Below are 144179 nucleotides of genomic sequence, written 5' to 3' on the forward strand. Positions count from 1 at the left end.
ACTATCTTTTATAAAATCTGGATTCCACCTCTGGTGTCCATGTATGCCAATGTAGCAGGATTCTACACTTCCTTTTCTTGTAAAATTATGTAAATACTGCCTAATCCCTGTATTGCGATTTAGAACAGCATTCTGATTTTTTAATATGTTCTGATTCCTGTTCTGATGTCATTTTCCTGTGCAAGGATAAGTCAAGTTATTCAGATTCCTGTTCTGCTGTAAGGACATGTCAATATATTTTGATTTGATTTGTTTTAACAGAATAATTAAAAAACAACACTCTATTCAGCTTTACTAAATTAGACACGTTTCCTGCAGAACTTCTATCTGATGACTGCACACTATTTCATTAACAATCCCCTTGATGTATTGATTTTTTAATATTTGTATTAAATGTGGTGTAAAATTGAACTCCTGGGTTAGAAGACATTGTGCAAATCACAAGTCAAGATTCTCACTTGATTGTTATGTTTCTGTCAGGAAACAACAGTTGGAAACAGGCCAGGAAGTGAAAAAATTCTCCATGGGGGGGATGAAACGCTGTATTTGGGGAACAGCAGGGTGTGTGTGTGTCGGGGGGGTGGGGAACGGGACAAAAACACTCCTCTCTGAGAACAGTGAGCCTGGCTGAGGCCCCCAGATCATTTTAAATCTGCAGCCACCACCGCGCAACCAGAGTCACCATCCTCCCAAGATCAGGAGGCACATAGACTACTTCTCAAACTTTCCTGAACCTGACGCTCTCCCTGGCAATTCGTGCTCCGCTCTCTCCCCCGGTTCTGTCGCTCAGCTCCCGCCCCCCCCCCCTTCCCTCCATGTTGCCTCGCTCCCCGTTCCGTTCCTGTGCTCTCTTTCTCGCTCTCTCCATGTCGCCTCCCTCCCCCTCCTGCTCCATATGGTCTCTTCCCTCCTCCCCCCCTCCATGTTGTCTCGGTGACTCTCCCCTCTCCATGTTATGTCTCTCACCCGCTAGGTAGTGTTTCCCTGCTGCTCTGCTGGCTGGCTGGCTGGCTCGCTCGGCGCTGCTAGCCGCCGAGTGAAAGTGACTAGAATCGCGATCTGTGAAGCTAGCGCCTGCCGCAGAGCGCTGCCGAGCTCTAGATTTTAGTCAGTTTCACCCTGTGGCCACCAGCACACGCGGAGCGGAGCGGCAGGAAAACACAAAGCGGAGAGTGGAGGAGGGGGCAGAGAGGAAGGAAACAAGAGGAGGAGGAGGAGGGGGTATCTGGCAAAGTGTGTGCCGCGGGGAGAAGGACACGTTACATAGGGCTTCCAGCAGGAGAGTTGTATCGGGGAGATCGGTCTGAAAAAGTTACACCCCCTCCTTTTTTTCCTTTTAACATGAAAATTCGGAAATCAGCATCCTTCACCTGGATCAAAACCTTTGCCAGCCGAAAACTAATGGCTGCGCTGAGAATACTGTTTGGGCTTCCATGCATCATGTGTGTCAAATAAATGCTTGACTGGGGCCCTCAGCAGAGGAATTAGTTTTCCTTGTGCTGGAAATGCAGAATAGAAAATGTGCTGAGGCGTCCTTGCTTCATAGTTGTAACTGATCCCCTATCCCTGGATTCGGTTCTTGATTTGTCTCCTCATCTGCGACTCTTCTCCCCCTCCATCAAGAAAGGGCGGGGGAAAGGCGGCTCAGTCACACGAGTGTCAAAGTGAACTACAACTCAATCTGTGTCGACAGAGGATTCAGTTTAATTAAACAGACAGCATTTGATCACATACTCCCACCATAGGGGCCTAATCGCTATACACTCCTTTAACCAGCCACAAGGCCCACGGGATGATAAAACTCAGCAGAAAATGGGCAGGACGTTTGAAAGTGTTATTCTGGGCTCAGAAAGGGAACCCCAAGTTTTGATGGTGAATAAAATGAACATGCTATCTGAATATAAAAGGGGAGGGCCTCATTTAAATCCATCCAAGCCAATAACCATTGGGTAAAGGTTTAGGATTTCATCTACTGTCCTCTGAGACTAGGTATTGCTTGGATCTGCCATTGTCTGCCCTCACTGTGTAAGCTTCGAAGCTTGTCTCTTTCCCCAACAAAAGTTGGTCCAATACAAGATATTACCTCACCCACCTTGTCATGTACCTTCGGCCTTGAATGGGACTGATGGGGCTCCATAGCAAATTACTTTTATTGATGTAGTGGTTTAAGTCAGATCCCATTTCCCAGAGGAAATGAATGCTCAGGTGACCTTAAAGGTACCAACTAGTTAATGTTATGTAAAGAAAAAATATTTACTGTCAATTAACAGCTTATTAAACTTATTTTAGAGGCGAAGGACCATCGCTATAGACCACAATGGCTCCATGTGTATTGTCGAATCTTTGGTTTGTGGGTTATTGAAGACAAAGTTTGGAAGGGCTTCTAAGCCCCTTGTTGTCCATTGGGTTATGCATACCCTCGGCCACAAAACAGTCGGTATAATTCTTCGCTTTCCAGGGCATCCAGACAACAAACACACGGATTAAAGAAATAATGACGGGGAGGAAAGCAGCCCAAGTGCACTGTGCAGCAAATGCTTTTCAAGCCCCAGTATCTGTCGTTTCCAATTAAAAACACCGCACCCATCCACAATATGTTCCAATGACCTGCACTTTCCTCTTCTTTTCAAACTAAAAAATGGCGAAACTAGTTTAAAGTTAACTTAGGGGCGCGGGCTGGGAGGTGGAGGGGGGTGAGGGTGGAAAGCAGTCCGGGCTGCGATCGCTGTGGCTGCAGCCACACCGACATTTCTGGCAGACTTCCAAAGTCAAAGAAATTAGAAAATTGGGCCGGGGGTTGTACAGGCAAACGGGTCAGACCCCTTGGCAGAGAGGCAGTAGCGAGCGGGCGCTGTACGAAAGGGATGAATCAGTCAAGCCATCTGAGCGGCGCACAGGCATCTTCCGCAATCCATTCATTCATTGAAGCGCGTGAAAAGCTGCTGATCGCTGCCATTGTTACTCACAGGCGATGTGGGAACCGGAGCCTCCACTCTGGCGAGAGATAAATAGCCTGTGACAGCGCCTCTTCGCAAAGAGATCTCATCAAATTTCACAAGGCGGACGGTCTCAGGTCTGTGTTGCTCTCTTTCATGTGAGTCCCTTTAAATCTGCATTCTCTCCCTCCCGCTCCCTCGCTGTTGTTCCGACCCCCCCACCCCTCCGATCTCTCCATCCCTCCCTTTAATGTTTTTCAGTCGGGGCTGGGAACGATGTACAGTATTTGCCTTCGGAGTGCTTGGCGTGCCGGAGTCAGGATTGAACTAGAAAATGCGGTGTGAAAAGGCTAACCCGGCACGGAGCCCTTAAAAAAAAAAGTCTCTGTTGAAATAGTTTCCGCAACCTCCGCGTTTGCAGCCAGAGTACTGCCACTGGTCTTTTGTCTCGGGCCTTAGGGTAGGGCTCCCTGGTCATTGGCAGATTTCTGGAAATACCCGTCCTCGAGCTAGATGGATAACGTTACCGTGGAACTATGTTGTAAATATTTAAAAAGTATTACATGAGGCTGTTATCGTGACTTTTGCGGGGGGGAGGGGCGTTATAATTTCAGATGGCTCAGATAGGTACATAGGATTAGACTTTTTCACGCCTTTAAACCAACTCCCGGACTAGCAGAGGTTAGTTATCCTGATAAGGAGTAAGTCACACTTCCACGCAAACCCTGGAGTTACTGCTGGCCGATAGCTCAGGCACATATTTGATTGCAAACGGAAATCAATGTTCAGCTTTACAAACCTAATGGTGCTGGCCTGGGTGCCTGCCCTTAACATTTGCCATCAGCGTCGGGGGGGGGGGGGGCGGGGCGGGGGGAGAACACAGGGTTACGTGTAAATGGAGCTAGGCTGAGACCGGCCTACTGCACATCTCTCCCCAGGCGGGATTGTAGCTCAGGTAAACTACAGCATTACAGCTCTTCACCTCGGCCAGGCAAAGCAGGCTGCCCGGACCCCACTTGGAAGGGAGAGTCTGTTCTGCGGTTTGGGAAATCACGGAGTCTGTGGGAAATCGCACTCACCATCCTAGGCTGCGTTTCGGCTTGAGATCCTGTCTTTCTATATACTGTTGCGGTGTAAAAGATGCGCCCCAGTCTGTACAGTACGGGCTTGAATCGGATAATGGAAGAACATGTACTGAGGTGAAAATCCGATCCCTTTCGTAGCTTTTGTGCTGCTTCCAAGTCCTCCTCCCAGCACATTTGCTGGCAGCCTTTGTATTGTGGCCAGGCAGCCAAACGTGAGCTTGGCTCCCGGAGTAAACCACTGCGTCTCTGCCTCAAAGCTTTTCCTACACAGGGAACTTTGAGAAGTCCAGAACACGCGCTGCGATCCCGGCAAGCAGGCTCAAAAGGAGATCTCTTAACAGGATCTCTTTCCGGGGAGAAATTCGCTGTTCAGTTTCTGTCTCTTCTCGGGCTCCTTTAAGAGTGGAGCTAATCGATTCGACAATTGCTGTACAGGAGTCCCTGGGCATCAGGAAGCGCCTCAGATGCAAACCACAGAGGGGAATATGCAGCAATGTCATGAAATATTGAGAAAAGGCTGCACTTTTGCAGAGAAGAAAAAACAAATAGGCCGATCTGATGTGAATGTGTAATGCAAGGTTATCGCGCATTTCGAGTGAGTCATTATTTCCAGCCTGCTGCTTGGATAGCACATTTCAGGTATAACAATCCTGGGGAGACAATACCTGGGCAAACAAAGCAGGAGACTGGAATCTTCTAAATTTATGGAGCCTGCTTTAAGCGGGGGACAACTGTCTGGCTAAGCTAGATTTTCTTTGCTTGCAGTTTTCTTAGGACAAGCGCCGTCCAAGGGACGCGGGAAAGTGTTTCTTGGCAGGATGTCAGAATTTACAGGATTTGCTCTGTGCATTATATACCCACGGGAATGCAGTCAGGGTTTTCCAAACGCGTCTTTCCAGTTACCTTTAATATACTGTTAGGAGATTGTTTTCCCTTTTCACTTGTTTGTCTCATGCTAGTCTGGTAAACTGCCTAATGTTTTATTGCCTAAACTAAGTGCTTAATTTGTGAATATGAAACAGATTAAAAGGAGATCGGCACATTTTAGCAGGCAAGCCAAAGCAAGACCAGCAGCTGTTTCAAATCTGTAAACGTTCTCAACCTCATTTAGAATTTAAACTAGCCAAACTGGAGAAGAGGTCTATTCCAGTTCCTGTGAGATTGAAGGCCTGAGTCTCTTCACACCAATTTCTACACTGGAGTGACTCCATTGCCTTGGATGATGTCACTCGGATTTAGATCTCTGTGAGAGGAGAATCAGACCCCATCCGACTACAGGGTATTGAACTGGTTGCAGAAATCACTGACTGAAAAAAAGACAAGCACCCAGAGGGTTAATGTATACACTGTCCTCTTCCACTAAGAATTAACTCGAGATAAAGTAAATACAGCGATATGAGGGGTGGTTACTGAAAAAGGCACATGGTACAAAAGTAACACAAGCACACTATGGAGAACAAAGACAAAAATAATTAGAGTTAATTCTGCAAGTAAACTTTAACAGCGATAATACAAAGAAGAACGATGGAAGTTACAGCCAAAAGATAATTAAAATAAATACCTTTGAGGTAGCCCAAGCTTCCTACTTTATGTATACTTCCTACTCTTAGCTACCTAAACAAGGAACTAGTACAATCAAAACTCTTCCTTTGAAAAGACTCCATGCACAGACAGTAGTTTGGCTTTTCTCATAGACAATGTCACACATCAAAGGATAACAGCATGTTCCTTTAGCTGCTTATTGCTATGCAACTCAGGCAAGCAGATAGAATGTCCACAAACCGGACTTCTCTAGTTGTTGATTGATTATCTCGATAGGGAATCACTGAAAATCTAATGTTTTTAAAGGATTATGATGGAAAAAAACCTAGGCCTCTGGATCATTTCAGGGAAGTGCTATAGGGTGGTGGCGGGTCTTCTAATTTGTAATGTTAACTTGCTGAGGCTTAAAGAAACTGTGGACAGAAGAAAAATATCGGGGGAAATAGACTCAGGGCCAAATTCGGCTGGCTCCAGTACTGCAAAGAATCACACTGGCTGCAGTAAGGCGGACAAGATTTAGCCTTATGGTTTCACTTGAACATCGTCTGAGAGTTGCCATTGGCCTTTTTGTCTGGTACCCAAGGGTTCCTGCTAACGTCTCTCCCCGCTTCCATCTTTCCTTCGATTACAGTTTTATTAGTGCGCCTCTGTCTTTCCATATGCGAAGGTTCAGAAAAAAGCGCAGAACGTGTGAATTATATGTTCCTTGCAAAGTGACTTCTCATGCCTGCCTAGCACATTGGAGGAGCTCGCTGGTTAGCTTCGCACTTGTTACAAATATCCTGTTTAAAATTCCTAGCTTTACTGAAACATATAAAGGCATTGAAATCTCTCCCGGCGTAGGAGAGGGGGCGAGAGAACGTTCTTGCACAAATTTGACACGTGGAACGGGTCCGTACAATTATTTTGGGCAGCGCTGTGCAAGTTCTGCAGCCTTCCCGGATTTTCCATCACTAAGTGCCCGAGGCGATCATTAGCTGTGAATGGACAACATTCTCTACCGGCTGGCACCCCAGCAGTTACCATGCTGCGAGGAGGATTCTCTCCTTCCTGAGTTTCAGAGCCCTTTTCTAGGAAGGGGAAAAATCCCTGCCTCTTCATAGAAGGCTACCGGTATAACAAAGGACCCAGTTTAAAGAACAGAAGGTATTTATGGGTTGGGGGCAAGGAAGACATCAGCCATTGACAAATCCTTGCAAACGAACAAACAGAAGGGCCTTCTGAGTACAGCTACTAAAGCTGAGCGAGAGAGGCAAACATTTATAACCAGCCCTATAGCTCTATACATTGCTTAAGAACACCTAGCAAGAGTGGATCATCCTCAGGAGAGCAGAACAGACAGCACTGGCTAAGAGACAAATGACTCAAGGGCCCTTGTTGCACCCCAGGTTAGCACTTGTGCCACAGATGTGTCTTGTGCCAGAGCTGTAGAAAGAGCTGTAGTGGGAGAGGAAACTGACTTTGTCCAAAGCACAAGGACCAGGTGTGCAATGTAACTGAACAGATTGCAAGAACAGTTGATCCTTGGTCATATGTTGCTGCCACTGACTGGGAGAGAGAGAGAGACTATATGCATCAGTTTAAGATAGAGCCATAAACACAAAAAAGGTGTTAAAATAACTGTATCTGGGATAAAATGTAATGTCATCTATGACATTGAAACAGACGTGTGTATGTTAGAGTGTGAGAACACACACCCATGACCAAGGGAGCACATGAAGAATCTGTAGGTAGAGTAAACCAGCAACGGAGCATGTACCTGGCCATGAACCTTCTTCAAGTTGGTTGAAGACAGTGCCCCTCTTTCTTCTTCTTGGCAGTGTCCACTCCAAGTCTCAGTGTTCACTGATAAGACAGTAGCTGAACATTTGAGTAATTAAAAGGGCTATGGCTGAAATTCACCTCTAGGGTCTATGCACCTTGTGCTGGCCTCCTGCAGAGAGAGGTTATTTTGCCATGGACATTCAACATCATCAGAAAAAACTAGGTTTGCACCAATACAATAAAAATTGTCTATTTTCTTTTTAAATATGATGATTATCATAAAGAAGTAGCATTTAGAAAGAAAATGGCAGACTAAGAGGCAGAAATTTTTCAAAATGATTGCCCTGGCCTTAACAGTCCAACCTAACTACCCTAGCCTATACCACGAGTCTAGGCCTTGACTATTGTAGAGAAATTTACCTTGCCGAGAACCACGTGATCCTTTTTGCACACTTGTAAAACACATCAGCTCCACCTGGTTTATATGCATGCCAGAAACCATTTGGATTAAACATGCTTTCAACAGGATGCCAGTTCAATCTGATCCAATTCAGCCTGCACTGCTTTAATGCCAATGCAGATTGTACTACAATGGTTCAGGACAGAGTGGTTCAGATAGTCCTCCACTACGGTCCGATGATGCCCTGGCATTCTCAAATCTCCCTGGAGGTTCTTCTGAGATCTGTGCAGGGAACTGTGGGCTATTACCTTCATTTTAATGCCAGATCCAGTCAGGAGTTTCAGATGAAGACAGAAACTCTGCAGCCATCCCCACTCTGAGGAACAATGGGCTTCTTATCTCCTTCCCCTTTCTCTGATTCTTCTGCCCACTTATCCCAGCCCAGCCCATTTTTTCCTCCACTTGAAAGTCTGATCTCAGCTTGAGGCCCCACCTACCCTCATGTTGAAGTGGTCTGATCTCACAGTACTGGGAGAAAACAGACGGGAAGAAGCATGGAGATCAGGTGTACACCATTTTGAGGAACAGATTATCTTCTTCTGATGCTTGTGGACATTGTCTGGACCTAAATTAAAGAAAAACAACTTAAAGTACAACCAGTCTCAATACAGGTGTTCAAAGACCAATGCTTCCCCATTTATTTAAATGGAGGATTAGTTTCTTCCTGGCCTGATTTCTCTTATGAGGTGACTGGATTAAGCGCAGACAGCTCCACAGGCATAGAAAAACTTTGAACTTGTTAATGTGTATCTTAATTAATTTTTAAGATCAATTGGAGTGCTATTTATTGATATAATATTTAATAGGAAAACACTGAACATGTTTAAAAATCAAGACAGGGTGTTCAGAGAGCAAGAACATGACCTATGCATCTCTTAAATCCCACTTACGCCTTCAAAACAGGACTTAAGTGAGGCTTAGTGTTAGCCTTCAGGGGTGAGCTTCACCCACAGTGAAGGATAAAGTTCTGCCAAGTTGTACTGGCTAAGCGGCACCTACATCAGCCAGCCAACAGCTTGCAGAGAACAGTACAGATCTGGGTTGGATGAGTGAGGCCTCATCGAGACTGTTGGATCTCTTGTGCTTTTAAAAAGGAAGCAATAACTTGTAGGGGAACAGTTCTCCTGGCCTAGGTTCCTGGGGGCCCCTCTGATGTAAGATATTTAAACAAGGATATGTCAATATTGGCTTTAGACACATGTGAAACTGACAAAATCTCCAGAGAGTCAGATGGGAGCAGGAGCAGGCCCAGAAACAGTACATCAAACTAGAATAACTTTCCTCATAGCTGAATGTAAGAAAGAACATGTTGTAATGAGCAGTTTGGCTATGTGCAACAATAGGTAAACTAGAAAGGTTAGAAATGATCCTGAGCAGAGCATACAGTGACCCAAAACTGCACATCTTCTTGTATTTAGCTTTTTAGCTTTATAAAATTACAAATTGCATTTTGATGCATTGAAATTAACGTGGAGCCCATGTGAGTTACCTAAAACCCAGTGGTGCTTTATAACAAAGGTGACTACTCCATGTTCACTTTCTATAGAGAGGGCAAACTAAGAACCTGCTTTGAATGTGAGGTCTGCATAACAGTCTTTTAGAGGGCAGTGATAACAACTGTGTGAGAAGACGTCCATGATCAGGGTAGACAAATATATCTATAGACGCAAGCTTTCTCTTAGCTAGGGAAGTTTGGGCTGTATGTAGACAGGCCAAACCTGTATGATCTCAGTCATCATGAACTGCGGGTATCTGAATATACAAATGAATGATTGCTGCTATTGGAGCTGAAAGCTGTACCATGTGTCACTGCAAAAGTAATTTCCCCTACATGCACAAATATAAGGGACCAGAACATCTGGGGCAGGTATGCTGCACAGAACATATACAAGGTGTGTGTATAAAAAGGTGGCTTAAACCTCACATTTGCACTGCCCCGATCCTGGTGCTGCTCTGTGCTGGACGATCCCCCTGTGCTGTGTTACAGCAGCCTGAGGGTCCTCTACTTTGCACCAGGTTTTAAAGGTCACGTGGGGGCAAAGATGCATCTGAGGATTGCATAATGCAGGTATATCAGTGCCATGTCCCCTTTCCTGTAGCCACATCCCGTTTACACCGCTACACAAGCAGCAGGGAAGATGAGTTGCAGAGGAGACCCTAGTTATATGCTGCTGGATGATCACCCTTATGTAGGGTGAGCTTTCCTGGGCCAGCTAAACCAGCTTTACCAGCAGACCATGTGAGTGGTGCAGCCACACCACACCAGCTGGTCTGGCCAACGTCTCCAATTTGTACTATGACCTCTGACATAGTATATACGTATTATTGGTCCATTGTGAATATATGAATGATTGGTCTAGATTGCAATTCCTAGGCCAATGAGCTTGGTATTGATTGTAATCATCTCTCTAGGATGGTGTATGACCATGATATAAGAGTGTATGCTCATTCCCTGAATGCGTACTTTTTCTAAAAAGATATAAAGAACGGATCTAGAACAAAACTTAGTCTCCATCATAGTTGGTAGAAAGGGTAATATAAATATTAATGTATGTCCAAACTATGCTAAAGAAGCAACATTTGGAGGAGGGCAGAGGGGAAGCCTGTTTGTGAGACTCAGGACAGGTAATTTATAAGAAAGCTCTTCAGGGCAGAGACTCTCTCAATGTATGTTTGTACAGTGCCTAGCACAATGTGGCCTTGATCTTTGATAGAGTGGCTAGGAAATACTGTGATACAAATAATAAGAGGTAGCTGGAGTTAAATCATAATTTATTTTATGTAGGTGAGTCTAATCTTTTGGCATCCATTGAGGTGACCTGTTCAGCTGTCTTTGAGTTAAACTGCAGGTGTAGCTTGAGAATAAAGAGGGGAGTAGGTGCTGTGAAGTTAAGACATCTATCCTCCGGGAACCTTTGACTGATATTCTCACATACTTAGACAGGCAAGTTGAGCCCCTAGATAGGGTCACCCTTAGCTCCAGAAGATGACCTAGAATATAAAAAGGATGAACATAACGAGGGTTTGTTGAGTAATGTCAACTATCACCTCTTTTCTCATGTTTATAATTTACAGTTACAGCTGGATTCAGGTGTTACTGATGAGGAAAGGCAGAAAATGCAGGAGTTCTGCAGTGGCTTCTTTGTGCTTCAATAGATTAACGGATCTCATGGGTTAGCACTAATCTGAAAGCCCTTTAAGTAGCTAGTTTTGAGGAAAAAGCACTTCACTCTGTCTGTAAGACTTCTGCAGCCACTGTGAAAGTTTATGGTGGTCAACCAGTGTAAAATAATGCCTACCTCGCAAAACAAATGCTCCTTAGTTTGATCAACGGATGCCCAATATGCTGAAAACAATATCCTGCATGCAGATGGGTGACTTCTAAACAAAGTCAGTGTTTTTAATAGAGTCTATAGTGCAGAGAACAACTATTAAAGGTGGTCTGTGAAGGATTTTAAACATTGACTTGGACTCATTTGCTTCTTTATCCTGGGGAAAGAAGGCCTGAATGACATCTTTACTTTATTTCTGAAAACAAAGCTTTTTTTCTGTTTTTTTGTTTTCTGTTTTTTTTTAAACCTTAGTAATATCAGAAAGGAAATATAAAATAATTGCTGGCAAAGTTTGCAGATAATACAAAAATTGTCAGAGTGATAAATTACTGTAAGGATGGGTCTGTTCTACACAGCGATCTGGATTATTTGGTAAACTGGACTCACTTTGAACTACATGTTTTAATACAGCCAAATACAATGCCATATATCAAGGGACAAAGAATGTAGGTTACAGTTCCAGCATGGAGGAACTGTATTTTGGAAAGCAATGACTCTGAAAAGGACTTTAGAGGCCATGCTGGAAAACAAATGAACATTAACTCCTAGTGTGATAGCGTGGCTAAGAGACTAACACTATTTTTGGGTCTGTAAACAGGGGAATATTGAGTAGATATAGGCGGTGCCTTTGTTCCTGTTTCCAGCATTAATGAGACCATTACTGGAATACTGTGTCCAGTTCTGGTGTCTGCATGTTAAAATGGATGTTGAGAAATTAGTATGGGTTCAGAAGAGAGCTACAAAAATGATTTAGGGTCTGGAAAACCTGTTTTAGGGTGACAAACTAAAGAAGCTCAATCTATTTAATTTACCCAAGAAAAGGATATGAGCTGATTTGATATGGTATTTACCAGTATCTAGAGGTGGAGAGTTCTGATACTAGAGAGGTCTTTACTCTATCAGAGAAAGGCATAATTAGATAAACTGGTTAGACACTGATGATATGAATTCAGACTAGAAATAAGAGGCACATTTTTAACAACGAGAAACAATTTACCTAAGGATATGGTGGATTCTCTAGCGCTTAAAGTCTTTAAATCAAGATTGGATGCTTTCCTAAAAGTTCAGGCAGAAGTTATGGGTCTGATGACTGGTGAAATTCACTGGCCTGTGTTATGCAGTAGGTCAGAGTAGATGATCATAATGGTCCTTTCTGGCCTTAATATCTGTGAATCAGCTATTTCAAGTCTCTTAATCCCTGATATTCCCAAAGGTCTCAAAGATGTGTATCGTGAACACTCAGATCTTAATTGTAAATAGGCAAGGGTGTTACATCTGTTTAAAATAGACTCCTCTTTCAAACATTCATTGGGCAATGGAGTTAAATAGTGGTTAACAAACAAGACAAAGAATTCTAAAACAGTCTGACAAAAACCACTTCCAGTTGCGCAGCTTTGTCTTGTGATGCCACAACTTCACTAGTTCTCTAACTGCCATAATATTACGGGTTACGTAAGAGCTGAAATGCTAATGAAAATAAATAAAGAAAGAAGCAGCCAACACTCCTGAGTGCCACCCCTTTGCCCCTTAAAATCTCCTTTCAGCCCTTCTTTATACATCACAAAGAAGCAGAAAAAGGCAAAAGGCAATTTGACCTGTTTTAAAGATAGAAATCCATTCTCTAACAGGACTGGTATTTAGCTTAAAGAGCCCTATAGCTTGTCTGAATGAATGGCAGGGGAAAGGGTAAGGGGGTTTAGAGAGACACCTAGATATTCTTGAGATTATTTAAGCTATTAACCTTTATGAGGTTTCATAAAAATACCTCCAGCCAATTGTCTTTACTAAACCACAATATTTTTCTCAAGGGGGAGGAAGGAGGTAAGTTTTCAAGACACAGCTTGGTTTCTAGTCCCTTATATGAAGAAAACCTGCTATGACTCTCCGGGGTCTTGTAAATCATACCTGTTGTTCTGTGGAGATACTAAATATAAGGTACATTCAGTGCCTTGTTAATCTTCCTCATCAAAAATGGAACAAGAGATGGTAATTGGTGCAACAAAACACTGAGTTAAAAGTGTCTCAGAGACTGAGCTGTTATTTGATGTCTTAAACACACACTGGAGTGTTTCATGTGCAAACAGTGAAGAAGGGAATGATGTCAGGGAAGCCTTGCAAATTCACCAGGCAGACGGAGCAAATTGTCCACTTTGGATAAAATTAATATGACTGACCACCAACTTCTGGTCAGCTTCATGCTCTCTAGTGACTTGTTCATGAGCTTCTCTTAGTAGATAAGAGGGTATCAACTTACAGTCACTGCACATGGGAGAGATAGGGAGGTCAATGGTGATGGAAAACAGCACAAGCAAATGTGAATTCCTAGCTGGATAGGGGCGTAAACCCATTAGTTGTACATAATTTGAGAACACAGATCAACTTGTCATAACATACTACCATAAATCTATGCTGCTCTCAGAATAACAATGCGAGAATCCACACCCTTTGGGAACTGGAGGAGTAAGCAGGAAGTAAAATTTACATCCAAGTCAAAGACCTAGGTCAGGACACGATCTTTCAGTCCTTCCCCAAACAAAATATCCAGTGGTTGCACAGAGTGGCCCCTAACATAGTCATGGCAGAGAAGTCTTGTGGAAGCTTATTTAATTCAATTTCAAAGAATTTAAGAGTGCAGGGCTTGAGAGACTATTGTTAGGAACACAACACAAGAGGATGAAAGGAGCTCTGTAGTTCATTTTACATGTCCAAGAGGCATTTTCATGCTCCGTAATGAGAAGGGATAATTTTGAGGAAGTTCACATCAAAGGGGAAAACATCCCGAACATTTGCATAATTGCAGGATTTTGGAGAATAATAAGACAAACCTGCTGCTTAAGAACCTGGGCATGACATAGGCCTTCAACTGGACTTAACATCTGGGGCTAGTGGTGTATGTTTACTTACTTGGTCTAAGACCTCCTTGGAAGCCAGAGAGGGAGATCTGGAGATGTGGCTATAAAAATAATTTTGACCTCATCCGACAAAAGGAATTAAAAATAGACTACTTTAGCTAGCTGTTCCTACCCGCCAAGCACTCCAGGCCTGACTGGAAGAACTGCAAACCTTCTGCAGGGCATAGCGTCAGGGCCCCAGAAAATGCAGGGAGGCTAGATCATTGAGGGCCATTGCCTTGTTGAAGAACCAGCTCCATTTGTTGCTAATGACTTGGAATGCCAAACCATAATCAGGGTGCTCAGGAAAAAGGCTCCAGGTTAAATGCACATAGTTTGAATTAGCTGCTGATAGCAGAGGGCGGGGTAGTCAGGAACATCTAGTGTTTATGCGGCAACAAATGCAGTTTAAACAAGGCACATAATTTCCCCCAAGAGTCGCCCCGTGGGGCACAATAGAATTAGTCAAACGTTTCTCTCAGAACTCAATGGTGTAAGAAGTAGGCGAGAACCTTTAGTTTCAGGGTCCAACAAGGGGGGCTCCAAAGAGTCGATTCGTTAAGGCTCCGTGTTTCTAGAAATACTCGACAAAAGTCTAGAAGTCTGAGTGTGTCATCTCTGTGCTGCCAACTGAGTCCTCCCTTTTCAGCAAAGACTGAGACAAATGCCAGTCAGAGCCTCCTGCCACAGAGGTAGAGCTAGCTATACACCACCCCGCTGCAAGACACATCTCTGCCAAGCCAGCGAAGACTACAGGTGCTGAAAGGACATTGGAGCACCCCCACTCCACTTGGCTGTCACTATCCATTTGATACTTCTGTGGATTACTCTGTGCTCTTGTATATCTGCCTCACAACCAGAAAGTAAATCACATCGAGCCTGGCTCAAGGGAGAGCGTACAACGCTACCCTCGGTTGCTAAGTGCTAAGAAGTGGAAGATTTCTGCTTTCCAACACAGTCTGTTTTCTATGCAATATTTACTCTGGGAGCCCGCAGAAATGCGTTTGCCGTTTATTATGGTGAGCGTGAGAGCAGCTCCCATTTTCCTGATTACAAATCAGTTGAGGAACCCCCGTGGCGACGAATATCAAAGTGAGATCGGCTTGCTAGTCCTCCCAAATCATGGTTTTACTGCAGCTCTCTGGAGACTTTTGAACAGGGTGGATCGTACTTAAGTGAAGGTTTGGGCGACTCTTTCCCCTTCCACTTTACAGGCAAAACCTGCCTACCCTGTGCTTGCTTAGCAGTGCAAACTTCTGCCTGTTTACTGCCACTGTTTCCTTAGGCGCAGAGAGTTTGATCAAACCTTTATGATATGCCGAGAAGCAAATGCAAATGGGATTTTGAACATTTAACTGAGTCAACAGACAAGGCACTTGCCCCTGTAAGTGTATCAGTTCAGAGTAATATGGCTCCGAGGGTCAGCCCGCATGATTTTTAATCTAAAAAATTATCTAAAACTAGCCCTGCTGTAATCGTATTAGCCCAACTGCATTTAAGGAGGAAAGTGCTTGGTGTCTGCCTTGCCAAAAGCAGACAAAGGTCTGAAAGGCAAGGCCTCCGGGTGTGCCCCAGGAGGTCGAGATTTGTTAATGTTCAATCTTGAATGAGAGACCAGGTTAGTGAAAAGTCTCGAGATTTTTCTAACCCGCGCATTATTAGACGATGTAGAATTTCCCTTCGTTTAACAACTGAGTTTGCCAGTCAGGCTCTTGGCAAAATTTAAAATGGAGGAAGTAAAAACCCAACACATAGGACAAAGTATCCCCGAGTGCTGCTTTTCCTTCTGCAACTTGGGTATAATTTCTCTTTGGAAATTATGCTAAAATAACATTGTGCATAAGTTATTTATTTATTTATTTGGCTAATAACATTCACATTCTCGCTTATATTTATCTAGGCTAAAGGCCATCTATAAAATGCCCCGCAACTGTAGCCATTGCTAAGAATGCCTTGGAACCAGAAATCAACGTCCCTGAAATGAACAAGTGGACAAGTTATTAGGTTCTGTCACTCCACACACCATTTCTTGATCACCAGATAGATGCAGTAGGCGTCGGTTAAAGGAAAAAATTGAAAAGGCCACATGCAAACCCTTTCGCTGCCGCCGATTTAGACAGGATAATTTTATAAGTCACAACTGACCACGCACAAAAATAAAAAATCTTTGGTCGGAATAGGGGATGTGAAAGAAATCACATGCTATCCAGATTTAAACGACGATAAAACACGGAATTAGCTATGATAATGGCGCCAGAAATCATTGATAAAGGTGTCTTATTTCTTTTCTTATACAGAAGGCAAAATACTGTAGACACCTTCAGTGAAATCACACGGTGGTATAAAGCCTCTGCCTAGAACATCAGCACTGATTGTGCATTTTACATGGGGGGAGGGGGTATGTGCTCCTTTAATGCAAATCATCATTACACAAATAGATTTGCAGGCACACAAAGCCCCTGCAGACCTGACCTCTCCCTACATAGTTCGTAGCTATAAGCTTGGGCAAGCGGCTAACTCAAAACACCACGTCCCTAGAGCAGATATTATCCGTGAAAACGCCTTGAAAATCAGTCACAACTCAGGGCTGTTTTAAGAAAAGTCCGATTAGGAAGGGCTGGAACGAGCCTGCAACTAATCTCTGAGGCCTTCATGCATCCCTGGCGAGCGGCGCCCCAATGCCATGTGCAATTAACAGAACAGGACTGGGAGAGAGCAACGCTGAATTTAATTTGCAGATAAAAAAAAGTTAGCACTTGGGCAACTCTGAGGGTATCGTACAGGGGGAGAGAGATCCCTGAACTGTTAGATCAGCGAGTCTGTCTGCCCTGGAGGGTGACACGCTCCTTCCGCGAGTTCCCCCAGCAGAGCAGGTTTAACAGGGGCAAATGCAAAGCGCCAGGGCCGCCTTTTGTGTGCAGCCCTACAAAACAACTCCGGGCAGGTAAAACTCCTCCGAGCCTGGCGTGCCTCTTGCAATAGCAGGCCACCAGCGCGGCGCACCTCCTGCCTACTCCCCGCAGGCGCGCACCCACGCACAGCACTTCTTTTCCCTGTCAATAAAGGTGTTGGGAGACCATGGAGACAGGAGGAGGGGGAGCCCCGTCACATACAAAGCCCAGGGCAGCAGCAGCAGCCCACTGCGAGCCAGCTAGAGCCCAGCGAGGTCACGTTGTGTCTCAAACCCAGCCAGATCCCCCGCCAAAGGTTCCGGCTGCGAGGTCCGGCCCCCTCCCTATTGCCCGTGGGGAGAGAAAATAAATAGGAGGAGGGGGGAGGAAGCTGCTGGGAGAGTCTCCCCCCCCCCCAAACTGCCTCCCCGGCCAGAGAGCAGCGCGCCAGACAAAGGCGAACCCTGCAGAGAAAAGGGGACCCGCAAAATACCGGCTGGGAAAGACGGGGCCGCGCCGCACAGCTGGGAGGCTAATGGGGTCCGGCCGAACAAGGGGGCTCGGAAACCTGCCCGGCTCAGCTGGCCTGGCGGGGAGGAAGAGGAAGCCGAGCAAACGAAGGGGGGTGGGGGGGAGAGGAGACAGCGCCATCTTTTCCTGGCACAGCCACACAGACAGCGCTCGGCTCGGCCACGGTGTCTCTCGGTTTCTTTTTAGCAGCGGAAAACGTGCGATTAGCAGGCAGCCAGGCGGAGCCGCCCTCCCAGCCCCGCGCCCACACAGCCCGCAACTCGCTCCCCCTCCCTCCGCGTGATCCCGGTGCTCAGCCTCTCGCTGCAAAGCCACATCGCAAAACAACGCCTGCCCCAGCGTCGGCGCGGCCAGCCAGGCCCCGGAGTGGGGGGCAGCTGGGGGCTCGCGGGCCCCAACCTCCCTGCGTGTAACAGCGCTGCTGCGTGGGCACTCGCCCCTGGAGCGGGAGCGCCGCGCCCCCTGCTCTGCACAGCTGGCACTGGAGGCGAGCCCTGGCCCTGCCGCACCCAGGGGTGGGCTGCTCGGTCACCGCTTCCGACAGCGGGGGCGGAGAGCCAAGGCCCCTGATTCCTCTCGCTTTTCACACCCTGCACCTTATCGCGGGGAAGCAGCTGGGCGATCCCCTCCCGCCCGGCAGCAGGGAAAGGAGGAGCCGGCGTTGCAACCCTAGAGCTTTACGCTCCCTCCTAGGGGAGGGGGAGCCAAGGCCCCGCGCCGGCTGCTGCCAGCCCTTTGCAGCCTCCTCCCCCGCGGGGCGAGGGTGGGGTGCGCTGCGAGTTCTCCGCCTCTGGGGCCCGACACTGGGTGGGTGGGTCTCTCTGGGCGAGAGCTACCGCCCCTGAGCCGGCAGCGCGGCCGGGCACCGCTGCCCACAGCCCCCTGAATAGCGCTTTATTATCCAGCGCTCAAACCCCTCATTGTGCTTGGCAGAATCACCTGCCTCCACTGGAGCCAGGCGCAGCAGCCCGGCCTCCCCGGGGCGCGGGAGGAGGGGCAGGCAGCTCGCGGGCACCCTGAACACTGGCTCGCCTGGGGAAGCCTCGCGCAGCCCGGTCAGGCGGCAGCAGCTCTGGCTTCTGCTAGTCACACACAAGCCAAGCGCGCGGCCGCCTCGCAGACCTGCTGCTGCCTGGGGGTGGGTGGGGAATTTAAAGGAGGGGGGGCTGAGCCTGGTGAGGGGGATTTGATGGGTGGTTGGCTGAGCCGGGGGAAGGAGGGGGTTGGGTTGGCTGCGCTTAGTGATGGGGGATTTGAGAGCCAGAGAGAACGGGGAGGGAGGTGTTGGCTGCGCTTGGTGAAGGGGGATGGGGGAGAGGGGACGGCTGTCGCTCATGCTGGGGAATTTTTTATAGGGGAGGGCCGCGCCTGGTGGTGAGGGGGGATGTGGTGTGGGGGTGTTGATTGCGCCTGCCGAGGGGTATTTGATAGGCGGTGGGAGAGACAGTTCCTTGTTTCTAATAAAGGAAAGGACTTTTATTGAAGGATAAATGCAGGGAACGAAAGTCGTGTGGGTTGCGTCTGGCGAGGGGGGGATTAGATGGGGGCAGCCACTGCCCTTGGTGAGGGGGGATTTGGTGGGGGCAGGGATGGCTGGCCCTGGTGGGGGGGACTTGATGGCGGGGAGGGTTGGCTGGCCCTGGGGTGGGGGGGTTGATGGGGGAGGGTTGGGTGGCCCTGATGGGGGAGGGATGGCTGGCCCTGGCAAGGGGGGATTTGATGGGGGAGGGTGGCTAGCCCTGATGCGGGGAGTGTGGGCTGCCCCAGATTGGGGAGTTGATGGGGAGTGTGGGCTGCCCCTGGCCAGGGGCTGTGTGTGTGAGAGAGATTGTGGGGGGGAGAGGTGTCGGCTGCGCCTTGCCAGTTGGGATTTGATAGGGGCGGGTTGGAAACAAGTCTCCTGTTTCTAATAAAGGAATCGGCTTTTATTGAAGGATAAATGCAGGGAACAAGAGTCGTGTGGGTTGCAGCCGCCGAGCTTCGTTAGCTGCTGATGTGACTGTGAAGATAAAACGCTTCGCAATCATTTGAGAGCGAGAATCGCCTGGGAAGGAGCCCAACACCCACGCCTGCTCCCCTGTATAGCACCCCCTCCTCCTCTGTCGCAGTCGCCCCAGATTCAGTAGCTGAGGGTGCCTGGGGAGCCAGGAGACGCAGACCCTGCTAACGGCTGGGCTTGGGGGCTTGCCAAGTTGCTGTGACTTAGGGGAACTCTGGGGATGACTAATCGCCTAGGGCTAGGGCTTAGCGAGGTGGTTTTTTTGTCATCAGCTGCTGACCCACTCGCTACGTGAAAATAACTGCGGCGGGTTTCTGAGAAGGAGGAGACTGGGGCCGCGCCTGGCCTCGGGGAACTCCCCTCTCCCCGCATGGAGATCAGCTCTGCGCCCTCAGCAACTGCCTCGGCGCGGCTGCTAAGCCGGCCGGGCCCGGTGTGCTTCCGTGTGTGAGCTCCCAACCAGGAAGGGACGGGGTGGGGGGAGGGTATGTTATGGCGGAGGGCTGCGCCGTCTGTCTAGACTGAGCCAGGGAATTGGGGGCTGCACCCTGGGGGGCAGGACTGGAGGGAGAGAAGTGAAGAAGGGCTGCTGAAGGCTGAGACTCCACAGGACCAGGCCCTGTGGCCTTGGCTTCTTGGAGTGATGGGAGAGGGTGTCTACATGCCCGGGCCCTGTTCTCAGCATGTGTGGGAAGGGGAGGAGGTGGAGGAGATGCCTGGCGCTCGATGTGCAGTGTGTGTGTGTTCCTGGATTAAAAGTCTGGTGCTAGGGGATGAGTGAAGGGATAAACATGTCCTGCTTCTGTCCTGGTGGAAAGAGGGAATGGGGGTTGCTCTGAGGAGTGTCACTTCATATTCCAGGCTGGTGGTGGTATGCCTGTGTGTCTGGGGGCTGTATGTCCTGCTTCTTTCCTCACTGTCTGCCGAGTTCAGAGGTGCTGAATGTCTCCAAAAGTTACATTGGATAAATTGTGTGTCTGCGCCTGTCGGGCTGGAGAAAGGGGCTGTATGTCCTTCTACTTCTGTTCCAGACCGCGGTGTCTGGGGATGTGCCTACAACAGGGAATGGGAAGAAGCCGCCTTGTATTAGCTCCAATGAGAAGCAGATAGTATATACAATGGGGTGAAATTGTAGAACTTAACTAGATGTATAAATCTGAGAAAGTCCTCTCGTTTGTGAACTTTTTTTTAAATCCACTTCTGCACTAGTTCAATCTGCAGCCAGTCCTATGGCATTTCCCCCATTTTTTAACTCTAAAAAGGCCTGTAAAAAGTCAGTAGAGGCTCTTATTTTGTATTAACAATCACCATATGTTGACACTGTTATGTGACCCTCCCAAATACAGCTACCTGTTTAGTTTCAAGTCAGTGAGTGGTTAGTAAAACAAAGACAAGTTCCTTAACTACTAAAATAAAAGCCTGGCTAGTAGCTAGTAGTAGTGGGTGAGAACAAGAGCTCTGATGCACAGTACATCTGAATTATTCCTCGTTTTTATTTAATTTAATCAATTACGGGAATAATTCTGGCTTCCAACAGACACATTTAGAAGAAAACCTTATCTGACTGAACTACTGCTTTGTTTTAGTTATAGAAACCGGTGGAAGGGAACTTGGTTGTGAATGCCTTTTTTAAACTGAAAATGCTTTTATTTCCCTTTGGCTTTTTGAAGCTGCTTTCGAAATGAACATTTTTGAGATAAGAGGTGACAGGTCAAAATCGCTGGGGGGGGGGAAGGTTGTAAGCGGACGTTTTGCCCCAGCTTACTGTTATCTTATCTTTCACACTTGCAGGGCGAAAAAAGTGGTTTATCTTTGTATCCACCGCCCTCTTGCCTTAATTGCTAAAAACACTGCGAAGTGTTAAGTACAGGACTAAGGAATCTCTCGGTGTCTTCCATGAAAATAATTCTGTTTACAAATTTGGAGATGTTCTCTGTACAAACACAGAAACCCTCGTATGCTTTCCCCCCACCGTGCTTTAAGGCTGCACATTTCCATCTCATACGTGTGCATCCAAGTTAGAAAAACCGCTGCTGCTGGGCTTTCAGTTGAACTGAAAATCCAGCCACTTAATACCAGTCAGCCCACAAGGACGATTCATTGGTGCATTCGACTGACTCTGGAGGCCTCAATACATTCAGTCGTTTTCACGTTTAATTCTAAAGTGTGAATTTAGAGTCACCTCTAAAATAGATAGAATAAACTCACTGTTTATGAAACCAATAGCAGAATTGTACTGGCTGTTCAGAAACAGGATTATCTCATGACTTTCCTCCCGCACCCCTTTTAAAAAAAGGTAGCTGGAGGTGATTCACCGATTGTATCAAATTATTAACATACAAGCTAGTGTCTGCAAAAACACGCTTTCAAATAATGGCGTTTCCCCCTTCCATTGTATGATATTTAAACTCTGGAGCTTGGTGGATATTTGCTCGTTTGTCTGTGTCACATGCAGGCCGCTAATGGCTGGGATTCCAGGCGCTGTGTATTGCGCATTACAGAGATGCCTGGTACATACTGAAGGGTCTGATCAGTGTTTCTAGTATAAAACCCCATCATGGAGGTTTCAACTGCAAAAATTAGCTGCAGACTCAGACTTGAGACGCAAAGGGCTTTAATTTAAACACGAATTTTAGCAAGCGATTAGGGCGCACAGAGATTGAATTGCTCTGTTGAGAGCTCAGATTCTCTCCGTAGTAGTTTCAGTGTCTCCATGTCCAGTCCGTGTATGCTACCAATATTTAGATCGTTGCGTTGCGAACTAGAGTATAAAAAGGGCTGCAAAACCAAAAGAGTGTATTCTATTTTTTATTCCCTTTAAGAATTCTCAGCCCCCTCCCCTGCAGGGCCCTGCTTCGCAGCTGCATCTTCCTGCTAGGAAAACGGGACAGGATTTCAGACAGTAGTCCTTTCAGAACCTGTCAACCTCGCTCCTTGATTGGTTGTCAGAGCACTGGGAGGCGACCCCCCCCCCCTCGCGATGGGCATGCTGCTGCTTCTCCGGCACCCCAGAAGTGACAGGCAGAGTCTGATAACACAACTCTGCTGCCAGCAGAAAAAGCTACTCCTTGCTCAGCGGTGCCTTCCCTAACTATTTCTAGTGTTTTGAACCAAGCAAACAATCAAAATGGCTGAAATATTAAAGTTCAAGAGGTGGCTACTGTTTACTCGCTATATATGGTTTTGTTTCGGAGATATTAATCATGGTTTTTCCAATATGCTTCCTAAAAGAAAAACTCGAAGGGACAGTCTTCTTAGTCCAGGAAGCACATATTTTATGTAATGTACCTATTCAAGGAGCTGATCAGGTATATGATACATAAAACTGCCTAAGTAGAGAGAATGGAGTGTTAGATGTACTAAGTCTGGTGACTACAGAGTATTTCAGGAAGGTGGGAATTATTAAACTAGTTGTTACAATTTTTTGTGGTTTGTGCCATGTACCAAAACCAGCCAGGAAACAGACAAACAAGGCTGACATACTATCCTTAACTCTTTTGCTGGGTTTGTTTCCTTAATATTATAAATTAAGGATAGAAAAACAGCCTCAACTTTAAATTTTCTCTCTGTTGTGGATGAGTGTCACAACTTTGACAAAACCTAAACATATTTTTTCCTATTTGGTTATTGAATTATGCTGATCTGTACAAGCCATAGAAGTTTCCATTATAATAGCTATTATTCAGGATTTTTAACTGTGAGGTTCCAAGTAATCAGACATAAACCCGTAACACAAATTATAAAAGCGAATCTTTTGTTGTTAGTTAAGATGGTTTAAAACATAGTTGGGAGATATCAAAAACGTCAATACTGTTTTATTGGGTGGGGAAGGGTGTGAAGCAACATTTTTGTCACTTCCCTTTGAAAACAATCTCAGATGCTAGCCATAAGGAACTAAAAATTGATCTACTATGAACAGAATTGCCCTGTGCTACAAAATACAATTATAGTAGTTGTAATATGCAAACTCCCTTTGATGTCAATGGGAGTTTGTAGGATTTTGTAACAATATGCTGGCGTTGTGTCAGGCCTGAAAGAACTACTGTACTGACTCTGCATAAGGCCGACTGAAGGGTGTCTTGCTTTATGATTCAGATTTCCCCACTTCCATTAAAAACAGACTTACAATTTGCAAGGATAAAGGTTTGGTTTAAGACACACACTGGCAGGACAATTCAAAGCTCAGGATAGCGATCTGTTATTTGTAGGCTTTTTCATGGCACTAATCATCATAGTTTCTGAGCACCACACATGCATTATTTAATGTATCCTCACAGAACCTCGGTAAGGTGGGGAAGTATTCTATTATTACCATTTTGCAGATGGAGAACTGAGGCACACAGAGATTAAAGTCCCAGTCTAGTGCACTAGCCATACAATTTTCTTTGAGTGCTGATATGGGATTTAACCCATCACCTTCTAGTCTAGAAGTAGAGTGATAACAGAGGTACACACAGATTTCAGAATAAGGTATTATTTATACTATTGTGAACCATGGAATGGCAGGTAAATTAAAGAGGGAGTGAAATAACCCCCTTTTCCAGGCCTCATGTTAGAAGTCCCATTCTACCGTTAACAAAGGATTTGTCTTTACGAGGTTGTTAAGTGCTTCACGTTATTGGAACAGTTGTGTTTGTGAACGTATTCTCACCATACTTTATAAAAACATCAGCGCAAGGACCCCAGCGTCTGTGTACGGCGGCGCTCTCTCTAAGCTTTCATTGAAATCCTCCCTTCACTGAATGCAGTGTACAGCGGCCTGACCTCCAGGTCAGCTCCCTTAAGGGCTTGTGGGAGGGGGAAGGCGGCCTGATAGTCTGCAGGCAACACTATGCTCCGAATGTACCGAGGCGTTGCCTTCATCGGTTTGAAGGAAATGCAGCCCTATGTGTTCAGAAGAACCGAGCCAACCCGGTTGAGGGATTGAACTGCAGCTCCAATGGCTTCACAGGGAAGTGTGGATCACATCTGCCACTCTCCAATTGCAAAGCTTTGGGACGTGAAAAAACAACAATAAAGCAGACAGAAGAACAAACACGTTTCTGTTCCTCTGAACAACGAACAAAGTTAAATAAAGTAATTAAAAAAAACAAGAGTGATCAATTTGGTCTTTTCTCAAGATAATTTGAACGGAATAGTTCTAAAAATACGTGTGAAACAGGGCCCTTTATAAACTGGGCCGGGGTAACTGTTTCATTACAACATGTAGATTTTATATACACTGTGAATCAGGAAATGTAAAGAAAGAAAATATTTTTTGACAGAGAATTAACTTAGTCCAATAGCAGACTTTACCCACAAGGAGAGGGGAACCTATAGTTCTACTTTTCAAGTAAAAAAAAGCAATTTAATTAGTTGTTTCCCCAGGGGAACACAAATACCAGAGGCCTTTCCTCCAGCTCTGTGTCTGTAACCACGTGTGTTCAGTCTAATAACTTTTAATGTCTAGCCCTAAAACATCTTTATAAAAAAAAAAACAGCGTTACAAGGTAATGGGCCAGGTGTCCTTCTGCTTGTTATCAGAGATTAAAACAACCTGTGGGATAGTTTTCAGATGTAAACACCATAAACCTGGAATAAAATATAGAAACTTTTTTCAGTGTTTGAATGTGAACTCTCAGTATCATCACAGCGGAAAACATCTCAGATGCTCAGTATATCTGTAAGGCACTTGCCACTGTTTCCTTAAGCCTAGGTATCTACCTACTGCTTAAAAATCCCATTTCATTTGCATCAGCTGTTTTTAGAGGCTCCAGGGCAAGGCAATTCAGTTGTGTATCTAGAGTTTCGGGTTTCAAACAGTTGATATTTCACTTCTGCTTTGAGAGGGACGATATTTTTAAATAGATACATACCAAAAGGTAAAACAGTATGAATAAAATCTCACAGAATACCAACTCTATTGTCAGAACTTTTTTATTTTGTATCTGACTGGTAAAACACTGTTGGTAACTAAGATTCACAACTTCATTTGGTTTTTTTTAGTCCAGTCTTCTTTAGGAACTTCTGTTTTTCCACCTTTAAAGATAAGTCACTCCTATCGTTACAAAATAAACCTTTATTAACCAATATCTTTGTGCCCGTATTGAACAGACACCTTTTAAAATCAAGGTTAAAGGTATGTAAAAGTACTAAGGTAAACACGTTATGAAATTTCTCACACTGAATCCTCCACGTAGAGATGAAAAATACAATCGTCTAAATTGCCTGTTAACCTTGCTCTATCTGGAAAGAATTAACAAAGAACAGTACTAATAAAGGCCCGATCCTGCTCCCATTAGATGCAATGGCAAAACTCCAAGTCACTTCTATGGGACCGGTATCGGGCTCCAAAGATTACTTGTGTGAGTAAAGCGAGCAGGATTTCCCCTTAAGCATCCTTAAATGGGGGTAGGGCTATGCTGTAGTCTCTCTTCTACTAACGTTATGAAAAATTACCTAGCCCTTTATATAACTATGCCGCTAACGCAGAGCAACCAACTAAATGTATGAGTATCTGTCAAGTCGGGCGTTACGAACATGAAATTTACCAGCTGAGCTGCCTGAGCCAAAAGCTGCGCTGCCAAAGTAAATAGATGCAGTAGATAACCACCAGCCCAGCGATTGAAGGGCTCCAAAAGCCAGGCAGAAATCTGAAATCGGCAGTAGAAAATCCAGGAAGGAGAACTGCGTTCTTCACGCGCCACCCCACCGCACTATTTCCAAACAATTCACACGCTCTGAAAATGTGTTAAGGAGTCTCAGACTTGGATCAGGCAAAAGATTGATAATCAGGGTGGCATTTCCACGCCGAAAGCGAGCCGTTGAGAAACGGGAGAAGAAGGGAAATGTGGGGATAAGTAGAGCAGTCCAGTGGAGGGGTAGGTGTTGATGAGAAGGAGAAGCTGAGCGCTGCGATGTGGAGAAAGACATTTTTGGGAAAAGGGCTGAAGGGCGATGGACGCAGTACGGGAAGGGGGGGGGAGCGAAGTGGAAAGCGTGTTTCGGAGCGGGGGGATACAGGCAATCTTCCACTCGAGGACGATTGTGAATGAGAATTTAAAGAGTGACTGTGTTGTGGCGCGGGGGCAGGTGGGGAAAACACTTGTGAAGGAAAAGCGGGGGGGGGCCGGGAAAGCCTTGAGGGGCCGGGGGGACTGTGACTGAGAATGAAGAGGCTGATGGGGCAGCGGCGGGCTTGATCAGGAAACAGTACTTCGGGAGTGCCAAGGAGAGCGAGCGGGAGGGAACAAAGAGGCACTCCGGTTGGGGAAGGGGTGCTGCGAGTGGGGCTGGGGCGGCTGAAGAAAAAGAGCGCTTCACCTGGGGGGGCTGGGCGTCCCCTCACCTGAGCAAGCGCAGGCAATTCGGAGTAAGAGCGGCAAGTGGGAGCAGGGAATAAAGAGCTACCCCTCCCCCACCACTGCCACTCGGGAAGGGGGCTACTGCGAGAGGCTCGGTGTCGGGAGCAGCGGGAGGCCGGCGAGCCAGGGGCTGCTCAGACACGGCGTGGAGCAGTGACGAGCGCTGGGGGGAGCGAGGCTAAGAGGTGTGCGGCGCAGGGAGTCGCGGAAAGGGGCCCAGAGAGCCCACGCCACGCGCGGGAGCGGGGCTGAGCCGGGGAAGCGCGCGTGGAGCGGGGCCGGAGCTGGCCGGGCGCTCCCCGGCGGCAGCGTGCTGGGGCTGAGCGGCACCCGGCGCGCTGTCTGGCTGAGCGAGCTGCTGCCGCTGCCGGGCTTTGACAGCTTGGCGGAGCGGAGTGAGCGGAGCTTTATGGTAATTGCGGTTCTCCACTGGCCTTCTGGGTAGCGAGCGAGGGGAGCAGCGGCGCGGGCGGGGGAGACACTTTCCTCTCAGCCGCTGCTGGCTGAGGAGGGCGCGGAGTCTCCCCGGGACGCCCTCAGCTTTGGGGCCGAGTGCCAGCCCGCAGGGGCGGGACGGGGGGGGGCGGCCGGCCGGGGGCCGGGAGAGAATCAATTAAGGGACGAGAAAAGCCTCGCAAGGGAAAGGCGGGCGGGGGGTAACTTGCTTCGGGAGAGCGCGGTGGCGGCGCTGCTGCTGGCGGCGGCTCCCTGAGCTCAGCGCCCGCCCGCGGGGGGGGAGGCGGCGGCTGGAGGAGGAAGGGGGGATGTGAGGGGAGCGCGGCGTGCAGCACACGGAGCCCGGGCTCCCAGCGGCAAGGGGAGGAAGAGCGGCTTTCCCGGCGGAGGGGGATTAAATCCCCAGCCACACACACAAAGCCGCGGCCAGGCCACTGGAGACGCCGGCCCCGCGGCGGGAGCGCGATGTAGGAGGGCAGCCGGCGCCGGCAGGGGACACTCCGCCCGGAGCGGCCAGCAACATGGCGCTGCCAGCCCAGCGCCCGCAGCCCGAGTGAGCCTCGCGGGCTGCGGAGCCCAGGCAGCCGCGCAGCCCTCGCCGCGGCCACCTGCCCCACCAGCCTCTACTGCCCCCCGCGCGGCACCGAGCGCCGCCAGCCCAGCGCCGCAGCTCGGACACACGCCCCGAGAGGGGGAGGGGAGCAGCAAACTTTTTGCATCCACCCAGCCTGCGCTTCCCTTCCGGGGAGAGGAGGGGACTACGGCCCCGGGACCCAGGCGGCCGCCCTCGGCGCTGCTGCTCTCCCAGCCGGAGCACAAGGTCAGTGCTGCTCGAAACCTCGGTGCTGCGCGGAGTCCGTGGCGTCCCTTCCCCCCCGGCCCGCGGGCGGCTGGGCTCTGGGGAGCCGCCCGGCCCGCCCTGGCGCTCCCCTGGGGGACGTGGGGCGAGGGCTCGCTTTGTGGCAGGGCCAAAAGCGCTGCAAGGGGCAGCGAGCCGAGCGGGGCGAGGGGGTGGTAGGCAGCAGTCGCGGGGGGCGATGGGGCCTCCCGGGGCGCGCCTCGCGTGCGTGGGTGCCGCGGAGTGGAAGTTTGTCGGCTGTTGGCCTGTAGAGATGCCCCCAGGGAGGCAGGGTGGGGTAAGCGAAGGGGAAGCTGCCGGTCGCGCTCTGTCTGGTCCCCAGCAGGAAAGAGGAGGTGGGGGGTTCCCGTCGTGTCTCGCTTTCCGCTCTGGAAAGGGCTGTGAAAGCCCCACCTCTGGCAGCCGCCACGGCTTGGCCCTCGGGGGGAGGGGGTGAGGGGCACTCTTAAATCAGGGGAGAGGGAGGGCACGTATTCTGTGGCCTCGCGTTGGCTTCCCCTCCACGCCAGTGCATCTGGTGGAGAAGCCCAAGCGAGACTAGCCACATTCATGAGGAAGAGGCTGGGGCTTTCGGGCGCTGTTTGTTCCAGAGCCAGGTAAAGGGTGGACTTTTAACACTATTTTTAAAGGAGCTGCAGCTGCGTGAGGTTTTCTCGTTGATTTGCGAATGCAAAGGGGGTTTGTGCTTTGAAGCTGGGGGCCGCGGGGGGGGGGGGGGGGGAAACGGAGCCAGTCACCGTGGTTACCCGTTCAAAGATCATTGCTGGTGTGGGGTCCAGTCTGATGTAGAAGTTTATTCATTTTAAAGCTAGTTTTTTGTGGAAAGAGAACTAGAGAGAGGATAGGAACTTGCTATCGAAGGCCGATCGGAGAAGGACAGATAGGTCTATTTTCTGCAAGCCCTCGCCAACTCCGAGGCTGGTCTGCGCAGCATATGGGGCATGTATTTGATGTTCGTGAAGCGAGTCCGGGGGCGATATTTGCGAAGGTTTCACGTTCCTCTTTTTTTCTCTCTTCTTTCCGCGATGTGTGTAGGATTCGAGGTTGCGGGCGGCGGCGGGGGGGGGGGGGGACGGACCAGTGACTGGTGTAACACTGACGAACTGTGGGATTGTGTTTAATGGTCTCGCCTCAGAGCTTGTTGCAGCATTAATTTCTTCTAATGAATCTTTTGCAGAAAGTCCGCTCATTGCTTTCATCTGCTCCGCGGAGCCTGCAGCTTTGCATTTGTGTTTTGTATTAAAAACGAAAAGAGCCTAGCCCGCCTACAATCTGGTAGCAGAGCCTGGTTGTTTCAAGGCTTTATTAACTTTTCCGTGGTGAAGAGGTCATCGCTTCTTATAAAGTGGGGATTGGCAAAGGGCTGCGTAGCCGACCCTACTAGTACGATCTGGGAACAAAGATAAAAAGGAAACCTCCCCATAAGGTGGTGTTAAGTGCAGTCTTGAGTATTTCTTGCCGTGGCGTTGGAAACAGACACCAGCCACCGAAATCAATTGTTACTAGGTGTTTAATTCAGCTTTGCCAACAGAATTGCATTTTCCCCCATATCGCAGAACATTTACATTCTGTTAACCTTGGAGAATCGTGTCTGGCTGCTTCTGTCACGCGAGTCCATTAATATAGCTTCTTCACTGAGACGTTGGTGCTTATATATTTGTCTAGGATTCGGTGCAATTGCATTGGTGTACACGGATTAAGTTCCCTTTCAGTTTTTAAGTGGAAGCCGTCGGTTTTTCTGAGAGGAAGACAAGACAACGGGCACCTTAACTGCTTTTAGGGGATTAGGAAGGCGAGTGTGTTGGGGGGGATGGGAAGGGGGTTATTTTTTTTTTCCAGGCAGGGGTTGCGGTTTATCTCCAGTTCAGCTCTTTGAATTGCTGTCACAAATAGGTGACTGAGAGTTAATTAGGAAGTATGCTCTGGATCAATGAGTTGCACAGCTCATTAGCTATTCCCCAGATTTTTGCAGGATTGGACCTCCACCTCTAATACCGTCCCTCTTGAATACGCAACTCCTAGGGAGAGCTAGAGACAGAGCAGCACTTCGGTTGACTTGGATGGGTGTGAAAGGGCGTGATTAAGAAACATTTAAGTTTTCAGGTTAATAGGTTTGTTCACAAGCGGAGCGGGCTGTTCTTCTGCTTTCCACGCTGACCCTATCTCTCTCGAAGGGCGGGGAAGGCCCTGGCACTTTCAGCTAAGTATTATGATCGTGGAATAGAAAAAGTGTGTGTCGTAGCAAACGCTAAAAGAGCAGACAAAATCCTATTTGTCAGGCATGAAGGTGGGCTGTTTTGAAGGCTACACATGTACAGTGAAGGATTATGTTGCGGACACTGTTTCTTTATTTCCTTCGCCATTTCTAAGGTGAGTGGCGGAGGCTGAGGGACCGGGAAAGGGCTTCTCCTGGTATTGTTTGTCCGTCTGTGATAGATCGGTCTAGACAGCCGTTCAGGCTCCCTGCGAGCTCAAGAACCGGAGCCTGAAAGGGAGAGTGGGGGAAACCGAGAGGAAAAGGTCACCGCGATATTTTTTGTTAACCCTTAAAGATGAGGAAAATCTAGCTGGCTGGTGCGGTTAAAAGAACCGGAGAAGCGATTGGAATGTGCCCGGAGGGAAAGGGGGCAGCGTTGTGGATCGTGGGCTTACCCCCATGCATATAATTGCATTTTAAGAGCTGTTTCCCACAACAGGAAGAGAGTTTACGAGGCGAGTGCCAGATTATTTCGTTCCCAGAAGTTTCCTCTGTTTAGAAACTCCGAGGAGCGCGTTAACCCCGTGTCAGATTGGTGCGGGGCCAGACAAACACGGAGAGGCGCACACAGGCTGAGCCTGGCGTGCAAGGGGCCCCGCGAGCGAGCGGAGCACGCAGTTAGTGTTTCCCCATCTCTTCCCTCCGCCTCCTTCCCCCGGGTCACGATGGAAAACCCACAGCGGAGATTCACAACCTCTCCGGGCGAATACCGAAAGGAAAGCGAGTTTCCGCGAGAGCTTTTCAGATCGGATCAACTTCTCCCCTCCCACCCCGGAGCCCTAATGACCTGGGGGTGGGGAGGGAGTCGACTTTGTTTTATAGCACCGGGCTGCCCTCGGTTTGTTTAATGTATACGCTGAAAGGCAGGCAAACCTACCTCAGGTTGTTTTGAAGCCCAGCGGACTTCACAGGGAGGGTCATACCTCGTGGCCCGAAAAGGCAAACAGGGACTAAGGCTTCCGTTCCTGTTTGGGTTACTTTGAGTGGCGTATGGGTTTTCCTTTTGTAATCAGACATTGTCAGTGGAATACAGGCGATCGTGTTGTGTAAGCCTATGCGGTGCAGATTAAAAGGAGTTAAGGCTCCAGAGCCGTAGATAAAAGCTGGTTTGTGTTGGATTTGCCTGCAGCGCAGACCATCCTCATTCCTCTTTGTCTGAGCCCTGGCTCCGGGCGCTCCAGCCTTATTGGAAATATTCCCGAGGAGTCAGCGCAGAGCCAGGGCAGCAGGCAGCTCAGCGTTTATTTACACTTCACATCTAAATACATCTCTAATTAGATAGAAGCAACACCGGAAATGGTAGATTGGTTGCATATCTAATAGAGACGAGTACCAATAGACCCTACAGAGTTTCCCTCTTCTCTCCCTGCACCCCCCCAAAAAAGAAAGAGCCCATGAAAACCAAGCCAAGAATCTGGAGACCGAACTGAAATAACCTCGTAGTAAACACCACAGACCTATTTTGAGGTTATTCTAATGTTAAAGAAGTACTTAAGGTAGGAGAACTGAGGGCGCAAACTGCAGTGTGAGTGGTTATTAATATATGTCTGGGGTCTATACTAGGCTGGTGGACAGGCTAGAGTGCAATAGGCACTGAGTCCCTATCCTTCAGTACCAGGATGCGATCCTTATCTATAGACGCCTTGCGTTTTAGCTAATTTCATAACAACCCTGCCCAAAACAGTTCTCTTTCTTCATAAACAGGGGCTTCAAAAAATCAGGACGGTTCATAGCCATTCTAAGCTAATATTTAGAGGATTCGGTAGAATCACTGGCGGAGAATTTTGGTTAGTCCTAGGACTGAAAAACAATACACAAGGTTTAAATCCCATTGGTTCTTAATTTGTGGACATAAAAATTGTAAGGCCACCATTAAAAAAATTGAACAATAGGACACTAAAGTCTGAATTATAGGAATGAAAATCTGTGACTTCCCTCCCCACCCACCAAAGAACCTTACAACTTTGAAAATGGAGTGGTTAAAGGACTAATTCAGTCTAGAGGCCTCATCTTGATCCTGGTAGTGGGGGTGTAAAAATCCTGTAATTTCATTGACAAGGGAGTTAATTCCTATTTTACTCAGGCCTTTTAATGTCGGCTGATGTACATAAAAGGCCACTCAGCTATCTGTTCGTAGGACTTGGATAGTGCAATACACTTCATTACACGGATGACATGTGATACTGTCTTTTACGTCTACATCTATAGCACATTTTAGTGTGGGCCTTTAAACAGCAGTGCATAGGGTAGGAACAGCAGGCTTAATACTTCCTCCTTAAACTGATGATGTTTAAAAATAAGTAGTAGCTAGGATGAATGTTATGCTTCTTGCTTTTTGCAGTAATCTAACCACTTAAAGATCAAGTAGATTCCTTCCAGCGAGCCAGACTAACCCCTTTTAACTACGTCGAAAAGCTCTCGCTGTGTGTGTATAATGAGAGGCAGAGGAGGCCTCATCTGCAGATAGGGGGAGTTCCCTTGTCCGTGAGCAGCACTGGCTACATGTAATCCTTGTGTCCTTTCACCGAAGAGGCTGATAGGGAGTATTACTCTGAATCGACCTTTCCCTCAGACCTGTTCGGCTGTCAGGACTTGAACCTTTAGCTAGAAGCCTGAACGATCTTTCAAGCAGAAGTTAATGAATGTTTCACAAGGGTTTCTCTGTCATGTGTAGCACCTTTTAATGGATGAGTTGACTAGTTAGGGACAGAAAGCAAGAAGGCCACCAGCTCACAGAAAACAGTTCTCTTAGAGAAGTTCTGTTAATTTGCAGGAGGCGCTTCTATTTTTTCTTTTTGCCGCACAACAAAACAACCTTCAGCTAGTATTAAGATTTTCCTATATATCTTTCACCAGTGAAGATTTTCCTATATATCTTTCACCCCCCCCCCCATATATGTATATGCTGTAGGGGTTATTTTGGTGCTATTTTTCTGTATGAAATTTACCTTTATACATTAATAGATTTGTTGCCCTGTGATTAGGCATGCAAGAAAGTCCGCTTGGAGAAGACCCTGACAGCATAAAATATAATTTGTGATCTGAAAGACAGTTTCCAGTATAATCTCATTATGCACCACAGACTCCCGGTGTTATTTTGTAGAAGGCGGACAATGATCAATTTACATTGACCTGGGGCTGGGCGAGCTTTTAGATGGTAATTGCCATATTGATTTGCATGCAGAGAGGAGACCTGCTAAAATTAAAGACCGGAAGCTAAATTAAACTAAATGTATTGTCTAGGTGCAAACTAAAAGACCTGTTAAAGTGTAGGGTAGAGTTTAAGAATCTGAAACTTGGAGAGGAAAGATGTTTACATTGCTAGTCCCTTTAAAAAATACATATTCTTAAAAAGTGGTATGTAAATACCCAGTTTTGACAAAGTATATATGCCAATTCTATGTCATGTAAGCATTGCTACTTAAAACAAAAAAAAGTATAATAAAATCCTTGCTTTTTTTTTTAATCCATTCCCCCGAAGTCCCTTTGTGATTTGTTTCCTTAGTGTGATAGTAAACACACACATGCTTTATTTGAATAGAACAATTAAAGTAGAAAGTACAGACTCCACCAACTACACTGGAAATTTTTTGTATAGAGTTGAGTGTAACCCTTAGGAAAGAGAGTAGGCTAGAAGTTCCACTCTACATCAGCACTCACACCAGTAAGTACTTCATGCATGTATGATCACCTTAATTTATTATCAGCAAGATCACTTTTTTAATAATATCTAGCTCTTATATAGTGTTTTTTATAAGTAGATCTGAAAGCACTTTACAAAAAGGTCAGCATCCTTATCCCCATTTTACAGTTGGGAAAATTGAGGTGGGAGAGCGGTGAAGTGATTTGCCCAAGATCACACAGCAGATTAATGGAAGAGACTGGATTAGAGCCTAGGTCTTCTGAGTCCCACTCCAGTGCTCTATCCAGTAGGCCACAAATTAAACTTTCCCCTTAAATTATGCTTAGCAAACATGTAGAACTCTCATGCCATTAAAAACTGCAATAACATAACAAATCTCTATGCTGTCATTCACTTTACAGATGTCTCAATGTATTTTAGTATGGCATAGGTATGTCAATACTGTCATTTAGCAGTTACTTGTAAGAGTTCTGGCTCAACTTTAAAATAGATTAAAATTTAAAAAATAGATAAAACTCTTATCCTAAGTGTTCATTTAAAATACTGTGGAATATATCACCTAGTGACCCTTGCCTTTAAATAGCTTTATACCACAAAATACATAGGCTCATGTTCCTAGTTTTAAAAGTCCAGGCAATGGGACAATTGAGCACTCCAAAGTAATTGATGTTTGCATTCACACTTCATCGGGAATCATATTTTTGTATAAGTCCAACCACTCAGTAGTTCTGTAGTATAGGCACTAAACCCTATAGACATTTAACCTAAATAATTAAGAAAATATTAAAATTACATCTAGGTTCATGCTTTGTGTTAGAACTAATACCCAAACAAAAACACTACCTGTGTGGAGGTTTCTTTTGTGTACCCAATGGGAAGGAGGAAAGAATTAAATTAATCCAATTTTATATTTGGTTAGTTGCACTTCCTCTGCTAAGGTTGGATATTAGCTGATGTTAATCTGTTTTTTTTTATGTTGCAGCATATAGACACACACAAGTGAATTGAGGATTCAGAGGCAGATTCTCAGTATTGCTTTGAATTCTCAGAAAACTTTTTAATGGTATTAGAAGGGACAGAGACAAACCCATTTTCACTGGAAGATCTGATGCTGCTGTGACCCAAACATCTTCCACATGATAGTTTAGGATTTTGGATAGGTACCACCAGGGTTCCTTAATCCACCCACTGGTGCTATTTAATCTAAATTCATAAGGACCTTTTAATGCACATATTATTGCTAAGACAGTAACATGTTTTTAGAGTCACACTATTGAACATTTAGCAGGATATTTAAAATCACCTATAATCTGGGTACCATAGTTTGCCTACTAAAATAGTTGTGAACAGAAGTGTGTGTGCTTGCACACAAACTGCACTCTGAATCTCCCTAACTCATTCATCCCTATATCCAATTGTATTAGCCCTCATTGTGGGAATTACTTTTAACATGTCACTCCCAGACATTATATGTTGTTAGGGTCAAATTTAATTGGCCCCTCAGGAAGCAGTACCTTTTACATACATCCCCAAATATATCAATCAAAACACTTTACAGGTTTATGTAGAGGCTTCATTAGCACAATTAACTATAGAAGTATCAATTTGGAACTCAAAAAAGGCCCATATACTGTACCTTGGCTTTCCAAGGTCTGCCTGGATATAAAATCAGGGGAAATAACACTTCCCAATTCCAGCCAAAGCAATTAGGTAGATCAGAACAGGAAGTGGTCTTCCCCTCATTTCTCCACTTCTTCTGGTCCAGTGAATTGTGTCCTACCTATGTGTGGCCAACATTTGCTTCAGCTGTGTTAGCAAATCCTCCACAAGACCTATGTCTTTGCGGGAAGATGGGCAAGGTCTGGGCTCCCACAGCTTGGCCAGGCTGGGGCCTGAGGGGAAGGTTGGCATAGGCATGTTTGAGGTAGACTTCAGCTAAAGCTGACCCAAAGTATATCTGCCTTTAAAAAAAAACCAGCTGTAATGTGTTTAATGGTAAACATTTTAATGGCTATGTGACTTGACATTAAAAGGGCCCATTAAAAAGTAGCTGTTGGTAGATGAAGTCAGATGATCCAGTCAGAGAAGAAAATATGTGAGATGTAAGTTTGAAACTATCACTTTCCCCATAAGTTAGTGAGGTTGGGAAAGAGGAGTGGGCCCTCCTGAGCAGACATTTCAAGGTTGTTTTATTTTAGCTATAGAAAGAACCCCTTACTGTGAGATCGCATTTTCAATAAACTGTATTGGCTCTCCTCTTTATACAAATTGCTGGTATGAAAGAAAAGCAAGTCTATATGCATGGAGGCAGGCATAAGCTAGTGAGATCAGGTTTCCGACTGAGCTCCCGGAGGAGAAGTGAGCATTTGATTGAAGCTACACTTGGTTCTTGGTTCCCAGGGGGCAGCAGCCCTGAAACACGAGAGCTCTCCCTCCCTCCCTCTCTCTCTTCTTCCTCTAAAAGCCTTTGTGCTGAAAGAGCTTCAGTAGGCACGAATCGCTGGTCTCTCACAAGAATGTGTTGCAGCCTTTGCTGACATTGTTTTGTTAGCAATGGGTTTTACCAGGCAAGCAGATTTTTAGCTCCGTACAGGCAATGAATAGTCGATGCCACCAACCTGCAAATACCTACTGGAATAATTTACAGGGGAAGCTGGCTGAGAAGTTCAGTGCAGACCCACCGCGTCAGTAGTAGCCACTGTGCCTGCCTTGAGAAACGTTAACCTATAGCAATAGCTGGGCCGCGATGAAAATGCTCTTTAAAACAAAACAAAAAATCGTCAGTCTTTTCTTGCAGTCGGCGGTCACAAAGCTATATATTGTGCATCCGGGAGCTATATAGTGTGCATCTCAGTGCCGGTTCTCATAGTCTCTTTATCAAATTTAATCTATTTTAAAACTCTTAGGCAAAATGGCTTACTGTTAAACATCTACATTCCAATTAATCATACATAATTTAGCCAAGAATAAATTAAAGGGAGAAAATATACTTCGTCAGTTCTATCGAAATCTCACTTTCGCAATAAAAAATTTACACAGAATGGGAGAGATATTAGCACAAGTGTAATCATTGAAAGAGCAGGCAACTTATAGCCAACGTGCTGTTTAATTATTGTACAACGTATTTCACAAGTAAAGTCTGATTTGCATCAGAATAGTAGAATTTTAAAGTAGGAAACGAGAAACAGAGCGTGCATGATTTAAGATTCAGTTTAGAAACATTCTTAAGACTTGAGTGGGATCAATAGAGGTGACAGTTTATTTTAACTGGACATATGGAGATAGAAAATAAAGTATTTCTTCTGTTCAAGTTTTTGGGACAATAAGGGATGTCTATCGTGGGATAATCAATATATGTGCGGAGGTGAAAGGGTGCAGGAAACCCAAGGGTAGTCATGTAAATATGACACACAGCCCGTTTCATTTGCTATGTCAAACTAAAGGCAAACAGATTTGACTCAATATCTTAAAATCTAATCGTAGTTGCCTTACTCGCTCCTAAAGTCACTGGGGATATCAACCTGAGCGAAGCCATCTGGAATGGTCCATTATGTAGATTCGGTATTGTAATACCGCAAAAGAGGGTTGTTTCTTACTATAGGCCTTCATGATGGGGAAACTTTATAACAAAAATATCTTAATTAAAGACGAGCTGGGGGTGCAATTTGCACCGATACTGACGATTATGGAAAGTCAGTTTAATACAAAATAAAGGAAACTTGTCCTCACCCGCCCACACCCGTATGGGGGCAGCCAGTGGTATCCATTCAATCATGACATTTCTGCAGCAGAACAAGGGGCCTTAAGCTTCCAAACGCTACAATGACCGAGACTTATAGTAAGGGGCACAGCGTACTTTACACGAGAAAGTCAAAGCTGCAGCTGTGCTTTGGGGCTTCTTTTGCCGGGAAATCAAAAACAATTGAAGTTGTGACAAAACTTTATTATCAAAGAAAAGAGTGTGCGCGTGCTTGGTCTGTCTCGAGTTTGGAGAAAAACCGAAATATCGTCTGCAGGGGAAATTAATAAAAGGAACTCCACTGTATCGGACAGCAGCAAGATTCTGTTTGAAAAATCGGATGAAACAAACACGGTTCTCTCCACAGTCGGAGTGGGGTAGAGGGGGTTCCTTGTTTGGACTAAACCAGCTGCAGTAGTTGATGCTACAGCACTGAAGGCAGACACAATGCTGCTGTTGTTGGTTTGATCTCGAACTGTGGATTGTTAGTCTGGATTTAACTATGCGGTAAGGGGGGGGGGGAATGTGAAGGCTGTTTACAGCTAGTGCAAATAATGTGACAGCTGTTGGAGCGCGAGTAGCCTGCGCCTCTTCGGCACCTACAACAAAGCTCTCACTATGTAGGCAGCAGTAGCACTTCAGAGCGCTCGCACAGATAGCGGCGGCGCGGATTAAGAACTAATGAGCTGGGCTTGTGTGTGTGTGTTGCTTTTAATGTAATAGTTCGAGAGGTGTGATTTTTTTTCTCATCATAACTTGTGTGCACATACCTGGGCTAAATTTCAGACAGACCCCTTGATATCGCAGTTGAGTAATACACCTGTAGGGGAAAAGCTCTTCCTGCAGTGGAGGGTCTCTCTAAAACAAGAGACTGGATAATGACTTCAATTCCTTTTGTTAAGCTTGAGAGAGAGTCTAAAGGTCAAATTCTGCCCTGGCCGTCAGCAAGGGCAAACGCAGGGACAACAGCGGGCTCGGAATTTGCCCCCCCCCCCCCGAAAAAGAATCTTGACTACTAAGCCCTGCTCCTTTTCCTGGAAGTGGGTAGAGTGCTGAAATGTGCATATACAGGCCAGATCCTATTGAAGGCAATAGCAAAGTTCCCCTTGAATTCTGTGAGAAGAAAAGCAGGCCCTGTGGTGCAGGGGATTGTACACATGGGATGATGATGATCTGAATTTCCCTTGGACTAAGCTGATAACGTGAGATGACTCCAACTTGGACAGCATTTCTCAAAACAGTATGGTGAATCGCATCCTTTGTTTTTAATGCAGGTGCTGCTGTAAAAGAAAGTTGTTATCCTGAGATCAGTTGTAGGCATTCTCTGATCAACTAGACAGTATGTTGTCAGGACGGTATGTAAGATTCTGGGTCAAAAACAGCTTCAAAAAAGTAAAAACGAGAAAGTAATTGGTCAGGCTAGATCTCTTAAAACAAAGACGTTTTAAACTTAAAGAGAAATTCACTACCTGATTCTGTCTGTCCTTAAGGTTTCCTTATGTATCCAAACCCAGCCCGCATGATTAAGAACTGTAGGGTCTGCCTATATTTTCAAATTAGGTAGTTTTAACTGCAACAGAGAATAGTTATGTTTTTACACACAAAGTAATCTCTAAAATCTATTTTCGTTTGGCCCAGAACTCTTTAGAAAGACAAAATTTCACATAGTGGGTATAATCTTCTTTTAAGGGTGACTGTCTTGATTTTTCTTCAGTTCCCCTCTGCCCCCCCCCATACTGTTGGGTCTTATGAATAATGTGCTGTTGACGGCGGAAGTTACTCCAATAGTAATTCAATAATCTTAGCGTCAATGCTATAAATTAATCTTTTATATGACGTATGCCATTTCTGTAGGAACGTTGCTTGCGAAACTAGTTTCGCCTTGAAGCTAAGGCGGAAAGATAAACAAGTCTACGTCGCCAAAATACTGGCACTCTCTTCCTTCTTCCAAATCTTTTAAAGTCACGGAGCAGTATTTCCAGGATTATAGTGCTGCCTCTGCGGAGGGACTGTCGCTGGCTTTAAAAAAAGCTAATGCAAATTAGAGAAAAATAATTTTCTTTCAGAGATATGCAATGTATTAGTCACTTGTTATCGTGCTTAGAGGCAGACCTCATTTGCGCGTCTGCCAACTCGCTCACATCTGCTCAGAGCTGTTCAGGGCATTTTAACCTTGGCGGTGTAGTGTCGTAGTCCCACGGATCAAGAGCGAGTAATTAAAGCTCTAAGCAGCAGCAAAAATTCATAGCCGCCCATCTGCATAGCAGTTGCTTCAGTGCTTTGTTTCGGTGCTGAGTTCTAAGATGAAAAAACAGAAATTGCAATGGTCCTTAGTGTTTCCCTGTATGACCGATGTCTGTGTGAGTCTTCATACAACTGTGGGGTATTAACCCAGAGGAACATCGCAAAACTTTGTATAGAAAGCCTGACTTTGCTTTTACAGTAACTTTCGGATTCACGTAATAAACGTACGTTTCTGCTGTTTGAACAAGAATTGTAAAATCAGATGACTGGCACATGCCTACCTGCTCTCTGTAGGATAACTATTTCTTTAAACGGTCTGGAGAAGACGATGTGAGGGTTTGGGACCAGTAGTTATGTAAAAACGTGTAGATGTGCGCGCAGCTCCTTGTTTATAACTGTTGTCTAAAATGTTCCGTGATTTTCAGAAGTACTCGGAAAGTATTTCCCAGGAGGGGGAAACATTCGCATTGTAAACACACACATAATTTTTTTTTTGAGGCGGGGTGGTACTCTTCAAGTATTGCTAACCATACGCCGACTGAGTTGTTTATAAGCCGCTCCAACTTCCCAAGCGCTTTTCTTAAATGATCGCTGAATATAATGGTCTATCTTGTGCCTACAAGAGTGCAGTTGAGTTACGCCCCCCTCCCCCCAACAAACCTTGCTGCATAGACAAAGTCCTGCGGGCAGCAGACGGATCCCAGGTTAGTTAAGCTAGATATGCTAGACAGGGGACCAAGTTTAATATCTCGCTGTCGGCGCGCCGGCCATTTGCTGTATAATGAGGAGCTGCTTTACTCTCCGGAGAGAATCGCCTTCAAACTGCCTCCTTTTGGTGACGGGTTGTGTGTCTGTCTGGGGAAAGGGAGGGAGGGGGCCGCTCCTAATCAATCAGCCTCTCAAAGCTGTTGCTCCGTAAATGAGGGAACCACAGGCACTGTCAGCCCCAATTATGCAAAATCAACTCGCCCGTGATCAATATCTGCTAACGTCCCCTGTGGATACTGCGGGGGGCGTGGGAGGGGGGGCGCTCTCTCACCGTACGGTACAGCTTGAACTGGTGACTGCGAGAGAAAGCAACGTGGATCAGGGGCGGTCAGAGGAAAACCAAGGGCGTATGTCCCATTAATCATTCTAGCAGGGGGTGCTGTGCGGGGAGGAGAAGGGGCCCGGAACGGTGGTATTTATAGCCAGATAATGCTGCGGAAATGAGTGCACCATTTCGCTCGGCTCTCACAGAAACAGGCGGACTTATCTATTCAATGTGTGGGGGTATTTTTTTTTTCCAACCTGAAGTTTCCTGTCGGCAAAATAAGCGGGGAAGGGTGGGATGGAAAATGCGTTTGTACAGGGAGCTGAGTTAGATGTGCACAGTGAGCCTCGCCAAAGCCAGACGTGTGTGTGGAGGGAAAGGTGGCTAAAGGTGTTTTTTTTAATTCTTCAAAGCAATAGCCATATGAAATCAACCCAACATGGAAAGCTACTGAGCTGTAGGGACTCTGAAGGGTTAAGGGGTGGGGGAGCCCGGCCCTGCGCGCTCTCCCTTCTCCCCGAGACTCCGCTCGGCGGATGCAATGTTAGCTTAATTACCTGAAATGCACATTGGTGCCAGGCCGGCTGTATCTATCTCTCTTCTCCTGCTGCTCCTCCGGCGCAGCTCAGGCTCGGCTGCTGCCTGTTGTCTCTGGCAGCAGCAGCGGAAACCCTCGCTCCTCTGTGTGTCTCTAAAATGGCGCGGACGGTCTAGGAAGTGAGAGATGCAGAAGAGGGGATCAGTGACAGAGGGAGCCTAAACTATCGCTTGGAAAGGGGGGGCAGACAGTGGCTAAGGGCCATCGATAAAAGGGGTTCAGATTTAGTGGCTCTGTGGCGTATGGTGCAGGAGCTCCCTTCTCTGGCAAGCATGTCCGCCTAGCTGCCTCTCTCTCCAGTCATCTCCTCCCCGGAGGAGGAGGGGGCGTTATTAATGTCGTTGCTGGAGAAGTGGCAGGATGAAATGCGAAGCTGCCCTTCGCGATTTATACTCTAGAAACCCCCCCTCCCCCGCGTGGAGCCGAAGCCTTTTCCGCTTCAGCTCCGCCATTCACACAAGGGAAATGTGTGGCGGGGGCGGGGGGAGAGACGCAGAAGCGCAATGGAACTGGTGTCGCCACTTACCGCTTGCCAAGTGCACGTTTCAGCGGTGACCCTTATAACACTCTCACAGGGTGGCCCGTGGAGGGTCAGCTCCCCTGTGTCAAGGCCCCTCTTCTTCACCCTAAACAACCCCAACTTGGGTGCCAGCCGTGTCTCTGCTTCAGCAAATAAAATGTCCTCCTCCCCCCCCACCTCCTCGGTGTATTTCAGTGGGGGGCTCAAGCATGTGCTTCACTGTGCTCCAGATTTAATAACCTGCAGACGCCGGCACCTCTGTGAACTCTCCAAAGTGAGCCGCGTGCTCCCTTCCCCGCCCCTTTTGCCGCGGGGTTCCCCCTAAAATAGGTGGGGGTGGTTCCCCAGCGCTGGCAGGGAAGACTGAGACTCTGTCGCGTACGTGGGCGAAATGGCCAGGGTTATTTGAAGGATCGCCAGCCATTTTAACTTTCCCTCGTTGGCCTCCTCTCCGCCGCCCTTCCGCCGATCCCAGGTTTATCATTAATTTAAAACTTTTGTTTGCAAATGGCGGTGAGAACTCGGCACCGCTTCGCCTGGTAGCGCAGGCAGCTGCTGGGGGCCGGGGTGGGGGGAGAGCGGGGCGGCCGCCGCGGAGTTACTTTCTATGGCAGGCTCGGACGCGCGCGGGAGACCGAGCGGAGCAGACGCACGTGAACCAAGCGCTGCTGCTCTGCCTCCTCCCGGGCGCGTCTGGCGGTGAAGGGTCCCCCTGCCCGCGCCCCGATCACGCAGAGGCGGAGGAAGGGGTGCATGCGGGAGGGTTCCCTCATGGGGCAGGGAATCGTCACTGGGCCAGGCAGGGGGGCCAGTGCCTGGCCGTGAAGGGGAGCGATTGAAGTCCTCGGTGCCTTCCTTCCTTCCCCATGTCCCCCGTCCCCGGGAGTCCCTCGTATCCTTCGCCCCAGTGGGATACACCCTCCTGTGCCCCCCGAAATCTAATCCCTCCTATCCCTTCCCCCTTTGATCCTCCGTGTCTGCCCCAAGGGCGGGGACTTGCCCTTTGCGGCCCTCTCCCCCGCGAATCCAATCGCTGGCAGCTGGAGAGCCGCAGACAGAGGCCACAGTCATCTCTGCCTCCCCACTTCCCCCTCCCGCGGCTGCAGCGTCTGTCTGTCTGTCTGTGGGTGGAGTCCCTCTCGGCGCACCCCTGTCCCCGTCCTCTTCCCAATGTAGCTGATGCCGAGTAGCAGCTCTGGCTGCCCTCAGATGGCTCCGCCGCGTTTTGTTTACACGGTAGAAAGTCCTGATAGCCTCGCTACACGTGACTGTGTGGGAGCCTCGGCAGGAAAGAGGAGTCAACACGCAGAGGAAAGAGGTTGTTTTAAAATCTTAAAATAGACACCGACCCTCGTGTGTGTGTGTGTGTGTTTCTTAAACCGAAATGCACTAGTGTTGTGCATGACTCAATATGTATTTTAAATCGGTTTAGAGACCTAGCTGGCACATTGTACTTAGCTTTATGGTTAAATGAAATGCCACACGTCCCGGGTAAAGGTCAAACTTCTTTTTCTAATCCGCAGAGCCATGCGGCGGCTACTTAGCCTGCTGCTTCCTAGCCTGGCTTGCAAAATGTGTGTCAAATCAGTGATGCTGTGTAGATCTTGCAAAATATACCTTGGGTATTTTTTATTAAAAAGAAAAATACCTCCCCCTTTAACCATCTGTCTAATACTGGACCGCCGATCCGAAAGCTGTACACTAGATATCCTAAACTGTGCAATATGGTGTCTTTAAAGTCATTTCTAACTCTGGTGTCGGTAAATGTATAATTTGTAAATATATTAGCCATAAGTATAAGAGAAACGAGGTGGCTAAACACGTTTATAAGTAGCTGTCCGTATTTAAGCTTAAATACTGTAGGAGTGCTGCTCTATAAATCAAAGTCTGGCTGAACAGTTTGGTCTAATTGAAGTCGATTGGTATGAATCCCGAATTGCTTTTCACTTCTCTTAGGGATTTTCACAAACCTAGAAATGATCATTCCAGTGGCCTGGAGACAATCAGGACGGGGTAATTTATTGCACTATTTTCATTTCCGAGGGCCAGGTTGTTCAACTACCTCTTGCTCTGTCGGTGCCACTTGCTTACTACATTACTCGCAGACTTTAACCCATGAAGCTTTCTAGCCGCCCGCAGTCGCGCTGAGGGTGGGTCTGTGGCTTTTGCAGTGGAAACTGGCGAGTTGCCAGAAGGAGCTGGAGGTGGAAAGAGTAAAGGCGCCAAAAGGGAACTCGTGCGCCGTTGCATTCTCTCCCCTTCCTGGCTCTCTGCAGCTGCCTGTCCCCAGCCGGGCTTCCTCTCCTTTCCTTACCCCGCTTTCACCTTTTCCACTTGTTCCTAATCAAGAAGACGTCCTCACAATAGTGACTCAAGGGAAGTCGGGGGGAGGGGCAAGGCGCTACCACTTTGCACTGGCTTCCCTGCCCAAGAGGCAAGAATGAGCGGCGGCGTCCCTTGGCCCCCGGCATCGGGTTTTTCTAGTTTCCAAGCCAGGAGTGTGTTAACAAAACTTTGCTGCTGCTGCTGGCGTCAATGGCTGCCAAAAGTCTGTTGACGTTGCGAGGGAGACCCAAACGTTTCCCTTTTTTAATCAAATGCCCAAACAGCGCTGTGTGTGTCTGTGCCTGTCTCTGCATCGCGGAGCTCTGGCTGCGTGCGGAGAGCGCCGAGAACTGGGTGTTCCGGGCACCAGCGCTGCTGTCTCAGGCTGCCCTGTAAAGCGAGCACGCCTGGCAGTGCAGGGAGGGGGGTAAGAGAGCCAAGGGGCAGCTCAGCGGGACGCTTGGAGCCAGGTTAGTGTGTTTAAGTGCGTCTCACACGCCGGCATTGCTCTGAAATTGTGTGTGTATCACGCTCTATATATAGCACCAAAGGGCTCGCCCAGCCAGACACCTCCGGGAGGAAATTCCGTGCTCTCTCATGTTAGGCTGAATTCTGCTGGGCACCCCTACCGCAGCAGGCTAGTTTCCGAGGAGTTGGCGGAGCCGCGATCGGTAATTCCTGCCCCCGAGGGGAACGGGCTTTCCAGTCCGTGCTGGTACGTACGCGAGAGCGGCATGGCAGCAGCCAGCAACTGCAGCGCTGACTCTCGTGCGGAGGCGGTGGGGTCTCGTACCGACTGACTCCGGACTGGATAAACCAGCTTGGAAATAGCCGGCCGTGGTGTGCTCTGTGGATGTTTCGGGAAACTGGAGCCGAGCTGGGCGGGCAAGGGTTTAAACGCGTCTTTTATTCCTCTGGCTGCAGTCACACACGCGCCCGTACAGGTCTGTGATCGGAGCGCGGCCGCGAACGCTCCAGGTTAGAGATCGGGGCGATCCGCGGAGGAAAATACCAAAGGAGACGGATTTCTCCCTTTCCCTGGGGGGAGGGTGGTAGACCCGCTGTAAATGGAGGGCAGGAGCCCCCCACCCTTGCGTATTAAATGCTTCAAGGTTGGTGGAAGTGACAGAGGTTCTACAGAGGGATTTGCCTGCTGATAATGGGGTGCTGGGGGAGGTGGATTATCTGTAACGCTGTGGGTCACCCTCCTTCATTTTGCGACCCCTTGTCCGCAGAAGGAAAAAAAGGAGTCGGAAGAGTTAAAGTCTCTTGCTTGTTGCAATGAAATTATGGCTGGCAGTGGCGCCGCTGTTTGTTCAACAGACCTCCACTTTTAAACAGTTCACAAAAAGTTCATCAGGGCGGCGATTATAAATACAGCCACACGTACGTATCCACAGCACAGCGCGACCCCGAAAGCGATCGCAAAGCCACTGCCTCCCCCCTCCGCTCCGAAAGGATAACTGGGATCAGTGTAGCTCTGTTAGAGGGCATTAATATTGCACGCCCTGGAGAAGCTGCTCAGCTGCACACGCGAAACGAGTGTGTGTGGGGGTGGGTGGGGGAAGACGTTTCTTCGCACGCTCAGGGGACTGCAGTGCTGCTTTGGAGAGGGAATTGCAACATTTTTCTTTGCAAGCGCTCAGTAGCAGGTCTGTGCTTCCAGCCGCACGCAGCCTGCCGGCTCAGACACCTCGGCCTCAGGCAAACTTCGTGCAGCTGGCGGAGGAAGGGAGGTTCTTGGCTTGCAGTCGAAAAGTAGGGTTTTTTTTTTTTTTTTTTAAATACTTCGGGCGTTGGCTGCCTTATTATTGGGCACTTTCAGTTTGATCTCTCGTATTGCCCGATCTAGCGAGCCAGTGAACCCTTAAGCCGCGAACGTAATTTTTAGTATTTCATTATTTGCAAATGGCAGGGGCTTGACAGGCTTTAATTCAGGCACCGCAGCTGATGTTAATGATACACTTCCAGCGAGGAAACGAGGAGCATTAGCAGTTCCGCTAATGAGTAATATCAGTCTGCCTTTCGTGCCCTCCGTTTAAAAAAGGGAGAGCAGTGGGCCCCTTTACACACAGCCCTATCTATTTGGACTTTGTGTCCATTCCTTACAGATGAGGCAGCACACGGGGCGGCTACTAACCGTCTGTAAAACCCTAAATCACTCTCTCTTCATGCTGCTGCTCTATTGAAAACATTACGAGCGGTGCATCTGGAAACCAGTAAATCTGTCCAGAAACCGTCTTTCCAGTGAAATAACTCCTTTTGAGTGATAGCCCACTATCTAATCTCTACAGATTTTTGTGGACTTCATTATTGAAAGCTAACTATTCTGGAGGGAGGAGGGGGAACGTGCTATTTCATCAATATACATTTGTTCCAGGCATGGGGCTTTACACAATAGACTTCTCTAAGGAGGAGGAGGGGGGGGGGGATGTTTGAGAACACGGGGCTTTCCTGCCGTTTTATTTCCTGAATCTCGCTGAACGGGTGTGAAGTGTTGTGTTAAACACACAATCTGGGATCCTTCCCCCTTAAATAGCAAAGTAATTATTTGCATATCGTGGACTCTGACAAAGGAAGTGAGTTTACTCGAGAAGCATATATGCTTTGGGAAACGTTCTGGATTAAATTCCCCATGGTCAGCCATCCATTACTGGCTTGTATGCATGTGTAAAAAGAGTGCCGTGCCTCCCGTTTGAAGGACTCTATTTTTGTAAAAGAGGAAGAGCTGAGGGATATCCTGTGCATTAAAGTCTCCCCCTACTTATTAACCCAGCATTTAACAGCAGGATGCAGGCTGAAGCTCAGTCAAAAGAAACGACTCAACCTCCAAAGAGCAATTAAAATCCTGCACTGGAATAAATCATGCGCCGCGATAATCCTGTTAATAAAACGCAGCTTGTCCTGACACTTCACTCATGCAGCAAACTGGAATTTAATGGGGGTGGCGATGGCATAAGAAAGGAAGAAAAGGCATTCCCCCTCCGCGACAATCCGGTTACCTTTCACCTGCCTTTGCTGCTGCACCACACAGCGCCTATCCTCTCGGACTGCTAATACTCCTCCAGCGAGCCCGCTAATGATTTCTTTCCCTGGAGTAAGCAGGCGTCATTTGAATTACTGAAAGCACTCGCAGCAGCTCCAATGCAAAAGCCATCAGGGCTTGGTGCTTAATCAAATCAAGGGGTGGGGAGCTCAGCAACCCACTTGCTATTTTTAACCCATGTGCAAACATTAGGAGCGAGTTTTCCTTTAGATCCATTTCGCAGAGGCATCTCTTCAGTGTAACTCGTACTGTACAAGCTTTCTCAGCAGTTCGTAGGGTGGGTGATCTAGAAGGTACATACTTGTTGTTATAATGCGCTTTCTGCTAGTGCGTATTCCAAATGTAGATTTGTTTCCAGTTTAAAACGCACTATCCAGCATGCAGAATCTCTCCTTATTTGGGTGTACGTGAGGTGCATGGGACATATTTGGGGATCGGTGTAGACTTTGCCAGTCCAGTCGTTTCTTAGTTCAAATTAAATGCATTGGAGAAACTTTTTTTTTTTTAAATTGTCGATAGCCTGGAGTAATTCTTAATTTTGTGGCTATGCACTAGGGAAAAGATCCATCTCCTCTGACCTATAAATGCCCTCAATTTGCTCCTTTATTGCAGGGTATCTCTCCCTTAGCGTTTAGCGTAGGCAGCTCACTCCCCACACCAATCCTGCATTCATTATTAATTACCCGGAGGGAGGCTGGCTAGCTGCTCCACTGTGCTGTTTGCACTTCCTCCTAGACCAATCTTCTCAACTTTTGTTTTAATAGAATATAAAATCGTGAAGAAAAAGCAGCGCTTTTAAGACGACGTCATGCTTTCTGCAACTCCCCTGTATGGCAACGTTCATAGCTGGATGAGCAATGAAAGGGTCCGCATGTGTGGAATTAATGAAGACAGGTAAATATTTAAGCTTCTGGCAAGTTAAACCACGGCGAGATTCTGTGATGTGAGATTTCAGAGTTCATTCGCTTTCCTAATGCCTGAGTAGATAGCTGCCTTCTTGCATCGAGATCAGGCCAGCATGGGGGGGAGACATGTGCGTGACAGCAGTAGACCAGTTAGTGATTTACTGTTTAACAGGCAACCTGGTTCAGTGAAGCAGGAGCGCCCTTTAAAAAAAGATTACTCCCCTAAGCAGCCTTTAAATGCACTTTTACACTTAATTTATTATTTCGTTCTTATGAAGGAGTATTAATCCAAATACATAGTCTTTTAACTCTAAATGCTAGGCATGCCAGTCCCATGTGATTTGCCTCTCAGTGCCTTAAAACAAATGGCTTGCCCAGTGATTAAAAATCGAAACAATGGCCTTTTTATCTAGGTACTGGATTCCTTATTGTCACCCCATAAGTTATTTTTTTCCCTCCTAATACTATTAATTCAAGAATCTTAGTTATGCTTCTTAATACATATTTTCCAAGTGGACTCTATGGCTAAAGGGACACCACCAACTTGAAATCTAGTTTATTTAAAAACAATAAGCCTCAACAGTACTTTCAGAGACTACACTTAACTTTGAGTAACCCTGCCAACTTTTGTGATATATATAATTTCCTGTTTCTTCCCCCTCCTCCTCTGTTTTTTAAACAATTTTCTCCTTTGTTGCTGACTGACAGCCCCCCAGAAGCAGGGTGTTTGTGATATATACAGGGAAAAACAGTAAAAGTGACTATTTGCCAGCTTTGTGGAAACACAAAATAAACAAACTGGGTTAAAAAGTTTTGCTATTATTTTTCCTAATTGTTTCCAGGTACAGTAATATAATATTAGGGGTTATTTGTATCGTTAACAGATTTATAAAATCAGAAGTGTAATTTTAATTTTTTTCAAGTTATTGTTAGCTCTTTAAATATCAAATGATTGAAACGGTCTCTTCTGGGTAATGATGAAACTTTCCTTCTGCTTCATGTCAGCTGTTTTATTCATGGGATTTGAAAGTTGGCACTAAGGTATATTCTTTATCAGTGCTTTCTGTGATAACAATTCCCAGCCCTGGTATGGCGCAGATGTGGAGCTTACTCTTTAGCATGGACATTAGTGTGTATTTAATTTTCTCTTCTCTAACATTTAGAGATGGTATGTGAATATGGTACATTAAATTACATAATTATCACTAGATATGAAGTTTTAAAAAAAACTAACAAAGAAGTCACTTGCCTTTGGGATAAGTTCTTTTGAAGTGGACTAAAATTTTCTTAATGTCAAAACCTTTTTTACCTTGAATCTGTTCTCAGGCACTATTTAAATATCATTATTTTTGTGAGTTAATGTAGAGGATGGAGACAATTTCATATGGGATTGTTATGGGAAAATTGAAATATGGAGCCTTACAATCTTTTATTAATATTATATGCAAGGAATATTTTCAAATAGTAAGCTTACATTTTTAATAGGAAAATTCCAGTAAATGATGGCGATGCTCCGAAAAGCAGACTGGAATTGAGGGAAGAAAATCACCTGAATCACAGTGTGGTAAGAGATTAATAGCTTTAGACTGAAATAGCATCTGATTATTTTTTATTTCATTTTTGTGTGATGACATTTCATTTAAAGAAATTAAAATACCTTGAGTGCAGCTAGGACTACAATTAAGACACAAGTTGCTTCAGATTAGAGGCCTTCTTCAAGCTGTGGTAAAAGGTTACTTTTTTATTTTTCAAAGGTGTGAAGAAGGCCTCATGTTAGAAACAATTTCTTTCATTCTGTTCTGTTATCTTGTTAATCTTCTGTATGCAGAGTGGTATACCACCAGCACTGTTATTTCTAAGCCATTAGGAATAATGTGTTGTGGCACACTTGTGATTCTGGCAGGATTAGTTTATAAAGTCACAAAATAAATCAAAACACCAGCTATTTGGCGCTCTGTTTAAAAAGTTGGAAGTAGAAATAAAAAAAATTTCAGCACTGTTTCATTGAGGTACTTTTCATAGACACGTAGTACTGGAAGAGACCTCCTGGGTTATCGAGTCTATCCCCTTGCTATCACTGTCGACCCCCTTATATAATCTTGTTAATAAATTTATTGAGATCCATCTCCAAACAAGTCAGATTGCTTTTCCCCCACTACTACTGTTGTAGAAAAGGGGTGGTGAGTTTGGGAGTGGAGCACATGTAGCCTCCTATCCTGGATTTTCCGTTGCAGACAGACTGGCAAAAGTGATGCCTTTTGGATATTTCAAAAGACTTGTGCCCCTGAAAGGATTGCATTTTTGGGATGACATAGTTGCGGTCTTCTGTCTTGTAGTAATGGTTTCTGCTGAGAAGTGGAAATTTAAGGAGATGATTATTTAAAGGCAATATTAACATAGTTAGGTTCCAAGTGTAAAAGGGTCAACACATCTGTCAAATTATTCATTTTAAAACTTGTTTTACTAAATGGTGCCCCTTTACAGCTTGTCAGGTTCTCCAAGACAAATATGAAGCAGCCAACATCTTAATTAATTAGATTTATTTCCGGCAGCCATGTTCACCAGTTCAATCAACCTACATACATTTTAACAATGAACAATGTATTTCTATTAGTATTGTTTCTCTTCGAAATTAAAGATGTGTTTATAGTTTAGAGTAATGTTGTTTTAACATGTACAAATAACACATTTCTTATTCTACAAAGGTGGATGCAACTGCAGCACATCGCATTGACAGTCTTGCAGCTCTGAGCATGGACAGGTCTGGACTTATGCGGGAAGGACTTAGAGTCCCCAGTAGTATTGTCTATTCCAGTTTATGTGGACTTGGCTCAGAGAAAGCACGGGATGCTACAAGTTCTATAGCTGGTCTTGGATTTACTTCTGAAAGAAATCCAGAGATACAGTTCAAATCGAATCCCTCCGAAGCAATAGAAAATGCAGCTGTCTCTGGAAAACCCCCAAATGGCTTCAGTGCTATATATAAAACACCACCTGGAATACAAAAAAATTCTGTTCCAACAGGGGAAACGCTAGGCTTGGACAGAACTTCAAGTGACAAACAAAGTCCTCTTAATGTCAATGGTGCTAGTTACCTAAGGCTTCCCTGGGTAAATCCTTATATGGAGGGTGCAACACCCGCTCTATATCCTTTTCTTGACTCACCAAATAAGTATTCATTGAACATGTATAAGGCATTGCTACCTCAGCAGTCCACATACAGCTTACCACAACATCTGACATATTCACCTGTATGTACAAATGGTGAACGTTTTTTATATCTGCCGCCCTCTCACTACGTTGCTCCCCACATTCCATCATCTTTAGCTTCACCAATGAGGATCTCAGCTGCTTCAGCATCTCCAACAATTCCCCCACTAGTACACTGTCCAGATAAAAGCTTGTCTTGGAAGATGGGAGTCAGTCCTGGAAATCCTGTTGACTCTCATGCCTATCCACATATTCAGAACAGCAAACAGCCCAGAGTCCCATCAGCAAAGTCAGCTGCTGGTAATATGTCGACAGACCCTGCTATCTTGTTATCTCATTCACCGAGACCATCTCCTAGAGTTCATCTGCCCACACAAGTTGGGGATACCTACTCAGAGTATCACAAACAGTTTACCAGAATTTCGACGTCTCCTTCTTCAGTTACGCTCCCAAAGCCATATGTGAGTGTAAGTAATGAATTTCCTCCTTCACGACTGTCTAATGGAAAAGTTCCCAAAACACATGACACTGGTGAAATTTCACAGCAAGCTACAACACATGTAAGAAAAACAGGTCACGATAGAAAGGACAGCCGGTCACCTCTACCACTAGAAAAACAAACAACTGCCAAAGATGTCATAGACAAGCCACTAGACTTGTCATCAAAAGTTGTTGATGCAGAGACAACCAAATCTGACCTTATTAAAAAAATGGCACCAACTGTTTTAGTTCATAACCGAGGTGGAAGTGGATTAGTTTTATCTGGAAGCGATGTTCAGAAAGAAACTATTTTTCCTTCGGGAAATGGTTGTCCTCTCTATAGACCTGAAATAATTAGCACTGCACCCTCATCCTGGGTTGTTCCTGGTCCAAGTCCAAACGAAGATACCGGTGGTAAAAACATGCAGTTGAAAAACAAAGCATTAGACTGGGTGATACCACAACAGAGAAGTTCTTCTTGCCCTAGGATGGGTGGAACAGAAGCAGTAGTCAGTAATATTTCAGGGTCTGTGTCAAGTGGAGGTCGGCCAGCATCTGCTTCGCCAGCCCCAAACGCCAATGTAGATTGCACCAAGACAAACAGGAGTGCTATGGAAAGTACTGCATCTGTCATACAGCATATAGGACAACCGTTAGCAACGTCTGCAAAACATAACAGTAAAGTGACTAAATCCAATAATCAAGAATCTAGTTTCAAAGCAAATGAGAATGCCCTTGCATCAAGTTCCATGTTTTTACCTCCAAATGAGGCATTCCGATCTCCACCATTGCCGTATCCAAGAAGTTATCTCCCATTTCCAGTTCCAGAGGGTATAGCTATAAGCCCTTTATCTTTACATGGGAAAGGACCTGTGTATCCTCATCCACTTTTGTTACCTAATGGCAGTCTTTTCCCTGGGCATCTGGCACCAAAACCTGGCATTCCATACACCCTGCCAGCGGCTAGAGGAGAGTTTATGACCTATCAAGATGCCCTGGGGATGGGGATGGTACATCCTATGTTGTTACAGCATTCAGCTTTGGAAATAAATAAGGATGAAAAATCAGAAAGAAGATCTAGGTCACACGAAAGGCTCCGCTATGAGGATCCTGCTACAAGAAACAGATTGCCAGAGATGCTGGAAACCAGTACAAAGACACATTATGAAGTACCTATTGATAAGAACACAAAATCACACCAAAGTTCAAGTCATAGTAAGAACGCGGCCAAAAGTGACAAACACCTCTTTTCAGATCTTCTGCGAGATGAACAAGATGTGAAAAGTGAAACAAATGTAGCAAAAACTGGCTTTACTACTGAAAGCAGTATTCAAACTAGTGACCCCACAAAGCTCAAGGTAGAACAAGTGTTGCAGCACAGAGATTTTATTGTAATGAGAGAAGAGTTTGGAAGAAATAATGACTTCCACGAAACCTATAATTTTAAACAGTCCCAGAATTCATCACTGTTCAATTTAAGGAAAGAGGATGTATCAGGAAGCCAAAATAAAGAAAGATTACCAGTTCAGCCTTCCTCTGCTTTCTTAGAGAATACTCATGGAAGTGATGGTCCAGCTATGTGTTTTGGCAAAGTACAGGATGGTGCAAAACAACTTTGTATGGGAAATATACAGTCAAATATTGAGTCTAATCAGACATATACCAAAGATGGAACTGATGATCTAGAATCTACTGATGGCAAAATTTTGAAACCCAAGCCGTCTAAATTGGCAAAAAGAATTGCAAACTCTGCTGGCTATGTAGGTGATCGATTCAAGTGTGTTACAACTGAACTGTATGCAGATTCTAGTCAACTCAGCCGAGAGCAGCGGGCACTGCAGGTGAGTCTGTGAGGTTTAACTACCAAAGCATTTTTTGTGTTTTTGTTTATAAAGTCACAGTCAAGTATTAAATTTGATATATCCTACACAGGTGGGGAATATGTTATTTGGTCTAGATGTTGCCAGAAATGGTAACCGTAATTTTTTGTTTATAAAATTGTGAAGCCAGGTTATGTGAATAGTAGTAGATGTGAACTATATGTATTCACTAGTCAGTTTAAAAAATGCTTTTAATGAGAACTGATAAAGTGCTGATAACATAAGTATTAAATATTCTGCAGTTAGGGGAGCTGAAGAATGCATGATATGTTAGACTAGTGGTTGCTTTAGCTTCTCAAGTAGGCCAGTACTGTAAGATAGCAAAGGGTATCCAGAAGTTCTGATTACTATACCATACGTGACATTTGACGGAGAGGAGTAGCAGCCGTATGTTGGTGGGTTTTATGCAACTTTTATGCAACCTTTTCACCAATCAAGAATGTAGTAAAGGAATAGAAGCAGTATTGAATTTGATGTTGAGCGATGACAGATATTGTATAGGAATTTCCTTAAGATACTTTACTTTTAATTAAAAGATGAGTTAAACCAAATTGTTGTGCATTGTTAAGAAAAGAATTGGTTTATGCTTATAAAAATGGATGAAATTATTTAAATGATCCATTGAGTGCCCATTTTAATTACATAGATGGAAGGATTACAAGAGGACAGTATTTTATGTCTACCTGCTGCTTACTGTGAGGTCAGTTCTTCAAATTTTTATTACTAGAATCTTACATAAACCTTTGAGTTAAATTTCATTTCCAAATACACAAAGGGAAGTTTGTGGGCCATGGTCGTCTTTATTCATTGTGCAGTTTCTGTTTTTATGTTTTTGTTTTGTTTCTTATACCTCCAAAACAGAATGTTTTTGTTTATATACAGTATATCTTTATATATGAAAGAATTGTGTGGATTTTTACATATAGATACTAGAAATTTTGAATATTTTTATACAACTGAGATATTTTAAACTTTATATATTAGATATATCTCAAACCTTGGTTTTGAGCAGATTTTTCTTTGGAAATACTTTCATATAAGGTAAGGTAAATGGAGTAGCTTTTATTGTGAGATTTTTTTTCATATCAATTCTCTTTCTAGCGTGCAATGATGCGCTTCTCAGAGTTGGAGATGAAAGAGAGAGAAGGCCACACAGCAACCAAAGACTCAGAGGTCTGCAGATTCAACCAGGCAGACTGGGAAAACTTGAAAGGAAATAATGAAAAGAAGCCAAAGTCTGTCACTCTGGAAGATGCCATTGCTGATCAAAATGACAATGATAGATGTAAGCACATTAAGATGGCTTTTTGAAGTGTGTGTGCATGTGTATGTATGTAGACTATAGCAGTTTGTCCTAAAACTACATAATACATGGAAACTAGTAGAATTTTTATCACTACAGAATTTTGTAAATAAGAGTGATTAATAGTGACAGCAGTAACGAATACAAATTTACATAACAGCATCCAGTCACATTTTCATATATAGAGTTGTGACCTCTGCTGTTTTCCATGCATATTTTTTTGATCTATGAATATCTGTTGAAAAGTTGCACCTTTTGGCAGTGTAGCTTCTGTGAAAATAGCAGGTTATTGTCATAGCAGTTATCACCCTACACGGATCTACTTTGCAGTAGATGAACTAGTACCTTAACAGCTGAAACTAAAAACCCAGGGTCTTATTGCACCATTAGTTTTTTAAGTAGAACTTTCCCATGTTCCCTTTGTGAAGTTCTGTTTAAAAACGAGTGGCACTGTTAAGTTCCAATAATGTAGCTTTCCTTCACTATATAGGGGCAGGCAAAATGGAAGGATTGCAGGGGAAGTCAAGTATATAATCTACCACATCTACTTATTTATAAATAAACTGTAGCTGTGAAATTGAAAATGCATTTGTAACTATCTCATCCCCTCCACTTATTACTGTGGCAGGGTATGTATGTGTTAGGCCATCAGAAGTCCTCAAGGGCAGTCACCATGCTGTGAAACTGTCTGTTGCTGATGCATTGTTGTTTGGGCCAAGGGAAAGAGGCTTTGCAGTAGCGTGGGACAGTGTGTGGAAGTACTGTCCGTGAGCTGTATTGCAAAAGGCACAAAGCACTTTTTTCCTAAGTCATATTAATATTTTAATGGATATTTGTAAAATTAGCTCTAATTCATAGCAAGTAGTCTGAGTTCCATCAGTCTCCAAACTGTTTTCCTTGCAACAGCTTGTAACAAAGTAATTAAGGAGCTGATCACTGTTTTATTCCATATTTGCAGAAAATTCAAAGTTGCAATTCAAGAAAAATGTTAGTAGAACACTGGATGGTCTATAGTATATGTCTAATTTATTGGGTTGATGTGCCCCTCCATAGTCAAGGATTTAGGAGTAGGGCTGGTAGAAAATGTCATCTAAGCAATTTAATAATTGTGAGTTATTGTCCTGGTCTTTGTTTAATGATTTTGGTGGACGGGATGATCTGCACCTGCTCAGTTCCTCACCTCAGACAAGTTACTGTGGTGCTGTGGCCACTAAAATAAAAATATGTGAACAAAAAAGTAGCTTGGCAAAATAACAGTGAAGATTTCATTGTTAATCTACAGTGAGTATCAAAATGGCAACCAAGCTTAGCTTCTAGAACCTCAGCCTTCTGTTCCCTTCAAGGGGTATTGAGTGAGTTTCCAAGAGCAAAGAGGCCTCGTTCTACAGTATCCCTTGCCTGGTCATAAGCATGATAGACTTTCTACAGGGTGCTACCGCTAGAGCTTTCTTCAGTTCTCAGCACTACTCGCACCACAGAGTGCACTGCACACTTGTAATGCCCTCCATTAAATCCCCCACACATTCTGAAATTTCAAAGTGTTGGAAGAGCAGCAGCATCTGGGTCCTGCCACCTGGATGCCACTGTTGGAGGGAGGGCAGGTCACCTAAGTGCTCACAGGGGTAGGATGAAGGGAAGAATAGGCTATTGCCAAAAATAGATCAAGTTGATTGAGAGAGAAAACAGGGAATAGTCTGGAGGGTGAGGGAAGGAGAGAGAAAAGTTTCTTCAGATGCACTTGTTTTCAGATGCTCAGACTTGTTTGAGGATTATCCCTCACTATTATAATGTAATCTTAAAATGACACTTTTGATGATGCAGAAAATAGCAAAAAATAAAACCAAACCCCAAACGGTACAATTTGCAGTTTTCTCAAATCCATAACTTAGCAGTGTTCTGGCTCATGAGACTCCATTGGATGAAATGCATTTGGAACTAATAAAGAATTGTTGGGAGTGGGAAGGGTATTATGACTTTTTGTGAGTATGTTCTTGTGCGCAATTAATTAGCTATGAGTTGATGGGAAGTTTTATAGGCTTGTTAAAATTGCTAAATCTATCAACCTTTAAAAATGCAGCTTTCTTTTAGTAAAGGAGTTTCTCTTGCACATGATGGGCTTTGCAGTGACTACACTTGCAGATACTAATTCGGTTCTCAAAGCAGGTCTGCACTTAGTCCTGGTCTACAGTGCCGAGTTAGGTCAACGTAAGATGCCTTGAATCGACCTAACTCTGTAAGCATCTACACTAAAATGTTGCTCCTGATGATGTAACTCGTTCGGTATGCAACTTAAAAACTCCACCTCCGTGAGAGGTGTAGCACTTAGGTTGACATAGTTAGGTCGATGCAGCATCGCTGCATTGCCTACATGGACTGTTGCTCGCTTTCCGAAGCCATCCCACAGTGCCCCACTCTGATAGTACAATCGGTGCAAGCGCTCCTGGTGAGATTGTGCGCCGCCGACACAAGGAGCATAATATATGTGGCTATGCAAAAGTGATTTAATTACTGCGGTGGTTGTACGTCAATGTAACTTAAGTCAACATCATTTTTGTAGTGTAGACGAACCCTTCAGGTGCTGCAGTGGCCCAGCTGCACTGTTGTAGAGCTTCAGTGAAGATGTTACTAGCTGACGTGAGCATTTCTACATTGGTGTAGTTAATGCACCTCCGCAAGAGGCGGTAGCTATATTGATGGGAGAAGCCATCCTGTCAAGATAGCACGAGCTATAGCAGGGGTTAAGTCAGTATAATTGCGTCACTCAAGGGTATGGATTTTTCATACCCCTGAGTGACTTAGTTATACTGGTGTAAGTCTATAGTATAGACTTGGCCTCAGTAAAACTTTTTACTGCCCTGTTTCACCTTCTGCTCCTTGGTATAGCAGCTGATTAAATCAGGGATATGAATTTTGCACCTCTTGAATGCCTCTAGCATAGTCTTTTTGGTGCTCTGGTGCAGCTTGAATTGCTGGGAATCCTGACACATCTCTCTAACAGAATAACAACTGGCAAAGATGTGATAAACCTTGCCTAGTGTTCTCCTCAGTTTACCAGCTGTGGCTTTCAACAAGGATGCTCACAGGAGAAAATGTAAATACTTTCATTCCATTTCCCCACTCCCTCCTCCAATTCCTGATCTCCACTGAAAGGGTTAAAATTGAATAGAACTTTAAACAGCTGTATTTCAGAATTTCTCCCAGCTTATGCTCTGTCTCCTATGTTGGATCTTGATGCTGAAAAGATGTACATTTTGTTCTATACATAAATGTCTATCCAATATTACAGCAGTAGACCTTCCCGATGCTAGCAGGAAATTCATGAACAAAATTAATTGATTGATCAGTAATTTCTGGTAAAATGTTAAATTTGCACCCTGCTGTGAACCTTTAGCTGGCTAACGTGCATTTGAAAGAAAAACAAATACAATTTAAAGCCTGATCCTGTAACATGTGGTATGCAGCTTGACTGCTGTGACCTTGCAAGGCCCCAGTCATGTCAGTGGGGCTCTGTGCAGGGTTCAGTAGTCTTTGTGCATAGAACATAATACAGGATCATTGCCTTAAGATCTAGTGGCTGTTTCAGAGAGTATTTCTATAACCCTTGCCTCCTACAGCAATAATAATAGTATAATAAATATTTTTGCCACTCTGACTACTTTTTTTAAGAGAATTAGTACAGCCATCTGACAGCCCCAATTTTTTTTTCCTGGGCTGTCTTGGGGATTTAGTCAAGTGGCACATGGGTAAAGCCTTGCCCTCCCAAAAAACCTTATGATAACTTAATAAACTGGTCCACATTGTCTAATGACTTCTAAAATATTTCTTCAGAGTTTAGGATGCAGACTATTGCTAGGAATAGGCGCGCGCTCTCTCTCTGCAGAAGAGTACAAAGATTCAAACTTGGTTAAATAGAGGGGTAAATTGTAAGTGTCTTAATACTCTTCCATCTTGTTTAGGACTCAGTGGGAAATACGAGAACAGTAGTGAAGCTGCTTTGTTGCTAAGGTGACTAGTAAATGTTGCTGTGGCAATGCTTCTATGGAGCATTTCCATAGCACAAACACGATAAATTATGGGATGCGTGTGTCGTGAATCATAGAATTGTTCAGTGATCAAGTGATTTAAGCATACAGATATTTACTTCAGAGTAGGTCATGTGATGCAAGCATGTTGGTAAATAACCACAATTTTTGAGCAGTACTAAAATCATACAAAAGTATTTAAGAGTAAATAAATTCTGCAAGCTGTGAATGTCTTGATAGAGGAGCATAACTACCAGTTTGTCTAATATTACAGTAGAGAAATACTTTGTGATCCTTAATAGAGAAAAATAAAAACTGGTATGTTAAAGACCAGAGATTTTGGGAAATGTGGGTGTGAGGAGGAGATTATTCCAATTCTGTGCATAGAAGTATAATGCCTTTATTTGCAAGGAGGTTAAAATTCAGATGTTAAGAACTGATCTGCAGCCTCTTTGCTAGGTGTCTGTTCCTTAGCACACAGCATAGGTAATGCTTCAGTTTCTTGTTTGTACGCATGCTGAGTAATGAAAGATCAAAACAGCAAACATTCTGTTGTTGTCATTTGGCCTGGTCAGAATTACCTTGCTATGACTGGCAGTGGTGCAAAAAAGCCTCAGGATTCTGAATATAATGGATTTAGGTGAAGGAAACAAGGATGGAAGACATCCAGAGAGGGAAAAAGTGACACCCTACCCCCCATGGGATAGTCAGAACACTGCTTGCTTTATCCTGACAAGTGGCTTTGCTGAATTGTTCTATTTTTGTTGTGATCTTGGTGATGAATGCTAGTTCATGTTCAGATAAAGTGTCCTGTGAAGAGTTGGGATGAGGACTAAAAGGCATCTTACTTAAATGCCTGCAATGACAAGTCACTGAAGAGGAGAGGAAAAGCTGGTTCTAGTTGCCACTTTATCTATAAAGAAATAACTGCAGTTTAAAAACCAAGGTATGTGTTTCCTGTTCATATTGTATGGGAGATGTGTTGTTAAACAGTATTTGTGCTGGCAGGAAAAGGAAGATGGAGAAAATGAAAAGTTTTTAATAATTTCTTCCTCACAAAATGTGACCAGTGCACTGGGGATACTGCTTCAAGTAGAAAACAATACGTGTAGAGTGGTCATTCTTTCCAGTTTTACAGGATAGTAAAAGGTGGCTTTTGTTGCTGAGTTAGTATGGCTGGACTGAGGTTAGCAAATGATGTCAGGAACGTGTTGCCCTTCACTGTAGCAGCATTTGCTGTTTTAGAGTGAACTTTCTTATGTAATGTGTTGATATGAAAACTAGCATTTACTATTCCATCAGTCTCTTTCTGCTGCTTATTATTTGAATAGTGATGATTTGAAATCTCCTAAGTGTGTTTTGCTGTTTGCTTTCTTAATGGAGTAAAGGGTACAGAGGAGGCGTGAGTGCCTGAGAAAGACCAAACTCTGCGTATGGGCCCAAAGAGGGGAGACTGTCCTTGTGCTAGTGCACTTCTGTTTGATATTCATACCTGGATTTTGGGAGTCCTGTGTCTTTGATCCAGATGGCTTTCCAAACCAGATTCAGGACAGAGTGGAATCTGGTGGTAAAATATGAATAGAGTTGTGTTCTGTGAAACTACTATAGTTTTTATGAGCAAAAAACAAAAACCAGCAACCTCTTGGCATTTGACATAACTAGACCTCATAGCGATAATGCTTTGATGCAGAGTACATGCCTGAGAAGACAGTGCCAAACTATGGGCCATCTGACAGCTCAGACTTCTGTTTCTGGTTTGTCCTGTGGATTTGTCATTCACTTATACATTTGTAGAAAAGTGTATTTTTGGTAGTCTGCAAATACAGTATAGTCAAGATGCTTTCCAAAATATTTTAATAACTTTACAATTCTGCCTGACTATATCTCTTCCCTCACTTTGCAACATTGGCATAGGCGGATTATAATGTCACACATTTTATGTACATTGAGCATCTAATGTTCCTAATCTTTTAAATGGTTCAGTAAAGGACTGGCCTGCTAGCTTGGCAGCAATAGGATGTCACACTGCCATCATGGAGGCATCACTGAGTTTCCTACTGCCTGTGTGGTAGAATCAGAGAGAGTACAGGAATGAGTGGAACTACTCCCATCAGCCATTTGCCACACACATTGACTGGCATTGGTAGTTGTGTTGTTCTTCTCTCTAGAAACAATGCACCAGAAAAACTCTGTGAATGAAGGACTAATGATAATGAGACTAAATTGAACATTGCCACCACTTCATTCTTGGGGCTATCCTTTGCAAGGCATAGTGGGGCATTCTGGGTTTCTAGGTCAGATCCTGCTTGGGGAAAAAAAAAATTAGGGAGTTGAATTAATTTGATGTAACTTTGTTTCATTAGTAACTAGGGGGTGCTAAATGGCTGTTCCCTGCAAATCCCATCTGCAGTCTCTGGATGGTCACAATAAGGACTGCTGCTTCTCCAGGTCCTTACAAGGATCTCTAGGAAATAATCAGGGTGTTCTTCCCCTTTCTCATTCCAAAGTGCATTATCAACAGGGAGACCGTTCCATAACAGTGATTTTCAATCTGAAAGATGGTACATAATTTGTGGTATGGGTGAACACCTTAAAAAATGTAACTACACCGCTACCCCGATATAACGCGGCCCGAGATAACACAAATTTGGATATAACGCGGTAAAGCAGTGCTCCAGGGGTGGGGTGGGGGGCTGTGCACTCTGGTGGATCAAAGCAAGTTCAATAAAATGCGGTTTCACCTATAATGCGGTAAGATTTTTTTGGCTCCCGAGGACAGCGTTATATCGGGGTAGAGGTGTACCGGAAATGTGGTGAAATTCCCTCTGACTTTGTCTGTTCAGGAAGTTAAACACAAAATGATAAGAGTGTAGATCACTTTATCAGATTTTATTTTATGTTTTTAGAAACATTTTTGAAGTGATAACTTAAAATGTTGCTGGTCCAACTTCTTTTAAATTTGTGCAGAACAAATCTGATTAATATTGATGTGCTGATGTTATACAAGGCTGGATATTCTTATTACATTGTTACCAGATGTGCAGATGTCTAATATTTACAAGTGCATTTTGATTTTGGACAGTAACTTCTTGGAGAAAGCGTATAATAAACTAAGGTAGCTGCTCCATTCTTCCAATCTTTGTATTTTTAAAAAAAGAAAAAGACGTATCAGTGTTATGTATAAGATGAACAATCTAAAAAATGGGTTCACTTAATACCAAACAGCCACAGAGAGGTATGGTCAGGGCATGAACATTTCATAAGACAAATAAAGTGCTTCCGGCTTTTACCTCTTGTCCTTCTATTGGTTGAGTTTGTAACCTTCTAAATGGAGTTTAAACTTTTATGCAGTGTTTTTTCTGGAGCCTGCAGACAGCTGAAGTGCCCTAACTGCTGCTTAGAGCTTTTTCCAAGTTGCAGTAAGTGTAAACTGACCGAGGCAGCTTCACTATCACTGCTGCTAAAGGAAACCCGAAGGGCAGCAGTAAAACTGAAAAACATGAGGTCAATTTAGCTTTGGCAGAACATAGACAAAGGCTAAGGAAGGAAGGACTTGATACCATCCTTGTAGTAGTTAGAGAGCTCTGAGGTAGAGGCTGGGGAAACACACGCTCTCTTCCCCCCCTTCCTTCCAACAGCCAGACTATTTGGGTGCTTGGCTTTGTCAGGAACCTATTAGCTCAAGGCTACAAAAGATGATGCCACAAGCAGGGTCCAGGTTCCTACCATTCTTGTAGGAAAACCAGCATAAACTCCTCGGGGGGGGGGGGGGAACGTTCTCAAGCTCGGTTCACTTACAACACACTATAACGGGGTAGTCAATAGGCAGACCGTGGGCCAAATCCAGATCACCAGACTGAATGGACCATGAAATCCTTTTATTTACTACTACTACTACTACTACTACTAATTTATTATCATTATCATTGTTGTTTTTTTTTATTATTTTCTCTGGAGTCTGGACCTTGACCATACCTTGACCAAAAAATTTGGACCTTGACAAAAAATAATTGACTATCCCTGCACAATGAGATGCTGCTTGTAGAATACCTTTGAAATTTTCATAATAGGATAGTCCTCCTTTGTGTGCCTTAAACAGCAGTAAAATAGTAAATAATGAAGACCATGTAAATGTCAGCATTAGACTTCAGAACCACTACCCATTTAAGCAAATAGTGTGCACTACACATTATTTCATTTGGTCTGCAGATTCAGGTAGACATGATTGAGTTGGTTTATAGCTGATTCACATTGTGAAGGTTGTCTTTGCAATCATGAGGGCTAGGAACTAAAGGGCTAAGCGTTCATTTAAAAATAAATTTAAATTCAGGAGCAGAGGAGGCAGGCACCAAGGAGAAGTACTAGCAAATGGAATAGTGGCATGCCAGCTCAATTTACCCTCTGCCTTTCCCAGTCAATGGGGCCTGGCTTTGCTTCTTGCCTGGGCATTGCCAAAAGGAGAGTGGAGACCCTTAATCTAGTTCACAGACAGTTGGGTTTCTGGAAAATGTGGCAAGCCCTGTGTAAGAAGGGCAAGCATGAATAAGTAGATGGGATGGGTGGGGATGAGTAAATGGGGTCAGGGTGAGTGTAAGGAAGAGGGTAGTGGGTGAGCAGATATGGTTGAAGAGAAGAGATTGATAGGATAAATTAGAAACTAAGTGGACTTTGTGTGTGTGTACATGAGAGTAGTTTTGAGGAGAGAAATGGGAGAGAGACTGAAAATAGAGGGGCTGAGGAAAAGACGACAATGTATTTGGAAGCAAAAGGGATGTGAAATGTAGGGAGATGGGAGAGAAAGAAAAGAGGAAATGGACTGTAAACAATCAGAGAACAAAAGAGAGTGAGCCAAGAAGGGTAAGACTTATGAGAGACCTAAAGTCTAATATATAAAAGTGTGTGTATATAGTATAAAAATTCAAAGTTGATTGACATGTTACTTCTGTATAGTGCATAATAAGTAGTACGCACCTATTTTGTTTGTTTAGGCCTGTTTCAAGAACTAATCTCTATTCAAAGAATCCCTATATAATGCTTAAGTCCCATTGACGTTAAGCATGCACTTAAGCTGATCCTGAATCAGGGTTCTTAAGTTTGGAGGGGCATGGTAGCACAGGCGTTTTTCTCCTTGGCTAGTAATCTTACTCAAGTAGTGGCAGGTAAATTTTTCAAGGCTTATATGGTCACTGTAGCTGGAAAGCTTCATGGAATAAGTGAATGCTTGATTTTTATGAAGGAACTTGCTATATGGTGACGGGGAGATTATTACAGGTATACAGGGCTGCATATAACCTTAAAATAAATTCAGGTAGCATTTTATCGTTTCACAGCTATTCTTGAAGTGTTTTTCCTATCAAAGAGTGAGTGCTAGAATGTGCATTCGCTTCTGTTTCCCATTTGTATATCCAAGGACACACAGTAGCGGGGTTGAATTCTTGTAATCAGGCTCTGCAGTTTGGCATGATTAGTCTTGCATTGACTTAAAGTATCAGAGCTGCTGAAATTAATTTTATAAAAGCCATTGCAGAAATGAAGCTTGCATTGCTATCTGATTTTTAAGGTTACTCTTTTGAAAGAGTATGTGCTTTTGATATCTAAAGGTGATTCTTTAAAGTCATGGAAAAACCCTGAATTAAAGAGAAAGGTAAGTATACCATGGCATTTCTATGGCTACTTGTATGGTGAAGTGCCTGGTTGGATGCTGGCTAAAAATTGAAGGCCAAAAATTTGAATACGTGCTTGGTTTTCAACTTCACTGCTGGGAAAGTTGCTGTTTTACAGCTGGCTGTAGCAAAATTAGATCTAAAGTGAACTATTTCTTGTTTGGCTCAGAAATCATAAGGCTCTATTGCTAGGAGATAGACATTGAAGAGATCAGAAATGAGTTATTTCACAATAGACTTTTTTATTTTGTTTTGTTTTTTAATTATTTTTAGGTGACTTTAATAGTGCAGAAAACAACCAAGATCATTTTCTTGAAACCTCAGAGGAAAGAGACCCTGCAACTGAGAAATATTATCTGGAGAGACATCCTCTCTATGAAAATATAGGGGACCAGTCAACAGAAGATATCAGCCAGCATCCATGCCCACGTCTGGATAGAAAGCGTAAACACTCTGGCGAGAGAGTACAGAACGAGGGCAGCCAAAACGAAAACTTTGTGGATGAACTGCAGGATGAAGCTGTGTCGAAGGCAAAAAAGAGGAGGAGCTCCAAAGGTAACTCCATTGCTTTGGTGTCCCTTAAAGAATTTCTTGTGAAAGGAGTATCCCTATGAATTAATGTCTCCATTTATAACTGGATAGTTACCAGTCTGAGCACTGTCATTTCACTTAAAATCATATCTTGGTATCTGAGGGTAAAGCACTAGTCATTGGGCACGGTAGCCATAGCAATGCAAATGACCCTAGTGCATGTGACCCTTAATGACCAAACCTTTTAAAATGCATAGTGTGGTGGTAAAGCTGAGACTATATGCCCCGCAAGTGAAATGTAGCTTTTGTTTTAAGTTGAGGGGGCTTTTTGATTAATTTTTAGTTATTTTTCCATTAGATGACTGGCCTGAGAGGGAAATGACAAACAATTCCTCTAACCACTTAGAAGAGCCCAATTGTAATGAGGTGACCAACCTGAAGGTGTGCATTGAATTAACAGGGCTCCATCCCAAAAAGCAGCGTCACCTGCAGCATCTTAGGGAACTATGGGAGCAGCAGGTGTCACCAGAGAGATCCCCGTCCGGCAAGTTGGGCCGGCAAAGCAGGAAAGATTTAGCTGAGGCTGTTCACCCAGAGGCCACTGCAAAGGTCAAAGACTGCACAGAAGAAAGGCACACCAGGAAAAGGTCAGAGGTCAAAAGCAATAGAAGTTGGTCTGAAGAGTCCCTCAAAACAAGTGACAATGAACAAGGTATGCAGAGACTACTAGGGAAACATCAGCTGGCATAGCATTAGTAGTGATGCATGCTGCCACCACTGTTAAGGAATTGTCAGCAGTTTTTATAGAAGTCCACATGTATAAGGACTTACAGCTCCACTATTTAAAAAAAAAAAAAAAAAAAAAAAATCACTAGCTAAAATTTGTCAGATGGGTGTGTATGTGGTTTTTGTTTGTTTTTGTTTTTAAATTGTGGTTTAAATGACTTTACAATTGAAGATTTGTGTCTGCAGATGTTTTGGCATTCTTATAATTCATGAATAGTTCTGATTTTAGAAAAGAAAACTCAGGTTGTTAGTCCATGTAAAAATACTTACTGCATGTATAGCTAACTGGATTAGTGCCTTTTGGGTATAATTAAAAACAAACAAGAAGTCCAGTATGAGTAGCATGAAGACTTTGATTCTCTATCATGGGAATTTGCTGTTCCATCAGGTTAAGAACTGCTGAGTTTTTCTGCTTTCTCAAAGGCTTAGAGGCAGTCAAGAGGTTACCCCTGATTTTTCCCGTAGTGCAGTCTGCCTGTCTGCTTTCTCTACAGACACGCCTGATGAACTGCCCTGTGGTTGCTCCCCAGTGTTCTCCCATGCGCATGCGCAGAGCTTTCCTCAGTGACTCACTGAGGGCTCTGTTCTTCAGGATATTTTGCCAGGTTCTCTCTCTCTCTCCATCTCAGGCCAGGTCTATGCTGTAAACTTACATCGGTATAACTACGTCACTCGGTGTGAAAAATCCACACCCCGAGTGATGCAGTTAAATCGACCTCACCCCTGTGTAGACAGTGCTATGTTGATGGGGGGTGGGGGGGGGCTTTTCCTGTCGACATAGCTACCGGCCTCTAGCGAGGCGGATTAAGTACTCCGGCAGGAGAAGCTCTTCACTGAAGCGCCTCACTGTATCACTGAAGCATTTTAAGTGTAGACCTGCCCTCAGAGGGTTCCCGGGAGGTTGTGTGGAGGGGCTGGGGGGTTGAGTGAATCTAGGGATTCCCCTTGACTAGCAGTATGATTCCTTAACACCCCCACAACTGCTTCAATAGCTGAGCAAGGCCCATCCAGCAGCATCAAAGGCTCCTGTTCCTATATTCAGCTCTACATGCTGGCAGTCTTCTCCCACAACCGGGGCTTCTCCTAAGCAGGACTGTCTCCCCACTTACTCCAGTCTGGGGGTCAACTTCCTCTTGGCCCTGGCTAAACAGGCCATCTATAAAACCAGGGAGAGGAGGTTGGCCGATGGAGGTTCCTGTGACTGTGGGGCCTGTTTCCGATCCTCTGTCCATTCACGTATCCGGGCAGAGTTCCTCTGGGCGGCGTCCACTGGCTCCCTTGACGACTTTGAGGAGCAGTGGGCGCTGTCCGGGGTTCTCTGCTCGGTGTCCCCATTAGGTTCCCTTCTTTTGACCCTGTGACCGCACTCCTGTCCCTGTTTTTACATTTCCCTGTTTTGCTTCCCCTCCCTCCCACCATTCACCCGCATGCATCATTTCTGTCTTCTCTCTCCCCTTCCCCAGCTCTCAAACCTCAAGTGATTAGTTACCTCAGTCACTTGAGGAGGTATCGCTCCCACAAACCTAAGCAACTTAAAATCTCAGCTGCACTCAGATATCCTCAACATTCTTTGTGCTGTCTTGACTGGTATCCTGCAAACCCAAACCATGTGGCTGTTTCTGCTCACAGAGACTCCACATCTTCTCAGATAGCTCTTCCTTCTCCCTCCATCCCACTCTCAGAAAGAGAGGATGAGGCTCTCCTTCTTCTCCCTTTCAGGATTTGCAGATCAAAGACTGTAAGCAGTCTCCTTCTCCCCCCACCCTCCCCAAAGCAAATTTAGTCTGTTTTTTCTGAGGACTCCCTAGATGTAACTAAGACCTGGTTTACATGAGGAAATTAGGCCGATATAATTATGTTGCTCAGGGGGTTGGATTTTTCATATCCCTGAGTGACGTAGTTAGACTGGCCTAACCTCCAGTGTAGACAGTGCTATGTCGACGGGAGAATTCTGCCATTGACCCAGCTACTTAGTGCCTCTCAGGAGGCGGATTACTTATGCTGATGGGAGAATCCCTCCCATTGTCATTGGTAGAGTCTTCACAGAAGTGCTGCAGCGTTGCTGCAGTGTTTTAAATGTAGACAAGCTCTAATATTTGCCCCAGTTCTTTGAGGCTAAAGAGGAGCTTCCCACCTGCTCTGAGCACTCTGAATCGGATGTCCCAGGTTGCGTGTTCACTAACAGACTTGGTTGATTTGATACATTTCACCCTCAAGATAGCCAAACCTGCAACTCAACCAACCCTCAGTCAGGACCCCCCCGTCAAGATGAGGCATAGGAAAAGCCGCTCCATTTGCCCCATACCAGAATCTCTTGAGAATTGCTGAGGCCAGGTGGGAAGTCCAGTCAATAAGGTCTCTAAAATGGTATCCAGTCCAATTGGATAAAGTTACCAAATTGTCCCAAAGATTATAGAACTACAATTCATAGAATATCAGGATTGGAAGGGACCTCCTGTCCATCCTTCGTCTCAGTCAGGATTGTTTGCAGGGGGGAAAGAGAAAGATCTTGATGGTAAATCGATGGGGCAAGTTTTGGTGGACTTGAAGATGGACAGCTGTCTTAGAGTCAAAGCCTCTTCTCTATTACTTTGCAAGCTACCATGGTGTGTCTGGCACTGGCTCAGACAGACCTGTCCATCTTCTGCTCCTTCTTGTACTCTCAGAAGAAGTCGTCTTGTAGAACTCAAAAGAAGGGAGGCCAGACAGCTGGATTCTGTAATGTTGATGCTAGCTTTCCTTTGCAATGTCTGTTATGATATTGCCAGATCTTCTCTTCTCTTTAACGTGTTGGCTCGAAGAAATATGTGGTTTTAGATGCCAATGCTATTTCCAGAGGCATCCTGGCACCCTTTGACAATGTGAAACAAGAATAAGCCCTTAATAGCACCTTAGACCTGATTTAAATTATGCCCGGCCCACCCATTCTCGAGAGACACTTAAGGGCTTTCAAGTCATTTTGCTGCAACTGCTACTTCTATCCCCACTGAACTGTAAATTCTTTGATTTGTTTTTCTCCATTTACCAGGGCTTGGAAATTCTTCCCCATCGTTATCTAGATAGGCCTCTCCATGTACAGAAGTTGCATGAGGAGGAAGTTGGCCTTAGCTCTTCTGATCCAATAGTCCCCCAACTTTTCTCATGGTTCATAGATCTCAAGCAAGTTTATCTTCTATGTCCCTGTGACCCAGTGGCTTCTATATGTTGCAGTGCTGGGGCAATTGCAATTGGGAACAAACATTATCAGCTCCAGGCAGTGCCCTTGGACATGTCATCCTCTCTTTGGGGATTTGTAATGGTGATGGCCATCTAGGGACCTGGACTGAGACAACAGGGGCATCTAGATCTGCCACTACATGCACAACCTACTGGTGACTACTCAGTCATATTAAGTGACAATATGCTTGCCAAATTTGGTCCTGGAACCTCTTAGACTGATAGAGAGTGACCAGAAGAGCTCCCTTGTCCGATCTCAAGACTCATGCATTTGGGAGCCCTGTTCAAAATCAACCTGGGCCTCATGGTTTTGCCAGAGGAGAAATTTGACCAAATTTTACCCCACATCAAGCAATTCCCCAGTGCCTTCCAGTCAACAGCACACCAGTACTCTCAGCTGGTTGGCACCAGGTGGCCCATGGGGCAATTCCCCCTTCCTGATCAGGCACTGGAGCTTGCAGACTTAGGATATGGACTGTCTATTGACAGTCCCTCCAGGCACGAGTCCCTTTTAATGATGGTGTCCACTCCACATAGACCTGTGCCAGAGCTATGAGCAATCTGCATGATGACCAATGCTGGCTTCTCAGGATAGGGAGTGCAGATGGGTCCTCATGTGGCTGAGAGCAAGTGGTCTTCCCAGGAATCCCAGCACAGCGTTAGCCTCCTGGAGTTGTGGGCAGTGAGGAATGAAATAGACCTTGTCCCAAGAGTCCCTCTGGGAATTGCAGCCACTCATATGGAGGATAACCACAGAACCACTATGGTATATCACTGCCACCTAGGCAAGACAAAAAACAAAAGCCAGAATAGAGAGAGCAGAAGGATTCTTCTGTATCTGGAATACCAGCATCTGCCCCTCAGTCATGTACATCCACAGCAAGTCCAATAGTCTGCCTGGCTCAGCAGTTCTAAGATGAATGCTAAACCAATGACCATTCAGTCAGTTTACACAGAGGTGGTTCCTTCCACAAGCAGACCCATTTGCAACTCAGTCCACTAAAAAGAGAACCAAATTCTGCTCCCAGCATTGGCGCCAACATAGGGTTCCCTTGTCTGGGTGTCTGAGGATATTCCTGTCCACTTTTTCCCCTCAAATTCAGAGTAGCCAGAAAGATCAGACAAGATGGAGGATTGATCACCCTTTGGTGGCCCTATATTTCCCAGACTGATGTGCATGTCTGCTGTGGATACTGCCCATCTCTTGTGACCTTATTCACCAAGGCCCTTTAACTCGTACAACTTGTAATAGTTCATGTGCTGATGTATAGATTTAGGAGTTCAGTGATTATCAGTAGGAGGTTTTGTGAAAAGTTAAAGAGTAGAACCTAGTCTTTATGTACTAACTATACTTTATTTGATCAGCACCTTATTGTTGCATTTAGCATCACTCAGAGGGAAGACCTTCTGTTCTTTGGGACCACTGCTTTTTCAGCCTCTGTCTCTTTTCCTTTCCCGTCCTCCCTTTCTGTGTTTCTCTCCCTCTTCCCCATCTCTGAGAGTCTTCTCTATTTCTTTATCTGCAGCAACTCTTAATTCCACCATCTTCCCACTATATCCCCATTCAGTTTTATTCTCACCCCCATTAAAACAACTGGTGGTTAAATAGTTAATGATGACTCTGAAGGATGTTATTGGGCTTTACTCATGTTACACCAATGAGACTATTTAGGGGAAGGAGAGTTTGCACCTCAGTTACTGTTTCAGGCTGTCTGCACATTCAGGAAGACAACACCACATCGGTTATGTGCTGTTCATGTTTGGAAGGTTTTCATAGCCAGGAAACATAGAAACTTTGAATTTTTTTAAATTTTTTTTTTAAAGCATAGATTTTTGTATCCTATGGGCCAATAAGCACATCAGGTGAGCCAGATGTTTGACACACTTCTCCTAGAACATAGCTCTTGAGAGTAAATGGTTGACTTTTCTCAAATCCAGAAAGCCCAGTGCAAATTGAGCTTACATGGGCAACTGAAGGAAGACAAATCCCAAAAGAGATTCTGGGCATCCTACTAGATGGCTCTCCTGAGACTCTAGATTGAAGTGCAGGTCTCTGTCCTGGGTGCCACGTGTCCGCTCTATTCTAGTTCCAGCTTGCTTTATCCACATTTTCTTTTCTGAAAGCATCATCACTTCAGAGAGCCCTGATTTGAGGTCCTTGGGAATAGGGTGACCAGATGTCCCGATTTTATAGGGACAGTCCAGATATTTGGGGATTTTTCTTACATAGGCTCCTATCACCCCCCCACCCCGTCCCGATTTTTCACACTTACTACCTGGTCACCCTACTTTGGAACAATGGAGCCTCAGTCATCGGATGACCCAGTAATTATAGGCTTATCAGCCTAACATTGAACCCGGACAGCATAATGGAGGGGCTGATACAAGATTTGTTTTAATAGAGAACTAAACAAGAGCAATGTAATTAATGCTAATCAACATAGGTTTATTCAAAACACATTGTTAGTTTGACAGGATATCTTTTTTAGATGCGGTTACAAGGTTGGTTAATAAAGGTATTAGTGTTGATGCAATGGACTTAGCCTTCTGTAAGGCGTTTGACTTGATACCGCATGACATTTTGATTAGAAAAATATCCCAGAACAATATAAAATTAACATGGCATACATGGGTTAAAAACTGGCTAGCTGATAGGTCTCAAAACGTAACTGTAAATGGGGAATCATCATTAGGGCCCTACCAAATTCACAGTCCATTTTGGTCAGTTTCACGGTCATAGAATTTAACAGTCGTAAATTTCATGATTTCAGCTATTTAAATCTGAAATTTCACAGTGTTGTAATTGTAGGGAGCTTGATCCAAAAAGGAGCTGTGGTGGTGGGGGCTTTGCGGTACTGCTACCCTTACTTCTGCGCTGCTGACGACGGTGGCGCTGCTTTCTGAGCTGGAGAGTGGCGTCTGCTGGCCGGCAGCCCAGCTCTGAAGGCCAAGCTGCCACCAGCAGCAGCGCAGAGTAAGGATGGCATGGCATGGTATGGTATTGCCACCCTTAATTCTGTGCTGCTGCCTGTAGAGCTGGGGCTTCAGTCAGCAGCCGCCACTCTCCGGCCACCCAGCTCTGAAGGCAGCACAGAAGTAAGGGTGGCAACACCACAACCCCCCTAAAATAACCTTGCGACCCCCCCCGCCTCCCCCCGCAACTCCCTTTTGGGTTAGGATGCCCAGTTTGAGAAATGTTGGTCTCCCCTGTGAAATCTGTATAGTATAGGGTAAAAGCACACAAGACCAGATTTCATGGGGGGAGGCCAGATTTCACTGTCCATGACGGGTTTTTCATGGCCATGAATTTGGTAGGGGCCTAATCATCATCCAGTGGATCTGTTTCCAGTGGGGACCTTCAGGGATCGGTTTTAGGCCCTATGCTATTTAATGTTTTTATCAATGGCTCAGAAGAAAATATAAAATCTTCACTGATAATGTTTGTAGATGACCCCAAAATTGGGGAAGGGGTAAATAATGAAGCAGACAGGTGGCTGATTCAGAATAGTCTGGATCACGTGGCAAACTGGGTGCAGGCAAACACTATGTGTTTTTAATATGGATAAATGTATCTAGGAACAAAGAACACAGGCCATACTTACAGGATGGGGGACTCTATCCTGGGAAGCAGTGACTCTGGAAAAAGATTTGGGGGTCATGGGAGATACAGCTGAACATGAGCTCCAGTGTGATGCTATGGCCAAAAGAGCTAATGCAGTCCTGGAATGCATAAGCAGAGATCTTGGGTAGAAGTAGAGGGGTTATTTTATCTCTGTATTTGGTACTGGTGTGACCACTGCTGGAATACTGTGTCCAGTTCTGGTGTTCACAGTTCAAGAAGGATGCTGATAAATTGGAGAGGGTTCAGAGAAGAGCCACAAGAATGATTAAAGGATTAGAAAACGTGCCTTATTGTGAGAGACTCAGAGCTCAATCTATTTAGTTTATTGAAGAGAAAGTTATGGGGTGACTTGATTACAGTCTGCAAGTACCTGCATGGGGAACAAACATTTAATAATGGGCTCTTGAGTCTAGCAGAGAAAGTTATAACACAATCCAATGGCTGGAAGTTGAAGCTAGGCAAATTCAGACTGAAAATAAGGTGTAAAATTTTAACCATGAGAGCAATTAACCATTGGAACAATTTTCCAAGGGCTGTGGTGGCTTCTCCATCACGGACAATTTTAAAATCAAGATTTGATCTTTTTCTAAAAAAGATGCTGTAGGGATTATTTGGGGGAAGTTCTCTGTCTGGTGCTATACAATTGGTCAGACTAGATGATCACAATGGTCATTTCTGGTCTTACAACCTGTGGATCTAGGAAGAAGAACTGCAATCTCTCTCACTTTCCCCAGTGACTCAGAAAGCGGTTCAATATAATCTGACTGAAGTTTCCCTTCTTTGTAGCTATCAGGATGGGAAACTTTTGTCCCCTTTCATCAGACAGCTTTGCTTTAATTTTTTTCCAAAGAAGGTGGTTCAGAAGTCAGCCCCAATTCTGTTTCTTAAATAGAAATCTGAATTCCTTTTAAAATTATCATGTTCTTTGCCCTCACTTTATCCTAGACCCCCTTGCATCCTAGGAAAACTGCACACTTTACATGTGGTCAGGGTTGTGAAATTCTACTTCTGTAGAACTAAACCCTGGAGGAAGCCCAGTGCTCTGGGAAATGTAGAAGGGGTATAAAGCATCAAAATATTTTGTATGTAGATAGTTTATTTAATTCATCCTCCAGTTTTATAAGGCATCTAATTAAAGTAGTCTTGAAGATATAGTTGCTCACTCCACTAGGAATCCATCTACTTTGTAGGCAGAAAGTCACAGCAAGCCTATTTCAGAATTATTTGGAAAGCACTAAGAAATTGACCTGCTACTTTCTCCATCCTTTGTCTTTGAGGATAGAGTCCTCTGAGTCTTCCCTCAATGCTCTCCTCCAGTGACCCTCTCTGACTGCCAGATGCTTGGACTAAATGATGGGATGGATCACTTGATAATTGTTCTGTTCATTCCCTTTGAAGCATCTGGTATTGGCCACTGTCAGAAGACAGGCTACTGGGCTAGATGGACCACTGGTCTGACCAAGTATGGCCATTCTTATATTCTTTACCTAGAACACAGAATATCTTCCCCTCCCCATATACCTCTTGCCTGCCACTTAAACTTGGAAAAGGCAGAAAAAACCAGCAGTTCCCAGCCTGAGGAGGAAGGTGAGTTCCCATTCACATAAGACAATTACAGGTAAGGAAACTAATTTTGTCATTTACACCCACCAAACCAGGAAATTCACAGTTGAGACTTTCTGCTCCTTGTTTTGCCTACTGAGGCGAGGGGTTCCAGTGTGTAGGTTGCGTATCAGTGCACTGATAGGCCTCTGCAGTATCTAGGCACAATAGTAATAAAGAATTTCCTGTAGTAGTTTTATCAGACAATTACAACTACTTTAAATTTAGCAACTTGTGAGTTCACATATTTACATTTTGAATGTAGAACATTTAAAATATTAATGACTTGAAAATGTAATTGGTGAATCTCCTAAACAGGAAAGGAGTTAGTGTTAAGTGTTAACAATGCATTTTCTCAACACCCCATGCAACATGTAATGCCTTTCCTCCCATTTAGGATTGCCTCTATTCATGGTCTCTCCGCCTGCGAAGAGCCTTTCATCCACCAATGCAAACAGCAAAAGGCAGACTCAGCCAAGCTGTACTCCAGCCTCGAGGTTGGCTGCCAAACAGCAGAAAATTAAAGAGAACCGGAATACAGATGTGCTGTGCACAGATGAAGAGGAGGATTTCCAAGCTACATCCCTGCTGCAGAGATATTCTGAGTGTGAGAAGCCATCAGGGAAACGTCAGTGTAAAACAAAACACTTGGCACTACAGGAGAGGAGAAGGAGGTCATCCCTGACAGGGGATGACGCCACAGATATTGAAAATGTTGAAGATAAGGTATCTTTATTTAGATTTAATCATCCACTAACCTCACAGAGTGTACAGCAGAGCCAGGCCACTCAAGCTAACACGTTATTGTGCTATGTAGCAATACAGGACACCCTCGCTGTAATGAACCCATTGGGATCCAAACCATTTGTTCATTAGAGCTAGGGGCTGGTTATAGTGAAAGAGTCCTGCCTCCGGGGCAGGAGGGCAGCTGACAGCTCCTCCAGCCCTGGGGCTGACAGCTCCTCCAGCTATGCTGTCAGCCCTTGCCACAGCGGTGGGGGTCAAGGTGGGATCTAGGCATCGGGGTTGTTATAGCCAAAGGGTCATTATTATGAAGGATTTTCTAGCGAAGGTGGACTGTAATTTTATTCAATCTCCTCCCCTTTTTACTATTTGCATATTTTGAATTTGTTCTCTTAGTCTATCTGTGATAAAGCCTAGTGCGGACATAAAGACTGAGGAGTTGTAAATTTAGTAACAGTAGTAGATTTTTGTAATGAGAACAGAAATGTAATTCTTAAGTGGCAAAATATATTCCCATCAGTGTATTGTTAAAAAGGGGGGAGAAAAAATCCAATAATGATTTTGACAGGTCACAGTAACAAGAAGATTCAGAAAGCGACCAGAGCCTACTTCAGACTGTGACTCTTCACCAGCCAAATCATATGAGCAGAAGCTGTATGATCGCCTGCAGCAGACTTCCTCATTATTACCTGTCTCTCAGCCCTCGCAGTTGCAGATTGCAAGCACCCCTCAGGAGACCACCCCAAGTCGTCCCATGCCGCCTGAAGCACGAAGACTTATTGTCAATAAGAATGCTGGCGAAACTCTTCTGCAAAGGGCAGCTCGTCTGGGATATGAGGCAAGAATCCCTTTAAATATTCTGAATTGAGATGCGGGAGCTGTTTGCTTTCTTTAATAATCATAAAAAAAAAAATCTTATTTGTACCCAGGATTAAAGTCACTTTGTAATTCTAGTTTATGTAATCCTGGTGCACTGATGAGGTAGCTACAAACAGATTTGTAGTTTATGCATTTCTTGTCTTTGGTTTTTTTTTTTTATTGTTTTTCATTAAAGCATCATTTAATTTGAATGTTTACAGTGATGGTGAGGAGCAAAAACTTGATAACTCTCTTGGTTTATAGTGTGTTCAATACCGGCCTAAATCTTTGGTGCTGTGCACCCTGAACTCTGGTTATAGCTGTTGGGAGTGGAGGGCGTGCAGTGTCTTGAGAACTGGACTCCTACCTAGGGAGGTTTTATAAGGGGTTGAAACCCCACCACTATATTGTCTGACACTGTATAAAATCACAAATTAATGTTCCATGTGGTGTACGGAGAGCTTTAATGAGCTCTGGTTTTGCTTTCCTTTAATATTAAGGACATGTAATTTACAAAAGAAAATGGACAGTTTTGATATTTGAGCCTGAACGTAATGTTTGGTGTGTCCACTTGCGTGTTTGGATATATTGCAGAAAGTGTTCTAAATATTTTGACGCTTCTCAGCATTAATACTGCTCTAAACAAACAGACCTGGCTTCTACAAAAATCAGTAGTTGCTGAATCCACCAGCTCTGCTGTCTCAGAAACATGGTTTTATTTATTGAGGGAGGGGATATTTTGTAATATCATATTATGGTCCCAATCCTAAGAAGTATTGCTGTGACAAAAGTGGTTCATCGTGAGTGTGATTACTGATTTTGATGGTATTTAGTCAGAGCAGGGATAAGGAGCTATAAAACTTGCCCTAGCTTTGAAAGAGGCAGTTAGGCCTGGGAGCTTGGATTAGACAGAGGCCTGCTCCAGTTTTGAAGATTGAGTCAGCCTGGAGGTCAGGTTTCGGCAGAGGCCTGTCCAGCTTGAAAGATTTGCTCCAGCCCATAAAGATTTTGTCTTGTTTGGAACCCCAATTTAGGCAGAAGCTGTTCCAACTTTGGAAGGCTGAATTTAGTCTGGAAAATCTTTTGTTTAGCCTAGACCAGTGATTCTCAAACTTTTGTACTGATGACATCTTTCATGTAGCAAGCCTGCGAATGCAACCCCCCCCCCCCATAAATTAAAAAACCTTTTAAATATATTTAACACCATTATAAATGCTGGATGGAAAGCGGGGTCTGGGGTGGGGGCTGATAGTTCAGAACCCCCCATGTAATAACCTCGTGACCCTCTGAGGGGTCCCAACCCCCAGTTTGAGAACCCCTGGCCTAGACAAACACATATTCTAGTTCTGGGTTGTCTCACTTTAGCTAGGAGTTATATTATTATGCAGTTGCTGTGGGAATCTTTATAATTTGCATTATTTCTGTTCTCATGGGACCTGAAATTTAAACGCAGGGTTTCTTTTTAGTGCTCCAGAGTCTTTCTCCCTCTTGCTCCTTCACAGTAGCTGAGAATCTGACCCACAGTTTCCATGTCAGACTGCTGTGTGATGCTCATGTGCACTCCGAGTAGTCTCATTGATGCCAATGGGACTACACACAGTGCATAAGGTTAAGCACATGCATAAGTCTGGGTAGAATCAGGGCCTAAAACTCTCTCACATAGTAAGGTAAACAAGGTCTGGGCAGCACTTATCTCAAGTGGCTCTCGGAAGCAGCGTCATCTCATTCCACTCCCCCCCCCCCCCACACACACACACCCCGGCTGCTACTCAGAGGTGAGGCCCGACGGCTCTGCTGTGCGCTGCCCCATCTGCAGGCACTGTCCCTGCAGCTCCCATTGGCCACAGTTCCCGGCCAATGGGAGCTGCGGGAACGGCGCTTGGGGCGGGGGTAGCTTGCGGAGCAGAGCCCCCTAGCTGCCCCTACGCGTAGCAGCCAGAGGGGGGATGTGCTGCTGCTTCTGGAAGCCGCGTGGAGCACCGGAGGGGGGCAAGCCCAAGGCCCCGCTCCCCAGCTGGAGCTTGAGGACCAGATTAAAACGGCTGGTGGGCAGGATCCGGCCTGCAGGCCGTAGTTTGTCCACCCCTGATCTAGAGAGCATATATCCAAGTATACTGAGAGAGCTCGGTGTTGCATTCTGTGAGTCACGAGCAAATAACTCCAAATATAAATTTAAAAGACACTTCATCTGTCTCTCTAGGCAGGACTAGCTCTGTGATTTGCAGAGCTCTGTACAAAGCAAGACAATGAGGCCCTTTCCAGCTTCCTCTCCACCTAGGACCAGGTTCTTCTATTGTAGTCCTTGCTCTGGGGCTGCCTTTGCTGAAATAAATTATATGTGCATGCAGGGAGCCTTCAGTAGACATGTAGTTGAATGATGCATAGCATAGGTCTAAGAACCCCATTATCCTTATGTTGCTTCTAACTGTATTTGCTCTTTGTATCTAGTGAAACAGTAGGAGAGAATCATTGGAAAATGGGAGTTTAGCTTCATCTAGAGAAATTACTGGCACTCTCTATTCAGTGACCTTGTAGATAGAGGCTCTCAATTGTCGTTACTCATTTCCTTGCCAGTTCTGCACACCCACATGACATTGAAAGTGGGGAGGACTCCTTGGGGTTATAATGGTATGTCTACACTGCGATGATAAACCCGTGGCACTAGATCTCAGAGCCTGGGTCAGCTGATTCGGGCTTGGGTTGCAGGGCTAAAAATAGCAGTGCAGACGTTTGGACTCAGGCTGGAGCCCAGGCACTGAGACCCTCTTCCCCTCGTCGGGTCTCTGAGTCCAGGCTTCAGCCCAAACCCAAATGTCCAATTTTATAGCCCCACAGCCTGAGCTTCGCAAGCCCAATTCACGTGACCCAGGCCAGCCGCGGCCATGCAGTAGATTTTTTTTACTGCAGTGTAGACAAATCAAAATAATTCTGAAGAGGGTACAACACTGATGTCATGTTTTAAATGAAGGCAATGTATTTGACACTGCTTACAAGTCTTTGATAAAACTATTCTCTCCCTCTGCTTTCTTACCAGGGAGAAATGTGCTTTTGTCTCCCCTCTCCCCCAAAACCTTGCCATTCTGAATGATGATTTATAATCTTGCCATCAAACCTTGTTGTAAGTGGCTAGTGTAAAGAACATGCCTGGCATTTTAGAAAGTTTAGTGGTTTGTTTGGCAGTAAAGGGGTCTCTTTCTGCAATAGAGCAGAGTAGCACTGGAAGCCCCCTACTCAGGCTGTCCATTTACTTGTCTTTTAAATGAAGCCTTACTTTACCTCCTTGACCATGTTTGAACATTTTCCATTCTAATTCTTGTGTAGTACAGTGTAGATGACTATGACAGCGTCACTTTCCCTAGACTGGAGCATTTGTTTGTGTATATCCCGGTTTCAGCTTTTACACACACACACTCACAAAGTATTTAGTGATAAATCTGGCTTGCATCTATGCAGATGTGTAGCCTGGCTGCAGCCAATAGGGCTATGTAAGCAAGTAAGATGGAGTAGGCTTTAGCCCTGTATGTCTTTAGGGCCTGATCCAAAGCACATTGATGGGAGTCTTTCCATTGACTTCAAGGCGGTTTGGATCAAGCCCTTAGTTAACTAGGATATTAGTATTACAAGTACATTCTGTACGGGTCCATCAAATAAATATTTATTTAAATTACTTAAGTTCAATTTTAAGCGCACACATTTTTTTCCCCTGCCTATAGGAAGCATAAAGCCATACGCTAAAGGCTTGCATACCGAATTGATTTGAGCTCGCTTGGTGCTTTTAGTTAGTGTTTGTACCTGAAAGTTTTCAACAGTCTTCGCCCTAAGTCAATTCAGGATTACATCATGCCAGGAAAGGCAGTGGCATTAGGGAGAAACCTGGTAGCTGATATGGGGAGGGCAATAAATGCTGGAGAGCCTGGGAGAAGAGGACTGAAATTCCCCTCAGGGACTCTACCCATTGTTTCAGTGGAGACAGAGGATGGGGTTTGCCTCGTTATGGATCATGCAGGAGGTTTGGCCTGCACAATCCAGGGATCCCCATGATGCCCTGCAGGGTAGGACCATCTTCCCAGAGCCTTGTGCTTCTGTGCCACCTCCCATCCACATGTTGCTCTCTCCTAGTCCCCTTTCCACAAGGCTGCATGGAAGCTGCGCTGGCCACTTCTCCTGGGTTTCCTTCCGTTAGGTCGGGAGGAGGCTACCTCCATGGTGCAGAGTGGCTCAGCAGAAAAGGGAGTACAGACTTCAGCTGTTTTATCTTATCCAGTGGTTTCCACACTGGATTGGGTGGAGGATAATCCATATAGCTGTCTGTGGGTCCAGGGTGAGAGAGCATGGTGCACAGAGAAAGCTCACCTGCATTTTCATGTGGAAAGGGAGAGATTCCCATTAAGATCTGGGAGGGAGGAGGGGGGAGAGAGATCTGCCCTCATTATTTTAAATATGTTAAAGCTTTTTAAATGTGTGGTGTTTTCCTTACCATTACTGTTTACTATTTAGCTAAAGAAACTGCAGGCAGTGAACACAGCTATGGTGTAGCTTTTGCTGGTGGCAAGCTAGCTGGTTCTTTGGATTTATTAAGCATGTGATGTTCAGATCACTGCTTTAAATGGGCCATATGAATATATCTAAATTGACCCATGCGAGCGTCACAACCTTTCTCTAAGGTTAAGGGGGGGGAGGCTTATGAATCCAAAATGTTTGTGCTGCCACATGTTCATACATTCAGCAGTGATGGTTAAATTTTCTACGAATTGAGTAAATCATGTTAAAAAAATGTTAATGAGGCATATAATTAATTAACAATGTAGCGTTTTATAGTCTTCATGCTTACATTTTGTGGTTAATAACCTTCTTCTTGTTGCCTCTTAAGATGAACTTGTCCAACAAAATTAGCTTTTGGTCCAGTAAACATTTTGTCCTAGAAAGTCTTTCCTTTTTACAAAAATAAAAATAAAATTAAACTAAATTTGGAGGCTTAAAAATTGTTTTAAAGAATAACTTCATTTTAAAACTACAGCTCAATATTATAGGAACTGCTGTTAGCTAAAAGGCAGCTAGCTTGCAACTAGTAAGGGCTTCATACTTAGTCCAGTAAGTGGGCTACATACTGCCCATCTTTTAAAGAGGATTGTGCCATATTCCTAGGATATTAATAAGCTCATGCAAATCTGAGCGCATAATTGGGCCTATTGTGTTTAACTATATGCAGTTGAGCGGTATTATATTTGAAACCAACATTATTAAATCTTTTCCTGTTACGGTGAAAAATTACTACCAAAGAAAATGGTTTATTGCAGCATTTATCAGTCCCTTTTATGATGTCCCTTAAAATGTGTCTCTGCACGCACACGTGAATTTCTACCAAAGTAAAAATCCGTTGGTCTGAAAATTTTCAATCAACATTTTTTGTGTTTTAAAGCAAATTCAGGTTCCAGAATTAATTATACAGACCCTTTCAGGTAGACATGAGGGAATTCAGGTAAAACCATAGTTCTTTGATTTTGGCCTTCAGAATTATTAATAGGAACAATAAAGCTTTTGGTTGGTGAGACACCAGACTGCTAGGATCGAGGTAAATTGATTGGTGCACCAGCAGTAAGTGGCTGATGCACTTGATCCCAATGTCATGTGACTGGGTTTCTTTCCTTGACTGGGATAGACAGCTCATTAGCTTGCTGCTATCCACTTTAGTCTGGTTAGTGAGGGCCTGCTAAAAGAACAGCTTCATGCTGTATCCTAGATACCAATTCTCAGGTCAGGTATACCAAGAACACAGATTATTGTAGGCTTACCGGTAGATTTTGAAACTGAAAGAATATATGCATTGCACCCAGCATTTTATTACTTTCTGTCTGAGAAAGGAAACAACCCCACATTGCTTCCAAATAAACATGTAGATAGTTCACTGCTTGACCTTTAAAGGTAGAGAATGCAAAATTAATGGATTGCAGCTAATCTTCGAGCACATGAGCTATTTTACGTATTGTATCGTTTGTTTGTGCCTCCCACACAAATAAATGAAACTTGCGCCAATCCCAAATTTTTGGTTGAGTGATGGAACAGTCATTGTTTCAAGGTTGCATGAGAGCACAGAGCTGAGGATGGCCTAGGCCTTCAACCATGGTACATTTGACTGCAAGATGAATTGTGTTAAATCCACATGGCTTCCCACAGTGATAGGTTATTTATTGGAAACGAGCATCTGGCTCTAGTTCTGAATGAAGAAAATCACTGTGGGTGAAATTCTGGCTCCATTGAGTTCATTGGGGCTAGGATTTTCTTATGATTAGTTTTCTAATGGAAACCATTGTCCTTCATGTCTTTAAAAACTTTTTTTTTTATCAAGCTAACATTGAATGCATTACTGCTGTGCTTGGAACATTTTCGTATTAATATTTTAATACACGGGGGTAAGATTAATAACCTTTCTAACAGTTTACACCAAGCAAATTCTGAGGAAACAGAGGCCATAATTTAGTGTGAAATGGGTACATCCTTTCTCTGTGTTTTCTACCATTATTTAATGCAGAAAATCCCACTGGTGTGCCTAGAGATCTTAGTGCTGCGCAATACAATGCTGCCTTGCTTGTGAAAAAATAGTGGTCTTTGACTTTCAAAATGATACTTCTATGGGGATGAGAGCCACATGATTCTTTCCCCCACACCCCCCTCATTCAAAGAGAGATCACCCAAACATGTTAAAGGTATGCACATCTCAACAGCAACAAATAACATGACCTATCCTTCTCTTTCTCTCTCTCCTCCCCCCCCACCATTTTCAGGAAGTGGTTCTGTATTGTTTGGAAAACAAGGTCTGTGATGTAAATCATCGTGACAACGCAGGTTATTGTGCCCTCCATGAGGCCTGCGCCAGAGGCTGGCTGAGCATTGTGCGACATCTCCTAGAGTATGGGGCTGATGTTAACTGCAGCGCTCAGGATGGAACCAGGTTAGCAATGTTATAGTTACTAAGATAAAATAACTAGTGCTTTGTGGCACATTAACGAAATAACACATGGTGGGATTAATGTCACGTACATGGTATTAGCTGTTTTGAAAGAATGATTAAAGAAAATTCATTTATCCAAAAGTTGGTGTCCTTTCTAGATCTCTCACTCTTTTGTCTTGTAAGTTCTGGCGTTAGCTAAAGTTTATACACAAGAAAATTTAGAACGCCTCTGAAATAGTTACGCCATGTTTCTTTAGAGTAGCAGCCGTGTTAGTCTGTATCCACAAAAAGAACAGGAGTACTTGTGGTACGTTGGAGACTATCAAATTTATTTGAGCATAAGCTTTCGTGGGCTACATCCGAAGAAGTGGGCTGTAGTCCACGAAAGCTTATGCTCGAATAAATTTGTTAGTCTCGGAGTGCCACAAGTACTCCTGTTCATGTTTCTTTAGCACATCTAGCCTCTAACTGCCAGTTCATTTTTGTTTTTTTCTATTGTCCAAAACTGATGTGAGAGAATCTTCACTCTCATGTCACTTTCTTTTGCACTGTGGGAAACACATTTTTGTATTGTGGCTTGTTTGATTTACTGCTTGTTTTACATGTGAATTTTAATAGTGTTTGTTATACTGGTATTTTTTCTAGGAAATAGTATACTTGCTTTTCTGGAGCTTTATGAAGTTTCTTATTGAACAGTCAGAGGAAACGATACCTGAAGGCTATGATCCTCTTTATAAGTTCCACATCCTTTATTTTTGCTAAAGTTGTGTTTTTCCTCCATTAAAATTTGTGCCCAAGAGAGCCCCTCTTGCGTTAGCTATATTTGTGTTTGTTGATACTCTGATTTGATTTATTTTTAATTTAAAACAAATTCCTTTTAATTTAGCAAACACGACTCTTTTTAAAGTAGGTCTGTTCCTTTGGTGTTTTGAGTTGATGGTTCCTCTGCTGGCATATTTTGCCTTCCTCAGAATCCCCGTATGCATTTAGTTCCTGTTTTGAGTAGATGTTGAGCCTCTTTCTGTAACGTGGGGGTTGAGGAAGTTGCCATGCATGATTTCTCAAGCTTTGAATGTGTATCTCTTTGTGCTAAGAAAGTTCTTTATCGAATTTAATCGTAAATGGTTCATCCTCTACTGTTTCGGAGGAACTGATCTGGTTACAACTTTTCTTAAATGTATTAAGGAGCATGATTTCTTGGGGGCAGGTTATTTTATAATTCTACTTCTTTAAAAAAAATCTAGGGGGTAAGGTGCTCCTGCAGTTAGTTAACTTGAATGTTTTATTAGATCCCACCTTCTAGCCAGGACATAAAATTAGCATAACTGTGAATCTGTCTCTCTTGTTTTTAAAGTTTTTGCATATCAACTTGAAATAGTTGGAGGGAGGATTCAGAAAAACAAAGCTCCAAGAGTCCTGCTAGAGATGGTCCATTAGAAGTCCATGATGGTCTGTCATTACCAGCCCATCAGTTTGGAAAGATGTTTCTGGAGAAACATTGAATCTAGGGCTGAATAGTAAAAATTCCTTTCCCATGACCCACCTCTTAAAAAATACAAAGGGGAGAGAAAGGGGGAGATCTTAAACATCCAAACAAAAAACCCTCCATCAAACTGTTTTCTACTATCTCTGGGACTCCCTAAATCAGTCATGCATAAGTAAGGTTGCCATAAAAAAGAATCCTAAATGGTTTCTAGCTCACTTGCCAGAATAATCCGTATAGAAAAATGTCTTAAGAAAGTTTCCAAACAGTTGTTAGTATGTATAAGTTCAAATTCACAAATGGAGATTATTACAGTTATGCCAGGGAAGAAATATTAGTACATATGCACTCAGGAGCTAGTCTTATTTCTTTGCCGTGTTTTGGAAAAAATGCGTCTTAAAATACAATCTATCATCATCTTGTCTAACAGCTCACTCATAGGTGTTGCCCTCAGAAATCATCTTGTGGTTCCCTTTGCTTCCTGGTGGCAGATTCTCTTAGCTTTTTCAAAGGCTTCTGAGTAGGCTAGCGTATTCCAAATCAGATCTGCTTAGGTTTGTTTCTTAAGAGTTCATCAGGATACAGAGTACAAGCTTCTGTGAAGGATTCCTTGAGGAGGATCATCTTCTACTCCTTTTTGGCTTGTATAGCCAAGTGTATATCTGAGTATAAGATAGTGCTGGTAATAAGAAAAATACCATTTCTCCTTTGGAACCTTAACTGTATTTTTCCCTGTTAGCTTGTATGTACCCCCCCCCCCCCCAAAAAAAAAAAAAAAAAAGGTTCTCAGCCACTTTGTGTTTTTCATCTCTTCTGCTACTGAGTGTGTTCTCCACTTACCAGACCAGGAACAATATGCATCCTTGCCCTCTGATGGGGAATGCTGATGTTGCTAACCAATGATTCTCAGAGTTCCATCAGATTGTTGAAGTGAGTTTGTTAAGGCCAACCCACAATGACACATCTACGTGCATTATCTGTTTCTCTGGTCTGCCTGTTTTGGCTTTCAAATTGATTCCAGTTAACCAAATGTAGGATCTGAATTAGTTATTGCCTTCTACCTTTGGTCAGCTCTGTTGGTTGGCTCTGTCAATGAAAAGATATGACAGCTGAGGTTATTGCTGGAGTCTGAACGATACGACATTGTCTTTGTGACTTCCTGAAATCTGAGGGTTTTATGAAATCACTGTAAGTCTGCTATGGACAATTGTCATGCATATAATTTTCCTTGTGTTCAGTGCCTGTGTACTATACTGATATGTACTTAGGTTTGATAAGTCACTGGATGGCCTCTTCTTGTCTCCTGCATTTTTAGAGATACATCTTTAAAATAGAAAATAAGGCAAAGTACATGAATGGAAGAAAGTTTCCTGAGTAATACTTGGGTGTTCTTGTTTATTACTTACCTAGATATTTTTTGAAGGGTCCAAATCCTTTGAAATATTGCTGAACTAAAAAAAATCTGAGTAACAGAAGAAATTAGATGGTGCAACTGCGTTTTGGTGTCATGAGTAGGGCACAGTTATGTTACCCATACTCCCACTGAGTAGTAATTTAAATCAGTGATACTGCTTGTGGATTAAAGTTAGGGTTACCATATTTCAACAATCAAAAAAGAGGACAGCGGGAGCCCCGCCCTAGCCCCTCCCACTCCCCACCCCCTGACTGCCCCCCTCAGAAACCCCAACCCCCCCACTCCTTGTCCCCTAACTGTCCCCTCCTGAGACCCCCCCCATCCTAACTGCTCCCCTAGACCCTACCCCCTGACTGCCCAAAACCTTATCCACCCCCCCCGCCCCCTGACAGCCCTCCCCCCCCCCCAGAACTCCTGACCCATCCAACCCTCCCCCTGCTCCCTGTCTCTTGACTGCCCCCTCCAGAACCCCCCTGGCCCCCTTACCGTGCCACTCAGAACCACGCGTGGAGCCCGACACGCTCGCCCACAGAGCGCGTAGCCTGGTTCCCGCCCTCGCAGAATGCTGTTGAGCGGCACGCTGGGCAGCAGGGGAGGGGGAGCAGGGGGAGGAGCTCCAGACTGCTGGAGGCCCGATGCGAATGGCCGACGATCTGCGAATGCAGGGAGGGGCGGGGGGAGGGGAGAAAGGAGGAGAGTGATCTGAAGCTGCAGGGGAGAGGAGGAGGGAAGCAGAGGAGGGGCTCTGGCTCGATCCGGCTGGCTGCTCTGTCAGCCGTGCTGCGCTCTGCATGGGGAGGGGGACAGAGAGGGGGAGAAATCCGGACATTTGCAAATTCCCCCCGGATGCTATTTTTAAACTCAAAAAGCCAGACATGTCCGGGAGAATCCGGACGAATGGTAACCCTAATTAAAGTATCATTCCGTGAGAACAAAGGTGGCAGAATAGCCTGTACTGAATACAGTGATTTTGGATGTTAAATGTGGTTTTAGAAATCCAGTGCTACGTGAATGTTCACTAGAATACTTAGTCATTGCTGTAGTGTGTCAGCCTTTGTGAATACATGTCTATTTTGTTGCTAAACTATTGGCTAATCAAAGATTATTGTAGAAAAGGTTGAGATCTTTAAGTTATGTCTCAAATATACTCTTAACTGTATTCCCCTTAAATAATAGTAGTAGATAGACTATGCGTAAGGGGTTCTGATAAACATTTTCTTTCCCAGATAGGAATATATTTGCTCAACAACGGGTGTAAGACAACCATCTGATATTTGCAAGTACCATTATTGGCATGTTGGGCCTTATCTCATCCTTATTTGTAAGAACCCTATGTACACTTTTCCATTTTTTCATGATGAGCAGACATTCTTCAGCTGAGATGCAGGCTGTTTTAAACCTAAAAGTTTTAGGCTGGGGATGTTGAAGTCTGATGCACATTGCAACCATACATCTCTATTACCAGGCTCTCTCTTGTCACAAATTCTGTGGTCAGTTCTCTAGGACATTAGACTCACTCTTCACAGCCAGTTTTTTGTTGTTTTTAGCAGCTGAATTTAGTCAGTCCTCTTCCTAAGAGGACCATGCCAAAACTGGTGTCGTCTTATGCTTTTTCCTGTGTTAATCTTGACAAGATGATCTCCTGTAACAGCTAATTTTACTAGAGGAACTTCAACTGGAGTAGCCACCCTCCAAGCAGGTTGCACCTCATATGCTCTATAGGACAGCCCTTTATATAAAGGTATGTATTTAAATAAAAATCTGGCACGCACACACTACAGTGCCTAATAAAATAACAAACTACTAAATTACAGGGCTATCGTTGCAACAAGGGAATTCTGATGGTGTCATAAAGACTGAGCACAAAATTTGAATGGCTTGCATATTGCCAGAACCCAGTGATGGAATTATAAACCCCTGCTTGCAAATTTCCCTTTAAGAAGAGGTGATACATGGTAGAGAATTTGAATCCATGCTTTGTGTAGGATGCTACTGCTTTAGCAGCGCACCCCTGTTCCCAAGGAGGGGCCTCCTTCCTTTGTAAGGGCTTGTCTACACACAGGTTGCACCACTTTAATTGTACCCGTAGGTATAGGTAGGAATTCTTTTTGAAATTCCTATAAAATAACCACTTTTTGAGGGTGGTAGTGAATAAAGCCCTGTATGGGGATTCCAAGGGAAATTTTTTTAAAATAACTATTATTTCATGCAGTCTGGTGTATCTTTATGGACCTGAGGTAAAAGTTGTCATCCCTGGCAGAAGGCCTTTAGCAGCTTACGGAGAGGGCAATAAACTCCACTAGAAACAGGAAATCTCCTTATATCTCCCCTTCATCAGTATAAATATTAGTACCTGCTTGTGCCTTTACACTGTTTTGGTAGGGGCTTCATTTGCTAACCCTGTATGCTGACAGTGCTACGACTGTCCATATTTTATTCTCCCATCTCTCCTCCTCTTAATTTTCCTTTTTCTACCCTATCTCTGGGTATATTTTCCTCTTGTTCTGAGTGTTGTTCTCTTTCCTTTTCTCATTTCCTCCTCCTGTCTCTCTTGCTCTCTCTTCCTTTCCCTGTGTTGTGCCCTCCCCTTCTTTATGGTCTTTTATCTCCCATTTTTTTTCTCAAGCCACCTTAACTTGTCACTCCTGCTCCTTTTTTAAAGAGCAGCGTCCTTACCTCCCTCACTCGGGCATACTCTCTCACCCAACTGCAGACAGCTGAGGGAGACAAAAAAGAGGCGCTTCTTGGTGGCAGGGTGGGAGGGTTAGGAAGCTCAAACAGTTCTGCTTGCCACTGGGGTGTGTGTGCGTAAAAAAGATAGGGCTCTGAGGCCCTGAAGAGCAGCTGCTTCCTGTGCAGGCTTCCTGCACCACTAAAGTAGGGGAAACAGTTCCTGCAGGTCACTTGCTGGTGTGGGGGAAGTTAGACAGCTGCTCTGCACAGCAAGCTGCAATCGTCACAGGCCCGTAACTGAGGAGGAGATAGAGGAGCAGGGCTGGTCCTCTGCGCCCATCTCTAGTTGCCTGAGCCAAGCCTGCCCCCAGAGGGGTGACAATGAATGCAGCAGGAGGGCCGGCTCCAGGCACCAGCCTACCAAGCATGTGCTCCGCTCTCCCCGGTGCTCTGGCCGGTCGGGGAGAGCGGCCCCGGCCAGGCTCGCCGGCCGGTTGGGGAGAGCAGAGAGCCCCGGTCGGGGAGAGCGGAGAGCCACGGCTGGGCTCGCCGCCCTCCTCCCGGTGCTCTGGCCGCCGGGGGCTCTCCACCCTCCCCCTGGCGCTCTGGCCGGTCAGAGATTGTGGGCCCGCGGCTGGGCTCGGCGCCCTCCCTGTCGCGCTGGGGGGGGGGGGGGCGCGGCGGCCCTGGCAGCAGGTGTTCTGATCTCTCCTCTGCTCAGTCAGACCTGCTGTGAAAGACCTCTTCACACTCTGTGTGACCCATGGAGCAGGAGCGGCACGCTCCCATAGAAGATACAGCAGATCTGACACTGCTTCCCCTGCGTAGGCCCTCTCAGGGCCACTACATTGATTTAGTGATACTAGTGCAACTTTTGGACAATGTTCCTTCTGTAGACAGACTTTGAGGGACATCTCAGACAAACCACTTCTTTAAAATGTAGTTAAGATTGTAAATAAATATCACTTCAATAAAATCATTGTTAGAAAATCATAAAGATAAAAGACACTGAAGCCAAAGAATTCAAAGTTTAAGGCTCCAATAAATTTCACTAATTTTATACAAATAGAAAATTTGTACTGAATGTCTGCAAACAGCCTAACTCTGACCTGCTATCAGTGTTCATCCCCTCTAGGCAACAAGTATCTGCTTTACTCCCTTACAGGTACCAGACCTTGTGTGCATTTTCAACATAGTTCAGATGTTGTCCCTTCTCCTATTCTCAATACAGATATACACAATAGCTTAACAGTCACATATGGGCCAGTGACTCAGACTTTAGCTTCTCTTCTATATACGTTCTTACACCATGCTCATCACTAGAGTATTGGAATGCCTTCGAGTAGTACATTAAGCCACTTGGCTATACATCTGTCACATGTTGTTTGTTCTCTCATCCTCCCCAGCAGGAAAAGCATGGGTAGTGGAGTGTCTTGTTTTGGTAGGGTTTTACACTTGGTTGTCTCTTTTTAATGCATGTTGCTATGTGTTTGTGTTGGAGAAGGCAAGGTCAAATAAATGTGCCTTGTGCTTGGAGTGGAAAGTGGTGAGGTTTGTGGTGATCCTTGCTTTCTGGGGGATTTCACTCCACTGTCTCAGACCAGCCCTTGAGAAAGTTTTGTCTCCAGCACAGACAAGCTTTGCCCTTATTGTACAGAGTTTCGTTGTGCCAGAGGAGTGTAGAAGCAAGAAAATCCAAAATTTCTTCTTCTCCATAGCAGCCTCAGCTGCATGGGCCACCAGAAGCATATTGAACTGGTTCTCTGCTCTCTATGCTATGGGCTTGAAGCAGGAATTACTGGGTGATGTTCTATGGCCTGTGTTATGCAGGTCATAGCTGATGATTATAATGGTCCCTTCTGACTTTAAAAATCTATGATATGACATAAAATACCATGTCAGCTTAATGGTCTTAATCCACATTTTCAAGGCATTCATTGGTTTGGGACCAGGATATCTAAAAGATCTCATAAAGCTGTGGGATGAGGACCAGAGTTGACAACTCCATTCCTCTGGCACAATCTAGCTGTCCATTGAAAGGGTAAATTTGTTTGTATAGTAGAGGCAGAGTTTTCTCAGTGGCCTGTTTTTTTTTAAATAAAAAAAAAAATTGTGGGACAAGTTTCCACAGGAACCAAGAACCACCTCAAACCTCACGAGCTTCTACACCAAGTGTAAGGTGCACATCTTCCACTTACTTATCTAATATCAACACACAGAATAGTGTATATAACATTTATAAAAGTAAGACACCACACTAACACAATTTTCCATCCGGGGAATGAAACAGAGAATGAATCACGTGACGGATGTTAGTCACATTGCATCGTGTGCTTCTGGAAGATACTTGGATGCTACTGTGATGAGGGCAGTATAAGACACTGTATAGTGTAGAATTGAATAAAAAGCGCACACAGTTTTGGTAATTACACTCTAAGATGGACAACCCAATTAACTTCATCCACCAGAAAAACTATGGAGTTGCTGGAAGACACCACTTTACCTTCTTTTTCCAGCGCTTCTGATGCTACACCATTATGATATACCCACGTCCTCTCCTGAAGTTACTTAGAAACTGCATCATAAGACGACTATATTAATTCAGGAAGGACTTCACCCCTTGTGGATGGTCAGCACAAGACCTGTGCATCACCAGAGTCCCAGTTAAGCCCCATTTTGAGGATGTAAATGGCCCTCAACACTTTCGTTGGCCCTCTGCAGGGGGATGAATTTCACACTCAGTTACTAGTGAGGAGTGCACAGCAGGTCGGGATGCAGAGTCAGAGTTAAGGATTGTTGCTATGTGCAGGTGAATGAACTGGGATGATGTGGCTGATCTGGTTAGGTCCTGTGATGGTGTCGCTGGCGGGTTGTCTGTGGGCGAGGACTGGCCTGCCTCCCAAGGCCTGTGAAAGTGAGGGATCGTTGTCCAGGATGGTTGTAGATCACTGATGATGCTTTGGAGAGGTTTTAGCTGAGGACTGTAGGTGATGGCCAGTGGAGTTCTGACAACCCGCCAACCTTAAGCATATTCTCACCAGCAACCACACACCGCACCATAGTAACTCTAACTCAGGAACCAATCCATGCAACAAACCTCGATGCCAACTCTGCCCACATATTTACACCAGCAACACCATCACAGGACCTAACCAGATCAGCCACAACATCACCGGCTCATTCACCTGTACGTCCACCAATGTAATATATGCCATCATGTGCCAGCAATGCCACTCTGTGTACATCGGCCAAACTGGACAATCCCTATGTAAAAGGATAAATGGACACAAGTCAGATATTAGGAAAGGCAGTATACAAAAACCTGTAGGAGAACAATTCCACCTCCCTGGACACACAATAGCAGATTTAAAGGTAGCCATCCTGCAGCACAAAAACTTCAGGCCAGACTCCAAAGAGAAACTGCTGAACTTCAGTTCATTTGCAAATTTGACACCATCAGCTCAGGATTAAACAAAGACTGTGAATGGCTAGCCAACTACAAAAGCAGTTTCTCCTCCCTTGGTGTTCACACCTCAACTGCTAAAAGAGGGCCTCATCCTCCCTGATTGAACTAACCTCGTTATCTCTAAACTGATTCTTGCCTGCATATTTATACCTGCCCCTGGAAATTTCCACCACATGCGTCTGACGAAGTGGGTATTCACCCACGAAAGCTTATGCTCCAATACGTCTGTTAGTCTATAAGGTGCCACAGGACACTCTGTCACTTTTTATAGATCCAGATTAACACGGCTGCCCCTCTGATAATTGTAAACAGTATTTTACTTTTTCTTGTCTGGAAATACTTGAGTTTGAAAGCTTAAGTTCCCTTGTGTATCATGTTTAGTGGTAACAATGCTCCTACCTGGGAGTCTAAAAGTGAAAGTCTATACAAGGACTCTTACTTTTTGGAGAAAGTGAATTTACTCTGCTTTAGAGTCTGTTGAATGTAAACACCTCTTCTGGGTCCACATGCCTCCTCTACTCGCTTCCTTCTAAAAGCTGGGATTTTAAGACCTGTTTCTCATTAGATGCTATGGTGTACTATGTTGACTTTAAAATAACTCCAGTTACATGTACTCAGTATTTTTAAAGACCAAAATTAATTACAATTTAGGGGGAGTCTTAACTTAGAATTATATGCATGCATAATGATTACTGCTTCTATAGGCTCAAAGGGTATTTTTAGTTTTTTTTCACATTCTTAATGTTTTGCTGTAAAACTTATAACTTTATTATATAATTTTACTATATATTAATCTTAATGCAGCATTTTTGAGTTTTAGATGAATATATTCTGCAAGTGGAATTTGTTAATCATGGTGTGAATATATAAACTACCACTTATGGAATAGTATATTTATTTATTAATTCATAGTACGTTTTCACAGATGGCTCCTATGTACATAAGCTAGAACCTTTGGGTAACTTCGACTTTCAATTCTCCTCTGGGTAGATATGTAAGTGTGTCCTCCCCAGCCCATCCAATTAAGTTAAATTGACTGAAATTTGGAATGTTATTGTGCTTTGCCTATAGTGAAGTATATTGTGGTGACACACATTCGTTCAATTTCTGCACTCCATTATATCAGTGTAATTATTATAGTAGCAACTGAGAGGTACTAGGCAATGTACAAGCGTATAGCAAAAGTACCTTTTCCAAATTGCTTTCGCTCTGAAAAGACAGTGTGGGGAAAGATGAAACAATGATGCACGAGCAAACTGTGCAAGGTAGTGATTAGTAGATCTCTTGATAGTTCTATGTTGGTTTTTTAATTTGTCTTGTGTGTGTATAATCCTGAACTGAAGTCAGTGGAGTCATTCCTTAGTTACTCTGGGGTAATGGGGGGGAGGGGGGGTAAACTTGGCCCACTGTTTCTAAAATTTTAACACTGACATTGTTTTTCTAGGCCTATCCATGACGCAGTAGAAAATGATCACTTAGAAATTGTCCGCTTGTTACTTTCTTATGGCGCTGATCCAACACTTGCTACCTACTCAGGTAGAACTATTGTGAAAATGACACACAGTGAACTGATGGAAACGTTTCTAACAGGTGAGTAACTCTATACTCTGTCTGCTATTGTGAATGTAATGTGACATTTCCTGTCTCTGCCTCCCAGGCACCAAACAACCAAAGTTTTATTGTTCAATGTAAATAACAATTACTAGAACACACTTAAGTGACTTTATATTTTGCCTACCAAGAAAACACTGAGTAGTAGAAATTAGAAGCATGTCTATGGATACTATCTCCTTATATGCTATGTGGGATGTATGATATGCTGCCATCAGATTTTATTGTTTGGAGACCAGCTAATTGGACATTGATCAGTGTAGTTTCTATTGGTACATAAAATTTTGCTTGAAACAAAAATAAAATTACCAAATATAGTAGCAGTATGTTAAGTATAATTAATTACAGCTATTGAGGTGATACAGATTTTTACCTTTTAGTGTCAAGCTTTAGAGAATTTTTTTAATTCCCCCTTTTAGTTTTCACGTTTATAAAACTTCAACCTACCATTTTATTTTTTAAAAAGCTATGATATGAAGGAGTTGAATATGTAAATTGGGTGGGTGAGTGTGGAATCATTTAAATAAATTCACTTTCCCTGTTTATTTTAAGGTAAACACAATTGAAAATCCTTTTGTCATTTCATTGGCTCACAACTGAAAAATATCCTATCCTTTTATTGTTTGTAATGAAGGAGTTTAAGTACTTGTGTATAAATACAAAATGGCATTGTTTGCGGAATGGCTAGTTGCTTTAGGACTGTATTGGAGTCCAATGGGTTGGCGTTCCCAAATTAATCCTTATGTACTTCAGTCTTATTCTGGTAAATGCCCCAAAATTAAGGCTATAAACAAACTAAATATTGCCTCTGGGTGATGGAACCTTAGGGCTTGTCTTCACTACCGGGGTAAGTCAATCTAAGTTACGCTACTCCAGCTACGTAGCTGAGGTCGTCTTACCCCAGTGTTTCCACTGCACTGTGACGGGAAATGCTCTCCCGTCGACTTACCTTACTCTTCTCAGGAAGTTGAAGTACTGGAATCGACTAGAGAGCGCTCTGCCATCGATTTAGTGGGTCTTCACTAGGCTTGCTAAATCGACCCCTGCTGCATCGATCGCAGCAGCCTGGATCCCTACTGAATACCAGCCCTTAGTGTGAAAACCTTTTCCCTTCTCCTCATGTCTGCTACTTACGCCCCAAATTCCTTATCTTTGAGACTTGTGGCAGATGAAAAGTTTGAACTTTTTCAAGGGTCAGGATTGCATCTCTCAGAAAATTAAGATGCTGCAGTTTAAAGCTCAGGAATCCATGGGTCAAAATCTGTCGCTGAAAGAGTTGGGTTTTGTTGATGTTTTTGAGTGGGTGAAAGGGACCCACCGGGGCTAGGGGGGAGATGAGAAAAGTGTATTCCAGGAATATTCAGAAGAATGGTATTCTTCATAGTATGTGCATCAAGAATATGTTGTGGATTTTAGATAGGAGGTATGAAATATGCATATTGGAACTCTGGCAAGCTTAGCAGGCAGTGTATCATACAGCTTTCCATTCTGATTAGTTTGTTTTTGTTGTTGTTTCCTTCTCTAGAGTATTTAACTGACCTGCAAGGTCGAAGCGTTGATGACCCTGGTTTGTACTGGGATTTCTATGGCAGCTCTGTGTGCGGTGAGCAAATGTTATCCTTTATTTTTTGTATGTGAAGGAGTTTCAAAACATTATCTAGCATGTGTGTGGGTGGGTGGGTAGAGGGTGGAGGGGGGGGTGTGTTCTTTTGCTATAAGCCAGAGGAAGTTTTGAAGGGAAGTGTCTAGTTTTATTTACTGCATCAGTTACAGGATGATAAAGCAATATTAGCAATATGCTCCTAATGCTGATTGGAACCGGCCCTTTCCCCCCCCCCCCCCCCAACTAGATCCAAGAGATGAATCTGGATTTGACATCCTGGCAAATCCGCCTGGCCCAAGTGATGAGGATGAAGATGGCTTTAGCGATGTGTTTGAATTTGAATTTTCAGATGGGCCTCTCTTGCCATGTTACAACATCCAAGTGTCTCTCTCTCAGGGGTAAGAACTGATATAACTTTATGAAATAATCTATTTGGGGTAGCAGGAGTCAGTGCCTGAGTGCTGCTTTTAGAATAGCACAATTTAAACTGTTGTATTTCTGTACAATTATTCATACACAGTGTGCTACTGTGCGAGGTGGTAGGGAAGAAAGCTGATATGTCAGCTCTAGGGTGGAGTTCCAAAAGCGTAAGGGTACGCAAAGAAATTGCAGTCTAAACTTTCTGCGTGTGCTAACTGTATTTGCCACAGTACAAAGTGATTTACAAAATGCTGTTAGCATAGACAGCTGGTTTTACAGCCCAGAAAAGAGTGAATTACTGTTTTAACCCAAGACATATCAAACGTCCTCCCACCACCCAAAAAAGGATCTTGACGGTCCCAAAATAACACATTTGCTTCTGGCAGATTAATATTAAGTAATTTAACATTTTATCTTGAAATTTTTCCTTGTGAATTTGCATCTCTTTATCACTTAATAGACACTTCATGAGTGACATGGCAGCGTTACTACAGTTTTAACGCTCCGATGCAAAGCTGGATTTGACCCATGAATAATGCATTGGATCAAACACATCGAGAAATGGCTTATAGCATGTTGGTTGTATACAGATATTGGAACACTGTTCATCACAAGCAGAAACCTGGACTGTTTCAGTTGTGTAGTCTCTCCTGAGTGTGAATTAGCTCAGTAAACAACTGTTCGTAGTTTGCAACAGTTGCATAACTTAAAACTACAGTGTTTCTTCATAACCTATTATCTCTGAAGAGTTTATAAGCCATGTTGGACTAGCTTTTTTGACTGTGGTTAAATGCACATTAATCAAAATTTGACACACACAAAAATTGAATTTAATATTTAGTGTTTAATATTAATCTGAAAAATCCACTGTTTTTCCCCATTAATTGCTTCTTGAGAATTCATAGCTGCCCAAGATACTGATTGTTTAACTGTAAGCTAATTCTTGACTGCTAAATAAAAAGCAAGGCTTCATCGTGTAAACATTTACACATGTGAGTAGTGGTCAGTGTGACTATTCGCCACCTGTGTAAAATTATGTACCTCAATTTACGGGGTCAGGGCCTGTCTTGATACATCATACAACCAGCCTCTCACCCAAAAGCCATGGATGACATTAGTATGCGTGTATGTCTGTCTACATGCATCTGGACACTGCTAAATTCTAATTCCACAGCTAGTCTCATTGATGCCAGTGAAAGTGTTTGCAGGAATGTGGTGAGCAGGATTTAACACACAATGTAAAGCTACTGCTTACATAACCAGGATGATTATAATTTGTCAATTATTTATGCCCCCCCCCCCTTTTTTTTTTTGTTCTGCAGACCGCGAAACTGGCTATTGCTGTCGGACATAGTAAAGAGGCTGAAAATGTCATCCCGCATATTCCGTTGCAACTTCCCTAATGTAGAAGTTGTCACGATCACCGAGGCAGAGTTTTACAAACAGACGTCTTTGAGTCAGTTGTTCTCTTGTGCTAAGGACCTTGAAGCTTTTAATCCGGAAAGCAAGGAACTCTTGGACTTAGTAGAGTTTACAAGTGAACTTCAGACTTTACTTGGCTCTTCACTTGAGTGGTTGCATCCGGATGATGATAATCTCTCTGATATCCATTGGTGAGCCACCAGGCCATTTAATGTATAGTACCATATAAAGTTAATTCTTTATGTATATGTGTTAAAAATGCAATTGTTTCTGTAAAGAAAGGACACTATTAAATATTAAAATATCTTTCCTTTATATAAGAGATTTGAATTCCAGTTTGATGAACTTTGGAACATTTTTTTTTTTAAGAACTTTAATCAGTTTTTACAAAATTGTTATATAATGTTTCTTTAAATGCACACAGGCTTTGGGATACTTTTGTTTTTACTTGGAACACATTTAAAAAATATAACACACCCACACATTGACTTTGTTTCATACAAAGCACTGATTACACAGAACATACTTTTATAGGTGATGTGATCAAAGTCATGTGGCTTGTTTGGGAGATAGAATTTGGTAAGGCACTTCATGATATTATTTTTGTTTACAGAATTACCTGCTTTGGCCAGGTAAGCACTATTGAATATAATTCAATAGCTTGTAATATAAATTAAAACCATATCCATATACACCAACTAATTGTATGAACTTTTATATCCTAATTTAAAAACTGTGAAATTTAGTTTTCACACATCAAACCGGATTGTTTATATATGTTTAAACATTTTATGCTCTTTATTTAAAGAAGACTTTGAACTATTTTTTCTGTATCTTGTAAAATATTGAAAAACTAACATATGTTGAAGTTGCTTGAAACTGTACATAAACTAAAATTTTCTGAATTGTGTGTTTACGTTTGAGATCTGTGTTTTAACTTTGTAAGTAAATTCTCCTGCCTTTGTATTTATATTTTACAAAAATTTTCTTAAAGGCAATAAAACTGTTGAGAAAATTAAGATGTTGAAATGAGTTTTATTCTCTGCACGATTATAAAACAAACTGACTTATTAAAGTTTGTAAAAGGAGGATCTGATCTCATTTCCTGGAGCCAAGCAGGAATGGCGCAGGTGCTGGGAAGCAATTTATAAAATATGATGTGGAATCTATATTAGCCTTCTACTATCAAGGTCAAAAGAAAAATATCTCATGGGCCTTTTACAGGGTCAGACGTTTAAAAACCAGTAGTCTCAAGACTTTCTGGAGTACATTTTAGTTAAAGAATGGTGAATCCATTTAATATGTTTTTCCCACTTGTCATCTTTAAAGTTAGACTGATTGAATTTTTTTCTCAGTGGTTCCTAAGGGGGCAGGGAGGGGGGAGAGAAAGGGTACATGTTCTGTTAGATAATTTCTGTATAGAGGCATCAAGTATGTGAGCACACTGGGCATTTTATGTGTGCTCTCCTGTTACATTAGAGACAGCCTTGAACCAAATTCCTGGTTCTAAACTTCATACCTTTATAAAGTGCCTTACCAAAATATCCTGAAACCCAAATTCTTCCAGATCCAGGGGTCTTGGCCTCCAAATGTAGATCTAAACCTTCCTAACTCTCTTGGTCTTTTGATTCAGTGTTCAAGTTTGGTACATTAGAGGAACAGATTCCCACTGTGAACCAGACCCTGAGTTTTGTTTCAGATCCATCTTTAATATTAAAGTGTGCCCTGTGTGAAAACCAAACACTTAAACCTCCTTATTACGTCTGTTTTGCAATATATTGGATGTTATCTCTGACCAGTACTACCATAATGTGCTTAAATAGATTTAGAAGCAGTGCAGTTAGCCAAACAAAGAAAAATGCCTACAGGACTGACATCTAAAGGAACTGTTGAGGGCTGTTATACAAATGTCTGACTTTCTATAGACACAGTAAGGTTTTTATTTTTTCCTGGATTGTTTTCTATCTTTTGTACTGCTGCACTGTGACACTTCCTCCATTGTATTAAGATTTGGGGAAATACAGCAACGATTCATATCGTGCCAGCTGCAAGTTATAACTGAGTGTTTTTCCTGAAAAAGAATATCTAAATTTCTCTAAATGCATGAGGCCCCAAAAGGTCAGAAATGGATCCCTGAGAATACCTCCTGTGCCCTTGAGTGTTCTCCCCAATTGCCGCAGAGCTCAGTGTTAGTCCCAGATGTACAGGGAAGAAGGACTAGTGGCATGCAGGGGTTCTGGCTGGTTCACAATGTGCAAGTGAAATCTGCTTTGCAGGGCCCATGGAGGTCCATGAGACGCAGTGAAGTTAGTGCAACTCAGAGATGCCCTAACTGATGCTAGAGTTGGCTGACTCCTAAAAGGGCTGAGAATACGTGAAGCATTAGGGTTAAAGCCTCTTCTGGCACCTTCCCCCATTGACTCCTCCCCCCAACTAGGAGTAGTGTTACTCATAGTGGGCCAGTTCTGATCTGGGCACCAATTTAAATCTAGACTACCTCCTGTCAGAGGAGTTATGACAATGTGAGATCAGAAATAGGCCCAACACCCACATGTTGTGGGTGGCGGAAAACAAGATGCCGCTAGAAGGTCATAGGATATCTAGCTGAAATGCACTCACTGAAGCAGTTTTACAGTATTTGCACAAAAGCAAATTACATTTAAAATGCAAGTTCCCCTGTTTAAAAAAAAAATAAAAAAAAAAATACACGTCTTAGAGCTCCTCTTTTGAATGCATAGTCTGCAGTTGGATTTTGGAAACAGGCATTTTGCTTTGCTCGGCTGTCTGCTAACAGCTGAAAGTGGCAAGTTCTTGTTCTTAGTTGCTGGTTACATTTCTACTCTTGCCCTGGAAATGAGGGTTTGAGCATAGAAATTACGTTGTGTGTAAGTATTAAAAACAAATGTTTCTTGGACCTGTTTGATCAGCTGCTTGCTGATTGGCTGGTGATTTCTGGGTATTTATCAGCTGTATATCTCTTTATGGTGTATTGGCAGAGACCACATCTCTGGGCATGGAGCGTAAAGGAGGGAAATTTCTGTGGGTTTCATGTTCCGTGGGTAAACAGGAAATGGAAGTATATTTCCTTTTCTGAACCACCTCCTTCGGAATCATCTGAAATGTGCTCAGAATAAATATCTGCCTAGTCAGAACCTTCAGCATCAGCCAATGGGGTCCTTTCACGATGCTCAGTATACACCCATGCCTTGTCCACATCAGAACTTTATTTTCGAATACAGTTAGAAACCTGCACTGTTGTAACAAATTTTGTGTGCACATTAAGGACCTGTCTATGCTATATAAATACAGCAATGGTAGGGGAGTTCCTTATAACATTTATCCCCTGATGTGGTTTAAAAAAAAATAGTTGTTCTCTTTTATGATGCAGCATGTAGGACTACTTCCTTTCCAAACACCTGCCAGAATGTGCTGTGGTGACCTTGCTGGCCCAGTTGTCTTCGATAAACATCTTTGGAGCTGCTCTCTAGTTCCGAGTCTGCCCACCTGCTTGTCTGGAATCATGTTGCTCAGAATCTGGCATTGCCCACGACAGTTTCCCTCAATTCCCATCAGTAATTAGTCAGATTCAGCTGCTTACAAACCAGATGGGAACTGTGGTGGTGCCTGTGGCTACTTTTGCTCTCTCAGATCTCTGTGTACGGTTTATTTTGGTTGGTGTTTACTCGGTGACGGCTGAGGAAGTCTAGAAAACACCCTGCTCCAGGCTAGGTGGGGAGTAAGTCTGATCCGGGAAATGGTTCCTAAGAGTGATGCACAAAGCTCAGGTCTGTGATGCTTAAACCTACCTTTTGCCTCGTCTAGCTCCCAACAGGGCTGAATATTCCTTTAGGTCCCTGACTACAAATGCAGTCTTCCATTTGGGAGGACTTTCTCCCCTAAAAGGGTGCCCTTTTTTCTGCTGGTTTGTTGGGGTTTTGTTTCATCCATACACACTCCAGAATCCTGCGGCCTGGCTGAAGCTCTGTTCCAAAGAGCTTTGAAAGTAATACTTCTAGCTATAGACATAGTAACTGGTGCAAAAGAATCTGAGAAAGGTATCTGGTGGCTTAAAGGTGGTGAAAACGGCCTTTGGGGAGTGCCCTCCATGTAAGGGAGTACCCCTGCAACACAGCTATTGAGGCAATCCTATAGTAGCTCCTAGCGTAGAACTCAGGGCCATAGGAAGCAGAGGGTAAAGTAGAGCAACCGTGAATCTGCTCTAACTGCAACTAGAGGCCATGCTGATCCCATAATAGAGAAAGTACTACCCCCCCCCCCCCCCCCCTTTCATTTCTCTGCCAAGCACAAGTTGTACTTGAGAACTGATCTGTGGACTAAGCATTAATATGAACTATTCAGTAAGAGTGAGGTAAATATAGACAGCAGTAGCTCTGGTCCCTTACAGATTCTGTAATACTTGATGAAACGGCCTTTAAACACTAAGATTATTTTGGTTTATAAAAGAAAACTGAAGGCATTACTATTTTTAACTTGTACTATTTAAAGTAGTTTTAAAAATCGTGTCTAAGTTTAAAATTGTCTGTGAGCACTATATTTTTACATCTATGTTGATTCACAGGCAGAAAAGGGGATCTTTTGGTAAAAGATTTGATGCCACAAATATGATATAATTTTTGATATTTTATTGGAACAGATTTGTATTTACACTATTTCATTTCTACATATTCTGGAGATACACCTATTTTGGGAAGGAATCAGACAGGACACACACACGAGATTGGGTTGGCTCATTAGGGGATGAAAAACAACCCTAACAGATCTAAAATAATTGTTGCATGTAATGCTTCTCAGCCTGTGTGTGTATGTGTGTGTGTGTATATATATGTGTATATATGTTCACTCCTAGGTTAATCATGCTAGTTTTGTATTCCAATCTTTTGTTTGCTTTGTACTGGTTCACTTTGACTGCAGAGTGGAGAGATTGTATCTTCTTGCAAGTGACAACCATGATGAACTGGTACAAGAAGCACTGCCTTTCAACTTTGATTTCACTAAGAACTCTCAAACGTTTTGCTGCTTCTGATTCTTTATACAGCTGCAATTCTTACCCGCATTCTACACGGTACATTTCCTTGTTCTCCTCCCAGCAATGCCTGTGCCTCAGTTTCCCTGATCTGTAAAATGGGAATGATAATGCTTTGTAAAGGGCTCTGGGAATGGTGAAAAGTGCTATGCAAGTGTTAACTCACAGCTGGGTAAATAATGTAGTATGGCGTTAGTCTAGATCAGAGGTGGGCAAACTATGGCCTGCAGGCCACATCTGGCCCATGGGACCCTCCTGCCAGGTCCCTAAGCTCCTGGCCCACGAGGCTGGCCCCCAGCCCCTCCCCTGCTGTTCCCCCTCCCCCACAGCCTCAGCATGCTGTGCTGCCGTAATGCTCTGGGCGGCCGGGCAGCGCAGATGCAGAGCCACGGCCTGGCTTGGTGCTCTGTGCTGCATGGTGGCGTGGCTGGCTCCAACAGGGTGGCACGGCTGTAGTGCCACCAGCCACCGGTGCTCCAGGCAGCACGGTAAGGGGGCAGGGAGCAGGTGGGGTTGGATAGAGGACAGGGGAGTTTGGGGTGGGGTATTGGGGGTTGGGGTGTGGATACGGGTCAGGGTGGTCAGAGGACAGGGAATGGGGGGGTTGAATGGGTGCAGGGGTTCCAGGGGCAGTCAGGGAGAAGGGGGGTTGGATGGGGCAGGGGTACCGGATGGGGGGGGCATTCAGGAATGAGAGGAGGGGTTGGATGGGGCAGCGGGAGCCAGTCGGGTGGGGGCTCCAGGGGCGGTCAGGGGACAGGGATTGGGTGGGGTGGATGGGGCAGGGGTCCTGGGGGGTGGCGGCAGCATCAGGGGGCAAGAAGAGGTGGGGGTCGGATAGGGGGCGAGGGCTGGGCCACGTCTGGCTGTTTGGGGAGGCACAGCCTCCCCTAACCTGCCCTTCATATAATTTCCAAAACCAGATGCAGCCCTCAGGCCAGAAAGTTTGCCCACCCCTGGTCTAGATGTTAACTTTCCCTACCCACACACACACACTCCATGAGATTGAAGTGATGGGAATTGGCTGCTCTCTTTCACCAGGTATGAAGTACAGTTCTGCCACTAAATAGATTTTCCTTTTGTTGTCACATTAATTTGCAACTCATTAATAGTGACAGAAGTGAAGTATTGCACTGATGCAGATTTACATATTCATGAGGAAATTATTAAACAAATAAGATTTTCCTAGCTTAGGAAGCACCCAAAGTAATGCTACACAGTACATTACAGCAGCCTGGATGGTTTATTTTCTCTTAAATATGTTAATAGATGCAGTTGTGTGGGGTTTTTTTAAAGTAAATATGCATCTCTAAAATAACGTAATTTAAAAAATCAGAATAATTGAAATACTAAGCCAGTCACAAAATTGTCAATAATTGAATAGGAATATCTATTTAATACAAAAATCAATTATACATTTTAACTTTGGCTAATGAATGATATACCGGCAACATCAGCAAGAGTACAGCAGAATTTCTTCAACAGTGGGGTGAGCAATAGGCAGATTAGTTGCTACTGTACTGTATGTTTCAGACAGGCAAACTGAAATTACAATCAAAAGTTTGGTACTGCTTTGCCCTGTCTAGGGTGGTTAAAATGTACGCCAGTGCTGGGAGGGCAGAGGAAGAGAAGCGAAACACGTCCATCTTGCTTGTCAAACAATGTTCAGGATTCTCACAGATGTTACATGTTCAGTGTGGTGTCTGTTTTTAAAATGGAAAAAGACAGTTACACACATCCAGGAGCTTGACTGCAGCACGCAGAGCTGCTGATGAGAAGCTACTCACCACTGAACTGACTGGCTCAGCATGCACTGTTTGTTTCCGCAGTTTCATCTTACTCTCACTTCACCATAGCCTGTCCTTTGCTGTCATGGGGAAACGTTTCAATCACAGCTAAGCAGGGACCTGCACCACTCACCCTTATCTCTGCAGTCAGGCACTCCCCACATGGAATCTGTTGACATTTACTAGTGTTCTGTTAAGTCAATCCCCCATAGAAAGAGCGGTATGTAGGACTAGACCACCATTATGGTGTGGCAATGTGTTCAGCGTAAAATAAAGCGAAGCTTTTTAGAGTGGCTGGCCATTCGGAAATCTAAGGTTCAGCCAAAGGTAGGATCTTAGGCCTATACACCAGTCAGGACTGGGGAGATGGTGCTAGCTGCAGCACCCCTTCTAATTCACAGGACACTGGGTAATTGTGTTTCATCCTTGACCACTGATAACATGCCAAGCAGGGAGGGTGAGCGAAATAAGGGAAAATGCCCATGTGCAAAGAATATGCTATTAAAGCACCATTATTATTTTATGCTCCGCAGAAAATCAATTTAAAAACTCAGAAATTCAATAGCCACTTGAACTCTACTGGCACATGCCAGGGGAGAGGAGATGGGATGCATATGAAGGGCTATGTATTGAATAGTTGTATTGTGGTTCATCAGCTAGTAATCTGTGTTAGTCACTTTCAGCATACTTACACTTTCTTTTTCTGTGGGCCTATTTAAACACAGAAAAACCCAAGCTTTCTTTCCCCCTGAGCATGGCCGGCATTTTAGAAGCAGAGAAAGAAGAACAAAATTGACTCAGCTGAGGTTGAGAAATGAGGGTGATGGGATGGTTCCTTCACTGCCCCAGTGCATGTTGAAATCCCTCTTAAATACCTCATTGAATCTATATGTAGGTTTCTTTCTGGCTTTGTGAATTTGATAAGGTAATGAGTATTACTAGGCACACGGGAACACATGGATTATTGCAAAGTTCTGCTCAATCTTCACATGTTGTTTTTCTCTCTCTAGAATTTCCAGATGATTGTACAGAGCTATCCAACTATTCGACTGGAAAGTGGTCCCTATAGCTCTTCCTTTTTCTGATGCCCTCTGACTTAGCCCCCTCCATTTCTGTACCAGTCACAGGTCAAAGGCTGAAGTGAAGTCTCTTTTGGACATGAAAACAAGCCCAGTCTGTTGCTGGCTAATATCAAGATACCCAAGGACTTTATGGCCTTGGTGGGATGTAGTTTCACTCTCTGTGAAGAATTTATACTGGAACTGTAATCTCAGGTCTACCTTACACTTAAAAATTAGATCTACTTAGCTACATCACTCAGGGCTGTGAAAAATTGTTCACACTAATCACTGTAGTTGGGTTAACCTAACCTGCAGCATAGATGAGGCCAGGGCAATGGAAGAATTCTTTCATTGATCTAGCTACCTCCCTTCAGAGACGTGGATTAACTACGCTGATGGAAAAAAACCCTTCCATCCATGTAGGAAGTGTCTAGTATGCTGCTGTAGTGTAGGCATTCCCTCAGTGGTTGTATCCCTGGGGGCATGGTGCAAGGTGGGGCAGTTTTAAGGAACATTTTCAACCTTTACATCTCCATGCTCTTTCTCTAAAAGAGAATCATTTTGTTTTCAAGTGCAGATGGTTTTATCTTCATCTGATCTGTTAGGTTTTTCTCCAGCAGAGGCAGGAATTCCAGCCTGTTTATTAGAAAGACAAGGTGATTGAGGTAATAGCTTTTACTGGACCAACTTCTGTTGGTGTGAGAGACAAGCTTTCGAGCTGACACAGAGCTCTTCCTCAGGCCTGTTCAGTGTCAGTGGTTCTAAGGGCTGATTCCTGGGCTCCTTGGTTGGAGCCATTTTCATGTACTGTGGATGTCGATGTAGAGCTAGTCAACACAGGGAGCAGACACTCATGATGTCAGAGCTACAGTTCAGTATTTGTAGCTGTAGACATTTCAGGGAAAAGGCTCTATAATGAAAGCCCTATGCCTGTGTGCCGTAAAACCATTGCCGATGTACAATTTACATGAAGGCCTGTCCTGACAGCCTCTGAAATGAAAAGAGCAGATTATTTAACAACTCATCAACATTAATAACCCTTGGCAAATAAACTATGCAAATGTAACTCCATAGCTGGAATGCTCAAAAGATGCGTCTCTTAAATAGTCTGGCTTAGTCTTGAACAGCTCTTAAATAACCTGGGTAAAAGGCAACTATGTTTTTATTGATAGAGCATGGTGTTGGGAGTCAGGAGACCTAGTTGCGAAGCCTAACTTTGCCACAGATTTGTTGTGTGATCTTGGGCAAATCATGTAACCTCTCTGTTCTGCCGATATCCCTTCTGTAAAATGGGGATAACAATGGTTGGCTTTGAGATCTGTGGCTGGAAATTGCTATAACACTACAAAGGCACAAACTGGCTTTAAACTATTTGAGACATCACATGACCCCCCTTGAGATTATCAGTTCCAAATACTTTTGTGTTTAGCCCCAAAAATCCTGCCTCTTAACACTTGGCCCAGCAACGGCTAGGTCCAAGCACACAGCTACGCGTACCACTTCACCCCTCCCATATTGCCGTCGGAGCTGTGTCAGTCCCAGGATAGAGAGCCAAAAATCCGGGAGGTAATATGTTTTACTGGATCACCTTCTGTTGGTGAGAGAGACAAACTTTTGAGCCACACACAACTCTTCTTCAAGACAAGGCGGGAGGGATAGCTCAGTGGTTTGAGCACTGGCCTACTAAACCCAGGGTTGTGAGTTCAATCTTTGAGGGGGGCCACTTAGGGATCTGGGGCAAAATCAGTACTTGGTCCTGCTAGTGAACGCAGGGGGCTGAACTCAATGACCTTTCAGGGTCCCTTCCAACTCTATGAGATAGGTATATCTCCATTTATTTAAGACTGAGGGCTAGTCTACACTACCCACCCAGATTGGCGGGTAGAAATCGATCTCTCAGGGATCAATTTATTGCGTCTCATCTAGATGCATGTACTCCCACCTCGTCAGGAGGAGTAAGAGCCGTCAACGGGGGAGCCACGGCGGTTGATTTGCCGCCATCTTCACAGCGGGATAAGTCGAATAGGATACGTCGAATTCAGCTACGCTATTTGTGTAGCTGAATTTGCGTATCTTAAATCGATCCCCCTCCAGTATAGACCTAGTCTGAGTGTCACAGCTAAATGCAAGGTGTAGCAGATTGTTTAGCAAACGTAGTTAACATATAGCCAAAGGGCCCATTCAAGGTAGAGGGGCCCCTTAACACCACTGCAATTCTAGGACAAAAAGCAGGGGTTAGTGGGTGACAGAGTGTTGTAATAAGCCATAAATCCAGTGTCTATGTGCAGCCCATGATTTCTAGTGTCTAGCAGAGTTATGAATTTAAACTCCCAGGCTCATCTTTCGAAAATGTTGTGCAGGTTTCCTTTGAGGATGAGGGCTAATGGGTCAGATGTAGCATGATCGCTTTGTGACTAGTGTTCAAAGACAGGCAAGAGGGTTTTTGTCTTTTATCATTTTACTGTGAGTTCATTCAAGAGCGTTGTGATTATCTGGTTTTACCCACATAGTTGTTATTGGAGCATTTAGTGCACTGGATGCGGTACACCACATGTTGTGACAGGCATGTGTTAGACTCCTGGATCCTGAAAGGTGTGTTGTGGGGGGGTGTTGTAGCAGTGGAGAGATGTCTGCAGGTTTTGCATCTGTTGTTCTGGCAGGATCTGGTGCATCTCTGAGTTGGTGCGTCCTGGGCTGTGCGGAGCTTGCTTCTGAGGATGAGCTTGGAGAGGTTGGGGGGTGGGGAGGGATTGTTTGAAGGACAGAGGAGGGGATTCAGGAAAGATTTCTTTCAGGATGCAGTCCCCCATTGGGTATGTAGTTGTTTGATGATACCCCGTGTGGGTTCCAGTGTGGGGTGATAGGTGACAACTAGAGGTGTGCAATCGAAGAAAGTTTTTTATTTTTGTGTTGAAGCAGGTTCTCTCGGTATTTGGGTGGCCCGTTCCATGGTATGATCTACTTCTCTGGTGGCATGTCCTTGTTTGGTGAAGGTGGTTTTACGTGTGTTAAGGTGTATATCCCAGACTTTCTCCTCGAAGCATATTCTGTGGTATGGTATCTGAGTGCCTGGCTGTAGCTCGCAGATTTCTTGGTGTGCTTAGGGTGGTTACTGAATCTAGCCAGGTAGATGTGGTGATCTGTGGGTTTCTTTTATATAATTGTTTGTAGGGTTCCATTGTGGGAGCTGATTGTGGTGGAAATCTATGAGGGAGTTTAAGCCGTCCATCCAGAAGATAAAAATATCATCGATGTATCTCAGGTATCTCATTGGTTTTGTGATGCATTTGTCCAGAGATTCTTCTTCAAGGTGGCCCATGAAGAGGTTGGCATGTTGGGGAGCCATCTTAGCACCCATGGTTGTTCCCATGGTTTGGACAAAGTGTTTGTTGTTGAACGTAAAATTGTTATGGGTGAGGATGAAGTGGATGAGTTTGGTGATGTGTTTGGGGCGGATATCTGAGGATTGTCCATTGTCTTGTAAATATTTGAAGCTGGCAGCTATGCCGTCATTGTGAGGGATGTCGGTGTATAGGGAGGTGACATCCATGGTGGTGAGGCTGGTGTTCTGAGGGAGGTTGTTAATGTTGAGGAGTTTGTGGAGGAAGTCAGTTGTGTCCTGGGGAAACTGGCCCTTTGTGTGGTGAGTGGTTTGAGGATGATTTATATGAGTCCTGATATTCCTTCAGTAAGAGTGTCATGGCCAGATATGATGGGTCATCCTGGGTTCCCTTGTTTGTGTATCTTGGGAAGCATGTAGAAAATTCCTCGGGTGGGTTCGTGGGGGATGAGTTTGTAGAGTTTCTCTTCCAGTTGTTTGGGGAAGGATTTGATGATATCCCTAAAATTCCTGGTAAATTGTGGTGTGGGGTCTTATTTGAGTTCTTTATGTAGGTGGAGTTGGTGAGTTGTCAGTTGATTTCATTAACCTACTCATCACGGTGGAGCACTACAATTACAGTTCAGCCTTACTCCATGGCATTGAGATACCCTGGATGTTATTAGAACCAGTTCAAAATTCACATCCTTAACTCTAGGGCTAGAGTTAAGCACAGCCACTTCACCAGTGACATCAGACACTAGCTGGCTTCACATAGTCTTCCTCACCATTAAAGGCAATTTACCGGGGATGGCCATAGTTAACATCAAGGGATCGAAACAGAACCATGTCACAAGTGACTCTAGACTCTAAGGGCTGGTCTACACTTAGTCCGGACTTCGGACTAAGGTACGCAAATTCAGCTACGTTAATAACGTAGCTGAATTCGAAGTACCTTACTCCGGACTTACCGCGGTCCAGACGCGGCCGGAAGTCTCCCCCCGTCGACGCCGCGTACTCCTCTCGGCGAGCTGGAGTACCGGCATCGATTGTGAGCACTTCCGGGATCGATCCCAGAACATCGATGGCGTGCCTCCGGACCAGCCGGTAAGTGAAGACTAGGCCTAAGTGCTGCAGGGACCTGAGACTCAGCTGGTGTAAATTGTCAGAGCTCCAGTGGTGCAAGGTGTGCAGTCTCTACAGTGACTGAAATGGCAGCTGTGTCCAGAGAACAAAGGGCCTTTGATTATCATTGCTTTCAAAACCTTAAAAGTAAGTTTGATTAGCAAAGTCAATAAATAGATGTCAATACAATGCATTATAAAGGCACATTGTTATCTTCCTCGAGGCAAGCAGTGATTGTTGGTGCTGGAAAGCACAGAAGAGGAAAGGGTGTGTTATTCGGGAGACACTGGCGATTCAGACCAGATCTTATCTTGATGTAGACAAAACAGTTTATCTGTCACCAAGATTATTTCATAGCACACACACAATTGCTGTTTGAAGTAAATAAAATCTACCCATTTGAGCATCAGGCTGTTGAAATGTTCATATTTTCATTATTTCCAGAACGTAGGAGGAATTTCAATGAAAATGAAACAAGACTGAGCCCTGAAAAAAGCCCAGTTCCAGGATGGGCTTACTTCTGAGATGAGTGTTCAGGGCTAAAATACACTAATCTGCCCTTCTCAGGTGTATATATATATAGACATTCAGTGGAGTTTTGAGGGGGCAAGTTGCTTTTTAACAAGGTTATTGTGTTTTGCAGCACAACATTTGCAATATTATTACTGACTCTTCAGAAACACCCAAAGTGTGTTAGGCATTGCTGCCATAGTGCAAAAGATAGTCCCTGTCCAACAGTTATTATTTAATCACAAAAAAGGGCTAGTTTATTACTTACCTTAATTCTTCACCGTTTTTGTCACCATTCACTCAAACCCCGAAAGTGATTCAGCATCTCAGTCAGTGTCTGTGAGAGAACATGGAAGAGAGACTTTCAAAATAGACTCCTCCAGTGCCAGGCCTCTCTGTAAAAGAAATAAACCTGTCAAATAAATGTACTTATCAGGTATTTGTTTAACCCCATGACACCAGGAGAGTTGATTTCCTGGTACTAACCTTAAAATGTAGACTCTCAACGTTACTAACCATAGCAGTCAGAGTCCACAAACCCCAGCCCCAGTGCTATAGGTTTAATGATGTACCCCGGGTAACTTCAAGGCAACAGCTACAGATTCCAGGTATTCATTTGAACAGTGCGTTTTACACATATCTCTTTGGGCTGGCATGAGACACAAGACCGGTGAAAATAAAAGTTCATAATAATGCTATTGTAAACAGGTCCAAATTAGCTCTTCACTAACATACATTTCAGAGTGTTTTCTGAAGTCAAAAGTGGGAACTGGAGATGGGGTTAGGGTTTTCTGGATCCTATGGAGCTAAAAAAAAGAATGTTCACATGTGGCTCCTAGGGATGGGAGCATTAGGAACACATACAATGGATAAAGTTTCTTATTTACCGTGCCCTCAGTTTTGCAACACTATTGACTGATCAAATACAAATACCTAAATCAAAAATCAATGTAATTAAAATCAGATTTATTTACAAACTAGGGATGGGTATTAAATTACTAAGAATGTTCTGTAGTATCAATGTGGAAAACTCGAGAATAGTGCACCTTAATCCATTAAAGGAGGAAGGTGGGTTCCTTATTTATTAAATATGCTAATTTCTTTTAAAGATTAGTAATAATACAGTAATATCTTATACCATATCCTTCATCCAAACATGCATTATAAATAGGCTTGGAAGGATTAAATTTTTACTGGTAAATATTAATAAACATCTATTTCACCACACACACATACAAACTAGTGAAAAAATATTTCAGTCGATAATGATCAACATTTAGAAATGGGCAAAAATAAGAAAAATGCTCCTTATTAGAGTTTGAAGTAAGGACGTTTACTTTGTATCTTTTGACATGGGATGTTAACAATTGGTGTTTTAATGGTTATCAAGCTTTAACTTTTTAAATCTCAACAGCTACTGTCATTAAATAATTATTGTCTGACCTTCATAATTTCACACAATTATGAAAATGTAAATCAATAAAAAAATTAAAAATGCATAATTTTGTGCAACGTGAAAATTTAAATTGATAAAAATTTAAAAAATGCTTACAAATAAACAGCAATATTATCTGTCAAAATTATGAAAACATAAATTTGAATTCTGCCAAGCAGCCTATTTATAAAGTATAGACCTGCTAATCTCCTTTCATGCAAATTTTGTGCAGAATGAAAAAATAAACATTTTAAAAAACCCACAAGGCTTTGGAAATCCAACCTACCAGCCCTTTCAGGGGAGAGATTTGCAGATGAATGGAAGAGGCAGGAGTGTGGTCATCTAATAGTGCATGCGCCCTCAGCTCCAACTAGGGTGACCAGACAGCAAATGTGAAAAATCAGGACGGGGGTTGAGAGTAATAGGAGTCTATATGAGAAAAAGACCCAAAAATCGGGACTGTCCCTATAAAATTGGGACAACTGGTCACCCTAGCTCCAACGGGAAATCTCTGGATTTTGAGTATTTGAATATGAGGCCTGCAAATCCACACTGTTGCCAGAGGCCTCCTTGCCCCTGCAGGGCAGCTCACCATTAGGACTCCACCTTGCCATTGTCCTCCTCTGGCTGCGTCTCACTATAGAGATGCACCATTTCCTGCCTGCACTGGGGTGAATGAACTGGTGCTAATTGCACTGGTTCAGTGCTTATTTCTGTTCTGCATGAGGAGCTGTGAATGTGCCATGCAGGGCAGGAGTTACATCCTCTGCAGATGCCTTGGTAGAGGGTCACTAGCCTCCCTGCTGGACTGGGAGGGATCGCAGAGGTAAGGGGCTTGATTTCATTCTTTTAATTAATCTCTTCAGTAATTCTTTGCATTGTAATGGTGTGTTTTTGGTTTGGTTTGCAACTGCCCTTCCGGTGATTCCTTCTAAGCTCCAAAAAGAGGAGTGAGCCAGGCCCACGTGTGGAGGGAGTGCCGCCTTCCAGAACTCTGCCCCTTTCTTCCAGTCCACATGTAATGCAGAGGGGACTTGGGATGACAAATGGGTGGTAGCACACCTGGGGAGTTAAGTGGATCTACCTGGGCTAATAGGAAGGATGGGAGAAGGTGGAGAAGGAAGCTTTTAATTTAGCTGCAAAACAAACAACAGCAAATCAAACACAATGATAAGAATTACTGACTAAAAGAGCAAAATGAATGAAACCAGGCCCCTTCCCTCCTTGACCCCTTCCACCCGAAAGGAGTGGTACTCCTCATTATGTATCCCAGGCCTGCAGTGGCTCAGGGGCCAGACAAGTGGTTCTTCACCAGAGTATCTGCACTAAAAGCGTGAGGTAGACGGGTGTAGCCTCTGTCCCTCACAGCATGTGTGTGGCTCCTGGTACAGGACAGAACCATTCAAAGCATCCATTGGAACAAACCACGAATGTGAACAGGTGCAAATAGGGACTACTGAACCAGACTCTATGCACATGCTCAAGGGAGCTTTGCCAAGCATTATGGGCTAGATGCAAGAATTCACAGGCCCACAGTGTTGGCCGGGAGAGCTTTGAGTAGCCATGCTGCATTGTGTTTACCTGAAACCAGACGGTTAGTGCAGACACACTAACCTGATACACTTGCACGAGTTTAATCAGACTGTCATGCTATTATGCTGGTGCAATTCTTTAGCAGATACAGCTTGTGTGACAACTGGTGGCTATTGCTAGTGGTTTGTTTAATCAGGCTTTTACAGAGAATTCTAGGAGGTTCCTCTTTCTGGACTATATTAAGGAGCACACAACAGTTTAGGGGTGGAGGTTAGAGGACACAAGAAATTGTGAAAGAATAGCAAGCCGGAGCCATCAAGTAAGTAAGACGATTTGGCAGCATTTCAGAAAATGGGGTGGTCCAGTAAGGGAGTACAGGAAATTGTCTGAGCTAGATTAAACATTTTCTAAAACCTTCTGGGTGCTTGAGATTTGACTTGAAAGTTGGCAAAGTTAAATAAAACAAAAGTTAACAAAAGTTAACACATTCCCCTCAATTTATTTTGTTATAGACCTCGTATAAAGTCAAGTCTATTTTTCATTATTTTGAATGTATTCTTTAATATGAAGATATGCACAGTAAAATCCAGGGCTATTTCACATATCGGCTGCAGGCCACAAAAGCTTTTGTACACATTTCAAAATATTTAACTTTTAGGCATAAAAGTGGATTTGTTTCTAATGGAGCTTGGTTTTAGAAGAATCTCAATGGGTCTGTGGCTCACTGCTGTATTACTCCTGCACAAAATCCACGTGAGAGCTAACAAATGGTGAGTGGCCTGCACAGACGTAATGGCTGTTTTCCAGTAGCTCTACTCTAGTCTGGAACCAAACCACTGAGTTCCGTATTCCTAGTGCCGGTTCCAAGCCCAACAACGTCGGAAAAAATGGACATAAAACTTCAGTGGTTTCACCTGCTTCATCTGCTTTGGCAGTTTCATCTGCTACTCACAGCAGAACTAAGCTCCAAGATTAATCTATTCTGTGATCTGTAGAAGAGTTGGACTATATGATGATGGTGGGGGCGGAGGGAAAATACCTGATATAAAGAGCATATGTTTACGTCTTCAGCAACGTCAGTATCTGAAGATGGGATTGTGGAATGTTCAATCATTAAGAGCGGTGGAACAATGACTGAACGTTGATATATGTGGTGTGCAGGAGACATATTGGAATTTGAACATTGAGAGCACAACTCCGACTCATAGTGATCAGAACTTTTGATTGCTGCATGCCTGTGATACAGCTGATGGACACATTGCAGTTGCTCTGGTTTTGTCCCTGAGGTGCAACCTGCACAACTGGCTTGTCAGGCTTATTCTCCACGCGTAATAGCTGCCATTTTCAGGTTGAAAATAGGACGTGAGGTAATTATTAGCACATATGTGCCACATGATGCAATGTGTCTGCACACAGAGTTCAGGAGTTCTGAGCAAAGTTCCAGTCCAAAGCCTTGGAGCTCCAGCGCTGCCCCCTGGAGTTTCCCTCCTTTTTTCTTACTCTCCCCCTCCCAGGGGGCAGCGCTGGAGCTCCAAGGAGAGGGAGAGGGAGAGGGAGGACCCAGTATCACGGCTGCCCAGAGCTGCATAGGGCTGTGAGAAGGCTCCCTCCTTCTGACTCTACATTGGGAACAAGGAGGGAGGCTGTAGCTAGTTAAGTGGGGAGGTGGTCGCTCTGTGTGGGTTTGCAGAGAGCGGCAGAAGAGGGCACTGGAGGGGTTTGTTGGGGGAAAGTTCACTGGTGCTGAAGACGACCAGGAGCACCCAAGACTCACCACTGGACTGGAACTTTGCTCAGGACTTCTGAACTCTGTGTGCAGACACATTGCTCAGTGTCTGCCCTTCCAGACTGTGCTACCACTGGGCCTGTGGGGCCTTGGCTTGGATGCAGCACTGTTCTACTGCTCCCCCTATATTTCCCCTTGTTGTTTTTCTCCTCTCATCCCTCTGTAAATAAATATTTCCCTTGTTATATCCACTGTACTTTTCCTGTGGGTGTGTGTGTTCACTCTGGGGGGTTTGGAACAGGTGCCCCGGGGGGGAAGGGATTTCTCCTGCTGCATTCCTGCACTCGCCGTCTCTTGGCCAGAGCTGCCTGAAGAGCAGACTCCATCTTGGCCACGAGGGCACTAAAGTTACAAATAGTACTGACCTGGCTCTGGAATCTGATCGACTCCTAATAGCAACAATGATGTTCTGTTTAATAAAGTTCCAGAGATGGGTATCAGTTGCATAGAAACACTTCAGTGTTGATATGCTTCATGATTAAATGATCGCTAATAGTTATGCAGTAGAGAGTTCCAACAAATATTCTAAAGTAGATGACTAGCGGTCCACACCAGAGGAAGAGTGGACTTTATTTCAGGATTCTATCACAGAGATTGCTGGAGGACACCTGGGACTAAGAAGTCTGAAAAAGCAACGTTGGATTACAGATGATATCATCTAACTGCAGGAGAGGAGAAAGAAGTGTGGTGCAGAATAGATGCACAACAAGCTCAGAGTTGAGTCAGTAGAAGAAAATAAATGTCTTGAACAAGCAGCCAAGAGGATCTGTCGGAATGATCATAATCAATGGTGAAATAGTATGGTGGAAGAAGTCTCAAAGACATGACCAGAAATGTGTATTTGAGACTCTGAAGGTGCTAATTCGGCATCCATTCTCTCGGTTTCTGCCAGTTAAGGACAAAAATGAAGAATACTGCCAGGCTGTTGATGCACAACTTAAGTATTGGCTGAACGTTTTTGTGAATTAATGAACAGATCCCCACCAAGATGTAAATTTACCACTTAATCCAAAAATGAATCCAGCGGAAAATAGACCAATGACATCAGAGGAAGTGATGCTTGCAGTCAAACAGTTACAAAATGATAAAGTGCCTGAGTGACAAAATGTCATCAGAATTGCTAAAGAGTGGAGGCCTGAATTTAGTTCACTGGCTTCATAGAGCTGTCTTAAAAGTATGGGAAACAGGTCACATTCCAGAAGACTGGCTAAGGGACTGCATCATCCCTTTTTAAAAAAATGTAGAGTGATAAGTTTGCTCAAATTATAGATGAATAGTGCTGCTGTCAGTCCCAGGGAAGGTGTTTATGCTCATACTACTGAACTGACTGAAATACTGTCTCAACCCAAAACTGAGAGATAACCAGTGTGGTTTCCACACATGTCGATCTACAGTCCATGCTATGTATGCTCTGCAGAATGTTACTGAGAAATGACTAGAGCGACAAAAGGAAGCTTTTATACACTTTGCAGCCACTTTTGATACAGTGCATTGACCAGGACTTTGGAAATTGCTATGCCAGTCTGGTGTGCCAGAGGACTTAATGTGAGTAGTGGAGAGGAACTCTCTCACAGTACCCTTAGCTGGGTATGGGTCAAGGGATGTATTACAGACGGGTTCTCAGTAGAATCAGGAGTATGCCTGGGATGCATTCTTTCACTTACATTATTTAATTTTCTAATAGACTATTTGATGACAAATCTGATTGAGGCCAGAGTAGGAGGTGTGACATTTATAATTTAGAGGATCTTGAGTATGTGTATGGTATTGCCTTACTTGAAGAGACCAACTACAGCTGGAAGAGCTGTGAAAACTGCAGAATCTATGGGACTTAAGATCAATGGTGATCAAACCAAAGCTATGCATGCCCCCTACAAAATGGAAATGAATGACCTGCCAACACTGCATGTAGCTGGCAATGACACAGAGTGGATGAATAGTTTTATTTATCTGGGTAGTCGGCTGACAGCAGGAGGTTCTATATCTGAAGAAGTCACACATCAGATTGGTCTTGCATCAATAATATTTCAGACTCTTCAAAGGCCTCTGGGTGGCGGAATGTCTATGTGACAACTAAGATATGAATGCTCATAAGATATGAGAGTTCAGTGCAGTAGTGATGACAACTCTGTTATATGGAGCAGAGCAGAAACATGGCCATTAAAAACAGCTGAGGAGAGTAAACTAAACAATATTTACTGTCAACAGTTATGGTGTATTCTCACCATCCGTTGGTTTGATATTGTCACAAATGAGATATTTAGATGATCCTGAACAAGATGATTACAGTGGTGGGGTCATGCCCCATGTGCAGAAGAAGTCCAAGGAAGTAGAGCACAAGGCCAAGCATGACCGAGGCTGGAAGATGCAATTTTGACAGATTTACGAAATCTAAATCCTCCCATACTGACCTTTGCCAAGATGAAAGTCTGTTCTATGTACCACCATAACTACATCACGGCCATGTGAATCTGCTGCTGCTGCGTTCTGTTTTGGAGCAAAAAGTGCTGCCACTGTTCAGACTGGGGAAGTGAGGCATTACAAACCTGATGGTCCATCGTTTCTCCCTCTAGTCTGAAACAGAACCAATCACAGTACAACCACAGGGCTCAAGGGTCAGCTAGAACACATTTAGTATAACAAACTCCATTCTAGGATTTACCTGTTAATGTAACACGTGAAAAGTGTTTGCTAATGGAGTCAGAATTGGTGTCAGACAGGGCATGCACTTCCTTAGTTTGACAATTCCCTGGAAATAATGAATTAAGGAAGCCACTTAAACAAATAAAGTCACAAGTAAATCTTAAACTAGCATTTTTTTGCCTATGCTAAATTAGTTAGTTCCTGTGATGTAAGGGGTAGACTGAACACAACTTCATTTAGCTAGGGTTACCATTCCTCCGGATTTACCCGGACATGTCCTCCTTTTTGTGTTAAAAATAGCGTCTGGGGGGGAATTTGTAAATCACTAAAAATGTCCAGGATTTCCCCCCCATGCAGAGTGAGGCGCGGCTGGGAGGGCTGCAGGAAATTCAGACGCTCGCATGGGGCTCTGGCAGCCAGAGCCCTTCCCCCGCAGCTTGCCGGGCTGGACTCCGGAGCAGCTGTAGAGCTCCTCCTCCCTCCCTCCCTCCCTGCATTCTGAGCCGGCCGGCCTGCCGGGCCGTTTGCATCGGGCCTTGACAGCTCCTCCTCCCCTGCAGCCCAGCGCCCCGCTCCGGCAGCACTGTGCAGGGGCAGGGACCGGGTTGTGTGTTGCGCTGGGGTGGGGAGAGGGATCGGAGCAGTCAGGGGACAGGGAGCAGAGGGGTTTAGATGGGTTGGGAGTTCTGGGGGGGGAGTCAGGGGGTGGGGAGTGGTTGGATGGGGCGTGGGAGTCCCAGGGGTCTGTCTGGGGGTGGGGGTATGGATAAGGGTTGGGGCAATCAGGGTACAGGTAGGGGGTGGAGTCCTGGGGGGCAGTTAGGGGCAGGGGTCCCAGGAGGGGGCAGTCAGGGGACAAGGAACGGGGGGAGGGTTGGGGGTTCTGAGGGGGGCGGGAAGTGGGAGGGGCAGGGGCGGGGCTAGGGCAGGACGGGACGGGGCTAGGGCGGGGCTCCTCCCGTCCTTTTTTTTGCTTGCTGAAATATGGCAACCCTACATTTAGCCAGCAGAATATTATTATTTGTAACTGTATTATAGCTGATCTCTTTTGGACTGCGTTGGGTGAAGAAAGAAAGGCAGTGTGACCTTAAGAGAAATAAAATAAATGCAGGTATAAATCAGAAAAATGCAGAGAGCAGTAACAACCTCTTTGAGGGTATATTAGAGAGAAAAACCAAAACCTCTTATCACAGTAAGAGCAAAGGAGGCCATCCCACCGAAGAGAGGAGACAAGGAGGACAGCTGACATCCTGCAGAGAGAGAATCTAAGGCCTGGAGGAGGAAGAGTATAGCCTCAAAGAGGAGGCAGCTGTAAGAGGCTGCAGCTCTTAAAGGGATACTTGCACCAGCTACACTGCTTCAGAAGCAGGGGTGCTGACAGGCCGTCTGAGCAAAACAGCAGTTATGGGACAGTTACCAAGGCTGATGGCGGGTGTGAGCATGTATGTTTTTAAATAATGTGTTTTATAGATTCTTTGCTATCCACAAAGTCCCAGGGGAAACTGAGAGTCTAAAGAGCCAACTGGAATCTGTTCAGATAATGGTGAATTATTAAATGAACAGATTTGGTGCTCTTTTATTAACACAATGGGGAAACCAACTGTGAATTCTCTCTATCTACAATAGTAAAAGGAACATGGAGAAGAATAAAGTTCCACCTTAGAACCAGGGAGAAGCCAATGCCCTGCCTCTGGACAAGCAGCAGACGATAACGTGTCAGTTCAAGCTTGGTGCCCAGTCCATTTTGGTAGACTGCTAGCTTCAGAGGGACAGTGCAGTTGGAGCAAGAGAAAAAGCTAAGGACACATCTCCTACCAAACACGGAAGCTGTAAGGCAGTCACCAATTATGAGACGTCAGGGTAAGTACTTCCCATACTGAGGGCTGCACTGATCAGCATTTGGAGGATGACACCCTCTAATCCACTGTCAACCATTCACTCTCCAAAATATTCACTATCTGCTTATAGAAGGTGATCACACTCTGACCTCCATCACAAGAGGCCCAGGGTGCTCATGAGACTCTGGAGGGAACACTGGTCGAGGGAAGGAGAAACTCCATCAGAGGGGAAAGGGCAAAACAGAGAAAACACCAAAGGTAAAAATAGTTAGGGGAGAAGGGACAAATCAAAAAAGAAAAGAGTCTTTGAACAAAGACAAACCTCTTAAAGAGGATGAAAAATTCTTGAAGAATTTGTAGGAGAGACACTGAAAACACTGAAGATATGATGGAGATGAAAGTGAAGAATAGGAAGAGAAAGGGAAAAGGAAATGTAAGGAGGAAAGACTGTAAGCTACTTTATTTTATAAAGGGGTTTGTTTTATGCAATATTTTGATGCTATGATTTAATGGGGGTTTGGCTGTTTTTAGAATTTAAAAATAAATCTGCAAATGTTGCCAGCATTGGCAGGTGAGGGCTTATGACATACACTCTCCAACTATGAACCGACCAGGGATGCTAGAGAGCAACATAATTTTCTTATTGGAAAAGATGACACATATGTATTGTACATACGCAGAAGAGGTTTGGGTGAAGGAGGGGAAATGAAGCACACTATACACATGTATAGTACCTACATGCCTCCAGCTTCCATCCAAGACACATCACACGATCCATTGTCTACAGCCAAGCCCTAAGATACAACCGAATTTGCTCCAACCCATCAGACAGAGACAAACACCTACAAGATCTTTATCAAGCATTCGTAAAACTACAATACCCACCTGGGGAAGTGAGGAAACAGATTGACAGAGCAAGACGGGTACCCAGAAATCACCTACTACAGGACAGGCCCAACAAGGACAATAACAGAACACCACTGGCCATCACATACAGCCCCCAGCTAAAACCTCTCCAGCGCATTATCCACGATCTACAACCTATCCTGGAAAATGATCCCTCACTCTCACAGACCTTGGGAGGCAGGCCAGTCCTCGCTTACAGACAACCCCCCAACCTGAAGCAAATACTCACCAGCAACTACACACCACACCACAGAAACACCAACCCAGGAACCTATCCCTGTAGCAAACCTCGTTGCCTACTCTGTCCCAATATCTACTCTGGCAACAGCATCAGAGGACCCAACCACATCAGCCACACCATCAGGGGCTCATTCACCTGCACATCCACTAATGTCATATATGCCATCATGTGCCAGCAATGCCCCTCTGCCATGTACATTGGCCAAACCGGACAGTCCCTCCGCAAAAGAATAAATGGACACAAATCAGACATCAGGAATGGTAACATACACAAGCCAGTAAGTGAACACTTCAATCTCCCTGGTCATTCTATTACAGATTTAAAAGTCACTATCATTGAACAAAAAAACTTCAGAAACAGACTTCAAAGAGAAACAGCAGAACTAAAATTCATTTGCAAATTCAACACCATTAATCTGGGCTTGAATAGGGACTGGGAGTGGCTGGCTCACTACAGAAGCAGCTTTTCCTCTCCTGGAATTGACACCTCCTCATCTATTATTGGGAGTGGACTACATCCACCCTGATTGAATTGGCCCTGTCAACACTGGTTCTCCACTTGTGAAGTAACTCCCTGCTCTCCATGTGTCAGTATATAATGCCTGCATCTGTAACTTTCACTCTATGCATCCGAAGAAGTGAGGTTTTAACTCACGAAAGCTTATGCCCAAATAAATCTGTTAGTCTTTAAGGTGCCACCAGACTCCTTGTTGTTTTTGTAGATACAGACTAACACGGCTACCCCCTGATACTTGACACTATACACAATGCTCTTACTTCATGTGTGTGGTTGAATATAAGTAAAAATTATTAGTGAAAGGTTTAAAAAAGCTGATTCTAAGGACACTCACCCATTAATGCTGCTAGCCAGATTGCGATTGCTTTGCTTTATCTGTCCACAACTTGATGACTATTTAAGTACATAGTCCATTTTGGTTTATCTACTGCCTGGAAAACAGGACTTAATACAAAAGGTGTTAGATGAAGACAATTTTAACATTCCATGATGTCTGTTTAATTTCAGGAATTCACCTTCTGGTATTCAGATGACACTGTATGGGACTCACTAAGACAATGAGTGTCCAGTGCTTGCTGAAGTGTAGAATTGTAATCTTGCATCATATTACCTGCCAGAAGTATACAGCCACAGCCATCCTGTTACTTAGAAGTATTCATGAGACTTCCTTCAGTGTAAGACTGCCAACCTGTCTGTAGCACCATATAAGAGAGAAATATTTTCTAAACAAATTTTATATTATTCACTTCCCAAAATATACGATGTTACAGACACTTCAGTAAATATTTTCTGGTAGGCAGTAGAAATGGTAGGAAGTCAAAATTAATACTTGCTGTGTATACCTCTGAAATATCAAGAGATAGAAATTACCACCCAAATTTGGATTCCACTGTTCAGTGCCTAAACCTACTGAAGTGAATGAAATGGTTTGTCTTGAGGGAGCTCTCACATTTCTACCTTTTTTTTTTAAAAGGGTGCTAAACACTGTCTCTGATGGCAAGTGTCTCTTGTCCATTGATAATGTTCCCTTGAATGAAATCCTGGCCCTACTGAACTCAGTGGGAATGTTGCCACTAACTTTAATGGGGCTAGGATTTCACCCCCTGTTTATTATCTTATGTTCACCTGCTTTAACTGTCTTTAAAAGGTAAAGCCCCTCTTAACATGCACAAATCCCAGTTAGAATGAATGAATGATAAAGCCGCACCGTCATCACGTCTCCCCCAGTCACATTTTTCACTTCTCATATGCTGTACATTTATGACAACACTGCATGGACCAGCCCCATGTCCAAGCTATGTGCAAACAGCAATTATTTCAGGGAAGTCCTGTGGCCTATGTTAGGCTGTTAGGCCGGAGCTCAGACTAGATGATTACAGTGGACCCTTTGTTGGGTAGGAAAGGTTCAATTTATTAAGTGCACATAGTCGCCATTTTGGATTGGTAAAAGGACAACCTGTCCTCCATCTTGGCATCCCTTCTCCTTCAACTTTTGGCGCTGTTTTCGAGTTTGGCGCCAAAACAAGGAAAAGGCGGGAAAGATAGTGTCTCATAGCAGTAGAATCAGCCTAGCAACAGAGAATGCATATAAGGGAGTGTCACCTTCTGAGGGGCGCTCTGTGTCTCTGGATGCTGTGGAAGTAAGTCATCCCAGGGAGGCATAGAAGCCCTCCCACAGTGTACCAGTCCTGCTATTGGCTAGAGCCCTGAGGGATTAGGACTGAGGTGAACCAGTAACATCTACCAAGGTTCCCTTCACTTACCTCCACTCACCTGTTCCATCATCACGTGAGATAGCGTTCGCATTCAGCATGCAGGATGACAAGATCAAGAATAGAAGACAGAAGACAACATACTGAAGATCTACTTACCTGTCACTGAAGTTCCTGAGGTCCAGTTCCTGTTGTGTTCCCGTTCCTGCCACCTGTCCCTCAGATCCTGGTTCTCGTCTGTGTTCCTGTTCCTGTTCTCCTGTCCAGTGTCTGCAAGATATGGTATAGTCATTCTTGTTTAGTCCTGTGTTCCTCATTTGGGTTTGGGGCTCTGGGGTTCACCCCCATTTACATCATTGGTGTTAACAACTGAGCTGTTATTGCGTTATCTTAGTTTGCAGGGAGTTCTAGCCTGTTATTGTTACTCTTAATAAATACCACCTGACTGTTTGTAATCTCAGTCTGCCTTTGTCTTCACTCAGGGGTGGGCAAACTTTTTGGCCTGAGGGCCACATCTGGGTATGGAAATTGTATGGCGGGCCATGAACGCTCACAAAATTGGGGGTTGGGGTGTGTGGGGGGGTGAGGGCTCTGGGCTGGGGGTGTAGGCTCTGGGGTAGGACCAGAAATGAGGAGTTCAGGGTGTGGGAGGGGGCTCCAGGCTGGGGCAGGGGGTTGGAGTGCGGGGGGTGAGGACTGCGGCTGGGGGTGTGGGGTCTGGAGTGGGGCTGGGGATGAGGGGTTGGGGGTGCAGGAGGGTGCTCCAGGCTGGGACTGAGGAGTTTGGAGGGTGGGAGGGGGATCAGGAATGGGGTAGGGAGTTGGGGCACAGGAGGGAGTCAGGGGTGTAGGCTCCAGGCAGTGCTTACCTCAAGCAGCTCCCAGAAGCACAGTATGTCCCCAATCTGGATCCGACACAGAGGGGCAGCCAGGCGGCTCTGTGCGCTGCACCGGCCACAGGTGCCACCCCTGCAGCTCCCATTGGCCGTGGTTTCAGCCCAATGGGAGCTGCAGGGGCGACGCTTGGGGCGGGGGCAGCGTGTGGAGCCCCTTGGCTGCTTCTATGCGTAGGAGCCAGAGTGGGGACATGCCGCTGCTTCCAGGAGCCATGTGGAGCCACAGCATGCGCAGAGCGGGACAAGCCCCCGACCCCACTCCCCAGATGGAGTGCTGGAGCAGGGCAAGCCCCGGACCCTGCTTCCCAACGGGAGCTCGAGGGCCCAATTAAAACGTCTGAAGGGTTGGATGCGGCCCCCAGGCCGTAGTTTTCCTACCCCTGTCTTAACTACACAATTACTGATGATAGATGTGAAGGGGTAGAACACTGCAGATAGCCCATCTTCTGTAAAGGAAAACCTAGTTCCAACTGTCTCAGGCTAACACCTTCTGGCCTTCAAATCTATTTACTGGGGTTTTCTCATGAGCTTTTATTTTTAATTCTTCCCCACAGCTTTTGGGTGCCCTTATTTCATTAGTGTCTATAACAGTTACTTTGCCCATAATGTGCTAAATGTAAATGAAACAATTTGCACAGGTTGATTTATTTTGAGAGTTAGCCTCTTTTCTTGATCAAAGTGTGAATTCCATCCCTCTCTAATTTAAAAATAAAAGGTGCAAAACAAAATTACTGCCGTTTTGTGTTGTAGCAAAGTCAATCTGAACCATGCCAAAAGCTGCAAGGGAAGTTTCTCTCTGATCCCAGCAGTTATGGTTTCCAAACTGGACAGCAATATTTGTGGCATTGTGCATGTGTATGGATGGCCTTCAAACACATTAAGGTACATTTCTGCAGCAGGTCTACCATGCTGATATTTACAGTGTGTTCAGAAACAAAAAATACTTTAAAAAAATAATTACACTGAAAGTGTGTTTTGATGGAGTTCAGCTAGCAATTACAACCACAATCAATATGCTCCATTTTTTAAACAATTTAAAAAATTTAAAAAATCCTGTTGTCTGGAAATGAACAGCTAAGGCAGGGGTGGGCAAACTTTTTGGCCTGAGGGCCGTATCGGGTTTCGTAAATTGTATAGAGGGTTGGTTAGGGGAGGGGGTCGTGGCCTGGCCCCCACCTCCTATCTGCCCCCCCCTCCCCCGGGACTCCTGCCCCATCTAACACCCCCCCGTTCCCTGACGGCCCCTCTGGGACCCCTGCCCCATCCACCCCCCTGCTCCCTGTCCCCCGACCGCCCCCGGACCCCACTGCCCCATCCAACCCCTCCACTCATTCCTGACGGCCCCCCCTCCCGGGACCCCTGCCCCATCCAGCCACCCCTTCTCCCTGACTGCCCCCGGAACCCCTGCCCCTGACTGCCCCCTGACACCCCATCCAACCCCCCCCCACCTTCCTGACTGCCCCCCCTGGACCCCTGCCCCCATTCAACCCCACTGTCCCCCCCAACCACTCTGACCTCTATCCACACCTCCACCCCCTGACCACCACCCCGAACTCCCCTGCCCTCTATCCACCCCCCCCTGCTCCCTGCCCCCTTACCACGCTACCTGGCCGCCACCACACAGCACAGAGCACTGGGTCAGTCCCCTGCTCTGCAGCTGCGCTGCCCCAGGAGCTCACAGCCCCACCACCCAGAGCATTGCGCCGGCGGCGGGGGCGAGCTGAGGCTGTGGGGGAGAGGGGGACAGCAGGGGAGGGGCTGTGGGCGAGTCTCCCGGGCCAGGAGCTCAGGGGCTGGGCAGGACGGTCCCGCGGGTCAGCTGTGGCCCGTGGGCCATAGTTTGCCCACCTCTGAGCTAAGGGATCCAGCATGTTTCCCACTGCCAATCTTTCATCACTCACTCTCAGTCTACCTTGTAGCGTCACTCAAATATATTTTTGGGGATGTCTACATTTGCGCTGGGAGGTGTGATTCCCAGCTCTCATGGGTGTACACTACTTTCAGCACACTAGCTCCAGTAGAGCTATAGCAGGTATGTCTATGTGAACTGGGAATCACAAACCTTGATTAGCATTCGCTCTCCTTCCACCCCCTGCACATCTAGGCCAAGCTGTTCTAGAGTTAATATCAGCCAAAAAAAGTTGGTGAGGTAATTTTTTTAAACACTAACTTTAAAACTCCTTTATTTGGTTTTTACCAAACTGCCCAATAAAATTCGACTCTGGAATGAAATATGGCAAGTGAAATTTGAAGGAGAGCCATTTCTTTCTGAGGTGGGGAAGGTCTGAAAATTCAGACTTATAATGGGAAGCTAGCTTCAGCCTCAATTACAGAATGGCTACCACCCTTCCATAAGTAAGACTAGATTACACCAGGCTCAGTGTCTATAGTTTTGAATTAATCATGGGTGTGCTAGAAATACCCGACTCACTCAGGGAAGTTCAGTTACCTTTCTCCACCCCAACACACACACACACACACACCGCTTTTTTTTATAAACTACACTAATTAGCAGCAGGCAGTGAATATGAAAAGTGTTTATCTTTCCACCCTCCTCCATTCGCTACCCTGCTGTGTTATGACAGATGGAATGTTAATTAACATGACCTGGCAGGTAATATTTAATACAACACAGAGTATCACCGAACTATCCAACTTACTCAAGGAAGATGACCTACTAATCATCCGCCTAAAACCCACTTTTGTGCATTTCTATACCTAGCAGTGTTTGAATCTCTCTTTTAATAGAGATAATCCAGAAGTGGACTTTATGGCTTTGTCTATGCTACCATTTTTCTAAAAATGTTCCTTTAATTATCATTTCATTGGTGGTAGCACTAGTGTAGACAGGCCACAAATGTTTAACCACTGGGTCATCTATACATGATCTGAGCAGTTAGATGACACCGTGGTTAAACTGATGCTGGTCTATCTCTACTACCAATCTATCTATTTTAGGGTTTTAGATTGCACCCATCACCATAGTATCTGAGCTCTTTACATATAAAATGGATAGCAATAATGAAGTCCTTAGTGGACTTCATGGAGTCTTTGGAACTTCTCTCTTTTTGGGGTGAAAAAAACAAACTCTGCCTGGTTTTTATTGATGTATTTATTTGTGGGTTGGTTGATGTATTTGTTTCAAGGGTAATTTTTTTTGGTGGGACAGTATCTGCGTAAAAGGGCCTATCAATGTTGCGAGTGTCATACTTGCAATGGTGAAAAGGTTTTTTCAGAGGAAGGTTTTGCAGCATTTTCTAAAGATGGTCAGACTCTGGATTTGCCTAATCTCTTGTGGAAGTTTGTTTAATAGCCAAATGCCCTCAACAGAGAATGCTTTGTCCCCAGCTCTCACGTGCTGTGTCCTGGGCTTTGTGATCTTGTCCTAGAGGAACACAACTGTCTCAGTGGTTTGTTGCTTGAAATTCCGTTTTTAATGTAGCTGGGGTTTTAGCCATTAATAGCTTTTGAAGATTGGGACCAAGGCCTTAAACTGGCATCAGAAGCTGACAGGGAGCCAGTGAAGGGATTTGAGCACAGGCCTGACCTGCTCACAGTGGGCCTAGGCCAGGGAGGAGGTGGGCAGCTGCATTCTGTATCAGCTGGAGCCAGTGTATTGTCTTCCCATTCAGCTTCAGATGTAGCGAATTACAGTAATCCAGCCACTGATGCTTCCAATTTTGTAACCACCAGTGGAGCAGAAGCAATGGTAATACAATGTGGGGAAATGGGAGGAAAGAAGGAGATTTAAGAAAAATACCAGACACAGTGTACGACATCTAACCAACCAATCAAAGATACTTGCATTCTGATACAAGTAAACTAGATGCCATGTTTATTCAAGTTACCAGGATAATGCATTGTTTTATGCGTCTAACTGAAAGTACGGTGTTTTGTCCTTCGCAGGCTTCATTAACTTCTCTCAGAGCTTCTGAAAAAATGTGCAACATGTTTACTTTCTACTTACCAGATCATCTTTCTAGGATACAGCCAACATACAACGGATATCTTCTCCAAGGAAAGCTGCAAAGCATGTTGAAAGAGAGACATTGTACAAGTCTAATTTAGACCAAAATTTAAGTTTTGTAAAAAATCACCTTTTGTAAAAGCTAAGATCAATACAAACATTTACACAATTTAAAAAACAAAAATATCCAGTGGAAGCTTTTTACAGACAAACACCCTTCTTTGTAACATTACATCTCTGTTACTGCGTAAGAACTTGTACATGAAACTCATTAAAAATTAACCGTGAGCAAAAGTAAATCTGACTAGTTTATTTTAATTGTTCAAGCCAAGAGAAATGCAGAAACTAGACAAACAGTGTGAGAGGTAAGCTTTGAAATTATTTCTGTATTCACAGGTAGGCAGTTCTGAACACAAGTCAAGAAAAGCTTTTTTTTAAAAATCCTGTTCAGAATTTTCAAACTTGGTTCCCTAAAGTTAGGTGCCTAAAGCCATATTTAGGCACCTCTGATTTTCAGAGATATTGAGCACCTGCAGCTCCTGTTGACTGTAGAGGAATGGCATGGACTTCTATGGGAACTGCAGATAGGCAGCTCCTCTGAAAATCAGGCTACTTTTATTTTGGTGCCTAAATTTAAGCACCTAATTTTAGGAGCCCACTTCGAAAATTTGGGCCATGATTTTTAAATGGAGTGTCCCTTTAAAACAAAGCTTTTAATTTATAAAGAGACATATTGAGATAATAAAGAAGCCTTATAAAGCTCCCCCCTCCCATAACTGAACTATCAGAATGTGTGCTAGCTTTGAGATACTACCTAATTTAGCAGAGTAGTAACTAGATACTGTCTCTAAAGAGATCTGGGCCAGTGATTTCTAATAATTTTAATAAACATGAGTAGTATGACACATACAAACCTTCTAGAATTGTAGGAATAAAAAAAGCTACCTTATCTGTAAAATCCTATATACTTTTACTGGCATGAGCAGGCTTTCTGACCACAGCTATCTAAAAGACAGAGTGGTCTTTGGGTACTATTTAGTTCCAAAGGGGCTATAAAAGGCAGATGGTCTCATTAGAAACAATTTATGCATATATATTTCTAGGAGTTGAACGCTGCCAGAACAGGTTTAGCTCTTTCACCATAGAGGAGGAAAATATCACCACTTGCAAATGTTTCCAGTTTGCAAAATAATGACCTATCCAAAGTAGCTAAGCAACTAATTACTCAAATACTAGAAGGTTATATGCCAATATTATCACATTGTTGGTCTCCTGGGCAAACAACTTCACATTCCTCAAACTGCCATATAGTGTCATTAGATTTTGCAGGAAAGGCCTTTCTTAATAGTGCAGCAGCAGCCCCAATGCCCCTGTGCTTATGCCATCATTTCAACTATTATTTCCAATCTCCAAGTCAAATCACTTATTAATTAGAGAGGCAACTCTAGCAAACTCAATTACCCGCAGGCAGTTTCTTCCCAGATGTGAAGCCCCTCTTGGAAGCAGGCCATGGTGTTCCCAGCTGCAGGGAAGTGTTTTGAACTTTTGTCTCTCTCACTTCCCAGCTGACATCAATGGCCCCCAGAATCCACATACTCAACCCCAGAAATATCTTTCCCAGCCTTGCCTCCCACATCTTGTCACTGTATTCCTTTTCCTGTCCCCAAACCTCAGCGAAGAGGATACATTGTCTTCTTGATTTAAAAATAAAATATATAAATTAGATGGGGGATTTTCTTCAAATGGCAGAGAAACTCCCTATGTACTAGAGAGGGAGTGTACAGTATGCATGTACCTATATAAGGTATAGGGTATGCATGTGCTGGAGTTTATAGGGAACACATATTTAATTTTTCCCTCCAATGGTCAGCAGAAGGGAACTTTTAACACCAAAGCACAGACCTCTACTAGTTGAGTTGAAGAAGTAATGCCATTAGCTGAGAACAGTATGGGGCTGTTCTCTGTGAGTTAGCAGCTAGAGGGGATGTAATGCATGTGCATGTATGAAACATGCATATGTTCTTTTTATGGGGTGCACATGTATGGTATGTAAAAGGAGCATGTGGAAAGGTGTGTATGGAGATTGTATGGGGTGCATATAGGGTGCCTGTGTTGTGTGTGGGAGAATTTGGGTTACATACATGATAGTGCTTTCTGATAAATATTGTGTGTGTGCATGTGGTGCATATAGGATGTACTGGCATGCATGTGGGTGCACATGGAATATGGGGGGTATGAAGAGTTTATATGAGGTCAGGGCCGGCTCCAGGCACCAGCCCACCAAGCTTGTGCTTGGGGCGGCACCTGGAGGGGGGCGGCACGGCGCAGTGCTCCGGCTCCAGCCGCCAGGGAGATCGGAGCCGCAGCGGGCTCGCCGCCCTCCTCCTGGGGCTCCGGCTGCCAGCGGAGCCACGGCGGGCTCGCCGCCCTCCCCCTGGCGCTCCGGCCGGTTGGGGAGAGCGGCCCACGGCCGGGCTCGGCGGCCTCCCCTGCCGCGCTGGAGAGGGTGTGGGGGGGGGCGGCGGGAGGCTTTTTTGCCTCGGACGGCAAAAAAGCCAAAGCCAGCCCTGTATGAGGTTTGTGGGAAGGGGTATCTGCCTGTTTCATTCAGATGACCTGATCATGCTATCATGTTCTCAGGAAAGGACTCCAGTCCAGACATTTCTCTAAGATAACGGTCGGATGGACTAAATACACAAAAGCAAAAATGTCCTCAGTCCACATAGGTATAGAGGAATCTGTGTTTGCATTTACACCTGTAGCATCCTTAAAATAGACTGTCCTTTTATGAGGTAGTTATTACGTTAGGCACCCATTGCTGTAATATGTAAGCACCACAATCGAACGTATTAATCCTTACAATACCCTGGGAAAGTAGGGAAGTAATATTTATTGCTGTTTTACAGATGGGGAACTAACACACTGACCCCAGGTCATACACAAAGTCTGCAGCACTGCAGGGGCACAAACTCAGGTCTCTGAAGTGTGTGGCAGGCATGCTAACCACCAAACCATCTCACTAGCAAGCATGCTAATAATGCACTATCTGACTAACAACAATGTATTCCCGCTAGTCAAATTGGATTTCTCCCTGAGAAATGAACCACTGGTCACATGTTTACCTTACATTTGATCAGGAACAAACGTAAAACAAACAAAGATACTTGCCAACTTCATAGATAGACAAAGAAACAGCTTTTGACTCAGTTTGACCCTCAGAACTGATCCTTAAGTTACCACAATATGGCTTTGGTGGAAAAACATAGGGCATCATTAAAAATAAGCAGCTTGCTAAAAGAGAGCAAAACATGGATGTAACCCCAACCATACTCTTTCCAACATATATGCCACTGACCTATCAACCCTTTTGGAACAATTTCTACAGCCAGGATTCCTGCTAAACAACTCAAAGATAAAATGCCGACCGTATATCTATGAACTGGTTCATACTATCACTTATGCAAGATGCTCTCCAAACAACGTGTGTGTTTTGGGGTCGGGGTGGGGGTCAGGGAGATGTGTGCTTGGGAGAGGCCCCACTGACCCCAGCCCCTTGGGAGATTAGTCAGCTGAATAGCAATTGCCCCTAGAAAGCCCTCTCCAGAAATTTCTCCGCCTCCTATTTCTATCCCTCACAGATCCGTCTCTTTATCAAAGCAGCTTTGCTGGCTCAGGATGTAACTCTGAGCTAGCAGCAGGGGCAGGCAAATCAACGTCTCTAATTTATGTCAGGGGGGTTGTTGTGGGGAAAAGGGGGAGCTGAACTGGCCCCCTTGGAGCAGGCCAGAATTAGAGGCGTGCAAGGGCGGCCTGAAACCCGCCAACCCCCTGGGCTCTGCATTCTGTGCTGTACGTCCTGGAGGCACAGAACAAAATCTCAGCTCAGATCTCTAGGGTAGATGAAGCCTGAATGTTTAGTGTCTTCTCAGCCAAAACAGCGCATGCTTACTCCACCACAAAGCACCAGAGGATGAAAACATTAATCCACATGAAAGCACGATCCATTCATATATCACTTCCTAGGCTCAACAACACCAACTTTCTGACCAATGCAGCAAGCAACTCCGCTCTCAACTGAAAAATGGCCAAGACACTAGACATCTAAACAACCAAGAAACAAATACTAGAAAGACCAAATAAAAAACAACAACCTAGACTGCTACAGATCCCACATTAACAGACTACCCCATTGCAATAAAATATGCAAAGGTACAATACATTCTCACCAAATACAGAACCAGTGACCATAAACTAGAGTTGGAAACTAGGGAGAAACAAGGATGAGTAGTGACTAAAACCAACGGGACCAAGAAGAAACACCTTCTTCTCCACTGTCCAAATTGCATTATCAGGAATGACAAAAGTCTTTTAATCAAAAAGTGATGAGGTAAAAAAATCTAACCCTGGGTGGCGATAGAAGAGATCGGGGCGGCAGGTTTGTAGAAATGGTGGTGGTGCCCAGAACGCCCAGAGCCTGCCCCCCCAAACTCCGCCCCCCAAAATCCACCCCCCACCTGCCTAGGGCTCTGCGAGGGAGTTTGGGTGGGGGAGGGAGGTCTGGAGTGCAGGCACTGGGCTGGGGCAGGGGATTGGGGTGCAGGAGGGGTACAGGGTGCAGGCTCTGGGAGGGAGTTTGGGTGGGGGAGAGGGTCTGGGGTGCAGACTCTGGGCTGGGGCAAGGGGTGGGGTGCAGGAGGGGGTGAGGGGTGCAGGCTCTGGGATGAAGTTTTGGTGCTGGGTGCAGGCTCCGGGGTGGGGGTACAGGAGGGGGTGAGGGGTGCAGGCTCTGGGACAGAGTTTGGGTGCAGGCTCTGGGCTGGGGTGGGGGTGCAGGCTCTGGGAGGGAGTTTGGGGTGGAAGCAGGAGTGTGGGAAAGGGGTGAGGGTACAGGCTCTGGGAAGGGGTGGCGGGGTGCAATGCTTACCTGGGGCTCCCAGGCAGGGCGGGCCGGGGGGCCTCCGCATGCTGCTATCCCCAGGCACTGCTCCTGCAGCTTCCTATTGGTCGCAGGGGCGCTTGGGGCGGGAGCAGCGCATGTAGACACAGACCCACCCTGCCCAGGGGCTGCAGGGAGGGGCCGGCAGCCAAGTGGAGCAACCAGGAAGGAAGCCGCTCAGCTCTGCTGCGCTGCCGGTGGTGGGTGGGGGCCCCAGGCCATTTTAAATCACCCAGAGGACAAGGGGGGACGGGAGGGAGCGCCCGGGGGTGGAATGCAGGGCCGAGGGAGAGACCTGGCTTGAAACATTGGTGGAGGTGGGTCCCGGGCCAGGAATATTCCTGGTTCCCAGGCACCACGGGTCCATAGAACTCACCAACTATGGAAAAGATGGCATCATGCTCCCAGTGTGTAGCAACCCATCACTAGAAAGAGAATGGACAAATGGATACAAGGAATAAAACCCAAACAATGTGAATCCCCATCCTGTGCAGCTTGTATCTACTTCTAATAGGTACCTGAGAGAGCTGACTTTTTTAGATTTTGTTCACATACCTGTACTGCCTCTCTGATCCTATCTTGGTTCTTATTCCCAGACAGAGACCTGTGGAGTCTTGTCTTTCACTCACACTTTGGCAGGCCTGGCATCACTTGCCCTGTCAGGCCTGGGATAGCAGGGATACGGTGTGTCTGTGTGTACCGGGGTCAGACGGTCTATGTGCCGGGCAGAGGGGGATGGGATGTGCACGTGCAGAGTACAATTAGGGGTTTCTGTGGTTATCTGTGTGTGCAGGGTATGTGTGTATGGGGAGGTATAGTGTGTCTGTGTTTCAGGGGTACAGGATCTGAGGGATGCAGGGGTACAGGGTGTGCATGCGGGGTGTTTATGGAGGTGTGTGCATGGTGTATATGAGTGTATCGAGGTTGCAGGGGGTTTGGGCTTGAGGTACAAGGTGTGTGTACAAGTGGTATGAGGTCACTGTGCAGGGGGTATGAGGTATGTGTCTGTTTGTGGGACTACAGAGTGTGTATGTGTGTGGGGATATAGACTGTGTTTAGTGGGTACTGGGTATGAGCCTGTGGGGGGGTAAAGGGTGTGTTCAAGGGATACATAAGAACAAAAGAATGGCCATAATGGGTCTGACCAATGGTCTGTCTAGCCCAGTATCCTGTCTTCCGACAGTGGCCAGGGCCAGATGCCCCAGAGGGAATGAACAGAACAGGGCAATTATCTTGTGAGCCATTCTCCATCATCCAGTCCCAGCTTCTGGCAGTCAGAGGTTTAGGGACACCCAGAGCATGGGGGTTGCATCCCTGACCATCTTGGCTAGTGGCCATCAATGGACCTATCCTCCAGGAATTTATCTACCGTAATTCTTTTTTTTAACCCAGTTATACTTTTGGCAACAAATTCCACAGGTTGACTTTGTGTTGTGTGAAGAAGTACTTCCTTATTTTAGTTTTAAACCTGTTGCCTTTTAATGTTATGGGGTGACCCCTGGTTCTTGTGTTATGTGTAGGGATAAATAACACTTCCTTAGTCACTTTCTTCATTCCATTCATAATTTTATAGATATCTATCATATTCCCCCTTAGTTCTCTCTTTTCTAAAATGAACACTCCCAGTCTTTTTAATCTCTGCTCATACAGAAGCTGTTCCATACCCCTAATAATTTTTGTTGCCCTTCTCTCTATCTTTCTCAATTCAAAAATATCTTTTTTGAGATGGGTGACCAGAATAGCATGCAGTATTCAGGGTGGGGATTTGTACAGTGGCATTTGATATTTTCTGTCATATTATCTATCCCTTTACTAGTGGTTCCTATCATGGTTAGCTTTTTGACTGCCCCTGGACATTGAGATGTTTTCAGAGAACAATCCACGATGACTCCAAGATCTTTCTCAAGTGGCAACAGCTAATTTAGAGCCCATCACTTTGTATGCATAGTTGGGATTATGTTTTCTAATGTTCATTTCCTCATACTTATCAACATTGAATTCCATCTGCCATTTTCTTCTCCAGTCACCCAGTTTAGTGAGATCCCTTTGTAACTATTGCCAGTCAACTTTGGACTTAACTTTCTTGAGTAATTTTGTATCGTCTACAAATTTTGCCACCTTACTCCTTTTCCAAGATCAGTTATGAATATATTGAACAGCACAGGTCCCAGTACAGATTCTTGTGGGACCCCACTATTTACACCTCTCCAGTGTGAAAACTTACCATTCATTCCTACCCTTTGGCCTGGTCTACACGGGGGGGGGGGGGGGGTTGTCGATGTAAGATACGCAACTTCAGCTACGGGAATACCGTAGCTGAAGTCGACATATCTTATTCCGACTTACCTCCCGTCCTCACGGCGCGGGATTGACGGCCACGGCTCCCCCCATCGACTCCACTACCGCTGCTTGCTCCGGTGGAGTTCCGGAGTCGACGGGGAGCGCGTTCAGGGATCGATATATTGCGTCTTAACGAGACGCGATCTATCGATCCCTGATAAATCGATCGCTACCCGCCGATACGGTGGGTAGTCTGGACGTATCTTTTGTTTCCTATCTTTTTACCAACAGAGGGTCCTGTGGCACCTTTAAGACTAACAGAAGTATTGGGAGCATAAGCTTTTGTGGGTAAGAACCTCACTTCTTCAGATGCAAGTAATGGAAATCTCCAGAGGCAGGTATAAATCAGTATGGAAATAACGAGGTTAGTTCAATCAGGGAGGATGAGGTGCTCTGCTAGCAGTTGAGGTGTGAACACCAAGGGAGGAGAAACTGCTTCTGTAGTTGGATAGCCATTCACAGTCTTTGTTTAATCCTGATCTGACAGTGTCAAATTTGCAAATGAACTGGAGCTCAGCAGTTTCTCTTTGGAGTCTGGTCCTGAAGTTTTTTTGCTGTAAGATGGCTACCTTTACATCTGCTATTGTGTGGCCAAGGAGGTTGAAGTATTCTCCTACAGGTTTTTGTATATTGACATTCCTGATATCTGACTTGTGTCCATTTATCCTCTTGCGTAGTGACTGTCCAGTTTGGCCAATGTACATAGCAGAGGGGCATTGCTGGCATATGATGGCATATATAACATTGGTGGATGTACAGGTGAATGAGCCGGTGATGTTGTAGCTGATCTGGTTAGGTCCTGTGATGGTGTTGCTGGTGTAGATATGTGGGCAGAGTTGGCATCGAGGTTTGTTGCATGGGTTGGTTCCTGAGTTAGAGTTGTTATGGTGCGGTGCGTGGTTGCTGGTGAGAATATGCTTAAGGTTGGCAGGTTGTCTGTGGGCGAGGACTGGCCTGCCTCCCAAAGTCTGTGAAAGTGAGGGATCATTGTCCAGGATGGGTTGTAGATCACTGATGATACGACCTAAGTCGTGCAGAATGCAATGCCATCCACAGCCTCAGAAACCACCCTGACATTATCATCAAAGAGGCTGATAAAGGAGGTGCTGTTGTCATCATGAACAGGTCTGACTACCAGAAGGAGGCTGCCAGACAAATTCTCCAATACCAAATTCTACAGGCCACTTTCCTCAGATCCCACTGAGGAATACACTAAGAAACTGCACCATCTACTCAGGACACTCCCTACACTAACACAGGAACAAATCAACATACCCTTAGAGCCTCGACCGGGGTTATTCTATCTACTACCTAAGATCCACAAACCTGGAAATCCTGGACGCCCCATCATCTCGGGCATTAGCACTCTCACTGAAGGACTGTCTGGATATGTGGACTCCCTACTCAGACCCTACGCCACCAGCACTCCCAGCTATCTCTGTGACACCCACAGATTTCCTGAGAAAACTACAATGCATTGGTGACCTCCCAGAAAACACCATCCTAGCCACCATGGATGTAGAGGCTCTCTACACAAACATACCACACACAGATGGAATACAAGTTGTCAGGAACAGTATCCCTGATGATGACACAGCACAACTTATTGCTGAGCTCTGTGACTTTATCCTCACGCACAATTATTTCAAATTTGGTGACAATATATACCTCCAGACCAGTGGCACCGCTATGGGCACCCGCATGGCTCCACAATATGCCAACATTTTTATGGCTGACCTGGAACAACGCTTCCTCAGCTCTCGTCCACTCATGCCCCTTCTCTACCTACGCTATATTGATGACATCTTCATCATCTGGACCCATGGGAAGGAGACCCTGGAAGAATTTCACCATGATTTCAACAGCTTCCACCCCACCATCAACCTCAGCCTGGACCAATCTACATGGGAGGTCCACTTCCTAGGCACCACCGTACAAATAAGCGATGGTCACATTAACACCACCCTATACCGAAAACCCACCGACCGCTACGCCTACCTTCATGCCTCCAGCTTCCACCCCGGTCACACCACACGATCCATCGTCTACAGCCAAGCACTGAGGTACAATCGCATCTGCTCCAACCCCTCAGACAGAGACCAACACCTACAAGATCTTCACCAAGCATTCTCAAAACTACGATACCCACACAAGGAAATAAAGAAACAAATCAACAGAGCCAGACGTGTACCCAGAAGCCTCCTACTACAAGACAGGCCCAAAAAAGAAACCAACAGTACTCCACTGGCCATCACCTACAGTCCTCAGCTTAAACCTCTCCAATGCATCATCAGTGATCTACAACCCAGCCTGGACAATGATCCCTCACTTTCACAGACCTGGGGTGGCAGGCCAGTCCTCGCCCACAGACAACCTGCCAACCTTAAGCATATTCTCACCAGCAACCACGCACTGCACCATAACAACTCTAACTCAGGAACCAACCCATGCAACAAACCTCGATGCCAACTCTGCCCACATATCTACACCAGCAACACCATCACAGGACCTAACCAGATCAGCTACAACATCACCGGCTCATTCTCCTGCACGTCCACCAATGTTATATATGCCATCATATGCCAGCAATGCCCCTCTGCTATGTACATTGGCCAAACTGGACAGTCACTACGCAAGAGGATAAATGGACACAAGTCAGATATCAGGAACGGCAATATACAAAAACCTGTAGGAGAATACTTCAACCTCCCTGGCCACACAATAGCAGATGTAAAGGTAGCCATCTTACAGCAAAAAAACTTCAGGACCAGACTCCAGAGAGAAACTGCTGAGCTCCAGTTCATTTGCAAATTTGACACCATCAGATCAGGATTAAACAAAAACTGTGAATGGCTATCCAACTACAGAAGCAGTTTCTCCTCCCTTGGTGTTCACACCTCAACTGCTAGCAGAGCACCTCACCCTCCCTGATTGAACTAACCTCATTATCTCCATACTGATGTATACCTGCCTCTGGAGATTTCCATTACTTGCTTCTTACCCACAAAAGCTTATGCTCCCAATACTTCTGTTAGTCTTAAAGGTGCCACAGGACCCTCTGTTGCTTTTTACAGATTTAGACTAACACGGCTACCCCTCTGATACTATCTTTTTACCAGTTACTGATCCATGAGAGGACTTACCCTCTTATCCTATGACTGCTTGCTTTGGTTAAGAGTCTTTGGTGAGGGATCTTGTCAAAGGCTTTCTGAAAGTCCAAGTACACTTTATCAACTGGATCACCCTTGTCCACATGCTTGTTGACACCTTCAAATAATTCTAATAGATTGGTGAGGCATGATTTCCCTCTACAAAAGCTGTGTTGACTCTTCCCCAACATATCAAGTTCATCTATGTCTGATAATTCTATTCTTTAGTACAGTTTCAACCAATTTGCCTGGCACTGAAGTTAGGTGTACCAGCCAATAATTGCCAAAATCACATCTGGAGCCTTGCGGGGAAAAAAAGCAAAAAGCATTACCTTAGCTATCCTCCAGTAATCTGGTACAGAGGCTGATTTTAGCAATAAATTACATACCATTGATTGTTTGGCTGGCTTCCTGATTCTGAAGTCCTTAATTTTTTATTTTTATTTTTTCTGCCATTAGTTTTAGTGTTAGTTTAGTTTTCTAAATGCTTTTCAAATTCTTCTTTGCACTGCTTAATTATACCTTTACACTTGACTTGCCAGAGTTCATGCTCCTTTCTATTTTCCTCAGTAGGATTTGACTTCCATTTTTTAAAGGATGCCCTTTTGCCTCTAACTGCCTCTTTTACTCTGTTTAGTCATGGTGGCATTTTTTGGCCCTCTTACTGTTTTTTTTTATTTGGGGGTATACATTTAGTTTGAGCCTCTATTATGGTGCTTTTAAATAGTTTCCATGCAGCTTGCAAGCATTTCACTCTTATGACTGTTCTTTTTAATTTCCATTTAACTAGCTTCCTCATTTTTGTGTAGTTCCCCTTTTTGAAGTTAAAAGCTACTGGTGGGTTCTTTAGTATTCCCCCCTACAAGGATGTACATTTAATTACATCATGGACACTATTACTGAGTGGTTCTGCTATATTCACCTCTTGGACCAGGCCCTGTGCTCCATTTAAGACTAAATCAAAAACTGCCTCTCCCGTGGCTTCCAGGTGTAGCTCCTCCTTTCCCCAAAAGTTCTCCAATTCCTAATAAACCTAAATCCTTCCAATACCATTGTCTCATCCATGCATTGAGACCTGTAGTCCACCTGTCTAACTGGCCCTGTGCATGGAACAGGCAGCAGCATTTCAGGGACTGCTACCGTGGAAGTCCTGAACTTTAATCTCTTATCTAGCAGCCTAAATTTGGCCTCCAGAACCTCTCTCCTATCTTTCCCTATGTGATTGTTACCTACATGTACTAGACCACAGGCTCCTCCCCAGTGCTGCACATAAGTCTATCTAGATGTCTCAAGAAGCTCACCTCCTTTGCACCTGGCAGGCAATTCACCATGTGGTTCTCTTAGTCATCACAAATCCAAATATCTATATTTCTAATGATAAAATCCTCCATTCCTATTACCTGTCTCTTCCTAATAACTGGGGTCCCCTCCCCTGGAAGGGTATCCTCAGTGCAGGAGGATTCCATGACATTATCTGGAAGGAGGGTCCCAACTATGGGAGCATTTCCCTCCACTCCAGCTTGATTTTCTTCCCCAAGACATTCATCCTTCTCAACAGCACCAAGGCTGTCAGACTGGGTGTGGGACTGTTCTACTATGTCCCGGAAAGTCTCTGCTAAGTACCTCTCTGTCTCCCCTAGCTCCTCCAATTCAGACACTCTGGTCTCAGGAGCCCGTACTGCATCACTGAGGGTCATGAGTTGCTTGCATCAAATGCACACGTCACCTGCCCACAACAGAGGTAATCATACATGCTGCATTCAGTGCAATAAACTGGATAGTCCCCACTCTGCTGCTGGACTTCTGCCTGCTTTTTTACTCTTGCAGAGTTTTGTTTTGATTGTTCTTTGTTTTTTGGGGGGGTTACTGGCCTTATGACCTAAGTGTATTAGGTGTATATCCTGCTTCCGCTCCCTAAACACCCTATTTCCTGCTCCAGTTCCCTTGCTTCTCTGTTTTCCATGTGTGTGTGTGTGGAGATGGCGCCCTGGCAGGGACCAACGTTATTAACTTTATCCCTGCACAGGGCTCAGGCTGTGCCTGCTGCCCAGGCACCAGGGAGATGGGCGCAGGGTGTGCAGAGCTAGAGGGGTAAGGAGCAGCACAGGGCATGGTGTGCACAGAACAGGGGGGCATTGGGGAGTATTCAGCAGCTACAGAGTGTCCATCGGGGAGCAAGGTGTGTGTCTGTGAGGAGGTACGGCTCTGTGGGGGGGGGCATGGGGTGTTTGTGGGGCACAGGGGTGTTGTGGGGGGTGTCTGTCAGGTGTACAATGGGTGTTTGTGGGGGGGAAGTGGCTGTGTCTCTGGGGGTGTCTGTGAGGGGATGGTTTGGGGGTGTTTATGGGAGGTGTCTGTGGGGATGTGTTGCGGGGGGTACACGGTATGTCTGGGAAAGGCTCAGATATGGGGGCCCGGAGCCGGCTGCGCGCGGTGAACGCGAGGGCTCGGGGTGCTGGCGGCAGCACCCTCCTCCTCCTCCCGCTGCAGCCGGGCTGGGCGCGTGACGGTGTCGGCTCCCACCCCCGGGAGCGCCCGCCGCCAACTCCTCCGCGGCACTAGAGCCAGCCCCCCCCCCGCGCGCCGGCGGCACGCGCTTCCTGTCCGGCTGCTGCCTCGCGCTCGCTCAGCCCGCTGCAGCGCCTAAAGGGTTAATTCCTTCCTCCCTCCCCCAGGAGAAGGGGGGGCACGGACCCTGCATGGGGGAAGGGGGGGCTGCTGTGGCAGGTGCATTCTCCAGTCCCTGCCCCGTGGGGCTGTGCCTGCTGCAGCCCCTCAGCCCCTGGCTCCATGCACGCCCTGCCCCTTGCAGCTCCTCACCCCATTCTCCCTGCTCTGTGCACGCTCTGCCTCGGCACCCCCTTAGCCCCCACCCCCTGCTCTGTGCATGCCCTGCCCTCTGCAGCTCCTTACCTCCCTGGTTCTGTGCACATCCTGAGCCCATCTCCCTGGTGCCTGGGCAGCAGGCGCAGGCTGAGTTCTGCAGGGATAAAGTTAATAACATTGGTCCCTGCCAGGGCGCCATCTCTACCAGTACAGTTGCTCTGCCAGGCATCAGGGCATCCCCCCCCCCCCCCTGGTGCTTTACTGACCCAGCTCACAGGGGGGCTATTTTTCCTTAATTGCAGTAGCACCAGTCTCAGATGTTCAAAAATCATGAATCAGGCCCTTCCCCAATCATAAGCTTGATGAAAAATCATGAGATTTTTTAAAAAAAGTAATGAATTGTGGGGTTCCTTCAATTTGCCCTTTGAGTCCTGAGCTGTTGCGCTGCACTTGTCAAATTTTCAAGCTTTTTGCAATCATGGGGAACAGACCATATTTTTCATGAATGCTGAGGCTTTAGGGAAAACACCAAATATCACAATACTTAGCAATACTGCGATTGCCAGCTCTGGAAGCTAGGTGCTTCCCATCTTCTCCAGTAATAACGGCTCTATTTCTGTTCATCTACTTATACTGCCCTCATCACCTTAGTATCTGTGCTTCTTACATTAATTCTCACAGTTGCCCTGTTTACAAATGCAAAAGTGTTAGACCCCTTTTGCAGATGGGGATCTGAGGGTATAACTACACAGCAACTAGACACCCACAGCTAGCCCATGCTAGCTGACTTGAGCTCTTAGGGCTAAGGCTGTGGGTCTGTTTTATTGTTGTGTAGACTTCCGTTCTGGGCTGGAACCCAGGCTCTAGGACCCTGAGAGGTGGGAGGATCCCAGAGCTCTAGCCCAAGCCCAAAAGTCCACGCAGCAATGAACCCAGCGTATAGACATACCCTGAGGCTTGGAAAGATGAAGGGCTAGGTCTGCAAAGGGAATTAAGCATTGCAGTGGTCCATGGGAGAACGCCTATTTTGAGAATGCTGTGGGGGATTAGGTGTGAGTGAGGGTGCAGAGCAGCTTGTTACCTGTGTGGCAGGATCAGGATTTAGATGGGTTTGGACATCGCCTCTGGCAGAAATTTAGTCACCTAGAGAGTTAGGTGGCAATAGAGTGGTGGTTGTGAGAATGTCAGTGGTGCCTAAATCCAATTTAGGGCTACATCCACAAAGGGCTAAATGTTGCATTTAGATACCTTTGTATCTTTGTGGATCTGGCCCTAACGGATTTGTCCAAACTATTGGCCAGAGCTGGGAATTAAACACATTTTTTTCAGGGGCCTATAGCAGTGTTTTAAGCACAAGACTATCATTCCTCTCCTTATGTTTATGCAATCCCATTGTTTTTAAACGATGCTATTAGTGACATCTGTCTCTGCTAAAGACAATGGGGTTGCACAGATGTCATGAAAGGTGTACATTTGGCCTTGAGATTATTTAGTGATGTTGATGACGATGATGCATTGGAAGGAAAGAATTCAGCTTGACTTTCTAATTCCAGGGTGAGTTTTCAGGGGTATACCATGGAACCACTACATAAATCCTTCAAGTATTAGGAAAGTAGTAGTATGGCCATTTTTTTGGGTGGGTAAACTGAGGCATGCAGCAGTTGCATAAGTAGTTCATTGGAAACGTATGGCAGAGCTGGGGATAGAGACCATTGTGCTGGACTCTCAGCCCTGTGTTTTAGCAAAAAGATCTGAATTCATATCATGGTCTTCGTTCCATGCTCTAAAACAATACATTATTATATATGCTGCAGTAACATGTCACACTGTACACTTGATCACACAATCATCTTCCATCACTGTCCACAGCTCTATTGTGAGGATCCACGAACAACATGGTTAGTGTGTAATTTTAAAGTACTGCTGCTAGATCCCTACACGTCTTGCAGCAGTTCATACTATGCTTGACATTTTGCAGGCATTTGATTTCAACACACACTTTGCAAGAAGGGAAGAAACATGAAGGAACAAAACACAGTTTTACGTGTGGAGTATTAAGGGGAAGTGAGGACAGCCGGTCCAAAAATTCCTGTTTTTGTAGCCCATTTAGCTTCTCTCTTCATGGCTCGTTTGAAATCCTCCCACAGAAAGATGTCTGCCCAGAAACTTCCGTGTCACACACAAATAAGAGCTATTGCATATCCTTCTCTCGGATTGTAAAATATGTGGGTAGATAACAGCACCTAGAAAGTTTTTCATCTTTTTAAAGGGGTGCACAAAGTACACAGGATAAAATCTTTTTTTAATGTTGAATCTGAAAGTTGGTTCTCTGGTAAATTAAAAAAGAAACTTTCCTTTTACTGTCACTTTGAGAACTGCTGCCAAAAGAAAAGCAGGTAAAGACTAGCACTTGTCTAGTGTGTTGATCTTTACAACTCATGAGTTCAACACTAATGAGTTATGGGTTGGCCCACGAAAACATAATGTGTAAATTAGTAATTTAATGATGTGTAAGATTAAAAGCTGTGCAGGGTTGCATTTATTTAAGGCTGCCATCTTGTGTTCAAAGAGGAATTACTTTATCAGACAATGTCCCTTTCACTAGATTTAAATTGATTCCGTTATGCATGTTATGGAGGATACTCAAATGCCCGAGAGTGCTGGCTGATAATATTTCCCACTGCATGTCCTCTCTGCTCCTTTCTTAGCTGCCTCACATAAGCAAAACATACTGTAAGAGTGTTAATGGCTTTGCCATAACTTGCAAAGGAATAGACTACAGGGATCTTTTCCCCCATGAGTTTGCGCAAAGGAAAGTCAAGATCTTGCACAAGAGATGTAGACAAGAAATGCAAAAATTACATTTGTTATCCACATTTTACTTCGTTTCCAGGTGTATAGTTGCTAACTCTTCCCAAACCCCAAAAGTACACTCCCCTCCAAACAAACTAGGTAAACCTATAGGCTAGAACTGTACACCTCTACATTAATCACTGTGATGCATTTTGAAGTTCTAGCTATATACAGGGTGACATCATAGCATCACTTGGTAAACCAGAAATCCTAGTTCTTGAGCCATTTTTTGCTGACTTGGGTAACTGAGGTGAGTTCATTTGGCACTGAGTCAAGCAGGTGTGCTCTAGCTCACGGAGATGGTGAAGGGAACCTGTGTGGGAAGAACTTGAGCTGTTCTGTAAGCCTGGAGGAAAAAGGGATTATAGTTTCAGGTTGCATAACTCCTCCTTGATACAA

The 144179-nt window shown here is 44.7% G+C and overlaps 1 protein-coding gene and 1 long non-coding RNA gene across 12 annotated transcripts; one reads left to right on the forward strand and one right to left on the reverse strand.

The window, feature by feature from the left end:
- Window positions 1–27542: 27542 nt before the first annotated feature.
- Window positions 27543–97672, forward strand: BCOR (BCL6 corepressor). Of its 10 annotated transcripts, none has more exons than XM_034754410.1 (15): window positions 27543–28050; window positions 48259–48388; window positions 49885–49963; window positions 51105–53930; window positions 54616–54669; window positions 55071–55254; window positions 65231–65512; window positions 65949–66200; window positions 75112–75440; window positions 76027–76296; window positions 83099–83265; window positions 93746–93891; window positions 95438–95515; window positions 95763–95913; window positions 97258–97672. In XM_034754410.1, exons 2-15 carry the CDS (start codon window positions 48303–48305, stop codon window positions 97550–97552), a joined length of 5199 nt encoding a protein of 1732 aa, XP_034610301.1. In that variant the 5' UTR covers window positions 27543–28050; window positions 48259–48302; the 3' UTR covers window positions 97553–97672. The 10 variants fall into 10 exon arrangements, with proteins under 10 accessions (XP_034610301.1, XP_034610294.1, XP_034610321.1 ...); XM_034754375.1 differs by having other exon boundaries at window positions 27544–28050; window positions 65847–66200; XM_034754419.1 differs by having other exon boundaries at window positions 27544–28050; window positions 65847–66200; window positions 76159–76296.
- LOC117868488 lies at window positions 38475–42617 on the reverse strand. Of its 2 annotated transcripts, XR_004643649.1 has the most exons (3): window positions 42130–42616; window positions 41563–41715; window positions 38475–40026 (listed from the first exon to the last, which is right to left on the reverse strand). It is a non-coding gene; the product is annotated as an uncharacterized LOC117868488 (long non-coding RNA). The 2 variants fall into 2 exon arrangements; XR_004643648.1 differs by having other exon boundaries at window positions 38475–41715; window positions 42130–42617.
- Window positions 97673–144179: the final 46507 nt, after the last annotated feature.

This window comes from Trachemys scripta, chromosome 1 (genome assembly GCF_013100865.1).
Source record: "Trachemys scripta elegans isolate TJP31775 chromosome 1, CAS_Tse_1.0, whole genome shotgun sequence".
In the NCBI taxonomy this organism is placed as follows: Eukaryota; Metazoa; Chordata; order Testudines; family Emydidae; genus Trachemys; species Trachemys scripta.

Bases quoted from the DNA above. Each gene is read 5' to 3' on its own strand.
- BCOR (XM_034754375.1), top strand. From the start codon at position 48,303: ATGCTTTCTGCAACTCCCCTGTATGGCAACGTTCATAGCTGGATGAGC. The intron at 55,255-65,230 runs GTAAGCACATTA...AATTATTTTTAG, and splicing joins TCAAAATGACAATGATAGAT to GTGACTTTAATAGTGCAGAA. The intron at 65,513-65,846 runs GTAACTCCATTG...TTTTTCCATTAG, and splicing joins AAAGAGGAGGAGCTCCAAAG to ATGACTGGCCTGAGAGGGAA.